The sequence below is a fragment of the Passer domesticus genome, chromosome 13 (assembly GCF_036417665.1).
Source record: "Passer domesticus isolate bPasDom1 chromosome 13, bPasDom1.hap1, whole genome shotgun sequence".
Classification (NCBI taxonomy): domain Eukaryota; kingdom Metazoa; phylum Chordata; class Aves; order Passeriformes; family Passeridae; genus Passer; species Passer domesticus.
This window is the reverse complement of record NC_087486.1, coordinates 9,000,799-9,144,977: the sequence shown is the minus strand read 5'-3', so window position 1 is coordinate 9,144,977 and position 144,179 is coordinate 9,000,799. Positions and strand designations below refer to the sequence as shown.

At 41.9% G+C, this 144,179-nt stretch overlaps 1 protein-coding gene and 2 long non-coding RNA genes across 7 annotated transcripts; 2 read left to right on the top strand and 1 right to left on the bottom strand.

Moving 5' to 3' along the window:
• The first annotated feature begins 74,426 nt into the window (after window positions 1-74,426).
• Window positions 74,427-80,222, top strand: LOC135280233 (uncharacterized). Of its 2 annotated transcripts, XR_010347252.1 has the most exons (4): window positions 74,815-74,829; window positions 77,564-77,607; window positions 77,710-77,871; window positions 78,271-80,222. It is a non-coding gene; the product is annotated as an uncharacterized LOC135280233 (long non-coding RNA). The 2 variants fall into 2 exon arrangements; XR_010347253.1 differs by lacking the exons at window positions 74,815-74,829; window positions 77,564-77,607 and adding an exon at window positions 74,427-74,441.
• Window positions 80,223-83,997: 3,775 nt separating this feature from the next.
• Window positions 83,998-92,920, top strand: LOC135280406 (uncharacterized). The gene is made up of 3 exons (XR_010347348.1): window positions 83,998-84,153; window positions 84,393-84,469; window positions 90,608-92,920. It is a non-coding gene; the product is annotated as an uncharacterized LOC135280406 (long non-coding RNA).
• Window positions 92,482-135,345, bottom strand: LOC135280405 (core histone macro-H2A.1). Of its 4 annotated transcripts, none has more exons than XM_064388269.1 (9): window positions 135,202-135,345; window positions 127,365-127,565; window positions 114,548-114,654; window positions 112,883-113,080; window positions 110,972-111,082; window positions 105,804-105,903; window positions 100,393-100,482; window positions 97,145-97,319; window positions 92,482-93,210 (listed from the first exon to the last, which is right to left on the bottom strand). In XM_064388269.1, the coding sequence occupies exons 2-9, from the start codon at window positions 127,534-127,536 to the stop codon at window positions 93,045-93,047; spliced, it is 1,119 nt and encodes a 372-aa protein (XP_064244339.1). In that variant the 5' UTR covers window positions 127,537-127,565; window positions 135,202-135,345; the 3' UTR covers window positions 92,482-93,044. The 4 variants fall into 4 exon arrangements, with proteins under 4 accessions (XP_064244339.1, XP_064244335.1, XP_064244337.1 ...); XM_064388265.1 differs by having other exon boundaries at window positions 110,972-111,079; XM_064388267.1 differs by lacking the exon at window positions 105,804-105,903 and adding an exon at window positions 104,243-104,333 and having other exon boundaries at window positions 110,972-111,079.
• Window positions 135,346-144,179: the final 8,834 nt, after the last annotated feature.

The following is a 144,179-nucleotide window of genomic DNA, read 5'->3' as shown; positions in this document are numbered from 1 at the left end:
ACTACTGCAAAAAAAGACAAGCAAGAACAATGTTCAGAGACCTGTTGGTAGGAGCATTATCTATAACATATTTATATTAAAAAAATTAACAACTGCTGCAAACCATTCCACCCCTTCCTCTTGTTTTGGCAGTAGAATTTTTGCCACTTCCATTTTTCCAGCAGTATTTCCATTCCCCACCACCACCACGCATGCACGGCAGTGACTGAACATTTTAAAAGCAAAAATCCCCCAGCACTTACCAAAGAAAAGACGTTTTACAAATGTTTGACGTCCAATGAGTGGGGAGAGCAGCGGCACAGACAATGTCCCAGCCCAACCTGCCTTTCCAGGAATGCAGGTTTCCTGCAAAATTGCCCTCTCTGCCTCAGGGCAACACCTCCAGCACCTCTGCTCCTGCCCTGCTGCGTGGTTATTGTGTGCACAGATGAATGGCACAGCCCGTGTGCTGGATGTTATTGTGGATAAAGCTAATAAAACATTGGAGTCACTGCGAGGAAGCTTTCCCATCCCACTGCACGCCTGATCCTCAGGGTCACCCGCCTTTGCCTCCTCACCTTTGCAGTGTGTGGTGTTATTCTAACCTCTTTCTTCTTTGGCTTTTGGCAGTCTTTTCTGCTTTAAGTATATAGTTATCTTAAGTTGAGCAAGATGTTTCAGGCTACAATAATTGGCTGATGTTTTAAATGGAAACCTCCTAATATGCATTCAATTTACATGTACTAAGGCTCTCATTCAATCTGAAATACCAACCAAGTATAAAATAATAGTGACACTTGACATTTTCACAGGGATTTACAACTTCAAAGGGCTCTATAATATAAACAAACTCTCTCTGTACTTATGAGGTGGGTAAGCAAATACTGTTAAGATGAAGAATGAATGAGGAGGGGCTGCAGAGCTTGCCCAAGGCCAGACAAGAAATTTGTGTCAGGGCTGGGGTCTGGCTTGCTCTCCTAGACCCAAACAGCTGGGCAGCTGTTGGCTCTAAAGGCTGCATAACCAACATGGATGAGTCACGAGCTCTACATCCCAAGCAGATGTATGAGAAATATAGACACTGGAATTGAATGCTGTCATCCAATCAATCACACCCACTCTCTCTGTCCAGGCTTGGGGTCACCTGAGCATGATGATTCTGTGGTTCCTTATTTTTGAGGTACCTTTACCCCAGTGATGTCCCTTCAGCACCCAGACTGGGGACGTGTGGCATGATAGTCATGGGACAGATCCTGCTTGTGCAAATTTGCAGGCAAATGATAAAGTGGGTAGGAAGTCAGCGCACTGACTGCCTGTAGCAACAGCCTGTCCATCCTTTTGTGAAAGGGTTTTCGGCCTATTTTCTCACTTGCCAGCACGGGCTGGGCCCTCTCTTGCGACACTGTTCTGTTTTGGGGAGGAGACGCCTTCCGAGCAGCGCCTGCGCCAGTAGCCCGAATTAGAAACCTGCACTCTGCTTGATGGATGCAGCTATTGTTAACACAAACAAGCGGGTGGATGTTTCATTAATCACAGCCCATAAACCATTTTGACTAACTGAAAAAATATTTCCTCTGTCTTATTCATGCCATAGTTCCTCTGAGCCTTTTAGCCCATTTGTATGGACTGGAGAATGAGTTGCTACCCGTTATACAGTATGTCCTGCCCTTCCCTTGCTTTGTAAACACCAGCAGCTCCATTCCATGATGGGTTTTGATGAGCTGCCAAGAGCCAGCTAATGTACTGTTTGCTGACAAGTATATGTTATTAATCCAAAAGCACTGAGCTTGTGGGTTGTGACTTTTTTTTTTCAAAAGAAATATAAAAACTAAATTAAACAAGGGTGTGGATAGTCCTGAAATGTAGCTACTGTTCCTTCTGTGATGCAGTTGCAAATGTGCAGCTCCTCCAATTTCAGGGCATTCTACTACTTTAACACATTCATCTTCCTGCAGAAATCACACAAGCTTAACTGGCTGTCCTCTTCTGATTATCATTTCCCTCAGTGAATTGGAATTTTAAAATGCGATAAATCTGTGGCAGCCCTCCTTTGTACACATCGTGCTCCTTTGTGTGGCTCCCTGGGACCAGGTGATGACAACAGGGTGGTGGCAGCTGCTGAGAACCCCCAAACACAGCATCCACGTGACCCAGCAGGGGTTTCAGACATCACCCAGTGGGTTTCTTTTGGTGTGTTTTTGACAAGACTCCACCTTACACAGTTCCATTACTTTTTGGGATATACTCAGAAGACCGACACAGACCCCCAGAGTCTTTGCTACCTGGACAAATGCTATTTGAGGGAGCAGCCCATTAACTGGTTGAAAAGGGGCTTGTAGCTCCAACCAAAGCAAGGACCATCCCCACTCCATCTCCAGAAATGGCTTGTGGGAGGGAGTTGTGTGGAAGATGAGGAGGAAGAGGAGGGGGAAGACAAGCTTTGAAAGCCTTCCCAAGGCAGGCTCGTTGGGGTGGGTGCTCCTAGCCAGCCACCATCACTCGGGGCTGAGTGCTCACTGCACCAACAGGTTTGTGCACTGGGACCCCCCACAACGCAGAGCAGAGTGTGCCCCCAGGGCAGAGCAGTGTTAAGCTTGATGTAAAAAGATGACAACCAAATATGAGCCGTGTAGGCAGAAAACACAGGGGCTTTCATTTCCATGTGCAGGGCACCATTTGCCTTCCAAATTCAAATGACAGCTTTTGAGGCCATTCTTTCAGGTGACAAATGGTAATAAAGCTCCTATTTACACTGGCTGTTGACTCATCTTAGGTGGAATTATGTACTGAAATAAGTAAATAGCTTCCTATTCAATGTGATCTATACACAGCTATGGGCCACAGTACAATGCAAAGCTCCTGTATAGACAAGACCCCTGTTTGTTGTGTGCTTTTCTAGGTCACTTAGCACTTTGCCTCAAAAACGTGCTTTTTAGGACTGAGACTCCTGGTGTGCGTGGTCTTTCCCTTGTGCAGGGTAATTCACCCTTAAAAACTACCAAATCTATGATTGCTTTTAAATTTGCATTGTCAACACATTAAAGATGAGCTGAGCAAACCAGGACAGCTTAGGATGCCTTTTTACATACCTGAATATGAGGCTTGTGTGGTTTATTTTGTTAGTATCCATTTATCTAATGAGTTTTGGGACTGTCAAAAAAAAATCTTGGAAAAAGGGTCTCAAGATAATTGCATTTCAGATGGTGCAATTGCTGAACCTTACATGTGCATGTAGCTTTTTCATAGCTCTGGTTTGTGTCTGTCAAACTGGTAGAAGGGGACAGAGCCCATTTTTGGTTTGTGACAGTATTTCTCTGGGGTTTTGAAAACCATTTTGGAATATTTAATTCAGTAGAAAATGCGTAATTAAAAGTCTCTTAGAAACTAAAAAAATCAAACTCCAAGAGTAATTGTTAACAGCATGGGAAAAAAAGTGTTTAATGTTTTTTCTCTTAAAATACTAAGAATTCTCTGAATTTAAGATAAGTATTTTTTTTAATGAACACCCCCCACTGTGGTGGTGCTCAAGGATTTCTGAACAGCACTTAAATTACAAGGAAGAGAACAGGAAAAATAAGGAAACATACGCTGAAGTGAATTGATAGCCATTGTGGATATTTCAAGGTACACAACATGCTTATGAACATTAAATCCATAAATGTGGCTTGGAAAGACATTGCAGTCCAATTATTCCTGCTGACTTTCCTGTTGGATGAAGCCATCTCTCTCTTTTGAGTCTTGAGGGATTGTGGAAGGACAGTGTCCTACCTCAGCTGACAAATTAGCCAGGACATTTTGAATCCATGTAAAATCCTGGTTGGTTAGTCATTATTTTGAGAAGCGGAAAAAGATGCAATATTGTGGTTTTCTATATACATGGATGAGGTTTTGTACCCAAGGCCAGAAAAATTTACTTTCCATAACTGATAGACATTACACTTCCATCTCTGTTGACTTCTTTCTCTAGAATTTCTCTAGTAGAGGCTGAAATCACTGCTTTGCAAAAATCACTGTCCAGGGAACAAGCCAGGTATTGGTGTCACTTTGTAAGGCTTTTTGAGAGAGCCAAGGTGAGTTCATGGCTGAGGGAAATAGCAAGAAGAAGAATCCAAGTCTCCCAGAGCTCTTCCAGAATCATGTCCCACTATCACTGCTGCAAGAATCTTCCCCACCTCAGGAGTTTGTGTTTCTCTGCAGAGATCATATCTACATGCCTGACACATCATGAGTGCACAAACATCTCTGCTGGAAGAGACAACAAACATTATCTTTTGTTGCTGGAGAGTAAAAGAGAAGTAGGGAAAGGTGCAGCAGCTCTGCAGAGTGCAAAGTGACCTGTAGCCCCTCAGTGGGAGGCATGAAGTTATGTAGCTCATTAAATCTTAAAAAAGCAAGGAGAGAAGCTGCTTCCAATTATCAGGATGAAAATTAATGAAATAAAAACTACAGACAGGCTGCAGAATTATGCAATAAAAAGGGCTTTGCTGGCATTAACAAGGCAATGTGTAATATTTGTGTGGTTCTAGCTCAACCTTGGCTTGAACACACGGTGATTCTGCACATAAAATGTATCCAAATTAATGAATTAAAAATCCTTGACAATCCCATAGAATCTTCTGTTCATAGTTAAGTATTATTAGTTGGGAAATCTCCTCAGAAAGGGAAAATGAGGTTGTGATCTGTTGTCTGAGAAAATAACCTCTTTGTTAGTATAAAAGAGTCATGTGCTGAGATGACTGGCCAGAGCCATGGAAAAGCCCGACTGCTGCTTTCCTGTAGGGAATGAAGGCCCAACATAGCAAGAACTGCATGAAATGGGGTCCAGAGGAGACCTACATTTTGGGGCACATGGGACCCATGCAAAGAGAGAGTGGAAGTGAACCTGCATGACAAAAACTGCCTTTAAGAGCAGCCTTATTAGAGGCTTCACATCATCCCACAAAGAATATCTTCCACAATGTTAGCTCTGCCTTGGGATCCAAGGAGTGTTGCCATACTAGTCCACATCTAAAATCTTTCCAGGGCATTCTGCTACAATCAGAATTCAGAGCTTTCAGCCCTTACGTGCAAAATTCAATGAGCTTGATGCAGAAAATGCTGCATTTTCCTTGAAAAAACCTTGGCCACTCCCTCCTTTTTGCTTTCTTTCCCCCAGATTGTAAGAAAGAAAACAATTGCCTTTCTAGGCAGCTGCATGAAAATGTGTTTCTTTGCTTTGCAAACTCCATAAATGTAATCTTTCATTCTGTGATAGTCATGTCTGTCTGCCATTGGACAGATGTAACACCAAAAAAGTGTTCACCGGGGGCTGAGGAGCTCACTGGCATGGCCAGCAAGGTACAGTGAAAGCAGTATACCTGAAAATGTGTCAGTGAGGTTGCTGTGCCCCTAAATGTAGACTCAGAACCTCCAGCTCGGGGAAAATATTGCAATCTAAACATTTATACTATTAAAAAAAATGGGAAATCATTTGCCCAGACATAAATTAGCTCCTACAGGACAGGTTTATTATGGCATGGAATGTTTTAATGAGAAGAGGAGGTTCCACCACCATAGGACACACTTTGCATCAGAATGTTTGACATATAAACAACATTCGGGCGAAATTTTCAACCCTGCACATTTAGCACTTAAAGGGGGATTTGGAAGGAATTTAAGGAAGAGGGATGTGTAAACTGGTTCTTCAGTGAAATTCTGCTGCTCTGAAGGCTGACGTCAGGTTTGCGCATGGGAGCTGTGCTGGGATGTGGCTGGGGCAGGGAGGGCTGGGAGCTGGGTCTGAAAGGCTCACAGAGGGGATGTTTGTGGAGAGCAGCTCTCCCTCTCTGCCTCCTTCATGCAAAGCCCTTTCTACGCCTGCTTCAGGGGATAAGAGAGATGACAGGAGCACAATTTCTGAAATGTCGTTTCTCTTTGATCTCCTGCTAGCCCAAAATCTTGTATTTCACATACTTATAAACTGTTTGGGCTATCAGCAATTCTTGGGATAGGAATCTACTGCAGCATCCCTAAGTGAAACTTGTAGATCAGTCCCAGTTAAAGCTGATAATCAGACTGGGTGGTGGGGTCAGGAAGAGTTGGCATCAAGTGATTCAAAAAGGGCAAGTAGTAGGATTTTTCCTATTTCCTATGGCTATTAGCAGTCAGCTTAACGTCACATGTAAGAAAATGCCAAGTCATGAACTGGGTACTTACCTGAGAACATTTTATATCTAGTCTGCGCTTATGCCAGGAACAACTTATTTTGTTCTTGATACCTTGTTCTTGGAGGATAACAACAGCAATCCCCAAAACTCTTCCTCCTGGTCTGGTAAAAAGCACCTGTATAGGAAATGGTGGGGGAAAATGGAAAGAATCATAATTGCATTCTGTTGTTCTGGTTGGCCATTCACTGAGAAAGTGGACATAACAGACTATCAGGGGATTTGAATTTGGATTTTAACAATGAGGATTTCAGCATTTGTGACAATGGATGTTTTGTAGACGTGAGCTATGGATTTATGGTCTTCTGCTGGTTTTCACACCAAGCACAATTTCAGAGGGGGATACTGAGCACTGGCACTGGGGAGAGCCTTTGGCTGGGAATGATGGCTGAGTTTTTTTTTAAAGAGAAAATAGCATCAGAAAGAAATCTGGGAATTGCAAGTGTTTAGGTATTTAGTGGCCAAAAACTGAGGGGAGAGATGGAAAAACCTGAGACATTTCTGGGACAAGTATTCAAACCATGTGCCTGCCACACTGGCTCTTAAGAATATGAAATATTATTTGGGTGTGTAACATAAGTATTCTCTCTAGGAAGCTCAAGAAGATTGCAATGGTTATTTGAAATTTCCAAACCCATGGAGAAGAGGAAAGTATGTTCATGTAGCTTATTTCATGAATTATGCTCTATAAGAAACCTAGTGCTATATCAGGTTGGGAAATGGGCATGCAATGTCCCTCCAAAGTATTTTAATCTTAACCACAGCAGTCTTCTGAGTTATCTTGCACATAAAATTTTCTTATTTTTGTAATGCTATGAGGAAAAAAAATATATTTAAACCAATAAGAAAAATAAGAAGTCTCACAACAAAGAGGGCACAAAGATTGTTCAAGATTCTTCATTTTTTACACTTCCTAAAGGTCGGTCCTGGGTATTTTATGCAGTTGAAGAATTGCTGCAGATAAAAACATGAACGTTTTATTCAAGAGCAACATCATCAGTAGCACTGTATTTGAAGGAAAATTGCAGCATTCAGTTTTAATGTATATTTAATGTAAATTAAGGGAAAGAGAAGCAAAGTGTCCTCTTGCCCGTGCTGATAGAATAATTTTTAGCAGTTTGGGGCAGAAAAGGGAATATTGATGTTTGACCTTGAATTTGTTGTGGTTTTCCACAAGAAAAGGTTGGGTTTAAACAGCATAAATGTCTCATCTTTCTAGGAAAAGCTGTTTTCACCTAATTCATAACATGTTTGCAGTTCTTATATTGGTAATGAAATGAACTGATTTGGCTGTGTAAGTAATAAATTCACTGACTAAGTTTTGCAAAAATAGCAGCCTGGCCAAATTTGCAAGATCTTGGGAAAGTCATGAAAACCATCAATCTTGGCGTTCAAAAATTTACAAAGCACAACTTTGTTTTACACGAGTGCTGTTGTAATAATTTATAAATTTCATTTAGCATTTCTTTTACTTAATAAGTATATAATTCATACAGGACAGAAATTAAGTTGTACAACACTTGGTTTCGATTTTGCAGTTCCTATTAGGGGATTTTAATGCTCTCCTATTATTGCTGCAGAGCTTTTTCTCTGCTGTTGGCCCTTATCATCCATGTGTTGGCCAGCTTAGATGAAAAGCCACATTGCATGTGCTAAACCTTCATAGTAATGCTACCAAATGAATCAATTCCTACTCTCTGACTTCTGAACCTACCCTAAGGTGAAGGAAACACGATCCACTGAGGATCATCTTGCAATTAAAACAATTCTCTATGAATCAGCATGACAATGCAGGTGCTAAGCAAGCATCTGTTCAATTAAGTTGGTTTAGCAGTTTTGAGGCAGGTCTATTTTGCTTTCTTTTTTTTCACATCATTAAGCTTACCTTAATGCTGGAAGCAAACAATAGCTCATTAGTGGATTAGGCGTAATTACCAGCAGCAGTCATTATTCCCGAGGCTTAATGGGCCAATTTGCTGCTGTAATAGTACCCCAGCATTGTGGTGCTCCAGCAGAAAAGCCAGTGCTGCTGGAATGAGCCATTGCCTGGGAGGCCCTGGAGATGGCTGAGCAATCCCAGCCCTTCCAGGACACCCTCCCGAGGGATGGATGGGGGCTTGCTGCCAGCTGGGGGGTCCCACCAGCTCCCAGGCTTCATCCAAGCTGGGCTGCATCCACTCCGTGCTGGGTTTGCTGTGCACACCAATTCCCCAGAGGAAAGGGAGGAATTCCAGCAGCTGTGTTAGGATTGCCCCACCTGGATTCTCTTTTTGTTGACAATGTATTTATGAAACATTTTTTTATTGTTTTTTACTGCAGTAGCCAGATTAAGTTTTTGTTGTGCTTTGGGCCTTTGCATTTTTCCCTGCATAACGTCATGATGTCCTTGTAGTCCCCCTGAGCTGCCTTCTCCTTCTTCCAAAGGTCACAAACTCCTCTTTTTTCCTTCACCAAGTTCCACCTCTCTGTTCAGCCAGGCTGGTATTCTTCCCTGCTGGCTCATCTTTCAGCACGTGGGCATAATGAAGACAAAAACTTGTTTGCGAGCTGCCAATCTGGTACTGTAGGAATGAGGATGAGTGACTCAGCTTCACCTTCAGATTGCCAGCAAGCTTGGGCTGCCAGCAGGACTCAGCATCTCTGTACTCTGGGCAGTGCACAGGCAGAGGCTGAGCAGAGGAACCAGAGACACGAGTGCAGGGGGCTGAGGGACCATTGGGGAACTCCAAGTGTGCATAATTGTAGTCCTGTTTGCAAGCAGAGTGAAATGATAATGGCAGCTATGTTTTTATATTTAGCATTGTATTTTCAGTCACTCCTTTCTACCTGAGTGCCATATCATTTTTCTGCTTTTAGGAAGGGGATTAAGAAAGGAAGAAAATGACATAATGCTGTAGTGGAGTTAAGTGCCACTTCTTCAGGCTCTTGTCAAATCTTGTTATTTGGAATAATTGCCAGTGTCAGGTTTGGGGAAGGAGTTTGATGTAAATTGCCTTAGCCTGTACTCATTCAGTTAGAAAAGAAAAGCAGTATGTTGGAAGGAAAGGGTCTGAATAGGCATCACCAGGAAAATCACTGTTTAAACAGCCTCACTTTAATATGCATGGCTGTATTTTATCTCCATTTTTCTTCATGTCATTCAGACCTGGGCAAATCCTGCTCATGCTGTGGCCAATGGTGATTTCTCATTTATTTTAATAGCCCAGCCTACAGACTCCTGCTTAGCAGGAGGTCTGGTGGGCTGCTGAGAATAGTGTTCATTACTATATATGATCCCTTAAAAAACAGGGAAAAGCTAACCAGATTTATTTGTACCTCCGTGCGTGGGAAAGACCAACCATCTTCTACAAGCACCCTCAAAAGAGGTTTGAGGGAACCTGTCTGGGTTATGCCTAACGCTGCAGTCCAGCCTTGGTGTCCTGACAAGCCCCAGCAGGAATATCCATGTTTTCTCTGTAGTACAAGTGAGGCTGGGTGGCAGTTTTGTGAGGGAAATTGTTCACCTTGGTCTGAGGTCTGTGGTTGTTGTGGAGCAAGAGGACATGCTCAGGCTGGAGAGGGAAATGAGCCATTCTGACTTTGGCCTGCTGTCATCTCCCATCCAGTTACTTTCTTGCATCTGCAACTCATCTAAATTTTTAATTTATTATTTTTAATGGAAAAAATAATGTCATTCTCAGAAACATTTTATACTTTTAGTGAATAGAATCCAAAACCTAAGCACTATAAAAAACTTGAAAATAATCAACTCAACTTTTTTGGATCACATCTCAGAAAACAGTGAGTTTTATTTCTTTCCATTTTGTAAGCATAAAAAACCACACCTTGCTTTTTTCCTCTTTTCAATTTCTTTTGAGCTATGGGAGCAGTTTCTCTCTATGAATTGAAATAAATCACCACTGTAAAAGTGTACTGCTTTCTTCACTTCTTGGAAAATGACCTTCAGATCCCTCCCCATCATGCACGCCATCACAGGAGACCGAGTAGGTGCTTTTGAGATAGGAATTTTTTGTAAATACATTGAAAAATTGCTGTTCTGTTGTCATCCCTAAGTCCTGGGAGACAGCAGAGAGCATTAGCCATCCCAAGGGTTTCCACCCTCCGTGTTCTGTGTGGGGATGGCTGATCCTGGTCCATTCCCAGCTGGGCACCCCTGTCCCTGCCCCAGGGTGCTGGTGCTGCACAGCTGATGCCACCCACAGCCTGACCTGATCTGTGGAAATGACATCTGCAGTGGCCATTGCCTTTGATCACAGCAGTGTGATCCAGCAGCATGGCTGAGCCAGGCACTGGCTGAGAGAAGAGCCCAAGCCCTGCTGCCCATGCACAGCTGATGAGCTGGATTTGGAGAGGAGATTGCCTGGGACAGGCTCAGGGTGAGTCTGAGCAGTCCTGCAGTCACTGCAGCAGGTTTTAACCTGCAGGTCATAAATGACCTCACCAGTCACATGTGGGAAAATGTTACTGACTCCGTGAAACCTGTTGCTCTGAGAGGTTCCTAGATTTCAGCATACCTTTGTAATGAGGTAGAAATGGTGGCCAGTCAGAGTCATGAGCTAGACGTGCTTTCAGCAGCAGCTCTCACAATTATCTTCTGCTCTATTGCCAGTACTCAATTCCCATCTCAACTCTAAACATTAATGACTACTGCAGAGTCTGTGCAAATAAAGAGTCCTTGAAGTGACTTGAAGTCATAGAAATTACAGAGACACACTAAGAATATTCAGATGCTGAAAGTGATTTTTTTTATTTTGGAAGGCACAATCCTTTTTTTGCAGTGTTGGTGGCATTGGTGAGAGTCTGTGATCATAACAATGCCCATCTCAATATTTCTGGGCTCTCTTTGGTTATCTCTGTTCTTTCCAAAATGTCTTGCCAGGTTAGGAAAGTGGAGATATGGAAAGGGAAGGAAAAAATTACTGCCATTTCGTTGAAATAATTGGGTTCCCGTGTGTGGGTGTGAGTGCCATGTTTGCCAAGGATCTGAGATAGACCTGGCAGCAGTGCTCAAATCTGTGATCCCTCCAAGGTCTGTTGCACTATGGCCAATCCCTGAATGCTCTGGACACCCATGGAAAGGATGTCCATGATATCCTGCCTCCTGACAGGAGCAGTCATGCATGGAAAGGAGAGATAGCCATGCAGTATGAGGCTGCTCTGAAGTCTTGTGGAATTTAATAGGCAATAAAATCAGGTTTGACAGAATATACATCCACAGATTATTTGATTTGGTCATATTGCAAATACTATGAGTTGCATTACAGCAACAGTGAGGCACTAGGTGAAATCCTGCTGTTTGTGCATTGGCTAAATAAAACAGGGAAGGTTGGTTTTGCTTTGCAGTTAGTAAATTAAACTGAAATCAGTTACAATAGAAATCTGAGGCTCAGAGTAATTGACCCAAATTAATAGGAAATTAATAGGAAACCCTGTGAAACCAAGCCAGACCTATGAAGCTCCTGTTTATCCTTGTGCTGCTCTTCTTCTGAACCTCCTCAAAGCTGACCAGACAGCTTTACAGTGCTATAAAACTATTCAAAGAACATGAAGGAAGCTAAGTTTCCCATTTACTGTTTCATTTTTTTCTAGAACAGGAAATGTGGTTGCCCATATTATTTGAAAATATTGTTTATTGTTATTCAATTTGCCAGATGCTAATAACCACAAGCCTACATGAAGGAAGATAAAACTACTACAGGAAAGTTAATACTGAGCTCAGTTTAGAAGTTCTGTACTGATGTGACTCTAACCAAGCCCCAGGATCTAGCAGAGGATGCTGCATTCCCATTGTTTATCCTGTGGCAACTCTTCACCATAAGCCTGCCCTAGAGTTTACCAAATCACACAACACTTTGGTGCTGTTCTGTGGGTTGCTCATCTAAATATTCCCTTGTTACAACTCATCTTGGGCGACAGATAATCTGATAAATCACAATATACTGTTAAAGCATAAGGACAGTCAAAATAGCATTAATCTGTGTCAAGTGTGACTGGTGAGAGCAGGAATCCTGCCAAGCAGTTACCCATCGTGAGGTCTAGGAGTTCTACAATGGTTAATCCTGTTGTCATCTGAATTAACTTTCAAATGGGGTAAAACCCCCAAGCAGTTGCCTAATAAGAGGCTTAAGGTCTTGAGCTGGGGAGCAATGTGTGTATTTTGTGCATGCCTGCGTAGCAGTAGCACCTTGAATGTGATTTTTTTGTTAAGAGGATTGTTTCCCTGGGTGAACTGGTTGATGCTCTTCAGCTTGATCCAGCCAAATCTGAGTATGTGTGTGTGTGCTGAGAGCCTACAAAGACAATTCAGGATCCCAGAAACACTGGCCAGTGCTAGATACCTCAGGGAATGAGTGATCCTGGAAATCCAAATGGTTGATGCTTCTCCTTCTGGGAGCTGGTGCTTCCCAAACAAAGCCTCATCAGAGGTCTACCTGCACTGAACTCTTTGCAGGCTGGAGCTGCCTGATAGCATTTGGCATGCTTGCAGGGTATTTCAAGTATGTTTCCAAACAAAACAAACATTCAGCACATGCAATTATTCACCTGGCTCTTTTAAAACTCCAGTGGCTCTCTCCAGCAGGAGGGATGAGCAGTTGGGTACCTGGCTGCTCAGATATCTTACAACCAGCTGCTTGTGTCCATGTGGCTCTCACCCATGGTGTTGTGGTTACAGTTTTTTGGAGGTATTCCTCCATTAGCATTTAATTTATGCAACCATTCAATATATGCAAATAAAACAAGTAAAAGAACACCAAGGCTCACAAGGGAGGAAGGTAATTGCCTCTGCTGAACTCATGTTGTAACACAGCAGTTGAAGAAGCTTGAAGCTGGGCAGATCAGTCTTGTTAAATATTTGCTGCTTGGTCTGGACTCTTTTTTTCAAGGTATAAACCAGAGAAATTTGTTAGGGTTCAGCACCAAAAATGGATGTTTATTGGTGTAAGACAGCACCAGGATCATTAATGTGGTTTTGTGTTAGGATCTGTTAAGTTGTCACTGTCAATGGGTATCTTCTCCTTGAGTTCTGTGAGTATTGTGCTCAGCCATACATGAGCAGAGCTCTTGGCTCAGTGCTTGAGTTCACAGGACTCAAAGGCATTCAAACAAACCCTGAGCATCATCATCCTCTCCTGGAGGAAAGAGCTTTTTTCACATTACTCAGGTTTCAGGTGAGATAGTGCTGTCTTTCAAAAGGATTGATGTGCAATATTGGGCCAAATTAAGGGTACAGAACAATGTGTTATCCAATGTCCCAGTAATTCTTATTGCAGGTGGCTCCTGGTGCCATCAGGGTGTCCCCACAGGGATCCCACAGAGGGGCTGAAGGAAAACCTGAGTCCAGTCTGTGCTGGGGAAGGCAGGGAGTGATGGAGACACCGCAGCAAAGAGCCTGCTGAAAATGTTCACTCATTTTTCCTTCTTTATTTCTAGAAGCAGATGAGAGCACTGAGCCCTGAGGGTGCTCCTGCAGTCCAGCAGCCCATCACAGACCAGAGCCACAGCCATGGCTCGACTGGCAGCTTTGTGGGTTTGCCAGCCATCCAAAATATTTGCCAGCATTTAAAGCATGCATTGTTGCGGTTTAAACTTTGGAAGGATTTTTAAGGAAATCTTCAGCTGAGGATAAATGCCAAGTAAAGCAGCCTGCAGCTGGCTACTCACATATTGCTGCAGCTGCCCTTGTGTGGCTGTTTGCTTTGCAGCAGAACTTCATGGTGCACGTACCAGGTGTGGGACCTGGAGGGCACCTTCATGGCACAGAGCAATTTTGAGGAAGTCGCTCCTCCCTCAGCTGGGCAGGGCAATGTTTCTGCTGCTATGATCAGTTTTACAAGTCAGAAATGGCAGTATTTCACTGATTACCCCATGGCTCCAGCTCTTCTGTCCCCTCTGCTGGCTCTGAGCAGGTGGGGTCCTTGGCTGGAGCACTGGGGAGCCATGGTGGGACCACGAGCAGGAGAATGAGCTGCAGCAGCTCAGCTCCAGTGCATGTCCTTGGCTGCTTTTGTCCCCTGTGCCATGAGAAGTGGCTGTTGCTAGGGCGTGGAGGAGAGACAGTGGTACCCCTCACTGAAAAACACTTCTCACTTCCCTTGGGTCTCCCATCCCTTGAGTCTCTGCTCCACAAATGATTGTGGATGTCAACACAAAATAGATCAGGGGACAACTAGATTTTTGAGGTCAACTTTTGAAATCAGGTTTTTCCTCTCTTGGTTGTATTGACCTGTACCTAACTCAAAATATTCTTATTTTTTTCTCCCACCAGCTGGGTAATTCAATAACTTTTCATACAGATATTCTGGTATCTTAGAATATAACTAGGCTCACACTTCTATCTTTTCTCGTGTTCTAAATCTTGCATGCCCATTTTTGCAGTTTGTGGGAACTCAGCATCTGTGAGACCTCTTAGTCTGTGTCACTTGGGCTGATTTGAACCTCAGGTTTAATATCTGCAAAATGAATGAGAAATGGGTTGGTTGGTGGGAGGGCTGATGGTTTCACACTGGACTAGCAAGGTTGAATATTGAGGGAAAAAAAATAAAACCAAATCCAACCATCAAAGAACCACCATACAAACAGAAGAGATGAATCTTCTCAAATTCCTGGGAAGGTTCATGTTTCCAAGAGACTACCAATTAAAAAGTGCTGTAGGTATTTTTAGAGGTCTGGTTATTCACTTCCCAGTTCTGCTACTGCTGTTCCCTGCAGACTTGGTCAAGATATTTTTTAAAGTAATAGCTGCAGAATAGAGAAAAATAAGGTTTTGGGGTTTTTTGGCTAAATACGTAAGATTTATATATCTAGTAAGTGTGAAATTTTTTTTCTTTTTCAGTCTGTGCAATGAGTATATGAGGAAAAGGGGATCCTTGAGCAGCAGCACTATTTGAGTCTCCTCGCTTCCTCCAGTTCTGAAACTGGGAGCACTTCAATTCCATTTGTGTCAACCTTTAAATTTGCAAATGGGAACAGAGCAAGTCCTGATCCTGCTCTGGTGAATGACAAAGGAGGGCTTTGCTGCCCTTTTAGGAATGTGATGGGGTCTAAGTGCCTGGGTTTGGGAAGGGGAGGTGGAGCTCTACACTTCCAGAGCCAATGGTCATTTTGTGATAAAGTGATAATGCTAATAATCCCCAGGTCCTTTTTTTTTGCCTTTGAACTGAACACTTTGCCTGTCTCAGCTGTGGTTGCCTTTTTGAACTGTCAGTTTGGGAGGATTAGGTGCATGTTTAGGCTGGGTGAACTCATGAATGAAAATATTTTCCTTGGCAGTTTTTAAAATGCTTCCCCCCTTTAAGAGCTGAACCCTTTGGCAACAATCTGCTTTTTGCCCAGATTACCACTGTCATTTTGGGAGGTCTTTTCCTGCAGAACAAACAATGGAATTTTAATAACACAGTGAAATAGATTCAGGACTGCTTTATTTATATTTTCTTTATTTATGCTTGAATACTTCGTATGCAGCTCCAGCAAAGACAAATTTAAGCTTTGTATTACTTCAAAATGATGAATTAAGCTCTGGGAGATTTACTTCCCCAGAAAAGGATATTTTGATTTGCTGCTTTGAAAATGTCTCATAAAACCAATAAATATCACAGAAATTGAAAATAAAAAAGCCCTCAGTAAGAATTGCAGATGTAAAGTAGAGCAGATACAGAGCTGCTCTTTCTGCAGGGTCTGCCTTGTGTCTGCACCACAGCTCCCTGCTTTAGGGAAGGTTTGACTCGAATGCAAGATCACCACTACAGTGAAGCTGAGTTAATTTTGAGAGTTTATTTTGTGCAAAGCCCTGGACTGAAGGGCTCAAGCCAGCACCATCTTTGGCTGCCTGAGCAAACTGGAGCTGGTTAAGCTCCCAACACCATTGTCTGAAGGAATCTGCTTGCAGAGCATCCTTCAGAATTATCTAACTTTGTCTAAGGGCAAAGAAATCACACTGACATGCAAAGTGAATTGGGGATCATCTGAAGTGAAGCATAAAAAAGCACCTGCTAAGGCTATGAGCTGAGTAACTACTACCAAACTGACATAAAGTAGCTTGTGCCTCATACAAACTCTTCTCAGAAGCTCTGACAGGTTTGAAAATCAGCCTTTTGTGACCAGGATTACATTGATTTCAGTGGTAAATATTATTCTACTTTATGAATAATCTTTAAGATTGCTATATGTTGTGTTTTCTCCTCAAGAGAACTCCGTTATTTTATTTTCCCCACACATCTTCATTCCGGTGTACCATCCTTCCAACTTCCTAAACCTGAGCAAGGAGGCAAGGAATGAAAATATTCCTGCACAACAAATGTGTTCCAGGTCTTTCAGTGTCAAATAGCTCTGTGTCAGATAAGCCATTGATGCTCTGCTGTATTCAGTTAAGAGAGATGGTATGGATGGAAATAAACCAGTGCTTTCGGTCTGGGGATGTGAGAAACAGAAGTGTACTGGAAGGTTGTGCTATGGGAGCTGTGGAAAAAGAGAAGGAATTAGGACATTTTCAAGGAGGCACTGGGTATTATTTGTGCCTTATTGTTCTGTTTTTAGCTCTGCTGAATCTATCCTGCTTCACTGAAAACACTTGAGTAATTTTAGTGCATACAAAACACACATGCAGCTCATTGCTGCAGCCTGGCAGGAACCTGAAAAAGCCAGGGAGCAGAACAGGTCACTGAGACTCCCTTTGCTGACACAGCTGGGATTTTTCAACTCAGGCCTTGTCAGCACTTGTGACATTGGTCACAAGCTGGAGTGGTGTGGACACTGACTCTCTTGATGTGAGACCTGCTGTTTGTTTCCCTGTGCTGGTCAAAGAATTCCTAGGAAACCCCATTAGTGCTCTTCCAGTCCCACATTCTCTCAGATGATGATTTCAGGAGGAAACATCAGCTAAACCCTGTGAGAATTTCATTTGGCTGCCTCCAGAGCAACAGCAAAGGGATTCAGCCATCTCATAGAGATGCTTTAATTTCAAAGCTACTGTAAAACAGCTTCTGCCAAGGATATTGCAGCTGTTTTTCCATTTCCCTCCTCTTGTAAAATCAAGGGTGAAGAAGCTGCAGGAACATGGCTTGCATCCAGGAATGTGATAAAGATGCAAAGAAAAGCAATGATTCACAGAAGAATGAACCTCTTTGGCCACTTTGCTGTAGCTCTGCCTGGATCAAAGCTGCTGCTGCACCTGCACTGCATGTTTGTAGAAGATGCTCTTCCCATGGATTTAGAGGAGGTGGTTATTGCTTATCAGAGACTGTCTGTTAAAGGAGAACAGCTGTTTGTAGGTAAGGAAAAATGGTAACTGGGGAATTTTGGTCAATATTTGACCATCTTTCTCAGGGAAAGGAACTTGTCTTTACACCTTGGAGTCCAGAGCAGTGGGCTGGTGGTGGAGCTTGCAGGAAGGAGAAGAGATTCTCTGCTGTCCTGAGAGGCTGCTCCATTTCTGTCTTTACATCAAACAGCAGTTTGGGGCAGAGTGTGGAGGCAGCACACTGCTCTCAGATTTGGGAAAAGAGAAGAAGGCATCTGAAAGGTGTGAGAAGAGTCACCTCTGTTGTTCTCAAGGATTCATGCATTGCTCTTTCTCTGCAGCCACTGGGAAGAAATAGAATTGGCAAAGTTACACCAAACAAGTGCTGCAATTAGAGTGGTGAGTGGCTACAAAAACAGAACATACAAGAAAGCAGAAACTGGAGTCTTTGGACATCAAACTCCATGGCACAGCTGGGCAGCTGTCTGCTTCCAAACCAGCCCAGGTGTTTGCCCTCCTCCTGGAGCAGTGGCATCCTCAGCTCGTGTTCTGCTGTGTCATGGGGGTGTCAGGGATGGGCCAGACAACAGCACGGGGCAGTACACAGAGCTCCAGCTTCAGAGGCCCAATCCTGCTGCTGAGCACTTTAGGCTCTTCCTGACAAAGGTGGTGACCATCTGCAGCAGCATTGGGAAGGCTGGTGAAAGGCTGGGGATGGGCACAGGATCTGAGAGCAAAGGAGAGAAATAGGGATGTGCAGAGACAAATGAACATCTGAACTCAATTGCCCCCTATCCAACCAGAAAAGAGAGACAAAGAAGCCTGCAAAAGTATCCCATGTCTTAAACTCTGCCAAAGATGTCCTTACCATTGTCGTGACCCACTTTTATTTAGATTGATCTTTCACTGTGCACTAATGCATTTAAAACACGAACAAATAATATTTTAAAAGGCTTCTGTATCAGCAGAGCATCCAAGAATCAAGTCAGAACTTGTGTTCACTGGTGTTCATCCTGGAACATAGAAATAAATAGAAAGGGTAGAGAATCCTGCCACACCTGTGCTCATATCAATTTTCTACATTGTCACATTTAGTAAAAAAAAAGAAAAAAGAAAAAAAAACCAACAAACAAAAAACGAGGTACAAAACATTGAGTAAAGTGCCTGCATAATAAGTTGTAAAGTCCTGAGCAAGAACAGCACAGAAGACAAGAGGGACAGTTTAGAAGCTCCACTGTTGTTGGTCCTGGACTCTAAACCCTAAAACAAGTTACCCCATGGTCATTCCCATGGGAGTCAATGACTCTGCATGTGGAAGTAGAGTCAATAAAGTGCCTGATTGCTGCAGATCTCTTGGTTTCAGGTTTCAATGGAGCAGTGAATTGAAGCCTGCCTATGATTTATTTAATGGAGAAGTTGACTATTTCTTACCTTAAAGATAAATGTCCAAAATTACAATTTGGTAAAATCAACATGCCTCCATGCTAACAAGGAAGAGGACGGTGTGTTGTCACAAATAAATTCCCCTCTTGTCCACCTGCCACGTGTTTCCACCACCAAAATCACTTGCAGAACTGAGGACTGGCCAGGAAAAGGAGTGGAACCAAGGCTGGAGGCATAGGCAGGGCTCAGCTGGCACATCTGTGATTCACCTTTTCTATGGTTGTACCCAAAATAGCTGGACAACTTCAAGAGAAACTGAGAACAATTAAATAAAACAGAGAGTGAAGTTTTGAGTTTATTTAACCATCCATCTTTTAATTTTATCAGACAGTCCAGTAATTTTAATTAGTCAAGCCAATAGCTTTAATTTGGGTAATGGTTTGGTTTTTTGATCTCTGGTCAGTGAAGTAAATGAAAACACTTTATTTTTTAGCTAATACAAAATGTGAACTCAGTGCTTTCTTTGCTTTCCAGAGTGCTGTACCTACCTTCCATGGATTCTCAGGTATCAGAGTTTAATCAATATTAAATCATCCTCACAGTCTAAGTATTTGCTTATGTGCTTTGAATTGTTGCTTGCCTCAAGAAGAGCAGTGATGCCCCTAATCTGCTTTCCCTGGGCTCCCCCAGACTCTAATTATGTCATTTAGAGAAGGACATTTCCTGGCAGCAGCTCCTCAATTCACTGCAGCAGCCACTCTTGGAGTGCAGACAGAACAAGGCTGTAATAGCTTGCACATGTGGGCCATGGCTGCAGGGACAATTGACCTTCGGTTGGGACTGAGCACGAGGCTGGCTTGTTTTTGTTTAGTGCTCCCAAACGATGGTACCTTACAACCAGCAGAAGTAACACTGCCTGCCAGGCTCCAGCACTTACCTGTCTGGTGTTATGCTCAGGTATATCACTACCTGATGTCAGAAGTTTTGACCAGCTCCAGCAAGAAAATGCTCTAGCTATCCAAAAATGCTGGATGTGGGATCCCCCAAGTGCATGAATTTGTGCAGCAGCAAATAGTTTCTTCAGAGGTCTGAACTTAGCAATAAACTGTGGGTATTTCTGATATTAATGAAATGAATACGCTTAAATACATTGATTTTCTGTGCCTCAACTTGATTCTTGTGGAGTTAGAGCAAAGGATAAGGATTTTGGCTTACACAAGATTTTGGGACCATGCAGTGGCGAGAGGTACACATTCGTGCTAGAAGAATAGGTCATTTTTGGGTATGCTTGTTTTAGTTAATTTGGGTATGCTAATTTAGTTTAATTCTCAAGAAAGTTGTTCCCTTCCTGAAAAAATTTACTTATGAGGACTAAAACCATGGCCACCCATGTAGAGGGTGGGGAAAAAAACCATTGCTAACTTGAGTCCACTCCATGCATCACCCATCAATTTACTGACCAAGTGGGACTGTACTGCTGTGTGAAGTCCAAGTGACCATTTTATCTGGTTAATTTTTAATATAATTTTTCCCTCTCCACATTTATCTGCCTTTCTTTCTGGTGTATTTGTACAAGAGCATCCTTCTGCTGGAAAACATGGAGCTCACAAGTGCCATAACAGAACAAAAGATACACCAAATATTTAACTTATTCCTCCTCATTTCTGTAGTTCACCTGAAAAGCTATAATCTATTAAGAAAACCCCATAATTTTCCAGTCCTAATAAACAATGTCAATAAAGACTTTCATGGCTGCTAGCAAACCCTGAACATCTTTTCAAGACAGAAGGCTTCCAGGTGCTGCCACAGTCAGTATTTCAAAAGGTGCCAGGTCAAGCACTTTCCTGCACTGACAATGCCCACAGTGTCATCATTTCCTAAAATCCAGATATTTCTTATATTACTCCCTATATTAGGGTTTTTTATGACTACAGGTTTCAAGATAAAAAACCAGATCAGAATGACAGGTGATGGGTGGCTCCAGTCTAGTTCTTGCTGCAGCTGCAGCTGTGGCTGTGCTGGCTGTTTTGGCTAAGGGGAGATGGTATAAAACTCACAGGACCCCTGTGAGCAGGGAAGCCGGGGAAAAAAGAAGAGTAGAAAGATGTGGGGGAGAAAAAAAAGAACAGACAAATAAAGGATAATTTTTGGAGATGTGTAATCCCTTCCACCTTTGTTTGGCTTTGATGCATCAAATGTGGCCACGAATTATTGATAAAATTGTGTGAGCCCATAGCCTCCACCAACAGCTTCCCCTGAGTGTTGCTACTCTTCCTATTAAATAAATAAATAAACCTTATTAGTAAGGGCTATAAAACACTGTTAAGGTACTTCTAATAAGCAAAACATCAGAAGCAAAGATTTATGTTAAATGTAACAGAGACAATGGGAACTACAGTTGACATGGTTTTTGCACTGACAAAAAAATTCTCATCTGTTTTACATTCACATATGGAACATATTCCCAGAGGAGAGCAAGTGACATATTTTTAGGACACTATTTCATCTTAGGAAATCAATGTACAGGCTATTAAAATTCCATTTTTTCCATGAATGATAAGTGTAATTACATCTCTCTTACAATAAAACCTTGTGCTTATTAAATGTAAATATTTAACAATGATTAAAAAACATTTGAAGGAAATTTTATAGCTATATTTTATATGTTCCCATCTGGGTTGCCTTTCCTAAACCGCTATACATTTTGGAGAGTTATTAAATTATTATTTTGAGAAGGACTAACACTCTGCATGTCCCTTGCTTCAATTTGAGTTTCATACACTTTTTGAATTTATTGAAGTCTGGTGAATTTGAGATTCAATCAATGCACCATTGTATTTGCAGAGCTGCACTGAGCTGAAAAGTGGCTTCATGAGGTAGGAAATGCCACACTGGCACGTCTTTTGTGCACCCAGTTCTGATGGCCAGCTAAAATTTCCTGACCCCACGTGCTCCAGCTCTCTTTTTTTTTCCAAAGGAAGCAAGCTGGTTCCTTAAATGGGTTTCTTCAGTTTTATGTATGACCCTTCTGGGACAGTTTTAAAGGTAAGCATTAATAAACAGCCCAACCTCATAAATGGCAGGTCTGGATAAGGAGCACTGTGGGTGCAAGCTGCTGACCCTGGGCACAATTCAGGGCTCTACAGGCAGGCTCGACCCTTCACAGAGCAATCTGATGGGATTACTCCAGAAAGGAATTCATGGGTGAACAAGGGTTTGTCACATCCAAAACATAAACCCTGTCTGTATTGTCTGTACCCAAAATCTCCCCTCCAGAAGTCCTTTAGAATGCCTGGGGAAGTGTCACTACAGATTTTGAGAGCTGAAGTCAGTTTTCTATCAAATCCTGCAGCTGATTTAAAAATTGCTTTGCAGGGATATAATCTGTCTTGCTGCTATGGAACAGCTTAAATACTTCCAGAAAGGACACCAGGCCCTGTTAAATTTTTATAAGTTCTTGATATAATTTGTGCTCAGATGTGCTGATTTTGCCTCTATTTGCTTTTAGAGGTTTGCACTCCTCCAGCAAGCCCAAATTCCCTCTTATTGTTGCTTTTTGAAAGAAAATTGTGTGGAGTTCAGCTTCATACCCAAGCTAATTCCAAAATGCTGAAGTTAATTTTTAATTTCACTACTATTTTCAGTCATATAAGCAATATCACCAAAGTCAGTTGCTTACTTGAGAGAGTGCCAACAGGATCAGGCCACTGAGAGCTTGTTAAAGTTCCTGATACTGCAAAGGGTCAGGAGCCCAAACCACTGCAGAGTTTCTTGGACTCACCTGGTGCCCCTTATGGCAAAAACCAGGCTGAAAAATCCACTACTGTTATAATTAAAAAAAAAAAAAATAGAGAGAAAAACTCAGTATTTTTGTCCAGCATGTTAAAAAATAAATAATTACCCCAAATTTCTCATTTAGGTGCATACCAGCTTTTGAAAAACCTGGCCAGGGTGCACATTAAAGCATCTTTAGGTTTTCCCCCTCCTCCTTTCAGATTGTTAAACACCTTCAATAACTCTGAGATGCTGCGATAGACAAAGACTCAATGTGTGTGTGTGGCAAACAGATTTCTCCGAGGAGGAAAATTTCTCTTTAAATAAATCTCCCTCCTCTCTTGAAACTGGTACTTAAAAAAAAACCCCAAACCCAAGGAAGCAGCTATTTATTTCTGAAATAACACACAGAACATCATTGTACAGCAGTATAAGTTACACCTGACAAAAAGAAAATTAATTTAAAGCAGTGATTTTCCACAAGATAAACCTTTGGGAAATAAAGGTTTCTCTTCGAGAAAAATAAATAGTAGTAAAACAAAAGGGCTCCAGAGTGTGGACATCTTTAATTGCTTGTTTAACTAAACCTCTCAGCTAAATATTAATTTATGAAATTTTAATTTTTTTTTTTGGTGAAAAAAGTACTGGTTAAAGTTAGACTGTATGTTTGTTGGGTTTAATTAAAGACCTGTATTTTCCTACAGAGCAAAGAACATCTCTTGCATACAATAACAACAAAATGTCACAGGTAACTCTTCCGAGGGACTTTTGTAGTCTGTAATACAAGACAAATATTTGGGTAATTTTGGCTGGCCCTGTTGTTACTGAAGTCAATGGGGCACAAACCTCAATGGGAAAAAGACAACACCCTTGCTGCTACAAATGTGATGGAATAATTCAAGGCAATCAGTTTTCCAGCATTTCTGAGCTACTTTTACACCATAATTAAACATAATGCACAGTGTGTGTATATATATATATGTGTATATGTAAGTGTAAATGTGTGTACATGAACTTTAACTTAAAACTTGCTAAATATATCACAATTTCTGAAATGATATCAGGTACTTGTGGAAAATTCTGTGTGCGTTGATAATTAGCTCTATCTGTGTATTTTACCTCTACAGGTATTTTCATTGAAGTCATAATGTCTGTTTCTAAGGGGGAGTTAAAAAAATTATTTTGATCTTGGACCATTATTTTGATCTCGGGCACATGGTTTTATTATTTGCAGTCTCCATCACTTTTAACTGCTCCACACACACACTTAAAATGCAATGTCCACTAACAAATCTAGTTTATGTTTAGAATTATTTCTTTTTTTTTGCAAAAGAAAGTTTTGTTTCCTATTTTTTGATTAATTATTCCTCTCTGCTGTCTTATAAACCAGACTCCTGGAGGTGTTTTAAGTACAAAATAAAAATGTGCATATATTCTGCATGTGGATATTGAAAACGAAAGAACACGAGGCTGTTTTCACAAGGATTTAGAAGGGGAAATCATTGCCTTCACTTCTGTCCTTTGTTCTCAAATTTCTTGCACTGAGAATTGCAATACAATGTTCTGACCATTATGCTTCACTCTGACTGAAACTGCTTTCATCTGTTTAGTGACAAAAATTAAATCTCATCCTGCCAGAGTTACCACGTAATTTCAGCGTGGCTGGGAATTGAATTTTCTTTAATCCTAGAGTGGCAGATTTAGTACTGAATATATTATGGAGGACAGCAACTGCCCATAGGAAAAAAGAACCTGATCTGAGCTGTTTAAAATAATACCTATTTTTTCCTGAATACTGTGTATTTTCTGGACACACAGAGCTGATGCAAAGTACATCCCTGAAACAGTTTCGTGCTGTGTTGATGTTCTCCCAAATGTGAGGCTGGGGAGAAGCACACCGTGCTTCAAGGTATAAGGGCTGAAACTCTCCCTCCTGTTTTCTTATTTCATCCCACACAGGTAAGGGTAAATGTGTCTGATTTGGGTGCAAAATTTCCCGAAGATAAAGCTAACCTGTATTCACTGTGCTGCTTTCTGAGTGGGGGTCAAATCCGTGATTGTGAATAGAAGATTCATTACAGAATTAGCATTTTGCTGAATAGATCACATGCAACCAGAACACCTCCATTTCCACCCTGTTTGTGGTGGGTGACAGCAAAGGTGAGGACACTAAAGCAGATTTATCAACAAATGAGGAAATTCCACAGAGCTATTAACCCCCTTTTAATGAATTATTTCATCACTTCACTCTCTACCTTTCTCTTTGCATTTCTCAGCGACTGGGAGGTTTAATCCACACTTTCTTCCAGCAGAAACCTTGATGTTTGGTTTTCCTGAAATGTCTCTTTATAAATCAGTTTTCTCTGCAGAAGCCATAATCTGCAGCAAGACTTGGGGAAGGAACCCAGCTCGGGCTGTGATCCCCAGGTCTGTAGTGTCAGTCCATTCCCATTTTGCTGAGGTTTTTCTCAGCAGCTGCCAGCATGGTGCAGCACTTCAAGGGTGTAACGGGAGAGCAGTGAGCACTGACATCGAATCGGTCTCTTGACTCAACAGGTTATTTAAAAAACAGGGAATGCCTTTAAATGCATAGAGATTTCTCATTTCTCAGTGGGAAAACATTAAAAGACCGATGCTTTAATCTTGCTGTATAGCCCCAAGTTCAGGGCTTAAAGCTGAAAGCTTGCATTTCCAGCTCCTGCACTTTTTGCAGAGATTCCTGACAGGACACAATATAGCTCACAGCAGTATTAATCCCCTCTAGAGCCGCTCTAATAGTGGCACCTCCTCGTACCACCCAGGCTCGGCGGGCCCAGGGCTTGGGGCAGGCGAGATAAGGCAGCCCTTGCTCCTCAGAGCACTCAGAGCCCCTAATTGCTCGCATTTATTGCCATTAGGAAATTTGGGAGAGGGCTCAGCCCAGGTCTTTCCTGTGTTTTGCTGCAAGACAAGGCCACCGATTCCAGCGGCTGCAGGAGCAGCCCTGAGTTTTGCTGTCAAATCCAAAGGAGCTCCATGCCTGGGAAGGCAGATTCAGGAATCCAGATTTATACTGCTGCAATTAACTGCAAAATTTGGCCCTAAAAATCCCACTGATGTAAACAGCAGGGCTGCAGGTCAGCACCGAGAACACAGCCTGGGATTAACAGCAGCTCACTACTGGAGCAATTATCTCCTGGCAAAGCCAAAAATCTCCCTTGTTGAGCAACTGTGGGGCTCTTGGTACTCTCCCTTACACCTGTAAAATGCCAGGTAAGACACCAAAATAGAGGAATTATTTTTCTAGAGTTTCACTGAGAGAGCAACTAAGTGAGCAGTGTGCTCTTGGTACTATTTGTAAAATAAATCTTACCAGCCTCTGAAGAGGAGTCATGGAGTGGAGAGGCTGAACATGATGTTTGTCAAGAGAGTTTATAAGCCTGGCAATAAAACCCTGGGTAATGATAGCTCTGAAGTGTTATGTTTGATTTGGAATTTACTTTTATAAAAGCAGGAAATTTTAAGTAGGGACAAGATCTGTAACTACCTATCCAAAATAAGATGTTTCAGTACAGAGACAAATTCTGTACTGCTACTGCAGGACAGATATTTTATTAGGGGTGTAGGATCAGAACTCAGGGAGCAATACAATAGCACAATAGCAGTTCATTCTGAAGCTTAGTCTTTGGTAAGCATAAAATATTGTTTTCTCTAACGAATTTGTTATATTATCTCTCTCTCTTTTTTTTTCTTTCTTTTTTTTTTTTTTTTGACAGCCTTCCTTTGCAGAATTTATTCTTAGCATTTACTGTTGGACATTCGAGCTGGTTTGGTTTCTTTGCACAAATATGATTTCAGAAATTTTCTCTGCCTTTCCCCCCACCAGTGTTTGCACCTAATTCCATGACAGTGTCAGTCAGTAAGGCTACTCAGTACAGCAGGGATAAGTTTACAAATTACCTTGTTGTAAACTTGAAGGTTTTTGTGGAGTTTGCTCAACTTTATAACGAACATCCAGCTTAGCCCTCAGACTCTGCACAGGGAAATGAGGCATTTCTTCAAACACCTCTCCCCTCTTCTCACTCTGCTTTGTGCCACAGATTAAGAAATCTCAGATTTTACTACTGAATCCAGGCAAAACTCCTTTTAGCAGAGATCCAGGATTTACCCGAGTAAACCTGGAAATATTAAGGAAATCAGGCTTTTTTTTTTTCCTTCCCAAATTCATAACGAAAAATGCAGTTAATAATGCAGGGTAAACCTCCAAATTTACTTAAATCTGGGCAGGATTCAGACGGAATAAGGCAATTTCTGATCTCCTCGGGAAAAGCCCGGCTTTCCTGAAAATTCCACTTAAAGGGACTAGCGGGACCGATGTGAATTTTCTGACATTTCTCTCTCCCCAGGTCCTGCTGCTGCGGCGGGTCCCGCCGGTCCGGCGGGCGCGCCGCCGCCTGCCGGCAGTCGATCTGCGGGGCTGGGGCTGCCCTTCCACCCGGGCAGCCTCGAAACCCCCTTTAAAAATTACTTTTTTTACTTTGTCCTTCCCTGTTTTTTTTTTCTTTTTCTTTTTTTTTTTTTTTTTGAACCCTCCATGTTTTTTCCCCAATTGTCGGAAGCCGGCGGGATGCTGCCTGCGAGCCCGTCCTTCCTTGGGAAGGAGGAACTGCACACATGCCTCCCGTGCTATTTAAATCAACTTAGAATATACCAGCGCGTTTATGTCAGACATACCACTGCAATATTCTTGTTACTATAGGAGCAAAATACATGTAAATATTTAGGTGGATTCATTCCAAGTGGAAGGGGCAGCTCTGGAAACACACGGTGCCTTGAGCCAGGACATGCTTTAGCACACATGGAAGCCCCGGGTAGGTGAGCTTCCCCCCAGATTTCACACAATCCATGCAAATGCCAAGCTCTGCAGTGCTCAACGCACACCGAAGTGTCGGTGGGACTGATGTCTGACTGCTTAGGGGAATAATCCCACCAAATCCCCGTAATAAATGTTTCCAGGATCAGCCTGGAATGATTTGGGAGAAAGTTTCCCTGGTTTCTTTTGTTTCTTTTCAGTCTTCAAATGACAGAGGACATGTAAAAGTCAGTCCCTAAAAGTCCTATGCATTACAGACAGACAACAACCATAAAATTGTTCCTTCCCTACAGAGCTTTCCTTTTTCTGCAAGGCCTGATTTCATGTTTATGGTGGTTGGGGAGAAGTTGTAGGAGGGCTGAAGGAGTCTTTCCTTTGACATTACAGTGCAAAAAACCAAGGTTTTGGAATTGCAGCTTAGCTGATAAACTATTATAAGACAGAAAAGGACATTTTAAGTCAGGAAAACTGCAACAAAACAAAAATCCTAAATCTGTATCAGTTATAAAGGAACTAGGCTTATGAAAGAGGGCTGGATTTATCTCCCAGCTCCCATGGATATCAACACTAGAAAGTACTTTTGGTGGTATCAAACATAATTGAAATGTGTCTTTCTTCCCTGTCTTTATTTCTAAATGGAAGATAAATTTGCTTAAGCAATTTAGAGCACAGGGTTTCTGGTCTGACATGAGTGTGGCCAGTTGTCTCTGTGCTGTAGTTTATGCATTATTCTGGAGAAAAGTAACAAATATTGGCTACCTACCAATAATTGTTTGAGAAAACCAGATATGTTCTGCAGATTTTGGCTATGCCGTTAGTCCTTGTATAAGCAAAATGGGTTGTTTTTCAAACACTGCACTGATCTGAACCAAGCCTACAGATGGTATTTGTACTAATCCAGTAAATTCTGCCCTCCACGACATCCGCACAAAGGCCACGGCCAAGTTTGCAGCTAGACCGTGCAAATTTTCCCACTTTGGAATTGTGTGGACGAGGGAAGTTTTGGTCAGTGGATATGTACACCAGTATGAGTTGAGATCCCAGTGTTCCCCCCTGCCAGAGTTTCCCATTAGGGAACAGAAAGGAAACCTTATAAACCCTCCAGCGGCACATACCACCGCTGAGCCCTCAGCTCCCAAACCCTCTGCAAATCCTTCCAGTCTTCCTGACTGAGTTCATGCCATGCACTTTCCCACCTATGGTTCTCCCTTTTTCATGGGAAGGGGATTCCCACATGGGATGAGTGTCCTCCGGCACCCACAGCAATCATTGCCACCGTGGCTGATGCACTGGCACGACCCAAAACTGCCCAGAGCCAGCTTCAGAGAGAGGCCCAACAATGGTGCACTGTATTTAGCACTGTGTGCTGTGGGAAATGGAGAGAAGACAAACGGACTTTATTTTACAACATAAAGAATGTTACACCCTTTGGTAATACGTAACTAATAACTTAAACCCATTAAAAACTGTGATCTCTACTCTAGCGCTCACAAATGGAGCCAAAGCTGTAAAAATTCATGAAGGAATCAGTAGCAGGCTGGCTGGGGTTACAAAATCTACAAAAAACTGCTAGAAGTCACAGTTTTCCCCATGAAAGGCATGGCCATAACAAATATCCCACACAGCTCGCTTTCTAATCCATTCCCAGGAAGCTGCATTGTGTGAAGCTGAGCGGATCTCAACACCCAGCAAGGGCAGCGAGGGGCAGACAGGAGGAGTGGGGGACCACACGGATGTGTGGTCCCACTGGGTGTGGGCTGCCAGGGCAAGAGGGAACCCTGAAACACCTCCAACACTCTAGACCTAGGTTTGCCCCACACTGGGTGTAATAGGGCTGGTAGTTGACTGATCACACTGGGAAACAAAAGCTGTACCTGGAAGAAAAGGGCTCCTTTTCATTTCCGTTCCCCATGTCAGGCAAAAATTAATGACTAAATGCACCATTCTCTGATGTTGCCCATCATGCAAATACTGGTGGGCAAGAGTCAATATGAACTTTAAACACACCTGACACAGGTGGCTCTTGCCTTTCAATGTTAAATGGCCACTGGCCAAAAATTCATGGTGCAGCATAAAGGAATCCTTGTGGCAAGCAGCTTTCCCTCTGTATATATTTGTTATTCCAGAATGAAGCTATTCATCGAGGCTGAGATGAAACTGCCCAGGTGAACAACTTCCTGAAACCCAGTGCTCCTGCAGGAGTGCAACCAAAATCAACTGTGTGCTGAATGTGGTGTGTGAGCCTGAATATGTGGGAGAAGGCGCAGGAGCTGGAGATGGTGGAGGGCAGGATGCAGCTGGCAGAAGGAGTCCAGTTGTCCAGGGCTCTGCTGCTCCAGCATCCTCATCGTTCTGTCTCTCCCAGACACTGGCCATGCTGAATCATTGCGCTGGGGATTTTTATGCAGCCAGTGGATCTTTCTTTGTCCTCTGGGTCACATCCTTCTGCCAGCAGACCAACACTGACACAGCACGGATGGAAAAAAAGATCAGTGAGTGGTATTATGTTTTCTTGTTTTAGCACTCAGCCTGTGGATTTTTCCAAGAACGGTGATCTGAAATAAAACTCAGGCTGCTCTCAGAAGTGTTCAATGGCACTGCTCTTTTCCTACCAAGCAGTTGCAGTGTATCTCCAGGAAAACAGACATAACCCCACCTCGTTTGTACTTCATCATTCTGCAATTTCAGTGCAAGCATGTGCATAAATTCTTTTGTCTTTTGGATGAAGCATATCCTCTTCTAATATAATTTAATCAAAATAAAAAATAGATTGCACTGTATCAAAAAATATATACAGACTAAATATTTTGGTGTGTAGTCACCAAAATAACTGTAAAGAGGATTTTGTAAGCAGTTCGGGAAGTTTTCTTTTGGCTTATGCATACAGAAATCTTTCCATACTATCAGAGTTGGGATTAATTTATCACCAAGCCCAGGAACTGTTCCCAATTGGAATTAGCCACACTAATGTCTGGAGCTGACAAGCACAGCTGCAGCAAGCTCGCTCATGTTTATTATTGTAGTTTTTCTTGTCTTTTAACAGTTTGTACACTAATGGAAGAGCAGGAGCTGAAACTGCTCATCTCTGCTCTACCATTGCAATGAGTTTGTTAAGACAGTAAAGCACCTTAAGGGCTGGTTTTAAGCTCCTGATGGGATCAGTAGTAGGCACAGAAAATAGCTGCATGCTCTTAAGTATTTTCTGATTGTTCTTTTAGAAAACCTCTGAAAGTTGAGTACAGAAGATTGCATTTAATCTCATCTTTCTGTGTTGCTTGATTTCTGTTTTAAAGACTGTTCTGGAAAACAGTGCTCTGTAGTAAAGGACTTGAGATATAAGTCTTTGTTGAAGGGGCAACACAAAAAAAAGGAAAGAGGAACGAGAAAAAATGAATTTAGCTGCTGTACATAAGTTTCAAACTTGATGATAGCAGAAATAGGGTATCAAGCAAGGCAGCTGGCAGGGATGGGATATCTTGGCACCCAACATTTTCTTTTCCTTGATGCTCATGTAGGATACAAGTCATTCTGCCTCTGAAAAGAAACTGTACTGACAGCATGAAATTCTAGTCTATTACATAAGAAATTCTTATGGATCAAACTGACAGGTATGTATTAAAACTCCCATGCAATGTGCATGGTATAATCTAGAGCTCAGGGCTTATACTAGGGCTCTGCCATGGCTGTGGGCATGTCTCTGCACTGGGACTGTGGTCATATTAATTCTTTAGGGCTTTTCTGTGGTTTTGGGCCTGTGCCCCTATTTTTTTTATCCCATGGAAGCATAGGAGGAGGGCAAGAAAGCAGGTCTGACATCTGTCTCACCTGCCATGGGAGCTGGGTGGGAGCCAAGAGAGGCATCTGGACTGGGACGTGGAAGCAATTCCAGGTCTTGTATTGTAGGCATCATAATAGGACAGTAATGTATTTCTATCCCCAGGTTCATTTTGAGCATCATATGTACACTAATTCAGCTGGAACGTGTCCAGTTTATCTGTTCATTTATACAAGAAAACAGCCAGAGGCAGAGTAGCTGAGGAACAGGCAGTGCTGGTGACTGCCAGATGTCACAGATCTTGTGAGATCCTCACTTGGCTGGGAGCCTTGTCCTTCCTGCTCGGAGCAGGCACCTCTGCCAGACACAGCTGCAGGGCCTGCCTGCTCCCCCCTCTCCCTCATGGCCCTGTCCTCTGCAGGTTTTGGGGAGCAGAAGTGGTGGGGAGGGTTGGAGAAGAGAAAGGGAATGAATTGAAGAGGGACAGATGAGGAGGGTGACTAATGGGGACTTCTCCTGGTACTTGCATCCTGTGGATGCTCACTGTAACCCCAGGGGTATTTATCCTCTCCTCCCTGTCTGGGCTTCTGATGGATGAACGACCTGTTCTGGCAGCCTGGCAGCCTGGCTTTGAATTGCTGCTGCTCCCCCAGGTGGGAAAAGCCAGAATTAACCCAGGAGCAGCAGGCAGAGGTAAGGAAGGCACTTGCCCGGCAGCCAAGAACTGAGAGAACACTTTTCCATCAGATCCTTCTGAAAAATCCATCTTAGAGGCTGTGTGTGTGTCTCTGTGTGTGTGTGTGTGTGTGTGTCTGACTCTGTGTGTCTCTGTGTGTCTGTGTCTGACTGTGTGTGTGTCTGTGTGTCTGTCTGTGTGCCTGTGTGTAAACTGCTGATTCAGACTGGTGTTAACTTTGCTCACCACTTTCCACCATGTAGAACTGTGTGTTCCCTTGCATGCCCCAGGCCATCACTCATGGGGTTTAGGATGCTCCATGGATGTTGTTAATGATCTTATGGGTTTTTTTACCTGCAGCTCAGCATCACCCAGCTCAGCAAAGCTTTAAGGTTGTTTCCTTGTGTTTACAGTGGCAGAGGAAGGAATGAGGGAAGGTGTTGGCAATCAGCTGGGAGGAGAGCAGCTTTTTAAATTTCTTTCAGTTGATGTTTTGCAGGAAAGCTGTGAGGGAAGAGGCATGAACTGGTTGAGCAAAGACAAGAAAAATGTCTAAATGAGACTGCTCATTAGGGACACAGGGAAGGGAATGAATTGCCTTTTAGTTTTGCATCTCTTCTCCCACCTGTCACTCTTGCAGTGCATCTCTGGCAGGTCACACAGGAGTGTCAGGACGTTCACATGGACACAGACACGCGTGTTCCAGTCCTGGGTGGCTACAGGATTCAGGCAGCTGCTGTGTGCTCAGACAGGTGAATGTGCTGTGCCCACAGGGGCCCTGGGCTCTGCTGCTTTGGCTTTTCTTGCTTGTCAGTGTCAAAAGCAAAGATCAAGCAGAAGAGCAAATGAGCTGGGGGGTTTGGGATCCTGCATTCCTGCCGACAAGCATCAGTAAGCCTTGGAGTGAACTTCAGCAGCATCCCCTGTGCTTTACTAGTAACAAGGGAACATCTTGGGCTGCAAGATTTTTCCTCTGTGTCTGTGGGAGGGCAGGTGTTGGGATGGCATCCAGTGCTGAGACAGGAGCTGGGCTATGTGGGGAATGGGGAACTTGAGTGCCTCTGTGTTACACCCCTTGGGAGATGATATCATGCCACTCAGAGCAAAGCCCTGCTGCTATTTTGCTGCACAGACTGCGTAGGAATGCTCCCTTTGCCTCCACTGCTGTGCTGCTTTCCTGGAGTTATTTTCATTTTTGCTGTGTGCCAAGTTTAAGGCTTCAAGGATTTTTCTGCACTGACCTTTAAATCCCTTGACTGGTCAATATGATGCATCACCATTCAGTGTAATATCCTTCTGTCTGGTTTGCAGGCCCCAGACTTATTATTTTATGTTTCTGTACATTAAACTGCATTTTCCATTCACCAGCCCTGGCAGCCAGTGGATTGAAATCCCTTGTTCCTCATTATTTGTTCCCTCTCCAATTTGGTGTCCTCCACAAACTTTGATAGTTGTGGAGGCATTTTCATTCGAGTCATTTGCAGGTATTATAAATGAGCAAGTCCCTTGGTGTTCTCATTTGTTGAGCCTTTACAATGCAGGATTACCTCTCCAAAGGAGGATGCAGAGGTTTAGCAGCAGGACTAGTGGATGTGGATATGAATAGATTCCTCTTGCTACAGATCCTCTGAAAGACACTGCTGCTGTCACCAAGGCTTTCTTACCTTTGCACAGATGAAGGCTGCAAGACAGGCTTTGATAAAATTGCTCTGGAGTAAAAGGTCTGTGAAAAATGGAGAAGGAAAAGGGGAAGGGAGTGAAGCATCAGGAGTAGCAGCTGGATAGGGAGTGGAAGTTATTATGGGAAAACAGGAATCTGGGGAACCTGAAGTAATGCTCTGAGAAGAAAAGGGAACTTGAACATGGCCAAAAAAGGGAAACATTTTCTCTCTATTGATGGGTTTATGTGACCCTGGTATGTACATCACCCTTGCTTTTAGCTCCACTACCTGCCTGTGGCCTTCTGGCAGGTATTTCCTCATGCTGTATTTAAAAAAAAAAAATAAAAAAATTGTAAACCCCAAAGCTGCAAAACCAGCTGGAGCTCTGAGCCCAGTGTCCTGACCCCAGCCCAATGCTACCACAGAGCCAGCACAGCTCAGCTAGCCCAGCCCAGCCCACAGTGGCAGCACAAAACGGCTTCAAACCCTGACTCCTTGGGGGTATTCACAGCCACCTCTGAAGCACAGAAGGAAACAAAAAAGCCTCCCCATCAGCTGTGCAGGTTTTATGAAGTATGTGCTTTAGTTTGAAGCCAAAGTGCACTGGGCTGTTTTATCAGTGTTTATTCCTGTCTTTCACAGCCTTTATCAGTTATCCCCATCAGCCCTGTGAGCACTTCGAAGGCTGAGTCACACAAATAAGGCTTTTATCTGCAGTTAAATCTATAATCAGGCAACAAAACCCCCTCATCTCTCTTCTATTTAGAGTCCCAACTTAGGCTGTTACAGAAAAAGGGACTTAAAAAAGGAATTTCAGTAATTATAGTGTCCCCTCCATCCCCCAGATGCTGATGCCTGACTCGGGTACCTGTGGGTACTTTCAAAGAGCTCTCAGAGCTGCTGTCTCTTTAATGTAAGAATTTTAGGAAAGTGAACTTTAACTTTTAAACTTCCCTATGAAAAACAGATTCATGTTAAGTTTGATACCGTTTGCCTCAGGATGATCTCAGCTCTTAAAATATGATGGTTTTAGTTGGATTAAGAGCCTATATTGTTGCTGAAGAGAAAGAAGGGTGCCTCTTTAATTGCAGCCCAAATCTACCTAACAATTGCCACATGTTGAGCAAGATTTAAGAGTTATTAAATATGAAAGGCACTATTGCTTCTCCACTACGAGCAGCCTTTGTTTTTTAAACCTGGAAAGCACTAAGCAGAAGAGGGAGGAAAATGTAAAAAACAAACCGAAAAGTAACCCTCCTGAAAGCCTGAAATCTGAAAGGGTATGTTTGCTTTTTGGGGTAGGATGATGGGGTATGTTTGTTTTTTGTGGAGGTTGGTGTTAGTGCAGTGCATTTCTCTCTGCTGCAGCAATTCCTGCATTGAGTGAAACAAACTGCGAGTGGTTCTGGTGATCTCATTGTTAGATAAACTCAGTACACGTTCCCAATAGTTGTTGTTTTGCTGCCATCTGTTATTGGAGATTATTTACAATTATTATTACTTGATCAGAGCTGTGCTAAGCAGTCTCCTCTGACTCTGGTGTTGGTGTAGCAGCTGGGGCTGGTGATCTGTGCTCACCCAGCTCCAGGCAGGAGGGCTCTTGTGCAGCTCTGCAGCCTGGCCCAGGCCAACAGAGACACCCAGGACACCCCTCCATGAATCCTTTCTTAAAGCTCTCCTGCTCTTTGGACCCTCAGTGCAAAGAGTATCCTGGAGAAGTGCTGTGGATGTTTGGCTTTCCTTAGATCTGAAACCCCTGAAGCCCACATGCTGGCTGCCATCTCCTCTGTGGAGGAAGCTGAGGACTGCCTGAACCCAGCTCTCCTCAGGACCACGAGCCCCTGATGCCCTGGAGAATGGTAGCAGCTGGGCACAAAGAACCAGAGTGCTCCTTGCACCTGGACAGTGTCTGCCACATTGCTGCCATATTCACTCTGTTCCTTGCATGTCCTGGCTGCCCCTTTGTCTCCCCCAGGTAAACCCTCTGGCTGGCTCAGCAGCAGAGACCTGGCAGGCAGGTTAGATTAGCCATCACTTTGGGCAGCTTGGCTTTGCAAAGCTGAGCCCAGCCCTAAATGCTGGTACCAACCCCAGGGCAGGCAGAAGGCAGCAGGCAGGCAGACCCTGCACCCCCTCAGGTGCTGGGGAGGAGCTCCAAGAGGCAGGATGCTCAGGTTCCTCACTGGGCCTAAGAGCTTCTGCAGGGATTTAGGGAGCTCTCCACTCACTTTGCATCTGTCTGTGCTGCAAGCTGCTCTTTGCTGTTTAGGACACTGTCCTTAGGATAGCCGGGCTGGCTGGATGCCAGAGCCCTGACACTGCTCTGGAAGGATCCTCAAAATGGAACACTCTCTTCTTCCCCAGCTGTGAGCAGAACAGCCCAGGTCCTTCAACTGACTTCTACCCATTGCTCAGCAAGGTGAATTTTCCACTGAATCTCCCGTAATCTTTTATTTTTTCACATTAGCGGTAAGCCCCACAACATGGGACAAGTGCTCTGCTGGGCTGTGGTGCCTCTCTGGGAATAACCTGCATGACTTGAGCTATCAAATTCAGTCCAAAGCAACAATCCAGCATGTCTATTCAGCTAACTGAGACCACAGGATACAGCTGTGCTGGAGGACAGAGCAGCCCTCAAACAGGTCAAGGCAATAAAGGGGTGTTTTTACAAATCATCTGTTAAACTTGCAGAAGGTTAATGTTGGGTCAGAAGGAGAGTTACAGCTACTGTCTCTTAAAAAAAGAGAAAAAGAAAAACCTAAACCATGATTTTCAGAGGTCAGTGATTGAATTTCTTTTTGGATGTTAGCCCTCTACTCCCTTTCCACGGTGCTTGATAGTATTTCAGAGAGATCTTCAGCCTCCAGCAGCAGGATTTTAAAGTTATGGTAATATAGCTTTCATACAATCCATTATTCATTTTTCTCTGCCTCCATTTAGCAGTCCTGGCAGCTAAGTAGGATGGTAGAGTTTAGGGCAGGGACACTGCATATCTTTGCACTCTGGCAGGGGAAGGAACTCTGCTAAGTCTCTCAGGTTACAGGGAAAGCAATTTTCATTTCTCCTCCTGCTCAGTAAAGTAAACCCCAGCTCCTTATTTTCAGCCAAGGAATCACAATGGTTGGATTTTTTGTGTCTGTTCTCAGACACACCTCTATAAATCTGAAGATGTTTACAGAGCTGGGAGCCCAATTGCCTCTTTGGCAAGCTGTGAGGAAGGGGAAAGCAGTTGCCTATGGACCGTGTTTTTAAGTTTCCTTTTCTACAGGGCTCACAGAAGTAATTTGTTCCTCCTAAGCACCTTGGGCTGGCTCAGCATTGCCCCTGAGATACCTGCTGGGAACCACTCCTGCAGTGCATTATCCAGCCCGCTTCCCAACTGTCCTTGAAAGCTTAAGATCCCCCCAACAAATTACAGTTTCTGCTGACAAGAACAAATTAAACCCCTTCACTCTTAAAGTAGGTGGAAGTGTTGTTTAGAGTATGGCACTGCGGTCAGGATCCCAAGTTTTGCCTTTGTTCATTCTGCTGTGTGTTCTTGGATTGCAATTTGCCAGACATGGCCGTAATGTTCTTGAAATTTCTTTGACCAACAGGACCAGCTTTCAGAACAAGCCAAATCTTTGTTCTTTTTCCATCCCCATGGTAGAGCTCGAAAGTTGGGAGAGATATTTTGTGACTAATTGTCACAGGAAAGGGGATAATCAAGGCATTTTGGGAAAAAAACAGCTTTCCTGAACTTTCACTCTTTGGTTACACCCTTCTCCCCAGTAATAAAACACATCTTCAGTTATCGTGCTAACAATTGAATCGACATGGAATTGGCATTGTTTCTTCTTCTTTCTCTTCTTCTTAATTTCATTTTTTGACTTTTAAACTTTCCTTTATTACGAAATTCCAACTTCCAACTGACCCTTGAATAATTGGTTGTGTTGCAAGGGTTATTTGAGGTCTAAAAAAGCCTAATGACATCTGTTTAATTTTAGATGCTTGGAAAATATTCTAAAATTAATGAAATCCAAATGTACAACAAACTAATAGAACAATTTTATTTATTAAAAAAGATGGTTAAAAATAATTCTGAACATTTCAAGGAAACAAAAGAGGTGAATGGGATTTGTCATTGTTTAAATTGTACTTACTATATTACATTTCAGTGAAATGCCCTCTTGACCTTCTACAGTTTGCTCGATTTCCTCATCAGTCTCCTTCCAGCTAATTTGCTTTGACATAAACAAAAAGAAAAGGACTCAAGAATCAAATGCAGTCATCCACTATTTGGGGTCTCAGTGCTGATTATAGCCAGATACAAATAAGAATGGATGGAACTTGCTAAAAGCAGGACCATGTTATTAATTCTTCATGAATATTTGGATGGTCATGGGAAATGTACTAAGCGACACAAATCTCAAATGTGTCACAAAATGCATCTTGAGTGCTCATTCCTTTCCAAAATGTAGTTTGAAAAGTTGCTGAAATGCCTGATTTGCAGTTTTCCTCTTTTAGCAGGTTTTAGTCCTCCTCTTTGGCTGCAGAAATGTTAGGTGGCTTAAGTGAGCAATCACAAATCACAGGTGAGGAAAGGTGATTTATCCTTTCCGTGCACTTGATTTGCTACATGTACTCTTTTGAGAGGAATGCTTAGCCAGAGGAATTACACAGATCATCCAGGAGAGAATTTCTGCAAATGTTTTAATATCCTTAATGGAGCTGGTGCCAGGATTCTAATTAACTATCACCTCTTGTGTGGTGTAAACTCCTCCAAAACAAATACAAATTACAGTTTGTGGGAATATGTGTGCACACAAATAATATATGTATTTTTATGGGAAATAAAATGGGGTTTTACAGTACTTTTGTGCACCATGACATTGTAAAGCATGTGCTAAGTAGCAAATTGGGCAGCAGGAGTGACTCTGCAGGTCAGCATGACATTGTCAGTGATATAGGTGATAATTCTCACACATCTCCACCTTTAAAAAGGAAATAAAACTCAATAGTGTGGTGAGAGTCCCCCAAGCCTTACGGAACATCTCAGGAATATTTAAAATAGACTGTTTAGGAAAGGCTTTTCTACATAGAAACAGAATGCACCCAGGGTAGAGTGTGTGCTTCTGTTTCCTTTACAGCCTCACCAGGAATGCCAGTGACCATGTCCCAGGTGTGGAACCTGGGAATACAGTGCTGGGTATCCGAATGCAGGGAATTTTTAAAGTTGTTTTCTCTTTCTGGACACCAGTTGGACTCCTAGGTCACTTCTGAAGCTGAATGTCAACTCTCCTTTTGGAATACAGAAGTGTGAAATGATAAAATTAGGGTTAGGATTCTGGAAACCCCTTAAAAATTATGGGGCACAGAATGGCTCAGAGAGGGGGTCAGTCTAGGCAGCTCCTTTCATTTCCATCCAGCTTTTTTTTATGAGCAAAGAAAACCAGAATTATTAATAAATTTGAAGAGCCATTTGTGCTGATAACAAACTTTACATGGAGGTAATTTAGTCCATCCATGGATCTTGCTGTTCTTTTGGTGTGTGGATTAGATTTATATCCTTCCTGTTTAGAACAAGCCAATGAAGAATCAATATTATACACTTATTCTGACATACGTCCAGTTATCATATTTGAGGTTATTAATTTTGGAGAGCTTTTTCTGGTTGGTCTTTAAGTATCTTTTTGCACTGACTTCTCTTGACTCCTTTGCCAGACAAAGGCATTAATGTGAGGGGTCTGCTTTTGACTGGCAATTTACCACCATTGTTGAAGGCCAGCTTTTTCTGAGGTAAAGGTTACTCTCAGGTGGTACGTAGTTCCTGTCACTGAAAAGGCAAAAGCAGTCTAACCTGTTTCCAAACTCTCTGAATTCTGTTGTCAGTGAGTTTGGTGCTTTCTCAAGCAGCTGTGGATGTTTGAAAAGAAGACCCCACCTTGCATAGAAACTGCTGGCAATTTTTTATGAAATTCCAAGATTTCTGAGGGGTTGGGCAGAATCCACTCTGGTGCCTCTGAAACCTCCCAAGTTCTTGAGAATCGCTGATTTACTGCTAACAGTAAATTAGGCTAAAGCTGACAAATACATAAAAGATTGGTGGAATCAGAGCAATCAGCAGCATTCTGGAAGCTGGATGTATTTGCTGTAGTTATATCTGATAACAACGTGAAACTGTTTAAGCACAGTTTATTGGACATTTCTCTGTAGTACAGGTGCTGAGCCCCAGATAACTGCCTCAGAGGCTCAGTGCTTAACCTTATCATCCAGTCATTTTTAGCTCAGTTGACAGAAGGATCACTGGTGTAGCTGCAATTGGAGTTTACAATGTTTGCAAGTATTAGGTGCCTTGTAGCTTAATGCCATAACTATAGGGACAATAAATTACATGGTCATTAAAGGGCTTTAGCTATTCATATAGTATTAGGCATAAGAAGGACAGTAACATTTCTCTAATAACACATAAAATGTATATTCCAATTAAAACCATAATAGGATAGACTTGGCATTACATTACAGCCTCTCACAAATTTCACTGCTTAGAAATTATTACCGTTAAAATCATGGTTTCAAAGACATGTGCACAGGGATAATAAATTCTCCCAAGAAGGTTTAGAGAGAAGCATTGAGCCTCCATGGAGAAAGACTGTGCCTTAAAGCCAGGAAAATTCAGGCACTGAGCAAAGGTTAGAGGGGTTGGATTTCTTGCTTTCCTTTTTGTTCTCCATCTTTGGCTGGCTCCCCAAACCAAGTGTGGCTTAATTAAAAGCAATTGAGCAAACAAAAAGTAGTCAGAAATTATATTTAGAAGCTTTTATCTTTCTCTAGAAGGAGTTCTGCCCCTGTAGGTTACTGTGTGTTTTGCTGTATTTTTGGGAGACTTATTTGAAGGGATGTTGAAACCAGACCATTTTTAAATCCTAATCTGTTTTCTTGGTATGTGCAGATTTTCTTTTACCAAAAGGCAGCCCAAAAGAGGGTAGTGAGAGAATGACTTTGTCTAAAGAACAGTTTAATTCAACACATTCTCCAGTGTTCAATACAGTTCCCAGCACTCTTTTCCCTCACCACTGTTGTCCCCAAGGATAGCACACAACTTCTCTGTGTGTGCCTTCAGACATCAGAGCTTGGTCTATTCATTATCCTGAGGCTGTGTTTCATTTATGTTGAAGGTGTCCAGTCCAATGAAACTCAAGCCTCTGTCTCACTGCAGAGAAACAAGAATGGGCTTATATGACCTTCCAGAAGAAGGCTGGTGGTCAGAACAGGACCCCTTTCTTTATCTGAGATTAGGCCTCCTTGTTTGTTCACCAGTCACTTCATCCTTGTAAAGCTGTGAATGATACTGAGCTGTTTGGAAGACAAACTGAACTGTGCTTCCTTGGTCAGTTCTTCACCCCTCTCTCCCTGCCCATCCTGCAATAACATCCTTAAGTCCCAGTCATTAAAATGGTTATAAACGAGCCTTGGGAGATTATGGGTTTGCATCACAGTTACACAAAGATTATTTGAAGTGTAGTTAACATGGACTAGGATTTATCTCCCAAAGCTGTTTCACAACAAGCAGAACTACTAAAGACCTCATTCCAAATACTTAGGAGATTACAAAGGAAAGTTAAATGGGTCCATAGTGGGGAAAATGTAACACTTTTTAGAAAACAAGAATTTTTCCTCAAAACAGATGCAAGAATGGTTAAGAGATAAACGGACTATTTTTCCTCAGAATCTTCAGCAGCAGACAGAAAACAACAACAAATAAGCAAGGCTGAAGCTATTTCCAAGATGAAGAGTATCAGACCCTGCATTGGATTGGCAAGTGCTCCTTTCCCTAGAGTTGTAGCAGATGACAAATCTACATGAAAAGTATAAAGTTGTGGCAGCAAGAGAGTCCCTCTGCAGTTCCTTTCCTAGTGCCACAGTATTCCCATCCTGTTGCTCCAGGATGAGTTCTGTTTCTCAAAATAAAGCATTTGGTGGGTTTGTTGCACCTTTCCCCCCACCACAATCTCCTGTGGGAACCTCCTACAGCAAAACCACCCCTGGGACTCCAGGTCAGTGTCTGGTTTGTTTAGCCTGCAGCATCCTGCTCGTAAGATCTTGTGCAAAAAGAGGAAGAGGGATTTGCTCTCTCTAAATCCCTGAACTCAGGGGATTCATATCCCAGCAGTGCTGGCTTTGAGGACCAACTTGCTGATGTATCTCCTTCATTTGAGAATGGAGACACACGGGGCAACTGTGCCTCAAAACTTGGCAAGCACTGTGCTGTAAAACAAACCTTTTGTGAGTTGATGGGTCACAGAATCACAGAATCCCCTAAACTGGGAGAGACCCACAGGATCATCGGGTCCAGCTCCTGGCCCTGCACAGGAGAACCCCCAAAATCCCACCACGTGTTTTAAGAGTGTCATCCAAACATCCTTGAGCTCTGGCAGGTTTGGGGCTGTGACCACTGCTATGGGGAGTCTGCTCAGTGCCCAGCCACCCTCTGGGGGAAGAATCCAACCTAAACCTCCCCTGACAGCACTTCATGAACAATGTAGGCTGGATAAAACCAATCAGCTGTGAGTTACATCCCTCTGACAGATACCGCCACAACTGACCCCACCTCGTACTTTGGGAGTTGAGGTGCAATCTCATTTTTCTTTTGGTATATAACAAAAATAAACAAGGAACTGTCTCCAGTGCACAGGCCAAAGATCTTATATTTGCTGCAGGAAACATACACAAGCATCTTCCAATGGAAACAGTGTGATGTCTTCTTGCATGTCCAGAAATTTTTCATTCTGTCATAACAGTGTAGTCTCTCCACTCTTCTTCATAAGCCCTTCATCCTTCTTTGCTAATGGTTTACAATATAGAATAATTTAACTGTATATATTGATGTAAATCATGTCACCTTCTCTGTGAATTATATAAAATAATTCATACTGAAAAGTCATGGAAATGTTTTTAAGGCTGCAATTCATCTCCTCTTTTCCATTACCTTGGGCAAGAATAAAAGCCAGATATAAATTTGGCTCTTTTCTTCAGAAAGGAAAAATGTAGTTATTTAATACCTGAAACTAGTAGTTTCTCTATGTTCATAAATTGGACTGTACAGGCTCTGAGGAAGGTGTGTTAGTCCAAACTCCCTCCACTGACATCAGTGGAACTATGGACAGCATAATTTATATTGTTTCTGAAGTCCCAACTTGTCAATAATATGAAAATAGTTACAGATAAGCACAGATTCTTTCCAATTCCTTAACTTCTTACCTGCTAAATTTTCATACCAAGTCTAATCTGTTGGTGCCTATACACTTGAAAATCACTATTGGATGGTTTGATAGGAACTGCCTCTTGTCCCATCCATCTCTGGGGGGTAGAAGCTGTCTTACCTTGAGAGTGGGGAGTGCTGCCCTACATCCCCTCTCTGTTCACTGGATGCACAGGCTTTGGATTGGTACCAGGGATTGGCAACCACTTCCCTCAAGTGCCACCATGGCTATAACCAGAAATGACCCTGCAGATTCCCCAGGCTGGGGAAAAATAATTTTGAAATCTTTACATTCCTGCAGTTCTTTGGAAAGCTTCCAGACTTCTTTTAAAGGAGTCATATTTTACTCAACTTGTATTTTCCCATCTCAAGGTTTCAACACTGGCCCACAGGGTGGCTGATTTGCACGTGAGATCTGATATTGAAATACAGGCACTTAATCAAGAATTGGAGATTTAAATTGGGTCCAATTTAGGTATATGAAATAAGACTTTCATACATTTTTTTCTCAACCTCACCACCAAAAGTGAGATTCAGATATCCATTTAGGGGGCCACATCTGAGAAACTGGCACTATAACATATACAAGCTTATTAAGTATGCAATTATGGTCACCTAATTGTGGTGTTGCACACAGGGGCAATTGCTTGGATTTCCTGTGGGGAAAAATGAGCATGAGTTTGCTGTGGAAGAGGAGAACATTCAAATGGTATGCAGCTGTACTTGTATGCACAAAATGCATGGAAAATCCTTGATGTGGGCATCTGTGTTAAACCAGAAAAAGAGACCCTCAGAAACTCAGGTATTAGGAGTTAACATTACAATAGCACGACTTTTGAAATCCCTCCTTGTACTGTCACTTTAAATGTTTTATTGATTAAGGCCTAGATTACTTAACCTAAAGCCCTATATTTATATTTAGCCAAGGTAAGTTATGAGTCACAAGTAATCCTTTTGATCCAGAGGTTGCCATGGGTCACAAGAGAAATGAGTTGAGCTATAATATCCTAGCAAACTAGCTGTGTGTACGGAAGAATAAATTAAATAAACTCTCCTTCAGAAGGTCTCAGTGATTCCATACTCTGTTTCTGTTTAACCAGAAAATGTTGTGTTTGTTTTCTCTTCTCCCCCAATCTAAAACTGAAATATATTTGTGATGACAGATGCAAATACAGTCACTGCTGTTTGTAGCCAGCTGAATTGTCTTTCCACTAAGGGTGTCAGCACCTCAGTCCCCAGCCTTCAGCTGAGAACCGCTCTTTAAAAACACATGTGAATATATTTGACTCAGGTGACTTGTCTGTGCTGAACTGCACGTTGAAGTGGCATTAGCCAGGGGTGTTTTTATCTGTCAGATTGGATCTGCTGTTTACTGCTACAGCCAAACTAAGCTGATCCCCATAATCTTCAGTACCTCCAAAAGATGAGAAATACAAGGATGGGTCCAAGTGTTCCCCTCTGGGTGCAACCCCATTCTAGCCACAATGCAGTACGACATTTCGGTTCTCAGACAAGCCAAGCCTGCAGACCCTAATGAGAATAGGAAATATTTTTGTTCTTGCTTTTTATGGTTTTGCACCATGTTTAACAAGGTGGTGAGTACCCACATCTCCCCTTCAAGTCCTGCAGGGCTGGCTTTGCATCAGACTGCTTCACAGGCACTGCTCAGTGAGGGTGCTGGTGAGGGGGCTGCACAGCCCCTGTGCACACAGCTGAGCCCTGCACAAACACAGCCAGAGCACTGAGACCTCTGCACACTCTGGGGAGGACACAGAGTTCCTCCAGAGCCTGCACAAGCTGGCCCTGCAAATTCTCTCTCTGGACACACAGGAAATTTTGCCTAACACTGGCCTGCTGACGACCTTGAGCTTTAGAGCAGACATAGCCCAAGTCATAGGTCTGAATTCACTTTGAACTGAAATTGGTATCCTAAAGTAGAGGAGCCTTTTGCTTTGTTTGCTTTCTTTGGTGTGGTTTATTTTTAAAATGTATGCATATTTCCAAGAAGCATCTTGAAAATTTATTTTTGTCGTGGAAATGGAATGTTTCTTGGCTTTTTGTGAGTCTATTGGTGTACACTTATATCCTAGATCAAGTTAGTGTCAGCAGTTGCATACCAAAACCATACAGAGATTGGAGCAGATGTGGCTTCCCATCCAAAGCAGGTGGACCTTGCCCATGTGAAGTTGGATGACCAGAGGCTCACAGGAGTGTCCACTGAGTTTTTCTGACATAAACCTACCAAGGTTTACTGGTCTTGCTCAAAATATGAGATACCTCATAGTCATCGCAAAACAGATGATGAGTCCCAGATGTTCAACACTCATGGATTACTAAAGAAAGCAAATAGAGGGAACAACTTGTAAGGACTTAAACAAAAAATGTCTGGTCTGTTTTAGGTTCCTAACTTGCAAAGTGGGTGAGTGTCTGTTCATAGCCAAAGAAGTGTGGCAGCCTTGGGGCTGTAAAGTCATTGCTCTAAAACCTCTCCATGAGCTGGGACTATAGATCCCGAGGAAATGTGGCAGCTGGCTGTGGATTAAGTCAGCCTCTGAGTCTTCTTTTAAAAATTCTCCAACTTTATAGCAGAAAAAATAGATTCATGAAAGAATCTTCATCCCAATAACTAGGGGAGACTGGGAAGAGTGATAGTTTCAGGGTTTTGAAGTACATAATTGTCAAAACTCCCATTTTTTATTAAGTTGTTCTTCCATCCACACCAATGTGTGGTTGTGTAGCTAGCTGGGCTCAGTTGCACTTAATCTATAAGCATAACTCAGTGAAAGACTTGACCTCAAGAGATTTCCTGTTTTACAAGTGGCCTGTTCTTGAAACAAGAAGATAATAAACAAAGGAGTATTTTACTACCCTGATTCAGCAAATGGTTCCATATTGGTAAACTCCAGTACTGAGCAATAGGAGATCCATTTACTTCTTCTTTGCATATACCATCAGCATTTTCTGGCTCATCCACAGGAATTTAGATATTTATGTTAACCAAAAGCAGAGTTAGTCTGCAAAAGCGCCCTCTGCTTTTGCATGATCTTTTTTTCTCCATATTTGATGCTTAGTTATTCATCTACAACTCACAAAACCTTCTGCTTACCTACTTCAGTGATGACTCCTTCCCAAAGCTGAATTCCTGTATTGCAATGTTCAGTTTTACAGGTTAATAGTTTGTCATTTGCTTGAACACACAGGAACTCATTGGCAATTTATCATTCTGCCTTAGTTCCTTTTGTTGAATAGGCAGGTCCTGGTAAAGCTGACCTTTGCACGGGTTTAATGTTTCCCCTTCACACCTTCAAGGCTAAGGAGTTTGAGTGACATCAATAATTAATTTTTGAACAAATACAGCACACCTTTTCCTATGGTTCCCCTCCAAGGTATGAGTCTGTGCATTGCAAAGGCATGTCATGGACAGGGGAGTCCAAAGGACACTGGTGTGGGTCAAAGTCTAAGATTCATCCTGTCTCAGTGCAGTTGTTAGTGCTGTGTCTCACCTCTGCTGTGCTGACATGTCCTTCTGGATGCCATAGACCAGACAAAAAATTAGGTGTGTGCACAGAAAAGCTCAGTGCATTCAAGACAGGCAGGACCAGCTGCACTGAACAACTCAAATATCTGCTTTGGGCACATTAATAACCACAGCAGTTCATTATGGGTGCAGGTCACTGCAATCAGTGTATGTCAGAGAAATTCAAAAGAAAAAAAGATCCTCAGATTCTGCCCGAGCAGAAAGTTCCCAGGGGCAAAAGAGGCCATAATATGGAAAAACCCAGCAGTGGTCTTGCCACTTCTTTTGCTGTTCTGGCCTGAATGGGAGATCTTGGTTTGCAGGGCCATGTGAGGACTGGAACATTGCAGCAGGTCATCTCTCTTCTCTTTCATTTCCAGGTGATGTAGGTGAGGTGTAAATGAAAGAGAAACTGTCCTCTTTGACAGTCTGATGAGAACTAAACACTCTCATAAGGTGATGGAGAAAAGGGGAGAGGATTATTTAGAACAGAATATTTATCTCTCCTGTTATAGTTGACCATTGCTCATCTCTGATCTCTTCATCTGAACTGGTCACCAGTATTGGCACAAAAACCTTAACAGGCAGAAAAGTCTACTGTGAGAGTAAATGATACAAACTTGGAAAAACCTTTGCTAGGCCCGCCATGTCAACTGTGCTGTGTGCATCAGCATGTGCTGGCAACTAAGAAAAACAACAAGAAAAACTAAGAAAAACAACAGTTAAAAAACAGTCAGTCATTAAATGTGCACAGGTAATCTGTCTCATATTTTGCTTGCTGGGTATTTGTTATTATAATTTCTGATCTTTTCAAGGATGCTTATACTAAACAGCCAGGGTCCTTTTAGCCGTTAGTACTTTTATCATCCCTCTATTTCTTTAAATGAAGCATCTTTGAAATACCTGATGTAAAATATGGGTAAACAACCCTTTTGATGCCTTCAGCTTTCAGAGTCCTGGATCCTAAGCCATGCTGGCCATGACTCGACCTTGCAAGAGACTGATCTGGGGAGAGGGGAGGAATCTGGACAACAGGTGCTCTGTCAGAATCCCTCGCCTTTGAGGGCAGCATAACTTACAGTGCAATTTGTATTGCAACATAAATCAGGGCTGCCTCAAGCTCCACGTAATTCCTCTGGTGCAGAGTCTGCAGTTCATGTGATACGGTGGGGGCTGAGGGCTGGTGGTGCAACAGATGTTGGTGAGGAAATGAGGTGACAAGTGACATGGCCTCCATGGCACCAGCCTCCGAAGAGAAGTGACAGACAAAGGCATTTTCTGACAGAGGCAACTCCTCGACGGCAGATGAGCAAAGGGAAGATCTGGGGAAGGTATTTTGCTTACAGAAGGAGGTAAACAGATGCTTTGGAACAGCCCATTCAGACTTCTACCTGCATTTGAGAAAATGGTGAAAATCTGAATCAAGATGGAGGCAAAGTGAGATGAGTGAGGTCTGTCCTTCAGCGTGCATGGTGGAGAATTTGCTTTGCTTTTGAACATATGGCAATGTGGCCTTTCTGTCACATATAGAAAAGGAACACTGGTGTGTTTAGATCTGCAGGAGTGCTCCCAAATATGCAGCATGTAATATTACAGGTTCTTCTGGGAGATGCTCAATGAATCTTCTTGCAGGTGGCTATTTATTTCAGTCTCCATGGGCAGGAAGCAGGGAAAAATTTGTAGGTGGAGAAAGCCTGGGCTAAAAAGTCTGTGAGGAACTACAGCCAGGTTTGGTGAGAAGATCTGTGCATTATGTTGTTATGAGATTCCATGTACATAAATCTGGATTGTAGCAGAGGGATCCACAGACTGTGCAGTGTCTGTGGCTGCTTAGCAGTGGTGGAGAGACATCTGCTTCTGAATACTGCTTTATATTTTCCTCTTGTCAATGAATCTGTGCGAATTCTTAGATGCTCAGCTCCTGGGGAATTCCCATCACCTTCATTCCAAGGATGAGCTGGAGCAGGTTCTCCCCATGTGTCTAACTCTGCAGGGCCCAAGTCTTGTTGCCCAGCAAAGCCAACATGAAGCCAGACAGCACTGGCCACTCATAATGCCCCAGATCCCAGTGTAAGGAATTGAACTATCTCCATTCTCCTGAGTATGACAATGCAGCTGTGCCACAAGCCCCTGCAGATCAGGGGGCAGAAAATCCCCCTGAATCTTGCCGTCATGGTGTTTTGACCTCATTCTAGGGTAACTCTTGTATATGCTGTAATGCCCAGACACCAAAAGAGCAGCAAAGATTGATATTTCATGGCCATTGTAGGACAAACTCAAACATATGGACACAGGATGGAGGTGGGACATGGTTCTCATCTAGTCATATTCTTAAGTAATGTTCTTGTCACAAAACTCTGAAAAAATGGAAGTCACCTGGCACTCGAGCAGATGTCACTGTTCTTCATCCAAACCCCACTTCTAATCCTCTTTTTAAATGTATTTGAGACAGACTGTAACGAAAAAAAAGAAAGAGAATGAAGTCCGGGGAATCGTAGATCTTTACTGCACATACCACAAAGAGGCAGCATAGTGGAAAGCACTGCTGAGCTCAGAGGAGCTGGAAGGCTTGAAAGTTTGCAGGCAGGATTGCAGGAAGTTTCCCCTTTTACTGGAACTTGGAAAATTCATTAGGCCTGGAAATTGCCAAATTTACTCCAAAGGGAAGAGAGAAGAATAATGTAAAGTTTGGAGAAAATTCAAACTGCTTTTTTTCTTTTTTTTTCCTTTCTTTTTTTTTTTTTAATTTGCAGATTGTGAGAAATTGACCTGAGCTTCCAATTGTAAAATTTTGTCAAACATTTATGTTGGGTGGGGTGGATAGAGCCAGGAGATAGAGTGATGAAGTGTTGGGCCTGGGCAGTTTCCACTGGCAGAGATCTTCTGGAACCCAGGCTGGATTTTAAAGCTCCCAGCAGGAGCAAAGCTGGCCACCAGTGCTCATTCTGTTCTGCTGCTCCATTGGCACTAATCCATATGTGCAGCAGTACCCCAGTTATTTATAGTTGACTTCTATTCAAAAGTTGATTATGATTGTGCACCAGAAAGATGCAGAAGAAAACCTGGAGGATGCCTAAGGCAGAGGTTGTGTCGAGTGTGTATCTAAAGGGTGAGGGCAGGGGTAAGAGCACAGGGCAGGTTGAAAATGAGTTCTGAAAGCCAGGATTTGTTGGCCACTGATTAACAAAATGGAAGACTGAGGTAGAGTGCAAATTAGGAGGATTACTGTGTGTTCATGACTCCTCCCCAGCTCCTGAGAGAGTGGTTTGTTCAACTGATTTTTTTGTTGGGCTGGGTTGGAAAGATATAAATTAGCTCAATGCATGAATATTTTCATTTAATAAAACTGCCCCTACATTTTTTTTGGAGTTCCCAGGCTTCTTGGGAGAAAAAGAAAGAGATCTATTATGTTCTACAAAAACAATGACATTTTACCCTCTGTATTTATCTTCCAATAGAAAATCTGCAGTCAGCCAAGGTCCCTATCACAGCAGCTCTCCCACCCTGCATTCCACATGCCCTTACAAACACCCAAACCCACTCAGAAAAGCACTTGACTTCATCCACCAGTCAGGGCTTCACTGTCCCTGCAGCAGAACAAACCACCCCAAAGTCTCACTGACAGATAAATCCTCTTACCCTGAAGAAATTAAAAATAGATGGGGAAGAATACAAAACCATTCAAAGACGTGATGTGTATCCCAGGAGCTGCTGGAGCCATGTTTGGGGCCATCCCCCAGGGCACTGGGAGCAGGCAGGAAGGGCAGGAGTGCTTGGTGCCCAGCAGCTGCTGAAGCCTGGACATGTCTTCCTCATGTCTGCTGCCTCCAAGCTGAGCATCATACCAGGGCAGGGCTGGCCAAAACCACTGAAAGCTCAACAACACCTGCTAAATGTTCATTTGGAAACTCCAGTGGCATCCCTTGTGCAGTGCTGCCTGGGTGAAACGTGCTGAGCTGTCCTCTCCAGCAGTGGCATGGGGAGGGTCAAGGCGAAGCGCCACCAAGGCTGGGGGACATGGGGCAGTGTGAAGCAATCCCTCCTCTCTCTTTGCCTCAGCTCCTTTGAGCCATGGCACACACAGAGGTTTTGGGGCAGAGGCTGTCCAGAAATTAGCCCATAATTTTTAAAATAGCCCCAGATTAAACCCTGTGTGGTGCTCCAGAGACACAGGTGCTGGTACAGGCAGGTGTGTCCGTCCTGCCCTGGTGCATTTCACAGAGCCCGAGAGAGGCAGCACAACCTGAGGGGAAAGTACAAAAAACAAGGGGACATTATACCCAAGCAGGAAAGGGGAATCCTGGGCCAATCACAGAATGGTTTGGTTGGAAGGGACCCTAAAGATCTTCCTTTTATAACCCCCAGCCTTGGCAGGGACACCTTCCACTAGACCAGGCGGCTCCAAGCCCCATCATCCTGCCAGGAATGAGCTATCCCATCCTCTCTGGGCAGCCTGTGCTATGGCCTTGCCACCTTCACAGGGGGGAGTTCCTTCCTAAAACCCAAACTAACCCATCCCTCTGTCAGTTTGAAGCCATTTTCCCTCTGGTGGCTGACAGGGCTGAGGTGCTCTGCATGGAGGGCAGATTCAGACATGGGCACTGAGATGGGTGTCAGCTGTCTCAGGGGCACAGAACAAATGTGGAGAAAAGGAATCACTGAAAAGTCACTAAAATATTCTCTTTCCTTTGAAAACCTCCCCATGTGGTTTGCCTGAGTACCAAGCAACTTAATTGCTGGACGCATTTGAGTAATATTAAACTCTGCTTTTTTATCCCCCATGTTCAAAGGAAAAGAGCCTGTATCGGTGCGATTCATTTTTTAAAGCCTTTTAAAAGTTCTCTTTGGCAACACCTCTTTGAAGTCTAATCCAATCTGCAATATATGTCTTCCAAGTTAATCCCAATTTTTGCAGGACAACCAGTAATGTTACATAAAAACCTTCCAAAGAACAACAGGAGTGCAAAGCACAAAATAGTGAAATCTCCTGATAAGGGGGACAATTCTGCTATTTACAACAACATAAACCCCCAGTCACTTCAGCAGTGTGTTGGCCATGCAGGACGAGCCCTCCTGGAAACCAATTTGCTTCCATTCTGCTGGGTTTATTCTGTATTTGCCACTCAAAGTGAGATTCAGGTTTAAAATGTTAATTTTTAATAAAGCAGCAGTTTTATTTTAGAAGCTTCCAGGAACTGGCTCTGGTTTGTGTTCATTGCAGAGCTTTATAGCTTTCTCAGGATCTCTAGACCTTCCATATGCATTTTCTAAGTACCTTCCTTCCCAATCTGTGCTGTATTATGTGTGATCCCTGAAGAGTGAAGTTAGGGACTCCTTCTGATGCAAAAGAAAGCACTGGGTTAAAAAAAAGGAGTGGAATGACCCTTAAATTGAAAGGCATACCCATAAGTAGAAATTAAATTCTGGGTTACTCTACCAATCCTTAAATATCACAAATAAAAATCTCTTTAGGGTTGGCAGACAAAGTCCTCTGGCTTCATGTCAAAGAAGGAAAAATCAAACCTGGAAATAAGAGGTGAACTTTTACACACAGTGTAAGTTATTAATAAAAGAGTTTCCCAAGCGACATGATAGAGTCTCCATCACTTGAACTCTTGCTGTCCATTAGGATTTTCATCACAAGACCCTTTTTTCCAGCCAACTCTCCAGAACTCCAGTTCTCTGTCCCACAGGGTTAAACCTGACCACCTTCCTCATCTCCTCAGCTCCAGTCACCCTTTCTGCCCAGTCTGACAGAATGACTAACATAATTACACACCACAGAGATGGTTTTCTAAGCCTGTGTTGGTTTTGACATTGGGTGTTTCTACAAGGGCTCTTGTGCCCTGAAGCTTCTCCTCTGTTTTCCAGGAGTATTTGGTCTAATGAATAAGCAACTCTTCTCACAGACTCCACCTCTCCAAATCTTTTATTTGCCAAAATCCATAAAGGATCTCAGTCACGTGCTGCAGACCGTGGTGCAGGAACAATTAACTTGAGTGAGAGAAGGGAAGCCCCTGTTATTTGTGTCATCCAGGTCCTTCAAACAGCAGCTCTTTTCCCCTGTGTTAGCACTCATCTCCAGGCTGAGCTGGGAAAGGCTTCATGTCAGGGTTTGCCCCAGCCACTCCCAAGCACTGAATTATGTTCCTGCTTCTGTGTCATCAGAAAAACTCCCGGGCAAAAGCAGTGCATGGTCTGAGCTGGTTTGGGTTTGGCTGCTGGCCTTTATGCTCCTGGATGGTGCATGCAGGGATATATTACACTCCCAAGCAGCTTTTCTGAGCCACAACTGCTTTCCAGGACTTTCATTATGTGGCACAGGTGTTCTGCATTATAACTCATTTTTCACTCCTAGGGCTGTAAGGGGATAGGGCAGTCCTACTTATTATTGTCTTTTTATTTTTTTTAATGATCTGCATTGGTGTTTGCAGTTTGCTGATGGCTCATTTGCACCGTGAATGGCATTGATATGTCTGGTAATGTGACCCAGCAGATTTACTGCACAATTGGCAACACTGGAGAACCCTGAGACACCAGCCAAAACTCAGAATAGATTAGGTAGATTGCTATTGCAGATAAAATATACATCTACAGTGCCCTTCTCAGGGTTCTTTTGGATGCTGCTAAATGTGTGTGGCTATGGAACATAAATCTGCTTCCATCTGCATTTATTTACCTTGCAGAGTGTACATGATGTTGGTGTGTCACATGTGCCAGTGTGCTCCTATATATGAGTGTAAAGACAAGTATATTATGTATCTACCACATATTTTTCAGTTCAAGAACCTCTCACATGTCAATCCATCTGTTCTCTTTTACTGATGGAAAAGACATGTTTAGTGATAAGTTATTTTCCCTTATTCTCTTTCCTGAAGATGTGCTGTTGGTCTGAAAAAGAAAACATAATAAAAATGTTTACACAACAAGACACAAAGGTGGCATAGACTTTGCAAACAGAAAATAGTGATGTGTAGAGCTGATAAAAGCTTAGGTTAGATTTTTGTGAAAAAAAAAAAAAAGTGATGGAAGCAGAATTTTCATTAGGAGCAATTTGCTGGCAGGAACTAATACATAAAATTTGCACTTTTCAGGAGATTAATTTTGGTGCCCAGGTTTTTCCTTTTACAGAGAAAATATGGTGTTTTTAGCAGAAGAAAAGCACTGTCCCTGTATTTCTTTTAGTTGGAATAACAGTTTTCCACAGCACCCCCCCGCCCAGTTTTTATTTTATTTTGTTTTTAATGAAGTCTAGCTGTGTGGTTTCTGACTTCAGTCAGAAATTTCAGAACTGGCTTAAATGAATATCTGTCTAGATGAGAAAATCTGAGTTAGATTTAGGTCATATGTTAAACACTCATGTCCCAAATCTTGCCTTGTGGCCTGTATGACTTCATAATTTTTCACCAGCATAATCTGACCCTTTTTTTAGACTGATAAAAAGCTCATTAGATCATGCTGCCGTCTTTAGTGGGCTGACCTCTTTTTCTGGTCAAAAAAATCTGCTCACCTCACTTGTGATGACTGGAGAACTCAATAACTGGTTATGGAAGCACTAAATTTGTGCAGCCATAGTGGGAAGGACACAGTCCCACCCCAGAGTTACACCATAACACGGCACAGCTATTATATGATTTTAGCTGAGAAAACCCACATTTGCATCCTGGAAGAGATTTGTCCAAGTTCATGCCTCAAGGTGGCTGATGCAAACCCAGTGGTTGTTGACTTTTTTGGGCAGCCAGGGGCTGTTACATATCTGAAGAGACTAAATTCATTTAAGTTGGAGAAATTGAAGTTCAAAAAAAGGATTAAAATGTCTACATCCCCTGTAGTAAATATCTGGCCATTGTCACTCCCTCCTCTAAGCTTTACCTCCCACGGAAGTTTTCCCAAAATCAAAACACCTATGGTTATGGGTTTCTTTTCCCTGGCTGCAGAAAAACTGGCCTTGAGCAAAAAGCAGCGGAAGAATTTTGGCAAAAATAATTCCTCTGTCTTTACCAGAGTTATATTTCCAAGAACACAGCCCCTGAATAAAAGGGAGAGCAACTCATTCTTTTAATTTTAAACTGAAAACCAAGATTCTGCTTCACAGCTTTATGTGTCCTCTGCCTAGAAAAAAGACAGAAAGGTCAATGGTTTTGCAGACCTACAAAATTCCCCCTGAGTTGTTCTGAAAATAAACAGCATCAAAACTGAAAAGTTTTGCTGAAATAAAACCCTGAAGTAATAAAACAAATGACTAACACTTTCTATTGGTCTACATAGCATAGAACACGAAACATACATGTAAGCAAGTCAAGATGGATGAGTCATCTTGACTTAATAAAATGTACAAATACTTGCTAAATATTTGAGAAGTCACATGCCAGGAGCCTTCATCACTTGTTTTGTTAGACTCCCGCTTTGCCAAGTCAAAACAGTCAGAAATCATAAAAAATAATCCACACAATCTGTCTGAAAACACAGTTTTCTCGCATTATTTTTCTTGCTTTACAGCAACGAGTCCCTCATTCTGCCATCAAAATTTTGCAATAGAGAGCATGACTTCCTCTTCATAAGGTAAGCAAATGTTTTGCATTTATCAAGTTCCCAGAGCCTAAATGGAGAGAGAGTCAGCAGACCTCACATGTTTATGTTTCTTTACTGGAAATGAGCCACGGGAAGCTGCAGTTAAAAGGCTGCTGTGTCTTGGGGTTCAAGGGACACAATAGGCTTCAATGACTTTAACACTGCTGAACATCTGAAGCTCTTTTTGCCTTAAATATGAATTATAAGCGCTCAGAACCTCTGCAAACAGGGCTGGAAGCCAGAAAATTACATTTATTAATGAAGCCCACTGCTGGTTCAGATTGATTCAAAATCTTGTTTTCCTATTAAAAAATTAATAATTGCCCTCATCTCTGCACCACCAATCTAAACCACATCCAACCTAGATTTTCAACATCTGGGTTTCTCTGGACATATTTTGCCTCTTGGAAATTTTGCCTGAGTTCAACTTGGTGATTTTTTTTTAAATTTTGGAGGGGATATCCAGATGTTTAGTAATCCATCTGGTTTATTGTGCCAGTTAGGCTGCTGACCACCCTGAAACTTCAGCTCTGTCCATTGTCTGTGAGCAGATCAAAGCAAACCCACATGTGATTTGGGGATGGTCAGACCTTTGGTTCAGGAGCTGCAGGCACAGCCTGCACCAGTGATAAACATGATGTGTTCAAGACACAGTGGGCTTACTGTGCCAGTGCATGCACACCAGGACTGAGGCTTCCCAGAAACGTCAGGCTTGTTAAACATGCCAAAAAAGTGAAAACCTCAATTGGTTTCTGAAAAGAAATACTGCAAGGTAACCCAGCAGTGCATGGAAAGTCCACACAGGTGACAAGAAAAGCTTGTCATGTCAAACAAAAGCAGGGGATACAGCTGGACAGGTGCAAGAATAGAAGGTTCCCTGCTAATTTCCCTCCAAGTTACCTGTGCAGGCTGAACCTGTTACTCACTGAGCAGAAATGTAATAATCAGCAGTGAAACTGGCTGCTCTTCCTTGCAATGTGCTCCATAAATCAGAGCTCAGGTGTGGCCCTTTAGCAACAAAGATAAATAAGTGATTGAATGTCAGTGGAACAAAACAAGTGATGGAAAGGGCTAAATGTTATACACTGAGTTGCTGGGGTATTAAATTAGCTTAATTGACCATAGATGGATGAAATTTCTCTCATTACCTACCCGTTGTGTTTCATTTGCCATCGAAGGGCTTAGTGCAGCTTTAGGTCTCTGCTGTGCACATGTTCAGTGGCTGGGAGGAGCTGGTGCTCTGCTGAGCCAGAGTTCTGCAGTTATAAACAGGAAGAAATATAATTTGGCTTTTAATGTAAAATTTGTGTCCCACAGCCTTCCTCCCGTCAGAATTCATCATTTGTCTCTGACACGGAGGACGAACCGCAGCATTACTGGGAAAAGGAGAGGAGTTGCTCCTTCTTGGAGATGGCCTCTCTCCAGCTTTGCTCCAGCTCAGCCTTGTGCCCTGAGACAGCAGGATACCGAACTCCAGTTGTAACTACAGAAGTCAGATTTCCAACTGACTGATCAGCTTTCCCACTAATGCACCCAGCAGTAACGTGAAGCACCTCTGACCCCAGAGGCTGTCGTTTGTCCCCATGGCACTCCTTTCTTCTCTGTCATCTGCAAGCAAAGGTGACACATGCTCCATAGACAACCTTGTGCAAAACAAAAATTTATGAACCTAAATGACTTTGGAGAATTTGTCTGAGCAGTGTACAGGGCAGTACTGGGGCCCTGGTGAGAAATAATACAACCAAACACTCATTCACAGAGGGCAAATCAATAATTTTTTCCCATTCTATCTACTTTTTGCTGGAGCCCTGCTGAGCTCAACACCTTCTGTTCCTTTGCTTTGGGTCCTAAAAGGAGCCACTAATTGTGAATTCAAATGGATTCCCCATATCCTGCTCTTCATGGTGCACACAAAAGGAAAATGCTCAAAGTCAAGCAACCTGTAGCTGTAAGAAGATTCATTGACCAAGTGACTTTTTTTTTTTTTTTTTTTTTGGTTTAAATGCATAGGACATCACAGTGACATTTTCCTGTGGGGCTATAGGGTCACTATGGCTGCTCTCTTTGAAGGTTGCTTTCAAACACATTTTTTTTAAGCAGTCAATGACTGTGATAAACATAGTCTTTCATTATTTACATTTTGGTGTGTATTAGGCTCTGAAGGAAGAACTATACATTTGTGGGCTTTATAATTTTTTCCACTCAAATTAAGAGTAGTAGGGATTCAAAGAGGACAGCCCTTTCCAGACAGTCTTTGTCCATTGCATACCTCTAGTCCCTGGACCTTGAACCTTTCAGCACATGTGGAGTCTTCAGTGCAGAAATCAGGTTTTTATTGAGGGGCTACTGAGTGCCTTCCTTGGGGGAGATGGCCAAAGATACAGAGATCTCTGCTAGTCACACCTATCCCAAAAGCAAATTACATTGGAGGAAATTGTGTGTGGTATATTTGTGGTTAAAGCACAGTTTTTAATTTGATTTTTGGTGAAATAATGCACACTGCACGTTGGTATTAGAAATCACTACTGTCTTAACTTCTGTTTGGCTCTTAAGTGAATTTCCTTTTTTCCTGAACCTGCTGCTGGTACCTTACCAAATCCTTGCCTCTGGCCCTTTAAAAATTCATGTTCCTGTATCAGTGGCTACATGCTGTATTATCTATTTTTAGTTGCAAAATTTAGTGGCTATTATTAGTTTATTATAATAATTATATAATAATAATTATTATTATTTAGTGTATTATATCTTTTTTGTTGTAAAAGGTGGGAATCCAAAAGAATTGGAATTGGAAACCTGACAGCTGAGCACTATTGCCTCTGCCAGTAAAAGTAGTGCTTTTGACAAATCTGTGTATGAAATGGAAACAACACAAAACTCTTACAACCTATTAACATTATTGATGTTTAATTTTAATTAACACAGACCTTGTAGAGGATGGGAAAGGAGCATCTTTAAAACAATACTGTACTAGTAGTATCTGTGGTAGCAACACTGGTTAATTTCTTCTTCTTCTTCTTCTTCTTCTTCTTCTTCTTCTTCTTCTTCTTCTTCTTCTTCTTCTTCTTCTTCTTCTTCTTCTTCTTCTTCTTCTTCTTCTCTTCTTGTCAGTGTATATTCCTAAAATATCTAGAAAATGAACAGATTTCATGAATTGTACAAAAACCTCATCTAAGAATGAATAGGGATTATAGCAATAAGCGTGGAATAAAGGACAAATTTTGTAGAAGATGTAGAAGCCACCTGGGATCAGCTGGAACATTCACAGGGCACTTTTGGACCAGAAGGACACGCTGCTGCATTGTCTCTGCCTTCAGGAAAATTTGTATCTCCCAATAATATGGTACTACTTGTATGAAGAAGGGAAAAAACCCTGCAATGTTTTGGCCTCTTGGAGAAAAAAGAAAATGTGTTTTTACTTCAGTCTCTGTTTTTCAACAGTTAGGGACACCAATTCTACAAACTTTTTCAGTTATTTTTAAAAAGCTTATGTGGAGAATATGCAGACAGTCACTAAGTCATTTGTTTGTTGCATCAGAAGATTAGGAAGGGTTTGATCTTCACTCAGGGAAGGACATTGTCTTCACTCATAAAACCTTTCCTTTGAACATGCAGGGGTTCCTAACGTGGGCCTGGACTGCTCCCCAGGGCTACCCTGTTAAACCCTGGCACTGTCCCACAGCACCCAGGCAGGGGACAGTGGCTGCTGCCCTCCTGTCCCCCAGCTCTGCCACGGTGAACCCCTCGAGGCTGAGCTGTTCACAGGCTCCAGGGCTCCCCTGGGATCCAGGAGGGCTGCACAGACCCTTCCCTGCAGATCCTGCAGATCCTCCCTGCAGCTCCAGGGCTGCTGCTGCTGCCCAGACCCTTCCCTGCAGATCCTCCCTGCAGCTCCAGGGCTGCTGCTGCCCAGACCCTTCCCTGCAGATCCTGCAGGTCCTCCCTGCAGCTCCAGGGCTGCTGCTGCCCAGCCTCGCCCTCCGGAGCTGACCCTGCTCCCTGCACCACCCAGAGCTTTCTCTTCCCACTCCAGGATGGAAGGAAGCACATGTGGTATGGTGTAAAAACAGACACATCTCTTGGGAATTCCTTCTGGGAAGTTTTCTGGAATATGAAAAAGTTAAAGGATATAACCCCACAGCAAAACAAACTCAACACAGCGATTTATAAACTGATTTTGGAATTCTTCCCTGTTTGTTGGCTGTTTTCAAGGAAATCACTCAGTAATATATATTAATGATGATAACTTCACTCTATTATGTTTTTAACTACTGATATTCAGCGGCCAAAACAATGAGGGTAAGATTTATACAATTAGTTATTTATTAGTGCTGAAATTTTAATGAATAAGACTCTTTCCATTACTGGAACACTTAAATGGAATGGCATTTTTCCTTTTGGGTAGTATCTGCCTTGGTGTCTCCTTCACTTCATAAAGAGGGACACATCAAAGATTTTACACTACTGTAAAAAACTCTGAAATATAATTCAGTGCTCCTATATGGCTGTTTTCCTAGGATTTTGAGAGTATGGAACTTATTTTCATTTCTGAGTATCTTAAAGGTCTTAGCACCCCTTCCTTTTTAGTAATCTTCTTTGTGTTTGCTGTGCACTATGGTCCTCCTAATAAAAGAAAATATTCAGGCTCCCATTTTACAAGCTTTTAAAAGAACACCAGACTCCAGTGACTTGGTAAACCTCCTTTTTTTACCCAAAGCTTGAAAAAAAAGGAGTAGATAACTTGGGAATGTGTGGCATTCTTATTTGCCTTGAAAGCCTTTGATTTGACAGTATTTGCAACCACATTTTGTATGCAGTGCTTCAAGAGAAGCAGTAACTGGGTCTGCTTATCTGGGGCTCTGCAGCTCCTTGGTGGGAATGACTCTCCTTAAATAAAATCCAAGCAAAATGTACCTTTGCTCCTATTCTTTAATTGCCCACAGAAAACAAAAGAATTCTGGCAGTTTTTATGTAAATGGGGGGCGGGGGGAATGGTATATTTAAACTCATTTTTAATATATTTATTTGGTGTCTTTGTGAGCAAGATATTTCATTGGACCTGAAGAGAGAATGTTTTGTCACAGTAACCATATTACTCATAATATCAGAGTTTCAGGTTTTTTCTTCAAATTTGTTTAAGTCTATTCTACTTACAGCTTTTCAAGTCTTTAAAATGACCCCAGAGAATTCTGAATCTGGTCGTAAAATGCTTCAAATTAACTGCAAATTCAATATCAAGAAAAGAGAGACACCACTGGCTAGCCAAAAATTCTAGAAAATCTAGTGACTACGTGACATTGAAAGCACATTTTCCATTTTCAAAAATCTGTTTAAGTAATTTCTAAAACCTCTCCATTATTTTGTCCCTTGAGTGTTTGATTTCTACAAATGAAAACAAGTAATTTCAAAACATGGGAGCTGCTGATTATTTTCACAGAGTGATTTCCTCCAGCCCTACATTTCTTAAGTCAGTAAAAAAGAAAAAAACTGCCATTAGCTGATTATGTTTATCTTATTTATTCTGCGTGTAGAAACCAACTATGACCAAATAAGCTTAATTTTTATAGCAAAAAATGGGAAGAGGTTTTGAGCTGAGAAAATCTGTTTTCTCATTTGTGTATTTCTGCATCAGCAGAAATAACATACAGAGAAACAGCTGAAATATCAGTGGTGGATCATAAGCCCCTTCTCATGTTAGTCTGTGCAGCTGAACAGTATGATAGCAGCTTGTTAGGCTGTAGGTTTTTATTGAAATGCCTATTGAGTAAAACATAATTCATGCTGCTGCTCGCCCTTAAAACAGGAAATAATATACCCATTTAACTTAATCACAATTTATATTACATGTGCATATTTCTAAACAAGTGCTGTAGATGGAGAGTCTGGTAGCAATAATATTTATGAATTACACTTTTAGTTAGCAAAGGAAAATGTGTGACCTCTTACATTTTGTTTGACATTTGAATTTGGTATCCCGTATATGTGACACGGGTGATGGATGCTTATTAACACAGTGTATAAACAGGAAATGCTTCTAAGCTGACCATTTATTAGTGCAGTATAGTGCAGTGTTCAATCTGAAATTTGAATTTTAGCTGCAGTATTCTTCTCTGATGAGTGCAGAGCTGAAATAAAGGTGGGTTTCTTTTTTGTTTTGTTTTGTTTTTTTCCTTGTTTGCATTCCTCTACAGAATGGACAGATTTAACAGTGTAAATCTTCCTGATGCAACTTGAGTGAGTTTATCAACCCAGACTTTTCTTTGAAATGTAAAAAACAGAGACAGAGGAAACCTATCAAGTGAAAGGATTTTGTAGAATTCAAGCTGAATTTTCCTGATTAAATAAAGAAATAAATGCACCCCCATTCCTCTCCGTGCCCTGACGTATGCACTGAGCCATTTCCCCTTTCCATCATTTCTGCAGAAAGGCAGGGGAGCACCATCCCCTCCCCAGGAGCCTGACAGCTGATCCACCTTGGATCTGTCCTCCAGGACTGGACACATCATTATTTTTCACTCACACTTAATTGCTCTTTCTAAAGAACCCCCCCCTTAAATTGCTGACAAATATCTGAAAAGCTTTGTCAGTGAAAGTTTCAACACTTCATCTTATCAAAGCAGAAACAAAAAACTCCACATATTAGAAGTTTTCTCCCAGCAGAGAACAAGGATACAGTTTTTCCTAAAACAAAGCCAGTCCTCTCCACTTTTCCTGGTGATTTACTGTAGGAAATATATAGAACAATACAGAGACACAGTTTCCCTTTCTGTATCCCATTTAAAATGAGCTCTCAGGAGAGGGAACATGTATCTAGTTGTCCTAAGCACAGCCTTAATATTCCAAAGCATTTGGATAAAATTTATTTGTTTAACAAAAGAACTATGATGACATGATGAAGTGACTCAAAGGGAAGATTTTATTTTAAATACCTCTGTCCAAAGAGTTCTCCTGTACTGTACAGTGTAGGTCAGGGAAATTATTGTCCATGAAAAAAATCAGTAGAGCATTTCCAGCTAGCCATTAAAAGTAGCAGTTATGAGTCCATCTCAACCATTACAGCTAAAGTTAAATACCTTTAGTGAATACACAGCTTTCCACAGTGCAGGACCCAATCACAGGAAGGTTAGCAACCTGGAAATTGAAACTGGCAGATCTTTAATCTAACATTCAGCTTTTCAGTGGAAAAAAGTAACGTCTTTATAGATGAGAGTCAAAGGTTAAATTTAGTTTGTATCAAATTACAAAAATATGCTTTTGGTGAGGTTAGATTCTCATGCTCAGAGCAATTCAAACTGTAATGAAAGCAAACATTGAAAGAGATAATCCCATTAAAGATGAACTATTCACTTTAACCTCAAATATTTGGTAACTAAAATAAAACCATCCTAGTAGGAGGATGAAGTTCAGCTCTTAAGGGAAACTGGAACTCAATATTATACCTCAGACTGCACATGGGGAAAAAAAAATAAAAACAACCAGCTCTCCTGTTTCTAAAATAAAATGTTATTTGAGGGGAACAAATTAATTCATGTTCTCCTCTTGAGGTCTACACAAAACAGTGGTGACCTTTCTGGCAGTGTGTGCTCGTACACCCAGGGTGAACTGTGCTTTTCTGCAGCAGCAGCCAGGGCAGCCACAGGAACCCCGGGCTGAGCTGCCACAGTGCAGGGAGGGCAGGGCTGGTGTGTGCTCTGGGAAGAGGCTCGGGGGCACAGGAGGTGCCCCAGAGCTCAGCCCTGTGCCTGCTCCCCCTCCACTGGCACAGGGATGCCCCCTTCCATGGCACTGCCCTCAGCTCTGCAGCTGCTTTCTGAGAGGGAGCTAATTCTGATAAAAACCTCGAGTTTCAGCTCAGAATAAAATCTGAACAATGCTGATTTCAGCCTCTCCAGGCTGTCCCCTGAGCCACCCCAGCCTGGCACAAGGAGGGATCCCAGTGGGACCCCTAACCTGGGGCTTGGCCTGGGTACTCAGTGTGGTTTGAGGTCCTGGTAGTTTCAGATTATCCACCTCTCTGAACAAAAAGGGGAGCAAGAAATATTTGTAAAGCCCCATTGCTAAAGAATTGAGCTCTTTAATATAATGTGACAAAGCTTTTGACTTTTAAGAAATACCAAAAAACATCTTTAATCCCTGAACTTCTGATACCCCATTGAAAACTCACCCATGAATGCAGCCATAGCCAGAGTCTTTCTTCATTCTCCAGAGGCCTGGATGATGATTTAAAGAATTTGGGAAGAGTCTCATATTCTTTCTTTTTACAACTTTAAATAGACTGAAAAGATTTTTTTTTTTAAAGTTAAGAAAAAATATCATAGACTGATATTTCTTTTTTATGCCAAGTTTCAGCCTGGAGAAAATTTTATGGCTGAGTTCTAATCCACTGCAACCCCTGGTTTATAACAGAAATGCTGACACAATGATAACTGCAGCGTTACAAATGCTGGTGCTATGATATTTATTGCTCCCTGGTGCCAGCTGGGGTTAATCCTTATTAAATGCATTCATTTTCTGGCCTGGTGGAGAACAGATCACTCAGTGATCAGGCAGAGTTTGGGTCCCTGGTAGCGTTAATGGAAGATATCACAGAAGGCACAGTAAGTGAGGAGTCTTTGAGGGGGCTACTGAAGGTGTTTTTGGGGATTAAGTGGCCTTCTCCAGGAGCTTGAGCTCAAATCCAGAGTGTCTGTGCTGAGAAGTGTCTTTGCAGCAATGGAACAGCACACACTGAGTTCTTTTAGCATCAAGGAAGGGCATGAAAGGAAATGTGGCATGGTCATGTATCTGCACAGCCAGCAGTGGAACAGTCCCACTGATTAAGAATTATCAATCTCCCAGGTGATATCCCAGGTGGGATATTCAGGTGTGAACCCAAATATCACAAATGTGTGAACCCAAATATCCCCAATCCTTTGCCATTGAACTGTCCTGTTTAATGCTGTTGGAAGGGTGGAGAAGGACAAGATCCCTGTTCAAGACACACCAACTTATTCCTTCAATGCTATCCGAGAAATTGAAAACTACAGCTTAATTTTATTCACAAGTTTTTCACATCCCACCCTCACACATATTTATATTTTAGCAACAAAGGAACTGAAAATCTCACCATAAAGCTATGTGGGACTATGGGTAAATTTTTCCCAGAGATTTACACACCAACATGGTGCTTACTATATTTATATGGCAAAGTAGACAAACATGAAGCAAACTTGCCGATTTATTTTAGAGAAGAATAGGATACAGTGGGCATTTTTGCATTTTGCTCTAGCTCCGGGTTCAGCAGAATGAGCCTCATCTCACCTGCCAAGCTCTCATCCCACAGACCTAAAGCAAAGGGGGCTGCTTGCTATGAAAAAAAATCTCAGGACCAAAGGAGTGAGCATGTGTGCAAAGTTCACCATGAGTTCAGTGAATGATCATATTTTCCCCACAATAATAAATACTTCTATAATTTATAAATGCCTCGAAAGGCTGAAATATGTGGGGGATGCAGAATCAAAGTGGCTTGACAGGAGAGAGACAAAGGAATGAGCCAGAGAGTGAACTGACTACTAAAATTCCTCGTCTCTGATTTGTTTCTTTTAGAACTTGTCCCCAGAGAAAAGGCTGCACTTTCTAGAGAGGCTTAAAAAATCAAAAGAAATCCTCTGGGCTTGTGAACAGCCAAGAAGAATTTAAAAAACCTTCAATCTGAACCCAGAGCCAAAGAATAATACTCAAGATTTTCTGCTCTCTATTTGATAATAATTTTTTAAAATATGAGCAATGAGATGGGGAGAAAAGTCAGGCTTTTTATAAAAAGATTAAAATAAGAGATATGTTTTCTTCATTTCAAGGCAATGTTCTGCCTTGTTTCATGCAAGCTTTCTAGTAAAAGAGAACCAAAGTAATTTTCATCAGAACTACTTAAAAGAAAAACAAGGAATGTTTAAGGGAACAGAAAGCCATGTTTTCAGTATTAGGAAAAACATTAATGTTTTTATTAAAAAGTCATTTTGAAAGAAATGGGGCTAATGCACTTTCCCTTGATATTCAGAGAAGCTGGAAATCAAAATAAAAATAGCTTTATTTTTGTTTAAAATTTCCACAGGGCAAAATGCAACGTCATGACCTTGTCTAACAGATGAAAAATAGAAAAATGTTCATGTGAAGAAAACAGCCAATGGAACATTCAGGAAGGTGCCTTTGGGAGGCAAAAAATTACTCATTTTCATTTGCCCTCTGTCAGCTACAAAGGTTTTGTACTCCAGAGAAGCCCAGGGAAGCAGGACAGACCGAGCTCAGGGCTGCCAGTTCTGAGTGTTCCCAAAGCCCAGGGATTTTTCACGGGAGCTGGGAGGGGTGAGTGCCTGGCAGAGCCAGTTAGAATCGAGGGGATGGAGCAGGGGAAGGACAGGCAGGGCCAGCCAGACATTGCTGCTTCACCCCAGTGCTGTCCCCTGCCCCAGCCAAAGGAAAAAAGGGTTGGGAAAGATGGGCACTGTGCACTTGACAAAACTGCTGGCACAGAGAGATTATTAACAGGAGAAAAGGACAATAACCCTCATCCTAACCCTAACCTATTGTATTTGCAGGGACCCCTGGGGCAAGGAGCAATGATACATCTGACTCCATGTTCTCAGAAAGCTAATTTATTATTTTATGATACTATATTATATTAAAGAATACTATACTAAACTATACTAAAGAGTACAGAAAAGATACTTACTGAATGCTAAAAAGATAATATTGAAAACTCATGACTCTTTCCAGAGTCTCAACACAGCTTGGCCCTGATTGGCCAAAGAGTAAAAACAGCTCACAGCAGAACCCAATAAGGCAATCACCTGTGAGTAAACAATCTCCATACACATTCCCTACATGAACACAACACAGGAGAAGCAAATGAGATAAGAATTGTTTTCCTTTTCTCTGAGGCTTCTCAGCTTCCCAGTAGAAAAATCCTGGGCGAAGGGATTTTTCCAGAGAATGTGAATGCCACATTAACCCTGGGTTAGGCAGGAGGAAATCAAGCAGAGGGACACACCTCCATAAATGAAACAGAACCTGGCTTTAGTGTGTCACATCTGTCCCCTCCACTGCAGCACCAGAAAATCACACACAGCAATAATAAATGAGCTGAGCTTGGCAAGCAATGCTGGGGTTGGGGCTGGGTTCCAGACCTGCCATGGCACCAGAAGCTTGTGAGGGGACAACTTTTAAATTGTAATTAATGCAAAGCATCTAGGATTGTGTGAATATAGAAAAGTTGGGGAATAATTTAACATGTTGTCATAGAGTTGTGGAGGATATTTTCAAAGGAAACTATTGATTAAATTATTAACCTCCCTTGCCTCAAATACATAGGTCCTTGAAATTGCTCCAAGTCCCATCCAACCTGGCCTTGAACATTTCCAGGGATGGGACATCCACAGCTACTCTGGGCAACCTGTGCCACTGTCTCACCACCTCACAAAGAAGAATATCTTCCCCATATATCTAATCTAATCTGCCCTCTGTCAGTTTAAAGCCATTCCCCACAGTCCCTTAAGGAAGGCATCTGTTCTGATTTTCTTTCCATCACAAGGTTCCAGGTGAAAATCAGAGATAGAATCCCAGTGCTCTGCAAACTAGAGCAAAGAACTGCTATTTTTAAACCTAAGGGCCAGTGTGACAGCAAGTTAACATAATCTTCTCTGGGTATCCCAGTACACTTTCTGTGCTGTACAAACACATCTTTGTGCTTTGATTGCACCTCAGTGCAATCATGCTTGCTTTCAGTGGAAATGTTGAGAAGCATATAGATGCTGTTTATACATTTTGGTGCACAAAGGCAAAATCTTTTCAGACCTCAAACTATGTATTTATCAAAATAAGATTTTGTTTAGGCTTGCCTAAATATTGGTTGTACCTTTGGATGTGGGGTTTATCTAAGGCATAAATCTGCCTGAATAAAAATAAGAGCAAAATGCTTTATATATACTTATATTGGAAGTGTAAAATATTACTTTCCTGAATGATAAATATAACTCTTACAGGGAAGTACTGTCACAATCAGGCAATGCATCACTCTGGAATGTGCTGCAAGTCCTTTTGTCTTTTTTGTTACATAGAAAAAGAAAAATAAGGAACTAACTACTAGTGAAACATCCATATGTGTGAGGCCATTAGTGGGAATTTATAATTCATACAATCTCACAGAATGTGATAGGATTTCCAAGTACTGAGCTGGCAGACACTCGGAGATGCTGTAAATTAACCCACACACGAACCTGCCGAGTCTGTCCTTTCTCTTTGTTGCCTCATTTCAGCTGAATTGTCAAGACAGGATTTCTCCCTGGATCCTGGTACATTACATACACCTGTCAAGCAGAAGCTTCAAGTCAGCCCTGGGGAGCATCTTAAAAAGACAGTCCTGCAATACCAATGAATTCTCCATCCACTGGCAGTCTGCTTTTTAATAGGATCATCGATTTAAGAACACACTGACCAAACCACTGCCATTCTCATGCACACACTCAGGGTACAGAATGATAATACCTGGGGCTGCACCTCCTCTTGCACACCAGCAAATGAGGGTAGGTCTCAGCAGCAGTCAAAGGGAAGTGCCTTGTGTGAAGGGAGGGCAAGGAGAAGCTTTTCCAGAGAAGCTGTGGCTGCCTCACCCCTGGAAGGGTTCAAGGCCAGGTGGGATGTGGCTTGGAGCATCCTGGGGCAGTGGAAAGTGCTCCTAGCCGTGGCAGGGATTGGGATGAGAAGGGCATTAAGGTCTCTTCCTGCACAAACCATTCTATGATTGCATGAGAAGGTCCCTGCCAGGCAGTGGCTGCTGTGTTTGCAGGGGCACGAGGCCCTGCAGGATGCAGAGGGGGATGCTCTGCAGGAAGTCTGCCTTTCAGTGAAATACAGCTCCAACCAAGATTTCACTAGCTCTCCTGAGTGTTGCTGATTTCTCCTAGCCAGCATTACAGTATCCTGGCCCCAGTGCTTGGCTAAGAGCTCGGCACAGAGAGCTGCTCCCCAGGGCAGCTTTTGCCAAGCAACTGCTCCCCTGACTTCTTTACCCCAAAGATTCATGCAAGGAGCTTGAGTGCTCAGCAGGGTCCAGGGGACACCCTCTCCACTCCTCCAGAGCTGGGGAACCACTGGTCTGCACATGTACCTCTCTAAATCCTGGCTGCCTGTTCAGGAGTGTAGATACCAGCTCGGCCCTGGGCTCATAAAGCAGATGAAGTGTTGCCTTGCATTTCAGAAAGAATGTCTTAACACCAGCAGGACTTTGCTGGCTGCTTTTATGCAAAACCTCCTGTTTGTTTTGCAAAAGATGGGAGGATTCAGCTGAGTTTAAACTGGGTTAAAGTATGCCAGTGACTTTTTTCTTTTTTATTGTATTTTTTCAGTGTATGCTGGCTCCTAAATTTACGAACTATTTTTAAAGGACTCCTTACATAAGCATATTTAGATGGTTTAAATTTGTTCCTAATAAGTGGAAAGATTTACTAAAACAGGCCTGATGTGATGACTTGGGAGGGATTATTCACCACTGATGGCAATATATTCCAGACAGCCTGAAGAATTAAGCACTCTGGGTGTCGAAAGCAATCTGAGTACCACCTAAAACTTGTGCTAATGGAGCTCTGCTCTGCAAGGGGCAAGAGTGTCAGGAATGCAGTGCAAACCAAGGGACTGCACGGAGGGCAAAGGCAGGTAAGAACAAACTTTGCATTTTTATGGGAGCTTTTCAAATGATGATGCAGCCAAGCTCTGCAAAGAAATCTGTCTGATAAAGATGTGAGGCAAAGCCCAGCTCTGATAAATGATGGGCTACGACTGCATTCCTACCAAGTGCTGCTGTCACTCACTAAGCAAATTTATCGTATTTTATTCTAAACTGCATTGGATTCCAGGGTTAGGAATTTTCCTCTGACCCTCTTATCCTGCTTGTGGTTTCACTTTTCTTTAAGGAAACAGATTTAACCACTTATAAACAGAATTTACTAATGGTTTTTCATTACAATCTCTGAGACGGGAAAGGATTCCCAAGGAAGTGCAGACACTTCCATAGGATCAGTTCATGCAGGTAGCACTGGCATAAGTCAAAACAGGGTCCTGGCAGGCTGGCACACCCTGTGAGGAATGCTTTCCTCACAGAGAGATCATTCTGGCATTGATGTGTGGAGAAATAACCAATAAATTATAACTGATTATTATATAAATTATTAACAATAAATTATCATTCCTTCTTTGGAATTCCAAAAGAAGGAATGACAGGAATTATTTCCCAGGATGAAGTATGGCTAAATATGAGTAGGATGGTTTTTTTTTTGTAAAACAGGCAGGCTCAGCTCCATCTGATGTACCTGCTTGGGTAAGTCTGAGTGCCCTGCAGAAGGCAGAGGTGTTGACTCATATCAGCCCCTGTCTCTGATCAATTTTCCTAAGTGAGCATTTTCCTAGATCGTGTTCCCCTGGCAGCTGCAGAGCAGCATGAAGGTTATAGTTCAGTAGTCCCAGCTTTCCTCCTCGTGGCCACCTGTTATAATGGAATATAGATTGTTAAATACCTATTTAAAGGTGAGCTTGATATATGGGTTTTTTTTCTGTAACAGCTACAAGGATGTTATATTTTTGTTAATGGAGAGAGAAAAGGCTCATTTAATTGCAAATGAATAAACTCATCCAATGGCAGAGCCCTGAAAATCCTTTTTAAACCTAGTGTGGATATTAATTTATTTTAATTATTCTATTTCCTGTTACCCTCTTTGGTCAACTACCATTTCCATTCCAGACCATGAATGACCCTCCCTGTCACACCGACCCAAATCACACTAAACATTCAGTTCATCTGTTTTGTGCTAAAGTCATTACCAAAAATAGCTGACATTTCACTGGCAGTGAAATGCGTGGGCTCACTTCCTTTTACCACAGTCACCTGCATGTTTCATTAACAAGCAGGTGAAAGCCAACACTTCAGGAAGATATTGCAACTGCAGAAACCACACTTGGGGGATGACCGAAATACTTGTCTCCTGTTAAATGAGTGGGTCATATTGGGGGGCAGAAATGTGAGGAGGAGCCTTACTGTGAGTCCTGAGCATCCAGCTGACTGCTCCGTGAGCAAGCTACATGACAAGGCTGGGGATCAAAAACACCCCAAAGTGCTGCCAGCAGCATTGCTTCTTTTTATTCTTTAACTTCAGAAATCAGCAAGTCTGAAATGTGCCAGGCTGAGGTCCAGGTCTTTCTGGGATCTGTGCAAGGATGTTTCTAAGAAGACTGTAGAAAGTTCCACTTGGCACGTCCTGCTGCATGACATAACCAGTGATCAAAGCACAAATTCCAAACCTTAAGCTTAACATCTTTCTTTCCACAGCTATAAAAATCAAGAACAGCATGAGGTGCTAGAAGCCTTACCCCAGGAAAGAAGTTCTGTACACCAGAAACATGGATTTTTTTTTTTTGCAGTTTTTGTCATTGTTTTCGTTGCTAGCATGTTTGTGAGGAATGATTCAAAGATGTCTTGACTGCTCTGAGTAAGAGGTGACTGCAAGATAAACAATGACATAATTTTATTTCTATTTTTATCTATCAAATAGTTACCTTTGAAACCAAGGTGTGGAAAGCTTTGGCTAGGGAAATGGCACCAATCTCAAGGCTGGAATCTCACTTTTGCTACACAAACAGTTCCCCCTATTGAAAATTAGCAGCTTGCTTGGGCTTCCCTACAGCTGCACACTAGCCAGGAAGGTTGGGATACAGATGTTCATTGGAGTACAGACAATAATTTTTAACACCATACAGCATGCAAGAATGTCAAGATCCTCATTACAGTCTGGAGGACAGGTACAGCTGAGGTAATTTTGTGCTGAGCTCCCATTCCCTGTGTTCCCATTGGCAAAGCAGCCTCATGGTGCATGGTGGAAGACAGGGTTGGGATCTTTGTGTTTCAGTGTCTCCCTCTTTGGGAGCTAAAGGCTTCAGTGGTACCTGGGCCTGGTCATAATTCTTGGATCTTCCTTTCTTCTACTCTTGTGAGCATTAAAAACATTTATTACCTTTACTTACCAGCGAAATGACTTTATTTTACATTATTTCTTCATACAAAATTATTCAGTCAGAAGATCTGCTTCACATTTGTCTGCTATGTAAATCATCTCAGAAGGGAAGTAAATTGTACTGCTATTGTCAAGTCCCTGGTGGTAAGAGACATTCAGCCCAGTCTTCCCTTAGGTATTCCTGCAACCCCTACATTGCAGGAAAATGAATTGGCTAGATCCATGTGAAGCAATTCTGGCAGAGAAAACCACACTCAGCTGAAAGATATGTTTTAGCCTTTTGGATATAATTTCAACTTTTAAGATAACTGTTCCTTTGAGGAGCTCTAACTATAAATCCCAAAGTGCCCGCAAGGAGTTGGGTAGGAGCCAAAAATGCCAAGTCAGGGGAAAATAATTGTTTTCAAATGGTGACAAACCTGCAAGGTCGGTGGAAAACAGAGGGGCTGTAGTGCTGGATGGAGATAGCCCTGTAACTCAGGGCTGTGAGTTCTGTACACTAAACAGAGCCTAACATCTCAACAGGGTGTTTGACTGCTGCAAATGCAGAAGGGAACTGGTCTGCACTGGTCTAACTCACATGGCAGAAATGATATTGAAAGAGAATCTAAAGACGTGGGGTATAGACACGGTGTGCAGTGCTAAAGCTTTGGCTCGTTCTGGTTTCATTTCCCTGAGGTGAAGAAATGACAGATTTTGTATTTTTTAAAATTATTGCAATGCAAATAATTTGACAGCTTGGTCTGGAGGTTTTTTTGCTGTGAAATGTTGTTTGAAATTGTGCAAGGCAATACAATAATTATACAGTCAAGCATGTCTAAGGATGAAGGATACTTTGTGTAGAGGCTGTGAATTTGCCACTGGTGTGGGTCCAGATTCCTTCCTGCCTTGGACAGATTCCTACCCAGTGTGGGAGGGGTACCCAGACTTCAGGAACAGCACTGCTTTGAAACTGCAGTTGCAAGTCATGAGGAATCAGCTTGAGGGAGCCTGGTGATTACTTTCTAAGGATATCTACACATTAAAAAGTATGCCTGGGGGTATAAATCAGCACAGCTCTGCTGGCTGCAGCATAGCTGCATCCATCTCCTCCAGCTGAGGATCTGGACAAAAGTACTCCAGCAGCACAGAGGACTGAAAACTACCAGAACACCTTTAAAGCTCATGTGCCAGCACACAAGAGAGGCATTCAGCTGTGTGGAGTGGACTTCTTTCATCTGGGGCAGTTAAAGAAGAAAAGTGAACTTTAGATTCTCACAATTTTACTGCATCTGTTAAAGCAGTATTGGCTTTCAGCAATGAAATGAGTATTCAGGCCAAGTGTCTCTGCAGAATTTCGGGCACTCCATGAACGGATAAAATTTCAATTGCAGAAACAAGAGAAAGTACCAGACACAAATGTACCACGTATTACATTTAAGGAAAGACAGTGAAGGGGCAGGTTATACCGTGGGAATAGGCAGCAGCTGGTGGCTCACTCTGGTGTTATGACTAAGTCATCGATGAGGCCACAAAAAATTAAGAAAATTAGTGAGGGCAGCCTGCCCTTAGGAAATCCAGGAGGGCTGCAGGCAAGCAGCAGAGAGCAGCTCTGAGCCTGGGCTCCACGCCGGGTCCCTGACAGACGGGGCTGGCAGCAGCCTGGATCACTCTCTGGTGGCCTCTGGGGCCAGAGGAGGAGGTCCATTGGCAGCCCAGGCAGGGCACAGAGCCCAGGCTGCTCCATCAGAGCTGGGGGAGGCTGGAGCAGGGCCCCGAGGGGCAGCTCATGGGGCTGCTGGGGACCCTGCCAGGAGCCACTCACCTGTCCGAGCTCCTTGGCTCCCAGGGCTGGGCACTGGCGTGGCTGTGGCACTGTCCCAGCTGGCCAGAGCTCCTTCAGGCTCAGTGTGGAGTTCCTGGGCTCACCTGTGCTCCAGTGGCTCCTGTGTCTGCAGCAGCTCTGCTTCCCCCATGCTCGGGGCTCACTGCACATGTCTTTTCTCTTCCCACTGCTGGTCGGGACAGGGCTCCTGCTCATCCTTCAGTTCACCAAAAGGGTCTCAGCCCCTCCTCTAGCACCTGAAAACACAGTGCTGGGAAGGTCAGCAGTGGCAGGGGTGAAGGCAGAACTGGAGTAAGCACTGCACCCTTGTGCTGACAGCCCCTGCAATTGCCTTCTGTCTAGGTGAGAATCTCTCAGTGATTACTGGCTCTTCTGATTTTCATCAGCTGGAGACCTGCATCTTTGGGATTATCCTCTCAGCATCTTTGCCTACCCCTTAATGTCACAGGCTTTGGCCTGTTAGTCCACTTATAGCTTGTCTCAATTCCAGCCACATCCTCCTGCAAGGGTAACTCACAAATAAAGCAAAGTGGGAGTTGCCATGTTAATGTGCTTTCCTGGAGCCCTTGGGGAAAGGTCCTGAACATGATTTCTTCCGCTTGGACGGAAAGAGGAATTTCTGTTAGAGCCTCCATGAAATTACAGTCTTCTTTTTTTTTTTTTATGAAATGTAAACCAAAGTAAATATTACCTTAGAGTCTCCTATTCGTGTTGCAATAAAATGAGACACTTCCTTGGAAATGAGTTTTAAGACATGAGTCTTGTAATGTCGGGGTTTATTGGAGTGGAGTTCACAGCTGACCTGAGGTCTGGAGGGCTTGGAAGCAATATTCTGTGTGAACTTTCCCTTCTCCAGCACATGAGGTGCAAAACTGGCCAGTTATTCAGAGACTTCCCCACCCTTCGTAAGCTTGTGTGCTCATATATCTCTCATGGTACATAAAGAATGACATATTGCAGTGAATCTGCTAAGAATAGCTTGTAAAATACATCATTATATGAATCAGCCTCATTAGAAATCTCCTTCTCTCATGATTTAAACCAGACACAGGAATGGAAACCAGTTTTTTTTTTCTCTCCTGCTGGCATGTTGTACTCAACCAAATGTTGAAACAGAAGAAAACAATTCTCTGAACTCAAGGCCAGAAGTAGAAAGTAAGTACTGCATTACCCTGATGCCTTTCTGGCATAATTAAGGTCTTGGGTGTTTCCCTGGATGTATGACTTTCCAGCTTCATTAATAAAATATTATGTTGCTCTTCTGAGCAGCACATAGCTGCATTCCTCACATACCCCCAATCCCCCTGACTCAGGACCCTGTAACACCTCACTTTCAGCATCCTCAGCCATCCCAGGCCTTTCTCCCACAGCTGCTGCTGTTTATGAAGGGGATTATACAACATGGTGCCTGTGATAGCAGCAGACAAGGCTGGCCCAGGAGGCCTCTCAGCGCTTTTGGCTGCAAGGACTTGTGCACCAGATGCCACGGCTGTGTGACTCAGACCTCATTCAAATTGCTTGTCTGCTGCCAGTTAACTCAGTGCAGGCAGCCTTTGACAAGGCAGATGCAACCCCAGCAAGAGCCCAGGGGTGGCTGCAGCTCTGGGCTAGTGCCATGTCATGCAGGACTCGTGGAAACAAAGGGATGGCTCTGTGCTCCAAGGCAGTGAAACAAAGCCTTGCACTCCCATTTGTAGAGCTCACTGACAAACTGCAGGTACAGCAGCTTTTTATTGTTTCTCTCTTGTCACTTCAGGGTTAGAGAACGTTGTATTTCTTTTTATTTCTTTTAAACCATGCCAGCACACGCCCTCCACAGCACACTGCCTTATAAACCTCTGGCTGCACTCTTCTGAATCACACTGATTTTTTAATTAACTGTTGTAAGATCAATTACTCAGCTGCCCTGGTTTGCTCTGGCCTCCTGTTTCTTCCAACCATGCAACCCTGGTTCTCTCTCCCTGGTTAGTTCTGAGTTGGGGTCTGGTCACCACAGAGCCTTGTTGGCTGAACACCACCACGTGTTTGTCTCCCACCCAACATTTTGGGCCAAGGACAACCCCAGGAGGCCTGTCACAATCAAGACATTGTTTTGCAGGCAACCTGTATTTATCTTGAGCTTACTTGTTTGTTAAACTCTGCTTTGACTTTTGCAGAAGTGGGTCAGAAACACAGTCTGGATGAAACCTGCAGAGCTGATGAGCAGCCTCTGCCCAGGCCATGGAGGCTCCACAGAAAGCACCACTGCCTGTTCCCACAGGCTTCAGACACTGCCCTTCTATCCTGCAGTGTCCTCAGGCTGCTCTGAACCTGCAGTGCCCTTGGTTGCTGCCAGTGCAGTCACTTCAGTGCGCCTGGGAGCATCCCCAGGCTGGATTTCAGCACCACGTGGGCCTGCTGGGATGGCCAAAGCTGCACTAAATAACCACAGACAGACACAGGCTGGGAGCTCTGCCCCGGGGAAGGAAGGTTCTTTGGCTCTCCTGTGCTCTGGGTAGCTGTTATTTTTTGTCAGTAGGAAATACAAATGCCTGATTTTCCTTCTGCCAGAGTTTGGGTGTTCTAGCAGGTGATCAGTAGATGGTGCCGAGCGTTCAGCACGTCCCAGGGATGAAGCACTGTTTGCAAATATCTGCACAAACAACTTTGTGCAGTTGCACCTCACCTAGTGGCATTTCAGGGTGTAGAACAAGCACATTTCCCTTTATTTCTGGACTTGGTCATCCTTATCCACACATTTGTCATGATTTGAAGGAATTATTTTTAATAGCAATTTTCATAACCTTCATGTCACTGATGCTTTTGCTATGACAGAATGGGGTTTACTTTTGTCTCTCTCTCACTTTGTTCATCAATAACCATTTTACAAGGCCTGCTGTGTTTCAGCTGTGATTTTCACCTTAGGACTGTGCATCCTTTGCAATACAAGCCTTGCCTGCTGCCCCTTGGATTTGAAAGTGAGGATCTGGTTCCCAAAGCTGGGATTTCACAGCTGTGGTCTGGCTGGTTTCCTATCAGCACATACAAAAGCAGTGAGCACACAGCAACAGCTCAATACCCACTTCAAACCTCAGCCTCCTCAGCTGGAACAACTGCTGGGTTTGAAGTTGTTTTGTTAACTTCTTTGGCTAATTGATAACATCTGCACCTCACCACCCTTCCTCGCCTCTCTAGCTGCTTTCAAATAGATGCACAGATAATACTGTGGCAGATCTCTGCTTCTGTACTAGTGATCTATTGTTACACTTTTGGAAAATTGTGTGAGAATTGGGGGGGTCTTTGAATAAAGCCTCCTTTATAAAAGCTCCTTTCACACAGTCTCAGAAACAAGCCCAGAGACACCAATAAACCCTCATGCTATTAATTTGGCATTTCTCTTGTGATCAGATAAAAGAACTTATGATTTCACACTTTTCCCCTCCTCTCTTTTTCCCTACCATGTTTTGTAAAGGTGGAAATTTATACTTGGTCTTTAAAATATTTGAATTAGCATTTATTTCTCATTAGTTTTAATTTTCTTCATATTACAATGGAAGGATCAGGAACTGGTATATGTGATATTTTAGTAAATAAAATCCTTGTATTCAGGATCACTCTTGAAGTCTGGTAATACACAGTGACACCATATAGGTCCCAAGGAGACATTATGGTTGTAATGGAAATATCATATATCTCATATCCCAGGTCTGATATATCAACTCAGCAATAAAAAGAAACAGGATATTTGCAACTATATTTTAAAGAGGGATTTTTCTGTTATTATGAGAACATGGATTACTTAGAAATTTTGGTGAGAAAACTCCTTAATGGTTTCATCAATGTCTAACCCCACGAGATTTCAGTTCTCTCACTGCTATTTGAAATAGCTGTTAATGAAAATCAAAAATAAATGAGCGTGGTTCATTGGTGCCTGCATGTCCCCCCCTGAGCTGGATCTCAGTGCAGGTCAGATTCTCTCTTCTCTCAGGCTGCAGCATTCCCAGGATCAGATTTGGGTTATGCCTGGAGACACGTGTGCCCTGTGACCTCTCCCCACCTGGACACCTTTCCCTTTTGGCTGGGCAGAGGCTCCCTGCTCCATCTCCCTGCTGGTGCTGCTGAGCTGGCTCTGGAGGTGTCTGTGGTGTGCAGGGAGCTGATGTCAGCTGAGCTCGAAGGGTTGATGTTGCTCAGCCAGCCAGGAGAGCCAGTGAATTTCCTTGTAAAAGGAATTTCTTAGGATTCAGGGAGACTTGTGTTACATAAGGCTTTGAAAACAACATTTGACACAGGACAGGGCTATCCCCTTTATGAAGTCCCCAACAGAACCCACATGCTGCCATGAGCACTGTCATTATTGCAATTCTTTTATTTTGTGCCCTTTCAGCACCACCAGCACCCACAAAAAAGATAAAATCCCAAATACAGATATCATAACTTCACCTAATGCAAGCTCAGCACATTTGGTCTTAATCTGAGGGCCTGGACTGGGATGAGTTCTGCAGGGCTGTAATAAAATAAATATTTTCCTGCACTGGGAACAGCTCAGGGAAAGGTTCAATGTCAGGTCAGCAAAGGGAGCTCTTTAACCATGTTTTGCTTGACATGGACCATATCCTTCTCTAGGAAACTGTCAGAGCTCCACAGTGCCTGTGGATGGGAAGTGATTGAAAGCTCTCACCTCTTGCTTATTTTAAATGTTAGATTTGGTTGGAATTTGAGCAAAGTTGGGCAGTGGGTATACAGCCCCAGCTTGCAGCAGTAAGAATGTTTCCACCAGAAAAACAAAAATTCTTAGTGAATGAACGACTTTTGGTTGGAATTCCCTTTCCTTCCCTGCTCAAATTGGATTACTTGCAGGAACAAAGGGAACAAGCAGCCCTGCTGCAGCAGACCAGTCCCAGGTGAGTAAGGCTGAGCTACTTAACAACTGGCAGTATAGGGAGAGCTCCTTTAATTGTTTTTTCAAACAAACCTGACCCCCTTGTTCTGCCATTTTAATGCAGGAAGCAAGGGAAATGTGATCCACAGGTGCATTATAAAAGGGAAGGCAGAGGTACAGGGGAAGGAAGCTTGCCTTTTGCTGCAGTGTGAGACAGTGCCTGGATGTCTTGTGTCATTGCACATCTGGTGCAGAAATAACCTGACCATCAGAAGAATTTGTTAAGGTTAGTAGCTTTCTGTTCCTTTGCAGACTTGTTTTTTGGTATACCACAGAGGAGCAAAAACCTCCCTCCTGCTGCCAGGTTATTCAGAACCCATTCCTAAGAGATTGTGCCTCACCAAAATTCCTGGTGTCAATACTGCTACCTTTCTACAGCTGTGCACTGCTGCAAACTCATGATAGTTTCCTTTCAATTTCCTGGGAACTGATTAGGACCTCTGGAAATAAAATACCATTCTTTGGGTGGGGATTCCTTAGATTAAACTATTTATTTAGCAACTTTCCTAAAGGTTGATACTTTTCTAGTTTGAGACTAATTAATCTCTAACTTAAGCATGCATTTTTAGTTATTGAATGTTCTCTCTTTTGTACTAAGCAGAAACTTTTTTTTTTTCATTTCCAGACTTGTAACAGCCCATGCAAAGAACTCAAGGTTTTGAACAAATTCAAAAAGAGGACTTTGAGCAGAGCTGGAAATGAGTGCAGGAGTTCTGGCTCAAGGTACCTCTGACTGATTAATTATCCACTGATGTGATTCAGTCTCCAGAAAGATCAGACATACCCACCATAAAGCAACCAAGCTCAAAGCAAAGGTATGGGATGCACAGCTGCAGACCTAGGTCAGCAGGAAACCCATTGTGGGCTCATACAAGTGGATGATGCTCCACACCTGGGCTTAGATATTCTGCTGCTTATGTAAATTCATCAAATGTATTCCATGTGCTCTCACACCTCTTGGAAGAGCCTAATTCTCCTTGCTGAATGAAAGATGTATTTATTGAGGCACTTCAGAGGCCACTCTAGGAAATGCAGGTGGTTCTCATGGTTTGACCTGGATCACAAATGAAGACTTTTGCAGCATATTCAGCAGAGGACTTTCAAGCAAAGATTGAGTATTTATGTTTTTGTTTGCTGTCAGTCAGTGAGAGGGTGATGTGTCCTGTCCTTGCAGAAGTTGGTTAAGTGAAAGTATTTCTTTATGACCATTGCCATTTTCCCTTTAATTTTGGTGCAGCGCTAATCCCTCTCCTTTCAGGGTGTGTCAGTACACTTACAGACTATGATAAGTTGCCCAGCATTGAAGGTTTTACAACCTTATGTATATTTTTGAATTTTTTTTTGGGACACATATAGATCATGTTAAAAACCAGAAGTCCATTGTTCAATCAATCAAGTTAATCCTGGTGCTCCTTGATAACTATAGCTATCACATTTCAGAGTGATTTTATTGGATATTACTGGGATTACTTGTAGTAGCCACTCAGTCTAGACAGGGGTTTCTATTACAGAGAACACAGACAAAAGGGTAAGAAATATTAATGCCCAACATCCATTAACCATGCACAAACTGCATATCAGAGAGTGGATCCTGTTCACTTGGCTGGGGGTCTCCCTCCCTTTTGTTTATCTCTCAGAAGACCACTGGCTTCTTAATTAAAAGGAAATACATTGTCTTAATAAAGGAGTAAGAAAGTAAGGAGCTGCTTGAAAAAATTACCTCTTAGAGCTCATAAAAAATAGAGACATTTCAATCAACAGTCCCAATTCTGAAAGGCCGGAGTAATTTGCCCCAAAATCTCTGGGATGTCTTTCTCTTCCCACCTTTTTGTGAGATGGGAGCAGTCACGGTGATCTTGCTTTGAAACTTGGAAGGATCTCCCACAGTCCTGTTGTGAGAAGTATGATGAAACACTCACCAGAGCTGGGTAAAATCATACTGCCTGGGCTTTCTGAAACAAAGCCTGTGGAATGAGAAGCACTCCAGGAATGCTGTGCCTTGAATAAATGTGATGGGGCAGTGATGCTGTTCCCACTGTCCCTTGGAAGAGAGCTCTGCTCAATTAGGACTGTTGGCTGAATAAAATTAGACCTAGTTAACGAGGCACTGAGTGAGGTAATGAAGTTAAACTCCAAAGCATTTCAAAATCGCGTTTTATACTACTCCACATGTTCATAGAATCATAGCATATGGGCAAACATTGTACTTGCTGCCTAGACCACTTGTGTCAGACTGTATTTTGGATAGGACATATTTCAGATTGTTGTCAAATTGCCCATCATAACATGAGCTCCACCAGGTCTTTGAGAGAACGTTGGGAGTCAGGGGAACAGTAGAAAACTCAAACACTGCTTGCATATGGCTTGCTGTCCTAAATTCATGCACACAAAGACCTTGATGTCCTTTTGTTCTTCACATCCTTTGGGCATCAAAAATTAATGATCCTGTTGTTGGGAAGGGTTTGGGATCATGTAGAAGCAGAAGAGTAAAAAACTTTTTTTTTGTTGGAGGGTGGGAATGAAAAACTAATTCCCTAGTTATATTAGAAGCTTGCAATTATATCAAGATCCCCTTAATTCCTGGGTCATGAGGTTGATTATGGACTATAGAGACATAAATCAAGATTTCCCTTCAAGACTGCAGCTTGGTGTAGACTTGGAGAAAATACTCTGCATGCCAGTGCTCTCAGCCCCCTTTTGCATCTGACAGCTGATGTTGGTGTGTTTGAACATGCTCTGGGGGCTCTGGGGCTGTGTTAGGGTTGCTCTCACTATGTCTGTCATGCAGCTCCTGGGGCCCAGCCCTGCTCATCCCTAATCCCCCAGAGCAAACCAGCCTGGGAGCGGAAACCTTGTCTGCTGTTGGCAGAGCACAGCCGTGGGTCTGGTGGGTCCCCCTTGCTTTACATCCCTGTTTTACAAATGGAAATGCTGACATCATGGAGCTCCAGATTTATCCACGTATTCCCTGATTCCCTGGGTCAGGTTAAGCAGCAGTGATGCCCTTGATGCAGTTATGGCTGTTACAATAAGTTACTTGTACTAAACCCATGGAGCTGGGTTCCCTCAGGTTTTAGACTCAGCCATGAACACTTTTTCCTCTGTTGTATGTATTTATCTTGATCCAGCAGCTACAGGTCTGCTTGCCCTGACAGATCTCTTCCCTTAAACTTTCATTTCATGGTAATAAACCATGAATTGCCAGGGTATTTCTCAATGGAGTGTCAGAAAGGAGAGGGCAGCACAAATTTCTGTTCTTTCTTCCAGGAAGGTTATCTTCCAAGAAGAATTATTGTTATATAACATCAAGATCACAGCATACAAATATATATATATATATATATAAATTTGAGGCTGTTTCTAATAAGCATTGTCTCTAACCTGTGGTTCAATCTGGTTTAAATGTTCTCAACTTTTTGGTCAAATAACAGCCTAGAACAATATTTTTAGGAAAGGATAATGCTGGGCTGTGGCTGGGAATTTTGTGACTTTCACAACCCTTCAGAGGGCTTGGAGTAATGGATGTACTTTTCAAGAAACAAAAAAACCCCACCCCCAGCCTGGAAAATCTTAAACTAAAACACCAGTCAAGACAACTTGCAGCTTTCACTTTGATTGTGTTGCTGATGTGAGGGTTCTTCTTTTCTGAATATAACTGGAATTTCTGAATTTGTTTGCTTAGTTTCTTTTTTCCTTTTTTCATACTTTCTTCTGGTACTTTCCTGAATGCCACTCAAGTTCTTGCAAACTGAGCAATCAATGATGCTTCACCAATGTAATTAATTTTGGACCAAACGTTTTTCTTTAAACTTTGTCAGAGATGTGAACGTTTTGGAATTTAGGCTATGAAGGAGGCAATTGTCCATGGGAAAGGCTGGCTGGTGCTGCTTCAGCCATCTGGTGGGAGATCCTGATTGTCTTCCTTCTGACAGGTTTTGGATGACTCTTGGAGTTTAAATGATAATTGATAACATTATTCATCTCAGTGATTCTCTTGGCTATGCTCTTGCTTTGACATTAGTTTTTAATAAAACTTGCCACTTTAAATTTCATTTTAAACAGAAAAAAAAAGTTTTTAAAGTTTCAGATTTGGAAACTTTTACAGAGCTTAATAAAAATTCACTTGGGCAAAGCACAGTAGACAACTGTATTGGTACTGATGGTTTCTATTTAAAAAACATGTCTGTTTTGTTTGCTGCATCTTGCAGCTGCTGAGATTCTTTGTCTTGCTTCCTCTAAGTCTTTCTCTTGGCATCTCACAGGCATCAGAGAGGGGGGGAAAGTGCCTCCAACACTACCATTGCAGAGAAGTTGATTTTGTTCTCTCTTGTATGACTCAGACCTTGTATCGGTGTGGGGACAACCTGGACAACAGCAGGGATCTCTCAGTAAACTGGGATGGTGAAACACCCCACCATGCTTTATAAACTATTATAAACTAGATATTTAGGCAGCAGGATGGACAAGTGCACCAGTTCTTCATGTAGGAGAAAGAGACCCTTAATCCTCACTGCTGCTCCGTGACCCTCCCGTCAGGTAACTGGGCAAAGTGCTCCCAGGAAAGCTTGTTGGGACAGAGATTGTGTGTTGAGCTGTTTGCAAGGTTCTGTAGAGACAGGAATGACAGTGCTCTGGGAATCCTGCTCTGCTTTTGGATCTGGCATTCAAAGGACAGGAAAGCAACAGCAAAACAACTCACAGAGTAACACAGACGACTCCAAGAAAATGATTTAAGGGAAAAAAAATCACATATAAATGTACTGGGTAAAACATCTGTCTGGGGAGTCTGGGATCTGACTCATCCTGCTGTCACATTCCTGGATGTCCCTTGCATCTCTAGGAAGAAGTTAGCAATTGAAGAAAAGGAAATAAATAAAGTTAATCTCTTGCCTAGCTAGTAGCTGTATCTCTTTACCAGCTTAGCACTTCTGGCCTGTATATCCATGCAGGAACCCCAGTTGTACTTCTTTTTATGTGTATTGACTTAGTGAAGTGCAAACATGTTAAAAAGTTCACTTTCTCCTTTATACGAGTCTATAAAAAAGCTCTTAAAAACGAACTCATAGTGTTTCAATGAGACAAATGAGTGATCAGCTGAGACCCAACAGTCCTTTCCAATGGATTAGGTGCTTGTGTGAGAAATTCTAGGATGCTAATCAGCCTGGAGAATTTTCATGCCTCCAGCACTATGTAATGACAGAAAATATTGCAATGCCTCCAAGTTATAACGGGACAGGCAAGGGGGATGCAGTAATAGGTATCATTCCTGATATTTGATTCCAGCTACAACGAGGCTTTCAGAAGTCTCTAGGCAGCAGAGATTTCTTACGCATTTATGGACACTGGGGTAAAACTAAACATATCCACACTAGCCTGGAATTTTTTCTAACAGCTATTTGGACACAGTAATGTACAAAAATAATTATAAACACATGCACAAGTAGATCAGTGTGTGTTTTCTGTGCCTGCCTTTTGGAGGAATCACACATTAACATATTTTCTGAATTTTGAAAATGCACTGCAAAATTGTAGCTCAATAAATGGAACTTTATATGTTTGTCTAAACTGATGACACCAGTATAAAATAAAGATATTTTCCAGTTGGGATTTAGGTAGCTGTAAGACATGACAGAAGTGTTCATAATTAGACATTTCAGCACAAATTTGAATTCTCATGGAGTTGATCCAAAACCAGTTCTCCAGCAAAGCATGTGTCTGTTTAAACACTTACTGTGGAAGGGATCGATCCCACTGCCAGAGCAGTAAAACATATATTTGCTGTGATAGCACAGAAGTGGGTCACAGTTTACCAGAAGGAATCACTTACTGTACAGAGCTGTTAGACTTCATTTCTGTACATTAGGAATTTTTGAGTTATGTCCTGTCACAGCTGCAGGCATGCAAGTGCTGTGTTTATATTCTGTGTTAGTCACTGAGAAAATAAAGAAGAAAAAAAGAGGGTATTTCTTCAGCAAGAGGGTGGTGAGGCCCTGGCACAGGCTGCCCAGAGAAGCTGTGGCTGCCCCATCCCTGGAAGCATTCAAGGCCAGGTTGAACAGGGATTGGAGCAGCCTGGTCTGCTGGAAGGGGTCCCTGCCCATGGCAGGCTGTGGAATTGGGATATCTTTAAGGTCCTTTCCAATCCAAACCATTCTATGATTTATTTCTTTCTAGGTGGTATTGTTGTTTTGGGAGGTAAAGAGTAAAACTGAGGCATTTCAAAACAGCCCTCAGGATGGCTGGCTCTGTACAGGCTTCACTGAGCATTAAAGGATGCACCTGAGTTGGTGCTGAAATGGTTAATTAATAACAGGGCTGGGAAATCAGCTTTCTGCCTGGCACAACTGCTTCAGGAATCCTGCCAGGAGCTGAAAGCCTCACTAAAACCAACAGGGCAACACTATTAAATGCCTGGAGTCTTAAATGATTTGTGGTTTGTCGGGGTGACACGCTTGTGGTCTTCATGCAAGTGCAACCTGAGAGACATCCCTGCTATTTACAGAAATGTGTAAGTAATGCAGCTTGTGAGTGTTCATGTTGTCATTACAAGAACAAAATTTTATCTGCATAATTACAAAATTATATTCTGGTAGGGATTCTTATTTAAGCCTGTTACATGCTCCAGTAAAGCAGAAAATCCCTTCCTGAGCACCGTTAATAATGGAGCATTAAGAATACACTGTTTTCTTTTCTTGCTTTATATACATCTATTTATTTTTAAAACAACTATTTTCTGGTGCTTTCTAGGATTTCTTTCCTGGGTGCTGGAAGGAGCATTTCCCTGGAGCTGGCTACAAGAAGGAATGTCTGTAGAGTCATATCTGGTAATGTTCCTGTGCCTTACTGGGACCAGCCCTTTCCCTCCACAGTCTGCAGCAGGGCCTGGCACAGGGAATGTAGGTGGGCAGTGGAGTGGGCAAGGTTTGTCAGCTCTGAGGAAAGTGCATGGCCCAGGAGAGGCTGATAATATTCATGGATTTCTTTCTTTAAACTGAACTTTATTGTGCAAAAATTCATGATATTTAGTGGTGGGCTTGGCAGTGTTAGGTTAATGGTTGGACTTGATAATCTTACCTTTTTTTTTCAAACTTACAATATTCTGTGGTTCTGTAAGATGCCAGAGGACTGAAATATCTCTTATTTCCCCCCCTAACAATCTTACTGGCAGAATTCAGTGAAGTGAACATGCCCTCAGGGATGCCCCAGGCATTAACTCACATCTGGGCAGTACCACCTCCAGGGTGGAGGGCACTGGGAATCCTTCTTGGGGGCTGTGGGGCCTTTCCAGGACGTGCTGTTATGCAGGGGCCCTGCAGCTGTTGGGGAGTGGCTTCTCTGGAGGCCCCACCAGCCATTTCTGATGCTCAGTGAGCCAGCCCTGCCCTCTCCACACCTGGGGAATAAAGGTGCTACATCATCCTGTACAGTCCTGTGATGGGATTGGGAAACATTAAATAATGTTCTTAGGAATGAAAAGGGAAGGAAAGGAGTGGGAACCCCACACAGAGAAGCAGGTGAGGAGGGAGGGGCAGAGAGGGTAACTCCTGGCAATGAAGCTTTCCTGGGGGCAGCCCCACTCTCTGGGCAGAACCTGCCTGGCCTTCTCCTTCCACTGGTGCTGCTTGTGCACAACAGGGCAAACAGCCAATGATGATTTTAAAAAGGACACTATCAGTCAGTGAGCCACTGGGAATTTGTGCCTGGGAAGGCTGAGGAACCTCCAGTGTTCAGTGCTGCCTCCAGCTGAGAGGTGCTGGCTGGGCAGGGAGCAGGGCAGGGTCCTGCTGGGGAGGATGGCTCAGCAGGACAGCCCAGAGCTGCTCCCTGCCCTGCTGGGGAGGATGGCTCAGCAGGACAGCCCAGAGCTGCTCCCTGCCCTGCTGGGGAGGATGGCTCAGCAGGACAGCCCAGAGCTGCTCCCTGCCCTGCTGGGGAGGATGGCTCAGCAGGACAGCCCAGAGCTGTTCCCTGCCCTGCTGGGGAGGATGGCTCAGCAGGACAGCCCAGAGCTGCTCCCTGCCCTGCTCTGGAGGATGGCTCAGCAGGACAGCCCAGAGCTGCTCCCTGCCCTGCTGGGGATGATGGCTCAGCAGAATAACCCAGAGCTGCTCTGTGCCCTGCTGGGGAGGATGGCTCAGCAGGACAGCCCACAGCTGCTCCCTGCCCTGCTGGGGAGGATGGCTCAGCAGAATAACCCAGAGCTGCTCCCTGCACTGTCCTGCAGGGTCCATGGATATATCACCCAGTGATGTGGGAAATGAGCTGGTCTTGCCAGTTGTGTTAAGGCACAGCAGTAAATCAACCAGTGGTAAAAGAAAGCAGGATTGACCCCCTCCTGGGTACTTGCAGGGCTGGAAGTGTAACACCAGTGTTAGTGGCTTTATTAGGGACATGTGCCTGCTTGGATTCCAGGCCAGTGGCTACACTGAGCAAACATTTGTGTGGATGGGAGGAGGGAACACATCTATTTTCCTGTGACTATACAAAGGATGACTAATTACACCAGCAACAGCTGCAGTGCACTTGAAACTACAGATCAGCTGATCCCTACCATGCTTCCCCAGCCAACTGGCAACACCTGAGCCCTGCCAGGTAAAATCCAGGCTCTGTGCTTTGTCCAAGTCATTAGAGCTCCACTTGGAGAGAAGTGAGCAAGGAACAAGCTTTGCTTTACTTCTTAACGTTGCTCAAAAAGAAAAAAAAATACCTGGAATAAATATTTCAGTCCAAAGCAATATTTACTTGGGTGCTTAAAACTTTGTAAAATGCCCTGAAGGTCACAAGACATTCATCCTGCTGTGTATTTCTCTTTAAGAAGGTGCTTGTAAGTACTACTGGAACACATGTGTGATGAGGGGTTGCCATGGCAAACAGGTTTTGGCACTATTTAAGAGGGAGTTTTATTGCACAGCAGAATAAATAAGCATGTTAAAGCCACATACAGTAACTTGTTGGCACATACATTAATGCTCCCAAGGGCTGCAATAACTTAAGCACCCTCCCTTTAAACATTTTTCAGTGTTTTTTCTTTTTTATTGACTACATGCATTTAGTATTAGGGCTAGGAATGTCCCATTTCCACCCTCTTTTGAAGTGAGTAATTGAGGCAAAAAAAGAGGACCGTCTAATAAATCATAAAGGGGCATTGTGCACAGACAAGAGGGGCAATTTTCCCATTCCTAGCATACATGAGGATAAGCCAGTGTGAGACCTGTCTGTGTGCTAAATCCTGACTTGCTCCCTCTAGACATAGGAGTAGATTGGCGTGTTTATATTTCTGATGGAGCCTGAATAATCAGGAATAGTTTCACACTGTTTTCTGCAGTTTCTGTCTTGCTCTGTTGTGCCAGCCCAGTCTTCTCCCACATCACAGCAGCAAACTCATTACTTTGGCTTTACTCGTTTTATGAACCACCTGCTCTGTTCCCAGTTTGGCTCCCAGTTCACACCAGTGAGGAAGGCTCATTCCTCCCAGTGTTGAGGAAGTGCTGCAGGGAGGCAAGAGGCAAATCTGTGCCTGTGAGAGGGCTCAGGTTTGTGGTGCTCTTAAAGGTGAACATAAATTACATTTATAATGAAAGCTCTGCTTTAAGAAGAGTTATTAGTGTATTAGTCCGGGCTTTATTAGCTCGGAGGGCTGACAGCCATGTGGGAGGTGTGACACTGGCTCCCTCTTCTGTGGGAACCAGAAACTTTTCTGGGTTGCAGAACTTGGAAGCCGCCAAAAGCAGATGAAGCCCCCGAAACCTCCCCCATCCCTCCCACCTCGGGACGTTGCTATAATTCACATTATTGTAGATGTGCTCAGGTAACGCCCAGCTGTGAGGCGGGGCACGGCTGCCTCCTCCCCTGGGGAGGGAAGGGTGGCCCGGGCACCCATCAGGAGCTGCTGGGAGCTGCGCCCTGTTTAAAACTGGGAGCTTGGCGAGTGTGGCGGACCCAATTCTCCTTAGTTTATTGGAGAAGAGGGACAGAAATTACATCTCACCCTAAAAGGAGAGTGCAGGCAGTGCTGACTCCCATTATAGTCAGAGGAAAATCTGGTTACATATTCCCTATAGTTTTAGGATGACAGCTGTAACATATTTTACTCTTAGAGCCCTTTTTGCCTCCTGCTTCATCACCAAGATTACTAGACACCCTTCAGTAAGGCTTGGACTGATCATCAGAGCTACTTGTTTCTCAGGGCCAGGCTGGATGAACAACCTGGTGTAGTGAAAGATGTGCCTGCACATGGCAGGGGTTGCAACCAGGTGATCTTCCAGGTCCCTTCCAACACAAACCATTCTGTGATTGTCCTCTATGATTCTAAACTTTCCTGTATACTCGGCAATTGCAGAAGCATGCTCGAGCCTCAAGAAACAGGGGAGAAAAAAGAGAGTTCATTATTTTATGAAAGGTACACATTTGTAATATTGCATACTGATGGGTTCATTATGAATTACAATTTGTTGAACAGGCGGATTCCTGAGGGAGGAACAGTGCACGACGAAAAAAGAAAGGTAAAAGGAGGGAGGTGATTTTTATCCTGTAAAGGTGTCTCCTGGGCGTACCCAGAGTGGAAGATATACCATTTCCTTCTAGCTGTTTGGATTTGTTTGCAATTAAAGTCTAGTGGAGCTGTCAGGGGCTGTTGACAAATATATTATAACCAACTTAAGTTAAGCGAGTTACTTAAAATTAATCCATCCCTGCACAACACTCCTGTTTCACTTCACAAGAATGTGCCAGGAGGAAGGAGTACAATCCTGACCACGTTGGGAGAACCTCCTCAAGGTGGAAATTTGCAAATAGGGCTACTGTAGTATGTAATGAGAAGCTGCAGGGCTTTCAATTATCCCACATAGTCTGTCTCTTTGCAACTTGACTGACAGCTAATTATGCTGGTGCCATTTTTTTGGCAGTGGAATTTAATCTCCCAGATGGAAAGCAAATCAATCTGCCCATTGCTGCAGCTGAGGCATACTTTGACTCAACTTTAATTTATTCTCCTAAGCCTAAGAAGGTTAGTCATTTCAAGGTACAAAAATATCAAATTTCTTCCGTTAACCAGGCTGGTGAAAAGGTGGGGAAGAGTTGGGATTTTATGGGCTGTGCTGTGAAACATCGTTGCTCCTTCCTTTGTATTAGGAAACAGCAGTATCATCTCCCCTTGATTCCTGGTTGTGGAATCTAACAAGGAAGAAGCATTTATGAGCAGGTTGCTAGTGATAATGGTTAAACATGAATTGTGGAGGCATTAAGTGGGATTCTATAGAGGAGCAAACTAAATCTCTGAAGAACTTGACACAAAAAGGGATCGGTGGCAATTTTCAAGCGCTTTAGCCAGTGTGCAATAGCCTGGCTCCCTCTGGGTTTCATGCCAGGGATATAAATACAATCCTCCTACTTACCTGCACTCTTCAGGCCTATCAATTATGCTGCTCCTTCTGAGTTGCAGTTACAACTTGAGGTATTACCATCCTCTGTAAAAGCAGCACAGGGCAGAGTGTGTGACTGGTTAGCACTGGCTACAGACCTCATCTTCGACTACCAGCACCTGCAGCTCCTGTCAGTGCTGTTTCTCAGGCTAGAAACCCAATTTTAGCTGGGATCAAGGGGAAGGGAGCTCACAAAAACTTGGTGCTAATGAATGCTGGAAACCTGGAGCCTTATTTTTCTGTAAACTTTTGCCTCTCTGGTTGTTTCAGTCTGAGCATGGTTCTGATGTCTTGTCTGTGTGTTATTGTTTTCCCTTTTGGAGTGCTTTTTCTGAATTCTCTGGAGATGTTTAAGGCCAAGTTGGATTCAGCAACCTGGTCTAGTGCAAAGTGTCCCTGCCCAAGGCAGGGAGTTGGAAAGAGATGATCTGTAAGGTCCCTCTGACCCCAACCACCCTAAGACTCTGATTCTACTCTGGTTTTTGGATTTTATACTAACAGGAAGGTTCCTGATTCACATTCTTACTGAAAAAAAGCATTTCTAAAAATGCTTTGCTCACACCTAATGACTCCAGTTCCAGTCTTCCTCAAATTTTTACAAACTACAGTCACTTCAGTACCTCTTCTTTAGTACTTGCTGCTGAAGGATTACACTCTCCTGTCTAGCTATTAGCACCTATCTTTTTTTATTTCCATATTATCCTTATGATTATGTTAATACTGCTTCCAATGGACCCTTGAATTGCATTTCCCAATTGTGATAAAATCTTGTACATGGAAGCATTTTTCGTGACAAATTTCTGGAGATGTCCTGATGTTGTCCCATTGGTGCTTTTGTTTACCCTGCTGCACACTGCTTCTCCAATATTATAATTATGAGGGCCTGAGTAATTAATCTAAAATTATTATTTTTTAATCCATCACTCATTAAACAATTAGAATAATTATTTGTTCTCAACTATGCTGCAAGTTTAAACGCTGATGATAAAGTGTAGTGTCAGACCTGTAACCTCTGAGTCAAGCACGTGGAAGCAATGCAGTCCCACCTACTCTTTGCCTGGTTGCCTGCAAATAGGGAGCAGTGGGATCTCCAGGATGCAGCAGGGACCAGGACAGGCAAAGTCTCTGCCATGTGTCTGTCAGTGTCATCCTTGTTCAGCCACCTGACTTCTGATGTGAATTGAAAATGCTATTGGCCACAAAATGCTTTAACATTTTACTTTTTTAACTTGAAAGTATTGAAAAATCTACAGAATGTTTATTTTAACTGCTGTGTTCAGGTAAAAGACAGAATGAACTTACCAGTAAGAGAAGAAGCTGTAAAGGCACCTCACTGACATTTTTCCATGTGTGGTCTTCCCAAAGTGTGATTTTTTTTTTTATTTTTTTTTTTTTTTTGGCAAGTGAAGCTTGCTTTAGCTCCAGCGAGCAAAATGCCACAGAGATTCCCAAAGTAATATCCTGGCCCCAGTGCACAGGCTAGCAGGAATTTCTCCTCTTGTTTTCCTTGTTATGAATGTAACCTGATATGTTACTTTTTAGGTACTTGAATAGGTGCCATAATCTGCTCAGGCTGCCTGAGGTCAAGCTTGTTCTGGGATCTCTGGGTCTCCTGACAGCCTGCTGGATGTTGGGACCTTGGAGCAGCACTCCTTGGGCTGTGGGAGATGTGGGTGAACACAGATGGCTCTGGGCTGCTGGAGGAGGAAGCAGAGGATGCTCTGGTGTTTGTATGGAGAGAGAACATGGCAATGCCCCTCATGAGACCAGCTCCAACACTGCAAATGATTCTGGTTTTGCTTTTTCCTTACAAAAGCACCATAATCCCAGCAAATAAAATGGCACATCACAGGTGATCCCAATGAAGTCAGCCAAGCTTCTTATGAAGCCCACAGCTAAATAAGGAGCTGAGATGTGAGGCCAGAAGAAGCAAGTCCATGTGATTTGAATTGCAATTCAGTTTGCTTTAGGATTTTCTAGTTGAAAGACAAAAGTTGGCCCTCCCAGCCTGGTGCAGTGTGAGATCTGTTAAATGCCACTGGAGACTGTACTTTCAACCACCTAGAAAATAAATTGGATAAGCACTTCAGTTGAGACTAAAACCTTCAGTTTAAAACACTCTCACATTAGTGAGATTTTATACAGTTTAATAAATTCTACACTGCTATCAGATCAGGATTCTGTTATCTGTATGCTCAGTGTGATGTGCGCTCTCCTGTGTTAAAAATCCCCTTTTGTACTGAAAAAAATCAAGGCCCATTTCAGTCCAAGTTAGCTGCTCATGAGAGTTTTTTGACGTTTTTCAATTCTTTTAGTGACATCTAGTGAAACTTGGGGAAAGTGCAAGTTCAGCTGAACTCCAAGGAGCGATCCAACTGCAGTAGTAGATGCTTCACAATTAAATGCCCAAAGTACTGTACCTTATTTCATTTACTGTCCTTAAGCTGCTGTTTAGGAAATGCACAAAATGTATTTGGGCCATTAAAATTTTTAAAGTTTGAGCTCATATTCTGATGAAACACTTTATGCATTTGAAGCACAAAAATAATTTACTCTTTGTTCCTTTTAACGTTGGGTATTTATTTAGAATAACTTTTATTTTATATTTTAAATTTTGCCTTCTGTTATTGGTGCCATTGCTTCTCTACACTTGAAGGCTCCAAGTATTTCAACTTCTACAAAGAACACCCCGAACTTTCGCAGGAATTCAAGCTACACATTTTCAATATTTGGTATTCCTGAACTTACTGAAAAGTCAGATTTGGTCTGCTTGTTGCCCTGGGCTAATCCAGACTGGATGTGAAATATTCTTTCATCAGCAAATGAAGTTTTCAGAAGAGATGGAAAACGTCTGCCTCCTACCTAGCAATCAGCTAAGAACTTCAAAGGAAGAGCTGCCTCCCTCAGAGCAGCATCCATATGCAATAGCTTTTAACAGTGTAACTTCTTTTTCTCAAAGTACAAACCCAAGTGGCTTCCATAAAGTCTATGGTGGTATGGATTTCAGCTGTGCAAAGGACAGGGCCACCACTACAAACAGGGCTCATAAATATTTGGAAAAAATACAAAGTAGTTTCAAACAGGCCAGTATTAGATGACTGGAAAGAGTTCAAAAAATCTTAGGCCTTGCTTGATCTAAAAGACTTCAACCTCCCAAACTGAATAGGCAATTAGGGCAGATTCTGAACAGGAGGATCTGAAGCAACAACTGGGAAGGGTGAACACTCTGGAAAAATCCCAGCTGTGAGTGTCACTGAGCACACTCACATGCAGCCAGCACAGGGAAGATGCCCAGCATATCCAAAGAAGCTTCCAGGTCACTGATTCTGATCTGCTCTCATCCCTCTCAGAGCTAACTTCTGAGAACTTAAAAAATGAAGGCTTAAAGGAAAAAACAATCCAAGTACACCAAGAGCAACAGTTCAAACATTTTACTAAATCAATTCACACAGTTTCAAAATTGTAAATATAATTAAGGACAACAGGGTTTCTGTATTTTTTTTCTTCCAGAATCATTAAGACAATAAACAAACACAAATTAGGTTTATAGCATCTGTTCTTTTAAAAAATGAAAGGAACGCCACTTGATGTATTGATAAAGCACCACAACACAGTTACAAAATAGGGCTGGCCTGTTTCTTTCACAAGTAAAAGACTACATACTCCTAACAGCTTCCTGCTTCAATTCATACTTCATTAAAATAAAACTATAAAATCTTCTAGATTACACTAACTTCAGACAATGCCTGGTATAACAGTGCATTAACAGCAGTAATGCCAACTATCAGTGCCAACATAAAACAGTTTAGAGAGGAAAAACAAAACAAACAAAAAAATCCAAAACAAAACAACAAAGCCCCCACCTTTATTTCCCTAGATGAGCAAAATTTAAAATAAGGGATGCTCTGCCTCACAATGATTTAAGGATTTGGGGATGCTGATGGGTGGAAGAGGGGGCTGGTACTGTAGCTTTCTAGGCTTAGTTGGCATCTAGTTTGGCCATTTCCTGCACGTATATCCCTATACTCTCGCTGTCAAAGAGCACGAAGTACACCGTCTTGATTGAAGAGGACATTGTAGACACAAAATAGCTGGAGATGGCTTTCAGGATCAGCTGAGCAGCTGTTTGCTTTGGGAAGCCATTTCTAGAAGGAGAGAGAGAAAAAAAAAAGAAAATCAAGACTTGCTGAACCAACTTTTGATGGTTTAACCTCCAAGGGAAGGCTCCAGCTTTTCTACAACACCTCACAGCAAATAAAGCTGCAAAGCCAGCGTTTACAGTGTGAATTAGAAGCTGTTGATTTAGGCACTTAAGACATAAAATGCTCAAACAGAAGAAAAGCATTTCTAAAATATGAATACAGAATCTACACACACTGTTGGGCTGAACCTCCCAATACCTGATGTGTCAATTCTCATTTAACACGTAAGTAAAACAAGTGGCTGCTGTGTTCTGGAAAGCAATGTATTGGAGATGCAAAATTAAACCTGTCCTGAAAGCAAAGCAACTGTAAAGAAAAGTAAAAAGGGACAGAGAACTTGATATAAAATATGAAACATGAAAAGACCCAAGTGCAATATGATCTTACCACTACTAATGGTAACTAAGCACAGGATTTTACAGGACCTAATCTGACAACCTTTCTTACAAACTTCTTCACATTTTTATCTAGGAATCCTTGTCTGAAAGACTCATCTATTCTCAAAACGAGTCAAGCACAAGTAGAATGGTATGAACAAAGCTATGACCTGAACTTTATGATCTGAATTTTATAGATCCTGGCAAACTCCTGGAATTACACTTGGTAACGGCTTGAAATGTGGCCTGAACTTTGCTCCTGTGTTACTCCTGAAGTACTGCTACTCACCCAGACCTGGATTTTACCCTGCCAAATTCTGAGCCCTCCCCCAGCCTCAGTGACGTACACTCCACGTCAGTCTGAAGGTGATGGGACATGACCACTCTCTTAGGAGTAGCACCCAAAAGAGCCTGTTGAACATCACCTGGTTCCTTGGCGTGCACTTACAGATACCTGGTAGTTAATACCCCCTGTTAGAAAGTGTGTACTATTACTACTACAAATAATTTACAGATTACACAGATGGATGAGTTTCTCAGCATTTCCTGGGCAGTTCAAGGAAGCTGGGCTAAATCCACCTCTGGCAATAACAGGTGAACATTTCTCAGCACTTGCTCACTGAAGCACCACACATTTTACAACAGTAAAATGCTGTTGTAATCTCCTTATTTTGTGCTGCAACACACCAAATGTCAAGGGCAACTGCCTGTGTCATGGCCCACTTGCTGCACATCACCTTCTCAAAAAACATTCTCAGAGAGCAATTCTAAGTCAGTCCTGCCTGTAATGTGATGTTATATGTGCTGTCTTGAAGATAATGTTTGTGATATTTCAAAAATGATGGCATGAAATAGCTTACACTGTTTTTTCTTTTTTGAAAATGCCTGATTTTTACTTCTACTGAAGAAGGAAAAAAAAAAAAGGGAAAAACATTGTGAGCAAAGCTTGTACTACTCCAAAGCCAAATGAACTGGTCAGGGATAATCAACTGAGAGCAGTTTTGACACAGAGTAGCTTCCACACGTGGGCACTTGCAGGTTATGAGTGCTACATCCTGGCATACAGTGAAGAGATCTCCTTTGCTCCTGAGCTGTCATGCAGGGCAGCACCAAACCAGGGACATACACTGTTTCTGAACTGTTCTCAGGGGCCTCTGAAGTCACACAACTTCCAAGTGTGGTCACACCAGGGCACATGAAAGAGTGGCCTGGTGAAAGGAAGGCACAGTGCCAGGCAAGCTGATAACAATCCATTGCTCAGGACACCTCTCCCAAAAGAAACAAGAGAGAGCAGCAAAATCAGCAGAAAGGTGCTGGCCTGATGGCCATGTGTGGGCTGCAAGAAACAGAAGCCTGATGCATTGATCTATGGGTCTGAGTTAAATTCTTGTGAAAAGGCAGTTTGGGACTTTAGCCAAACCAGTGTCAATTCAGATCAAAGTCAGAGCCTCAGAATGAAATCCCTTCTCAGAGGATGAGTTCATGTTCAATCCCTAACTCTCCTTTCCCTTTTCTCCTGCTGGCCCTACCAGACTGAACTCCAGGCTACCTCTGAACAGAACCCAAGTTGTGCTTTCCATAAGTTGGCTGTAGCTGAGCATCTGGCCCAATGAATGCTACAAGTATGCTATTTTATTTCCCCTCGTGATTTATTTGAACTGCCCTCATGTAATCCCATTCCTCAACTATAAAAGAGAATGAAACTGTTTATGTGGGTTTATTGGGTGATGTCTGCTTGACAGATGCCTGTACTAGAACAGCTGCATACATGTGGTGTCTTTGGCATTTGTTATCTTTTAAAGCTTTACTTTTTTCTTCTTTTAATGCTTTTGACTTCATAAAAACAAGTAGAGAGTATTGTCAGAATATATTATGTTCTCTCCAAAATTAACTTATGCTTGAGTATGTCTAATTAAGAGGAAAAAAAAAGGAAAAATGCATAACCTCATATATTACTCAAGGCCTTTTGATTCCTCTCCATCTTTTAAAAGCACCACTTCAACTGGCTCAAGTAACAATGACACGTATAGGCCAAGTGGAGGACTTGCCCCAGATCCTGCCTGTCAGTAACCAAATTTCAGAACAGAAAATGAATCCTGAGGATTGTTTAAGATTTCATCATCTTCCAGTACCAATCACCTACTTCATAACAAGGGCTGGGAATGGTTCTTTGCTGGGAGCTATCCAGAAAAGACAGGGCTGTGTGGAAGATACTTTACACGGTCCCACTTTTACATAACCAATTCCACAGACACACTGCACTCTTCACATTATTCCATGGAGGAATAGAATTTCTCCCAGAGAGTGATCAGAGCTTCTCTTTGTACTGACCAGCCGGTGACCCTGACAGCTAATCCAATAAGTTACTATGAACCCCCTGCTTTATTTCTCTACTGTTCTGCAAAGTTTGCTCAAGTTGTCTCCTAAAAATGACACCTATGCAAATTAACCTTAGCTGGAGATTTCTATGATGCAAGTTGCTTAAATTTAGCATCCTAATGAAACTTTTATTTCTTGTCATTCACCCAAAACCTCAAACACTGTTTTCTGCCTTAGCCCACAGAATATGCCAGACTTAATCTAGTGTTGCAACACAGCACAATGGGAAGAATATTCTTGCTGTACACCAGCCAATTTCTTTCATGGCAAACTCAAGAGGGTCAGTTGTTCAGGGTTAAGAGACAACTGTGTAATTCAGCTTAGATTTGGCCCTTGATCTTTCTACTGAGCCATCAATGAGGGACAGGTGTTCCCAACCTCCCTCTGCACCCCAAACCCAAGAGCTTCAGACTAAAGGTGCAGCCAGTCTGGACTGAGACTCTTAATAACATGATCCAACTTCCAAAGGCACTGAGCACACTGTACAGAGCCAGAGGACCTGAACTTTAGACTGAGGCTTTCCAAGACCTTGGCAAGGGTTTTTAAGGTCTTTTTTTTTTTTTTAATGAAATAGTCCCATGATGTAAACTCTATGGAATTCAGCTTATGGATTTTGGATGAAAGCTTGAAGTGACTCTGCAAATCCTGAGAATCAAGGCACTTTAGGTTTGCTGCTTAAACAAACACTAAGCCATGTCTTCTGGCTGTTTTAAGACAGGTAAGTTTCATTATGCACTAAAATCAGGCAAAAGTGACCCCTTTTCTTCATGTTCTTTTCTGCATCTCCAATTTATATTAATGAGTTGATTGTCTGAAAGAAGTCTTTTAACATTCTCTTCAAAGTTAATTTTATGATCTTTATCCCATTTGCATGCTCTAAGATTTGCAGGGAGATCTATGAGATCTTCCAACACTAAATTAGTACCCAGGAAAACACTGCAAGCTCCAAGCACTGCCTGGACAAACCTAGAAGAAACTCTTCTTTTAGGTAACTGATTCAAACAAGGAAGAAAAAAGCCAGCATTGTAGCAATATGTTTTGTACATGGGAAGGGACTGGAACACCAGATGGCACTTAGAGAACGTGACCTATTTGGCATCAGGTTTGCCTGACAACCTTACCTGCCACTGCCAATGGAAGGAAATGCGATTGATTTCAGCTTCTTTTCATCAGCCAGAGCCAGGCAGTTCTTCACTGTCTTCTCCAGCAGCTCCTCACATTTGTCTGAGCCCCAACCTGGGCTATTACAGTGGATCACAAATTTCGCAGGCAGTCCATGGCCAGCACTGACAACAGCTAGGAAGAATTGAAAATGAAACATAATTACCTTCCTCTCTTTAGGATTAAAGGAGTGCACATGTGATTAAAAGAGCAAACAATCAACAGACATTCCCTTAGCCCCTGAGAATGTTTTAGATTACAAATCACACAGCCTTAAAATATAACATGATTACAGAGACTTTGTGTTTTCCATTTCCAGCTGCATTTTGCTGTGATAATTTATAAATCATAGCTAGGATCGAGCTTATTTGAGAGAGAGCAAGAATTCGTGGCTGACATCAAAGGAAGCACATTTATACTTAGGATTGGGTAAGGAGAAGGGAAATATCTGTTAGAACCCAAACCCAGACAAGGGATGATCTTGCTTTGGCTGGGTTTACTGCAGAGATACAGTAAATACCAGGATGCTGGACAGGCACAAGGAGTTACAACTCCGGTGACCTTCAGCTCCTCTTGCTAAATGTACAGAGTGTTCAGCTGGCTTCTGATCATTCCCCAGCCCAAACTGGAGCAGTTCAGAGCTACTAGTGCTCTGCAAACCCCAAAGGAAGGATGGAAAAGAGGTGAATTAAGATGCTGGCTTAATTTCCAGCTTTGTCTCTGAATAACTATAATGAAGACATTTTGTGTGATTTCAAGACTTTGGGCCTGGCCTTATTTTAGCTTTTCTATGTATGGGTCATCCAAGATCACTTGAACAATGCTGGGCTTAGTTTCTCTCTTTCATCACATTCTTGACAGAGGGGTGTAGAGGATGCATTTACAGATTTGCAGTGTTTGATTCACATTGTTTGTGTAACAACAAGCCAGGCCTTGTACGTACAAAGAAATGAAAAAGAATTTTTACCATGCTAATCACATCTTATCACCACAATATTACCATGGACATGTGGAGACTAAGAAGATGCAGCAGACCCTGCCTACAAACTGCTGACAGGCAGGGATTCTCCAGATGAGAGGCCTCCTTCTCTGCAGGAGAACACGTTCTGGGTTCACCACTTCCCATCACAGAGCAACAACAGACTGTGCTCTGCCTGCCAGAAGCCAGGGTAGGAGGATCTCTGTCATTTCCGAACTCACTGGGCTGTGGTTGCAAATAAAAAGTTGTAACTTTGGTTTGTTAAAAAAAAATTGTTGGGGGGGAAGCAAGCCACCCTAATCACAAGCTGAGGGAAGAAAAACATCTATCTGAAATCTCACAAGAACATACAGTGATCCTTCACAGAGAGTCAGCCCCTAAAATACCCTACAAAAGTGTTGGTATAAAACGGTAACTTATGTCTTCACAAAACCATAATAAAAATACCAGCAATTTTTTTAAAAAATTAGAAAATCAGTCTATAAGCAGAGGTGGTTATAGAAATCCTCTATTCTATTCTGGAATGTTTATGAGGCATTTTGCTATTTAAGTATAGTAGAGGTAACTCTTGGCACATGATCACCACATATGGATACGATCTCATGGCTGCTGCAGGAAGGAGAAAATAGACTTTGTCATATGGATCCTGACCAGGGGTTAACCAGAACATTTTGAAGGACAATGGAAGCACAGGCATTTATGTTCTTATGACTTTGCAGAGTCCCAACATGTTGAATAGTCTCAGTGTTAGGCAATGTTAATTTGTCATAATGTGCAACTCAAACGTTGGCAGATTCTGAATACATCATAAATCCAAGTAAAATCTATTAAAAGCAGCTGACATATCTCTAGTCAGATGTGAAATGTGGATATCATCCTCACCCTGGAAGAATAAAATACTGTATTGATACACATGACCAACTTTAATATTTCTCAGGGAGTGTTTTCCAGGGTAGTCATTAATTAACTCATTAGGATTCTGATGAGGACAACTGTTCATTACCAAGAGCAGCTGTCCTTTACTTCAAATGCAAATGCACTGAAATGGGAAGTAAGAAAGATAAAGCCAATTATGGACTTATTCTGTGCTAGTCACATTCCAGGTAAGCATTCTGGTTATGGGTAAATTAAAGGGATGCCCAAAGAATTGAAAAATCTGAACCCTGGGTATATGTAGGATTGAAAGATGGATGTATTAGTTCTGCTCTAGAGTCCTCCAACCCCAATCCCTAACAGCCAGTTTATCCCAGTGCAGTGCAGAGCTGCCCTGGGATAAAGGCTGCCAAGCAACCCCCAGATCTGAGGGATGCACTAACAGCTGAGAAAAAGAAACTTTTCTTTTCAACTTGCCACCTATTTGGAGCAGTTTGGTCTGGGCTGGTAAGCAATCTTGTGCAGAAGTTAGTAAAAAGAAAAAAGTGGGTAATTGATTCTGCATATTTTTTCAGAACAAAAATTCCAAGAAACACTTATTAAAATTTTTAAAATGCAAGGGAGAAAACCCCAAAGTATTAAGCTCCAGAAGTAAACAGTTGTAATTTTTCCTGTCAGAGCTGAATTCTTACATCTCCCCTTCGGCTGTAGTTAGGATTCGTTTACAAAACTGTGCACACTGTATTTATTTTTATAGCATAAACACAGATGGCAGAATCAGCCTTCTATATGAACAACATGGATCAGCAATTTCACAGATGGTGTAAAATTATATATTGCCATTATCAAACTTTATTACTCACATAGTAGATTTTTCTCTGAGATTACATAAATTTTGATAACTAGGCATCAAAAAGTCATAAGCTTTTATAGTGATGATTTTGGCACTGATTAAACTAAGTACCCAAGCAGATGCTGAACTTTAGGCACATGCTTAAGTTCAGTGAAAGTCAGCGGCATTTCAGCAAAGCAGATGTTTAACAGAGTTGGACTCAAGAATAAGCATCTCATTAATTGCTTTTCTGAACTGTGCCCTTAATGATCAACACTGAGTGTGCATGCACATACCTGTGAACAGCCTGGCTCTACTGTAACACTACAGCACTGCCCATTTCCCAGGTAAAGCTTACTTAAGATGCAATGTGTGCAGTTTAACTGTGGAGAATACAAACACACAGCCCTTGGGAGCTGCCTGCAGACAGCAGAGCCCCAGCAGTGCTGCAGGGGAGCTGGGCTGTGTGAGCCAAGCCCCCCTCCCACAGGGCTCTGGGTGGGGGTCCCGAAGCGCGGCCTCACCTCCGGCTATGTCCAACGGCCCGTTCTTTTTGCGGAGCTCAATGACGGCTTCCACAAACTCCTTGCCACCTTTCTTTTCCAAAGTGCTCCCTGAACAGAGAATTGTTAGTTTACTCCTCTGATCTCAGCAGACACATGACTCATCATTCACTTTTGTTACATCACTCTAGAATTTTCTGCCCAAACATTTTTTGGGGACTGCAAAGTAAGATCTAAACCTTTTGGGACTTGAGAATTAGCTAGTCATTAAAAACAACAACAACAATAACAGAAAGAACAAAAAGACAACCCTAGCAACCCAAACACCTCACGCTGGTATCCCTTGCTAACATTCTCAGACTTGAATTTACTGTCAAAAAACATCTGACACGACATCCCTACCTCCTTCCTTCTCATGAGCATCTCTTAGTGTGAAATGTTCCAGAAGAATGTGCTAGCTCAACAGTGGTTGAAGGTTCGTAATTCCTTCCCCTAGGATTCATTTCCCCTCTTCTCTTACAAATTGTTTTAAAGAGCCATTTGCCACAATAAGAATTTGAAACTCACCTGATCTTGGTCCCTGACCCCAACAGGTGGCCCCAGGAATGAAACAGTCTCGTGAGTGCAGCGGGCTGCTTTACTTGGTAACTGCCCAGCTTGTTGAGCCACCTTTAACCAAGAGGAAGAGCCTCAGAAATAAGGAGAATCTCTAAGGAACACATTCCTCCAATGAACTTCTCTAACTACAACTAAGGAGCTGGAGAAAGTTATTCTGGGAGGAGAAGAGCTGTGCAGTGTGTCAGGGCAACCAAAAGGTATGCTGTTTACAAAGGCAGTCCATCACTAAATGGTTTAGATCTTATTTTGCAGCTCTAGTTTTAAATATTAATGAAAGAAAAAACAGCCCAAGAAAGCATTTTCCTAACTACATAAGCATCCCACATAATTTTGCACTGTGCATATTAATTATAAAGGTAGATAAATAAAAAGCAGTGATATCATAAAGGCTCTGATTTGAGATATTGCTTTGAAAACTGATTTCCAAAAGTTCAGAACTAGGATCTCTAAAGATCTAGACATTTATTTGGTGACACCCCTTACTTCCACTGATGAAGAAAGAAAAAAAATGCAATTTCTGATGGAAGTGCACATACTATATGCTCCAGGAAGCAGAGTCCCTCCTCCAAGATTCCAGTTACTAAATCAGGTTATATAGCTCTAGGAACTAAGAAGACTGCAAGATGCTTTTGTTTTGTTTTGCTAAATTTCTTCCAAACTGAAAAGTTGAAAACAATGCATTTGTTTTCCATTCAAAAACTGACTCTGTGACCCTGAGTCTATTTTGTTCATGGGAGTTGATTGCTTTTGGGGTACAAAAGCTGAGGACAATTACAAAAGCTATGCCTTTTCTTTGGCTTTTTCATAACCAGTTCACAACAGGGTTTGCCAAAAACTGGATTGCAAGGTCAGACTGTGTAGGTCAGAGTGTAATTTGCTGTTTGTGCTCATTTAAGCTTTTAAGTATAAATACTTCAGTCAAACTCCTAAGGATTTTCTGAACTTAAAGTTGCCTATCCCAGTACAACTGAGTAGGAGGATCACCTTACAAACCTCTCAGAAAAGACAGTAATGGCTTTGTTTGTAGCAGCAAGGTGTCTTAGGAGAGTGCTGGGAAAGGAGATCCAGAGCAGCACTGAGGTGCTTGGAAGCACTCTGCCCTTCCAAGGCAGTGAGTAAAGCACAACACCCTGTGCCCTTTGCTGAGCCATCCAGCAGATGTGGCTGACTCCAGGGTCTTATAAAATCTGACTGAGAAGGGTTGGAGAGGGAATGAAACAGCCTTCCATTCTAGTTGTATTTTTGTTGCATATATTTCCATATCATTCCTGTTTATATTTATATGTATGCCAGTTATATCCCCCATGAGTCCATGGACTCTGATCAGTCCTAAAACCCATGACATTCATAATCCTTAATTTCTCTTGTTTCAAGGGGAAACATAATTAAGCCTTGTGCAGAACCTAGGAACAGCAAAGTTCTATTAAGTAGGTCATTTCTTTGCCATTGCAAAGCCGTTGTACATTTAATGGAATTTAGCCTAGTTTGGTTTAATTCAATCCAGAAGGATCAGCTTTTTCCCTTCTACTGGGAATTAATTTATAATTAAAAGCAATGAACAACCATGTCAGTTTATTCCATTGAGCTCTCTTCTTGCAGATCTGGTACAAAGAAGAGAAAAAGTAATATTTGGTATGAATGAGTGAAATATTCTGCATTTACTCCTCAATTATGCTCTTCTTCTGATTAATAGTTAGGGTTTATATTGAAATCATATTTGACATCTATGTCGTAAATTAGCTTAATCTGGCAAAGGACAGACTGTATTAACCATTTTCCACTACACTAGCAAGTTTCTTGAGGAAAGTCTTGCTTCACAGCTTCAAGGTTAGTAGCTTATTTGCTCACAAGCATAAATATGTGTCACTCCCATGAGAACAAGATCATTATCTCATGCTTTCCAAGCAGGCATTGGTATCAGTGTTGAAAACAGCGTTAGCAGAAATTTAGGCTCTAAAATTCTCAGGATAAGCCCCCAGTACACTTAAATTGTTAGGGAAAAAACCAACAAAAAATTAAAAAAAATTTAGATGGGTAAAAGTTAATCATTGGAAGCTAAGCATTTGTGCACTTCTATTCTTTCTTACAGCAGTCAGAGGCAACAGGAACCTACACTAAGGAATGAGCAGTCCAACTTCAGGAGACAATTTTCTTTGCAGAGTAGCAAAGCATTTCTTTGTCACAGGGTAGGAGACAGGCACATTGGCTAAATGGGTCTGACAGACTTTGGAAGCATATTCTTCAGGTACAGGCTACTATGACACTCTGCATATTATTTAGCCAGCAAAGTCACAGTGCTTCTGCCCCAACAGGTCAACCAGAGCTATATTTCTCTGCTTGTTACTCAGAATGCAGCCCTTTCAGAAAAAACAGGTGGTGCAGGATGTGTGTCCCTCCAAGTCAGTACTGAAAACAAGGCCTCAGGCACGGGGGGAGCCCATTCTCACAGCGATGGTGAGGTCAAGATGAGATGCAGAACAGAGGCTGGGATCAGCTGACTTGTTCTTAAGCACTGCCAGCAACTTCTACATTTGGCCCAAGTTCTGATTTGCCTTCTGAAATTACCAAGGCAGTTCAATCAAAATACTCCTATCCTTTTATAAAATTCTTCAATATTCTGTATATCAGAGTGGTAAGATAACGGCTAGGAGAAGAGTTACTCAAGGGACAGTTAAGATGGCTGGATAAAGAGGTCTGTCCTGTTTTTTGTCATGCCTCCTCTCATCCTTGTAGCCCAGGTGACTGATGTGTGTGCAGCCCTAGCCTGGGCTTGTGGGTGTGAGGACCGTGAAGCAGGGCTAAGGAAGTTCATCGGTCCATAAGGATAATCTTAAGAGTTTGGAAAATACAAACAGGTTAGATCCAGCCAGTGAGTCCAGATATGAACATCTGAAACTTGGCAAGGAGAGGGTGCACTGGAACTGGTTAAAATCTAAAGATCAAGACTCAAACCACATTCAGGCACTTGTCAAACCAACAATGTTGTAAGTCATTTACTTGGTCACGTGCCTGCATTTAACACACTGTTCCTGCACTTCAATTTTGGTGGTGCACTCCATGGTTACTTCTGAAAGGCTGATTTGGCAACAAAAACCAAAAATGCCCACTAGGTTTGCAATAGTTCATTTGTTGTTACGATCAGTGGGGACTGCTGGAAGTGAGAAATGAATGCAGATCTGCATAGCTACAACAAGCTGGTGGCTGCTGACCATGCACACACATACGAACTCCGCAGCACTGAACTTGCCATTACCTACTTCACCACCGGTGTAGAAGTCAGAGTTTGTCGGGTGAACGACAGCATCACTGTCGATCGTGGCAATGTCAGCCTGTACAACTTGCAACTACAACAGGTAAACAGATGTATATCAACCACGTTGGACAGAGACCCAGCACAGGCTCTACATTTACACATGTACCAACGTCCATATTTTCCTACCTTTACATCTCCAAACCTTGCGCCAAAGGAGTATGCTGAGTTGTGTGTGCAGGTGTGTGTAGAGAAAGGGGTGTAGGGAGCAGGAGGAGGAATATTGAGTATGACATGATCAAATAAATGTTAAAATGACAAGTCAGAGCAATCACATGAGATAATTTCCAAAGTTTTAAAATCAGCTAATGCCCCATTTCACTTTGCAGAAACCTTGAACAACCAGTTCCCCACAGAGCATGACATTAAAATACGGAATCTGTTTAAAAAAGAGAAATTCAGGATCATCAAGACAAACAAAATAATTAGTTTCTCCATTTTGTCAGCACTAATAAGCTGACAGCCACTGATTTTCATATGTAATGCCATTCATCATTTTGTTTCTAAAAATGCCAGTTTCCTTCACATGTAGGAAATTATGTATTTGCAGCCAGGATTGTACAGAATTTGCTTTAAAAAATACAAATATTGTTTGTATGTTTAAAAGTAAGGCATGTCTTTTAATTATGTGCTGGAATGGCTAACTTGCAGAAATAGATGTATTTCTAAGAAATGCTGATATAAAAATTAGCCTTCTTAGATCTTTTTTCTTGTGAAGTTACTTCTCTACATTCCCATAGGAAATGCAGCAGTATTAGAATTATGGGTTGTATTCCATTAAGGAAGTTTCCAAAAAAGACAGCAGCAGGTCTACTCAAATAAGAAGGGAACGCAGTACATAATGCATGAAAGGCAATTTTTGTTTTCTTGAAGAATAAACTTCTATTACAGAATGATTTTTTTATTTCTTATCAATCTGAAACAAGAGAAAGGCTTCAAAAGTGATTCTCCACCCATGACAGTTCACTGTATAATATCAGTATTTGTTTCCAGCTGAATGTAAAAGTGACAGTGAAGAACTGAAATATAATGGAAACAAATTATTGACTGAATTAAACATCAAATCAAGGTATGGAAGATTTGGGACAGCTAAATGTGCAATAAGCCCTTTCAAAACTTTTTAAACCTACTCTAAGTATTGAAATAAAACCCCTGAGATTGCAGGTAGAATGGAGAAACTGCTTATTTTGAGAAAAACCTGACAAAAAAGTATTTTAGTCCTCAAAGTATCCAAATAAGAAACCCCCCAAAATAGCTAACAGTCACATATGATCATTATGGAAAAGAATTTAAACTTTTTGAACTGAAATCAGCTAGAAGACTAGCAATAGCTGCAAGTGTTCAGAATTGGTCAAAAAGTGTTTTGAATGTAGTTTTTCAACAAAGCAGGACCTGCAAGATTTGAATTTCTGCCCTGATTAAAGGTATGAAGCCCTAGAGAGTAAATTCTGGGTTCCATAATTTCCATGTGACCGTTAGTTGTGTCAACCCATGCCCCATTTACCTAGGTCATCTTTAAGGTCAATGTCAGCATTGGTAGGATTGATAATGGCCTCCACCTCGAAGCCGGCTAAATTACTGATTTCACTGTGAATAAGGTTCAGCTGAAAAGAAAAGCATGAGGTGGGAAATAACAGGACAGCTGGGAAATCACAGAGAAGCTGCAGAAAAGTGAGCTTTGCAACACAGATGGAGATAGCATCACTGCAAACAAATATGCAAAATAAAAGGCAGGTCATAAAGGGATATTAGCCCAAAAAAATTCAAACACAAGACTCAAACATTGTTCATACTGGGAGAACATGAGTGTACCAACTAGTAAGCTCTATTTTGGTTTTACACTGGTAACTATTTGGGATTCTTATTATTATCCAGTATCTAAAGAGGGCTTACAAGAAATCTGGATAGGGACTTTTCATGAGGGCATGGAGTGACAGGACAAAGGGAATGGCCTTAAACTAAGGAGGGGAGGTTAAGATTAGGTATTGGGAAGAAATTCTTTCCTTTGAGGGTGGTGATGCCCTGGCACAGGTTGCCCAGAGAAGCTGAGGCTGCTCCATCCCTGGAAGTGCTCAAGGCCAGGTTGGATGGGGCCTGGAGCAACCTGGTCTGGTGGAAGGTGTCCCTTCCCTGCCCATCTCAGGGGGCTGGATTGAGATGAGCTTTAAGGTCCCTTCCAAACTATCCTGTGATTCTAATTTTGCCATTAAATGATGGTATTTGTTTCTTCCCCAAGTACAGAGATGAAGGACACCCTAAGCATCCCTTATGCATCAGTTACAGGGATGTGCTGGGACTATTCTGCACTGATCAAAGCTGCTGCTGCTCCTTCTTTAAGCCAGCAAACATGAGCCTATCTCTGAGAAAGCAGACACTTATCTCCAGCAATTCCTCCATCCTAACAAGGGGATGTGGTTTTTTTCTTTCCTTATCAGTGGTCACCATGTTCTGTATTACAGCACTTGAGTCCTCATTAGTTCTGCAGCCTTTGGGAATGTCTGGTGAGGTACTGTAAGCAGGCACATGACATTATGTGCTTATTGCTTCTAGTTTTTGTTTGCTTTACTTCCTTTTGTGCCTTTTAAACCCACCCATTAATGCTCATTTACTCCTCTAAGTACCCCCATATATTTCAAGCATGTCTTCCAATTTCTTGTTATAAATCAGGAGGATTTCTCCTGAAATCACAGGAAGATTTCTCCTCTCTCCTGAGGCACACAGGAAACTGCAGGAGGCAGCACAGTGATCTGGAGACTGAACTAACATCTGCACCATGTGTTCTTAAGAGACAGTTTGGGGGTCTCCTCATAGGATGTGACCCACAACACAAAACCAACTGGACAATTTGATGCAACCTACTGGGAATGCTAATCTTGGCAAAGCTCAAAACTGCAGCTATGGGAAGTTTCTAACCAGGGTTTGAGCAGGTTTGACACTGCTTCACAGCTTCTGTTGGAAGTCTGATTTCACAGGAACCTACTGACAAACTTTAAATACTTTAAAAGTGCAACAGATTTTCCAGATTTTTCATTTGAGGAAGTACATTAGCTACAGCATAACCAACACCTGAGTTTACAATATGTATTTTAGATTATTTTTCAGGTAGCTGTTTGGGTGATATGGAAAGCAACCATGAAGGAGAAAGCTCTCATTCATTTATGCAATTCCTGCCACCAGCTGCAGTTAGGCCAGGCTTTCCTTTTAATCCAAAAGCCCTCAGCCATCTTCAGGCATGGCACTTTATATCATCCATATCAGAATTTTATCTCTTGTTTGTTGTAGCCCACATTCTTAAAGGCAACACTTCAAATAATTTCTTTGTGCATGTTAATTTATTAACAGGGAATATGAGCCAGTCCATGAAACCCATACAAGTGAATGGGACATTTAAGGAGGCCACCATCCCTATATTTAAATTTTCGGAAGAAAATATTTCCATTTCATTCATTTGATTCTATGAATTGACCTTCTTTCTCTTTTTAAAAGTCTGCAATTTCATATAATTTGCATATGTTGCTTAAGTAAACTATGTTACCTCAAACTAGGGTGATTTTGACTAAAAATGAGTGTAATTCAGCCCTGTTTTAAGTACAAGTCTGTTTGGGAATTTGTAATAAAATCTAAGAAAGCTTCCTTTCCAAATAGCTTGGAATCCTTTAATACTTCACACGTGGTGAGTTATTCATACTGGAGTTTGAGTCTTGAGTTTGACTACAAGCAACTGCTGTTTAAAAAACCAGTCAAATCAAATCAAACCAAAATGTTAAAAAACTTAATGAATTTTAAAATTAAAAAAAAAAAAAAAACAACAGCAAAACACATGCACACACCATGACTGTTTTGTGGAGATTATAGTATGTTCCTAAACATATTTTGCTCATTCTGTCATTTTTTTGATTCCTAATTCTGTGCTCTACAAGTTTTTGCCCCAGATCTATCAGCTCCAGACTGTTTTTGTTTTGCACCTTAAATCTATCCCTGAGCCTACTCATATTTACATAACAGCCAGCTGGTAATTAAAGTTTCAATTTAGCAACAACAAGAAAATGCTTAAAAAGCTGCCCAAGACTGATAGCACGTGTTGGCAGCTATGTATTAGTTTACTAAATTCTGCATTTACTGCTCGATGTATGTTAGCTATCAATGGTAGCTATTCAACTGCCAAAAACAAAGAAAAAATTAATCAGAATTTTTCCTGTGGAATTAAATCCTCCAATGAATAATTGCTCAATTTCACTACCCAATAGTATGAAGCATGTATTAGGCAGAAGTGATCCCCTGAAGGGCCACTTTAAAATAATAAATTGATACAACTTGCATATACATGTGCAACAAAGAACGGACATAACTTGAGGTAACATTTCAATTAAATGTTAGTTAGATAAAATGCAGATGGCACTTAGCACATCCATGAATATTTCTAAGCCAAGCCTGGCATTTCTAATTTCAGACAAAATTACCTTAAAAGTCTTGAAGCTTTTTCTGGTATGAATTTCATACTGATAACTGAAGATGCTTAGTGCAGACCAAAAGCTGAGGTCTCTTGGAAAGTCCAAACCTTAGAGCTTAGGCTTCAGATCCTGTAACCCTGCCTCTACTTTGTAATACTCTCAGGAAAAACAAACTAGTTAATGTGCACAATGCCACATTTCCACTAGGATGTTACTTGTGGATGTGCAATCATTTACATATTAACTAGATTTTAATAATTAATGTGGCACTAATAACCTTCTACAAGTATAACTGAAGGATTCTTTGCCATTTCATGACCTCTAAGACTTTCCAGCTGAATGTCAGCAGTTACCTAAAGATTTAATGCAATAACTGTAATTTTAAAAACTGAACAATACCCAGGTTTGCAACATTCTCATTTGTGGTTTTTGCATCAAATTAAATTTAGGGTTATTAGAAGGATGAAGAGATGCTCTTGCAAATAAGTTCCTTCCCTTTCCTTCCATAAACATGGAGCCCATAAAAATATTTTTTCCATTAAACACTTATGAATGGTGTGATAGCAAAACCAATACTGTTTTCTTCCTTCTCTGCATTTAGCAAAGGATTTTCTGATCTGGCAGATAACGGTTTTGCAAACCAAACAGATGTGCTGGAAAAGTGTTCAAGAATGTCACAGAAGGTTTAAAAGATCCCGATTGATTGATCTCAGCAGCAATTCTTCAAATGCCTTCTCTAACCCTCAGAACATGATCTGTTTGATTTGGAGTGTTCCCTCACAGGAGAGAAACAGGTTTTTCATTTTTTAAAAAATTTCTCTTTTCATTATGTGTTACAACAAAATGTTAATACCTGGACCCTTCTCATGTGCAGCGCTAAGTGACAAGGACCCAGTGCAGGGTTGGATGTGTCACATCAGTAATTTTCTCAGGGGGCTGGACTCAAGTGAATGAGAAAGCCAGAAAGTCCATTCCCCAGTATTAGGACTCACTGGGAAGTTGTACAACAGACACTGGCTTTGCCCACCACAGCTTAAAGCAGTCCTGGAGTTCATGATTTTCTTCCTCTGAGCCCAACAGCAAAGCCCCACTGATTTGCTGGGTCAGTCTTGCTGGAACACAACTCTAGGTCTTATTACAGGTTTCCTATGGTAACTAAAATGAGCTCAAAATCAGCTCCAGAAGTCTGAAGTGACTTGCTTTCTTGAAACAGTAATGTAGACTATAAATTTTGGGTTCTAATTTAGTCATCAAAATGTTTTTGAAAAACTACCCCCCTAATAGGAGTAAAATAAAATCCAACCCTACCAAACCAGCCACCTAGCTGTAGCTGTAAAGTTAAATGTGGAAATTCAGAAGTATTGAAAAAAATGTTACTCTCATGCATGTTACTTGGCAAACAAACTGGAGGATAAATGGAGAACAACCTCAGTATGAAATAAAAATGAGTCAGAGGAGTTACATTCCACAATGGACAATGGCTCATCTTTTATGGCTTACAACACAATGATCTGATTATTGAATGATAGCAGAAAGATGCAGTTTTACTTAAGAAAATTTTGCATCACAAATTAAAGGCAGGTTTCAGGATAAAAGACCAAATTAATTTAATGACTCATCTCTTTAAATGGATCCTCTTTAAGCAGATATGTATTTGTATTAAACCAACCCACATCCCAAATCATATTCACAGGAAAAAAAAAGAATTGTTGATCTCTAGCTTTTCATAAAAGCATCATTCATTATTACACAACATTAACTTCTATAAATCACAAAGCAGAACACAGCATAAAACCATTACTATGATCAAATGTCTAAAATAGGTTTTGATAAAAACCTGTAAATCATTTACATGAGCAATGAAGTGGGCTGCCTGTTGGAAAAAATACATTTTATGCTTAGAATAATCTCTTTGGCAGATGCTTATCTGTAACAATTATGTTGTTTATGAAAGAGACAGATTACAAGCACACAGGCTTTCCTTCTAATTAAGTATTTAATTATGTAGTCACATGAAGACTTATGTACTTTTTAAAATGCTCTAGAAGTTGTTTCGGAGAATTTCTTTGATGAGGAAAACTGATATCTTACATCTCGATTGCTCAGTGGGGAAATGTCCATTGTACCTAGATGTTTTGTGGAAAAGGGGGTAGTAGGAGGGGGCTGTTCCCTAAGCAGCACAGAAAAATAGGTATTAATTTATAAAAATGCAGGATCATACCTTCTGGCCAAGAAACAGGCTTTTGGTGGACAGGACTGTGAAACCATCTGCAGGAGTTCCCTCTGTTGTACTGTCAGCACTGGCTGATTTGCTCACTTCTCCCTGCTTCTTCTTCCAGAAATATAGTTAATTAGTTAACTCAAGGCTCTGAGAAAAACAGTTTAATGACACTAAGATACATGACATGCACTAAATGCTTAGCAGGCAATAAAATGCCTGTACAAACAGTGGTGTTGGATTTTATCCTATAGTGCCTGATAACAGCTGAAGGGATCAATAGGAAAAACGACCTCAACGTCTGCAGAGCTACAGGCACCTCCTCTTGCCCACAGCAGTGCAGTTGAGATGACAGTTGTCTTAAATGTTGCAGGAAAACATATAAACAGCCCCAAACTTTTAACAGCTTTCTAATGGCTTGTGTGGACAAAGATTCCAGATCTCTGTGTGTGGGAAGACACTCATTGTAAGCTAGAAACTGACTTGTCCAAGAATAAATTTTATGTGTGAAGGAGGTGCTCCCAGATTTCAGACTTATTTTTAGAAATTCTCTTTTGTAATGTGGCTGTCCTTAGAAGCAGTATCAAGAGAATACATCTACTTTCTATCTGCCTGCTTGCAGGAAATGGGCTGAACAATTTTCTGTTTTATTTAACATCATCACCTACTTTCATCTCCACTGAAACTGCTGGAGGAGAGAGGAGTTCCCCATAACCACCATTTATTTTTTCAACTTTATTACTGCAGTGAAATAACAGGTTTCAGGAATTAATTGGTTTACAGAACAAAAAGGAGGATTAGAACATTTTGAAAAGGAAGTCAATTCACAAAGGCTGTGGTTATAAACTCAATTGGTGCCAATTTCACATTTTCAATAAAATTATTACTTACAATTTCATATAAATATTTGGTGCCTTAGCAATATCTGTGTTGAAACAAAAATAAAGGACACCTGGAACACTGAGCAAGCCACTGTTCCCCTACTGTCCCTTTTCAAAGTATATAAACTAAGTCTGAAGCCAAGCAACTAAAATGACTTTGATGCAAGGCTACATTGTGCTTTTAGAAGCTGTAACCATGCTTTACTTTACACAAGTGTTTTGAAAATTAAATTTTCATGGGTCTTATTTCAATTCCCTAGGAGTTTACTGTTAGCCAAATACCAATATAGTAAGCAGACAATACAGTTTATTGTGTGGAAGAAAAACAGAACCCCACAACAGACTTCCTGCTTTTGTAATCAAGCAGGGCAAAAAATTCCAGATTTGGGGGAATTATTAGTGCATGGTTATTGGAAGCACTGCATTTGAAATGTCAACTAATAAGTGTTCTGAGGGAGAAAACTAAATTCAACAGCTCAAAAAACCAAAAGAGTGAAACAATCAGAAGAGAGACCAAGTAAACAGAAACAGAATAAATAAAGAAGCTTTGCTTGACCCAGAGGGAACTTTCACATTCCTTGTCCATTTCATGTGAAATTCCTGTACTTTTCTTCCTACTTGCCAAATGTATTGCTTAACTGTAGTTGCTTTGCAAAAGAAAAAACATCCTTGGCCACACATGTACACATTGGAAAGATTTTCTACTCCTACAAACTGAAACCTGTAAGGCATGACCAGCACAGCCCCAGACTCTTTCCTCTTGTCTCCTGGCTCACTCTCTGCCCACCTCAGAATGTTTCTTACAAAGAACAGAGTATTTATGGCCCACCTGTGGGATGCACACCTGGGACACTCCTGAGGGTGTTCAGGCTCCAGGCACACCAGGGAGAGGGCAGAGCTCATCCTCCCCTGCTCACACTGTGGCTGAAATCACCATTGGTAACAACACATGCAACGGAGAGCTGCCCCAGCGTGAAGCTCCCTGCAGCTACTGCTGGCAAGCTTTGGGTTTAAAATAAACACATTACTCTACCTTGGATTTCCTTGCTCCCTTCTTGCCGCCTGTTTTCTTTGATACAGTTTTTTTCTGTGATGGAGACTTTGCCTTCTTTGCTGGAGGTGGAGTGATGATGGCTTCCAGTTTTCCTTTTGATCCCCGCTTCTTTGCCAACAGCTCTGGGTGAATATTGGGTAACACTCCACCACTGGCTATGGTGACCCCTTTCAATAGCTAATCAAAAATAAGAAAAAAAAGTTGTACATGACAAATTCCAGTATTTACTCACTGATAAATAGAAAATAGGATTTACTGCAAATTTTGTATACTGCCTTGAGTTGCTCCACCATTATCCTTGAAGAAGAGATGAGAAATGCATGAAATGGAGCTGACTCCATACTTGTTTTTAACTATAAAGGGGGCATGTGTTCCTCTTGCACACATGCTTGTCACTGTCAGTATCTCTAGGGCTCACCTGAGAACTGTTTCTCTGAATCCATGCCATGAAGGCTGTTACCCAATGAGGAAAAACAAGACAGCCCCAGGCACACACCTGAGGGCCCAGCAGGGCAGCCTGTGAGAGAAAAATGGGACCCCAAAGTCCAGGGTGTGAGACTACAGCAGGTGCCACACTGTGAAGAACCCAGTATATGTCCCAAGTGCTGCATTTTCCTGCAACTGTATTATTAAAAAGTTGTTTTTTTTTTTCCTTAGAAAAAGAAACTTCAAAATAGAGGGCAACATTTATACAAATCTCTATACCTGTCTTTCTTCAAAAAATATGCAGTTGAAGATCAATATTCAAGAGTGTGCAGTTTATTCAAGCCTTTAAAAGCAGAAGTGAAATACATCATGTTCTGTATTTAAAACCACTTTAACTCATTTTTATACATCTAACTGGGATTAATTCACTATTCAGGAGGATACAGACAGTGACATCAAAGTCCCCCAGGTACTCCCACCTTCTGATTTGAATTTACTGCTCCCCAATCTCAACTCAGTGAGGCTCCAAGCTTACAAAGGGATAATGAATGGAAAGTATTACCAAATTTCAGGCAAAACCAGAAGGAGGGTGGTTGGGGGAATATTATTTTTTCCTGCTCCATCATGATATACAGATTAGGAAAAAGTATCTTTTCAGAGGGGTTTTTACAGCGCCTCACACAAAGATACATTCATCACAGCCACTGCCTCTGGCTGACACCACAGCACTGTCATAATAATGCCAATTTTTTTTTTTTATGGCCAGGTTAAAGGCATCTTTAAGTCTGCCAAGGATATAGACTTGCAAGAGTTTAGAGCTCTTCTGTGGTCACAATAACAGACTTCAGTGAGTACAGGATAGGTCCCACTGAGTCCTCAGCTGTCTAAGGAGGAAACTAAAAACAAACACAAAACCAGCATCTGCAGGATTTTCTGTGTCCTTGAAGAATTTATGACAATACCCCAGTCCAACAGACGTGGTTGTAATAGCGTTAGCAAACATTTTCATCTCCATTGCATTTTTACACATTTTAGGAGTGCTGAAATACGTAATTAAGCTGAGTGCTGTAGATATTTGCACAGCCAGCATGCCAGTGAGTGTTTCCCAGTGTGCTGCTCAATAAGCAGAGCTCTTGAGTTACAAGTCAGCTATATGAAAAGACAATTTAAGAAGCCCTAAGGAAATCCTGGCCTTCACATGGCAGAGGTTTTTCTTACCTGATTTAATTCTTCATCGTTTGCTACAGCCAACAGGATGTGTCTAGGAGTGACTCGACCCTTCTTGTTGTCCCTTGCAGCATTTCCAGCCAATTCCAGAATTTCCGCTGGGGAAAAAGTAAGCTCCTTTAATTACAGCGTGGTCATTAAGAAAAGTCAATGTGTTATTTAGCATCCATGCAAAAAGGTATGGGAATTACATCATGTTACTCCTAACTGCTGTAGATACCTGCAACAGACATCTAACTCTAAAATTATAATTTTGTTTTATATGTCTAATCACTGAAGAACAAATGCACACTTAAGTCCCATGCTTTAAACCAGAATTTTTTTTTTATTCTTTTGAAGCAGGTTCTCCAGATTCCTCACTTTTCAGTGTTCTCAAGGCTACTGTGTGCTCATCCTTAGGACCCCTCTCCTGTCAGAGGACAGAGCACAGTAGACACACAAATTCTATAGGTCCTTTTCTCAAATCTGTCAAATGTGAGTTCTGGCTTGCATCACTTCTACTTTTTTGTTACTGGAAAAGACACTACTGTCAGTGACTCATTTTTAGCATTAGGGAACCATGTAAGCACACATCCAACTTAGGACACTAAAAATACAAATTCTGCTGCTACACTCATTTAAAGATTTTTTTTTTCTCTATTTGAGAAGAAGTTTTTAACCAGAAAAAGTAATTGATGAATCATGTTTGTTTGCTCCTCATAAATTATTCCTCAGAAGATATTTCCAGTGCTGATAAAATAATGTTTAACAGCTAGGCATTTAATGGCTTTTATTGAATTAGGAAAGATGAACTTGCTCCCTGTACAAGGATCTTTGAAGAGAAAGACTGGAGCATTACCTGCTAACTGATTTATCTGCAGCTCAACAAACCTTGGGCAAGGATGCAATTAATTACAAGAAAGTCTAGGGAATAATTTAAAAAATGACATAACATGTTTATCAGACTCAGTAATTATGTGCTACTGCTGTCTCCATTTCACCTAACCTTTCATCTCCCTCTCTACAATCTGTGTCTCACTATTGCACTTGGTGGATTTCCTTTTGCATATCTGGTAACATGTGGAGAAAAAGAGGGAAAACAAAAAGGGAAAATGTCTTTTTTTACATCTATTACACACTAATATTAAAATGTAATATTACAGTAATGTATGAGCTTGATTTCACATTTAAGAACTATACCATGAGAGCTCTCCCATAAGCTTGATTTAGAGGCAAAGAGAACTGAATTAAAGCATTAACCTGCAAACAAAAAAGACTAAAATCAAAGTTCATGTGACCACATGCCTTTACCACTAAATCTTCAGTAATACTATACAGCACAGACTACGACTTCTCATTAGACTGATTTTAACATGATTCACCAATTATTTTTCATCCTAAGTCCCATAACAAGTAAGCTATGATGCTTACTGGAAAACTTTCAGCTGCTTCTGGATATTCTACAATTGAATGTCATTGGGGATTTTGGTGTGTTTTCACCATTTTTGTGCTCTTCAAAGCACACAATTAACTGTATTACAGCATGAAGCACAATATTAAGTCTAAACCCCAAAGTAACTCAACATTTCATGCTGACAACAATTACTTTATTTTTAAAGCTGGATTAGCAGGGTAAGGTCAACCTGCCCATGCTTTCCACACCTCCAAAGAACTGAATTAAGTTGGCATAATCCCTTTCACATATTTCTGGCAAGGCCCAGCTCAGACACGTGAGGTTTTGCTGCCTGCAGCCCGTGGTGGCAAAGCCCTGCATCACCTCACAGCGGACATGGTGAAACCCTGGGTGCACCCCAGGCATCCCCACTGACCTCAGCAAGGCTCTGCCACCCAGTAACGCCACCACTGCTTCACACCAGGAATGCAACTGTTTGTACCTCAGACTTAATCCCAGCTGAAAAGCAAGGGAAGGCTTTGCTGCTTTTTGGTTTGCCTCTGCTCCCCCGCCTCTGCTGCTTTCCGGCACTGGCCCTGCTGAACAGTCAGGCCGTGTTACTCTCTGTGACTGATCAGCACAGCTATGCAGACAGGTCATTCTGGAACTAAAGGCTCTAAGAAAGTGTTATGCCTGTAAAGCACACAGGAATGTTTTATTTGTTCCTCATAAAACTAAAATGTCTGCCTCGTACAGTGGAGAACTGTTCTTGTAAGTGCTAAGCCCTCTTCCTTGGACAGGAAACTCATTTTGAAATTACAGTTTTCTAATGGTCCTTTAGGGAAGTTGAGGTACCCCACTTCCTCTTCAGGAAGAGAACGCTTTGCACTGGTGTTGAGGACCACAAAAGAGGAGCTGGGGGAGAGGGAGAGAGGAGGAGGCCATGGAGGGTGGAATTTCTCTTCTGGCCTTCTCAGTGCTCCAGCAACAATCAAGTATTGCTTGTACACGCAGAGAGACCCACAGCACTGAGACCTGCCAAACTCAGCTATGTACACAGGGCTGGTCAGAGGGGGACTCTCCTATCTAAAACCAGAGGATTAGGAGGTATTCAAACTGAAGCCAACATAGGCAACAGCTTTTTGATTTAGAACTGACAAGAGACAAACCTAATCCAAATCCAACAGATCAGAGCACTTAGCAATGCTGGAAATGAAGACTTTCTGGATGCAGACAGGATTCAGACTACTTGCCTGGATTTTTCTTGCAGAGAGCACTACTTTCACAACTGTCTAATGCTGCTTTAATTCTGGAGATTGAAATAGTGTTTTGCCCATTTTTAAAATCAATTTTAATTTAGAGAAAAATCTAGATCTCTCCGTAAGAGAGTTGATTCAAATTTTCAGAAGAGTAACTGTGGATTTACCTGGAAAAATGAGTAGGTGGGAAAAAGTATTTAAAATTGAGACTGGACTTGAACTCTTAGGTCAACCCATCACTTTGGAAGTGTCATTCTACCAGGTTCAAAGGTTTGAGTCACTGAGGAGTTCTGTTTCATTAAAAGCAATCTTCCCACAGTAGGAGAAAACACACATTTAAAAATCAACTCCAGCAACCAAGCAGGGTCAAGAGAGAAAGCTTTCCTTAGAATTGTTGAGGCAAAAGAAAGTGTTAAGAGCTTCCATGACATCAGGTTTCACTCAGCTTGTATTTATCCAGCCAGAAGACCAAAACAAAAATGTTTTACAAAAATGAGGCCTCACAAAAAGGATGGAAGTTGCATAATGTCTATTCCATTCGTTTCATATATTTACTCAAGGCATTTCCCCTCTAGAGAATAATTACATCACTACCACTCGGGCAGCAGGCAACTGCAAGACTCACTTTACAGAATTACAGAACATGAAGAGCTCTATTTTTTAAAAAATGAATAAAAATCCCAAGTTTTTCAATATTATATGGTTTGGAAGGTAACTTTCAACTACTATATACTTAAATCAGCTTATCATGAAGAGAAACTCCATCTGCACAAATGACATTTTCTGTGCTTTTGAAGAATTAAAAAAAATGCAAACCAACATGTACCACTTTAAGTACAGATATAAAACAAACCAGAAAAAGGTGTGAGAACTGTATAATTAGGAAAATAAAATTAACTAGGAATGCAATGCCAACAAGTGATATATTCATGTATGGACAACTGTTTAATAGCAAAAAAGGATGCCTCAGAAATCTGACTATACTGTGAGCGTATCAATTAGATTTAAAAGACAGTTATGATTAGTATTTTTCTTTTTAGTCACTATTAAAGTAGAAGTGTTGAGTGGGAAACCTTAAAAGTTAAGCAATTTCCTTTAAAATTTATTACCAAGGCAGTTTTCATTTAGATCACTTGAAAAACTTCTTGGTAATAGTTAGAACTGGGATTTGGGCAGTGAAAACTGGTCTAAGCCTGTTCTGAGCACTTGGACCAAAACTGCTTTTCTTCAGCAGAGGTTTTTGAAAGTTCAGTTAAATATTTTTAAAGGAGAAAACCAAACCGGTTGTGTATCTTCATATTTAAGCTTGAGATAAGGCCACAGGAAAAGCTGTTCTCAAGACACTTCCTACTCAAACACAACCAAAAAGTGTCAGAAGCCTCCACAGAAACCTCATCCTGGATGAAGCTTTCAGGATTCAGGACTCAGATTTCAGTTTTCCTCATCCTTTTCCTTCAGAGACCCTGGTCATCTCTTAGACACCCTCCTAACTTCCCAATTTCACTACTTGCATTTCCCTGTTTCACATGGGGTTGCTCTCTGCCCTGAGTATTATTACATTGGTATTTCACAACACTTGCAAATTCTGGAACAGAACACAACACATGGTTAAAATGAAAATAGTTACTATTAGGCCAAACAAAGCAGGCACAGTAGAAACTGCAGATCTGGATGCTACGAAAGCAAATGCATTCTCCCCCCACTCCTGGAGAGTGCTCCAGTTCATTTATCACTGGTTTTCAAACAAAATATTACTGGTCATTACTGACTAAAACTCCTCTCAAGCCTAAATAAAAAGCCTTTAGCTTATCATGCATTCCAGGCTGTAATCTTTCTCAATGTAAACAGTAAATTCAATTGGTCTGACTTCATCCCCAAAATGTTTTTTTTCTCTCTTTTTTTTTTTGCTTTACATCGCAAGCTAAATCATTGCTGTTGTATCGAATCTCTTTGTCCACCTTGTCTTCAGGGAGATGAAATCATATCTTTGAAAATTAAACTCTTAACAACTAACAGGTGATGTGCTGATACAAGGCCAATTTCTGAACACACAAATTCCAACAGAAACAAGTCAGGGGTTTCTAAAAGAATTGTGAAGCCACTCCTCAAAAGAAAATTGAAAACAATACCCAGAAATCAAAGAAAAATGAATGTTGATACAACTCCACTGAGAAAAATATGTATTTGCTACAGAGTCAACCAAATGACAAGGAGTCTGCTTATTGTACTTCAAACAAATCATCTTTCCCATCAGCATTTTATTGACTTGAGATTCATTTTACATGATTCCGGAAGGTTTTAACCCAATCAACCCCAATCAACCAAGGCTGTTAAGAGTTTCCTGCATTCTTCTCTCCGTGTATTCCACCCAATCCCCCTGGAATCTGCAGTTGCAAGAGTAAAGGTAGAATCACTTAACAACACTTTCCCTCTTACGCATTCCAATAAAACAGCCTTGGTTCAAAGTCGTGGAAACCTGATGCAGTGAAAATCAGTTCAAGAAACTTTACTGCTTTGAACAAGCCTTGGTGAAACCTTAACTCTCAGCAGGGCAATCGTTCTCTTAGGATGTGATAAAAACCCCAATCCTTTCAGCCTTTAGTGTCTGAGCTGTACCAAACCTAGGCCCCCTAAAGGAAAAACTGTTAACTTTGCCAATTTATAATAAGTTTTGCATTTCTGTGAGGCAGATGACAGACTGCTGTTTACATAAAACACAAATTCAGGCCACAAAAGCCACTTCTGATCTGACTTACACATCTCTTTGGCTTTTTTCTACACTTTTTAATACCATCAATTAATTTTTTGTAAGAGATCCAATGTTATTTAACTTCCTTTATTTATTTATTTATTTAGATTTTAAGTTCTTGTTTATTATTGATCCGTAAAATATATGAGAGCTCAATTTTCAGGGAAACCTGAATTTCAACTCAGATGTTATTTATAACAATGGCCACACCCTCAGTACTAATTTAAAGAGATAGCCTAGCTCATCTCCACAAGAATCCTGATCTAACTCAAATCAGCCTTTATTCTTTTTCAGTGGAGCTTCCTCTACCTGGCAGTGCACTTTGCTGTTCCTTGTAACAGCTTACATATGTTTTAGAAATGCACCCAAACATGATTAAAGTAACTGCTGCCAGACGTTACCTGATCAAGTGCAGCATGTGGCACTTGGGGACATGGTTTAGTGCTGGACTTGGCAGCGCCAGGTTAACAGTTGGACTTGATGATCTTGGAGGGCTTTTCCAATTTAAATGATTCCATGTATGCTTTGGTCTGGCTGTTAAAGAATACAGGAGACTACTCACATCCTGAGACTGGGTCCTGGCTTAGTCTTTAAAGCTGCATTTCTAAATACTTAAGACATCAAGAGGACTTGCTGTAACTTCCTTGGAGCAAAGCCCACATCCAGCCTGACCTCTGGTCCTCAGCCAGTGCCCAAGTGCAGGTGGGCTGGAGCATTAAAGGAGCCAAGCAAATTTTCCAGAACATTCCCTCTGATTTCAGCCATGTGCAGGTGAGTGGTTCCCCAAGTTAGAAATGCTGTCTTTTTGTTGAGTTCCCCAACAGATTTTACTCCTATGGATGTGTCTAATGGTTTTCTGAACCCATTCAGAAAGGTTTAGCACATTTTTAGCATCCACAACAGCATGCACTAACAAAGCCTGTTATACCACAGACAGTTTTGCAATTTGGGAGAAAAGTACCTCCTGTATGGTTTAGAAATACTGTATTTCACTGTATATCCCCTACATTTATTTTTCCCCAATGAAGTTTATACTGAGGATGGAGCATTTCATCTGACAGCACCAAAGAATCCACATGGAATTTCATTTCTAAAGATAGTTCAGGGAAAGATATACTTTGGAAAAATAGAAGACCAAAGACAGAACATTAGCTGAACTCAGGTATTCTAAATAATACTCATGGAAAAAAGGTGAAAAAAATCATGTTTACAATACTTGATACAAAACCTTCTAAAACTTGAGAATATCTGAGGAAAGAAACTGCTTGGTAAATACACTGTAGAGTCAGAGTGTCTTCCTGCTTCTACCCAGTTATCCTACAACTGTCATTCCAAGAATAAAGGGCCAAAGAAGAAAAGACTTCAGCTTTATAGATTCTTTTATTCTTCTTCTCAACAAGGAATTCCATGTAAGACAAAAGTATGGGTACAAAAAAAACTGTGTAACAAAATCAGCCATTTTTGTTTTACACTTTTCTTACTCACCATTCTTCCAAAGGCTGACACCAGTATTAAATGAGCAGTAATATAAAGACAAAGTCATTACTCTGTTGTAACTGAGCCAAATAAACAGATGAAATTACTTATTAGAATAAGAAGTATTTCATGCTAGTTGAAATATAACTGAAATATAGCAAAAAAATTAACCTTTACAACGGAGGAAATGTTCACTGACCATGCCATAAAAACTAAACCAGCCCCATCCAGCATTTTGTACATTCCTGCAATACAACATGTCACATATTTCAGTGTTGCATATTTACCCCTTTGAACTAAGCTGACATAGCAGTATGCACTGTTAGAGCTTTTATTACAAGAAAACATACTTGTTGGTTCTCACAGTTTTTCATCAGACCTGACCTTTGCAGCTTGGAGAATATATCAGGACTGTAATCAGGTCAGAAATTTTGTACTGAGTGAGCTTTTGTAACTCAGAGATCCACGGAAGTTTACGGGACTACACAATAAGACAGACACGTACGGAAGTGCTTCCAGGGCTGGAGCCAAGGAAGGCCTTATAAGTGAAAGAAAACTCCTCATTTATATACATTCAAAAGGCACTGATTCATGCATTTATAATTCAGAATGTTGGTCATTCAGTTGACAACAGTGCAAAGTTTTATATCTGAAGTTGCACTTCTTACAAGTAAAGCAATTTTAAATTGTGATAATGACAGCTCACTTGAGAGCATGACATGAGTCTTATGTAGAAGGAATGTTGCAAAGGAGTGTTCCTATGCTGATACAGCCAAAAGGTCTCTGCTTGTGAGGTTACTGCCATGAACAACCCTGCTGTATTTCAGGAGCAGTATGAATCCATACTGAAAGCACACTGCATACAAAGAGGCATTTTCATGCTTGCTCAGGGAAGGCACAGGTCCTATGAGCCCCTCATTTTCTTCTGGCATCTTTGGGACAGAGTTTGTGGTACACCACCATAAGATGAATCAGTGTTTCTAAAGCTGCCTGTTTAAATAGAAGAAATGTATCTTGGTAGTGAATGCACATTTCAATGGTATCAAAAAGATATTGTCAATTAATTATCTTCTTAGATTTCATTACTCTCCAAGGATGGTTATTTATGGGAGTCTCAGACTATCTGGAACTTGAATCTGCTTGTAACCTAATGCTTTTTTACTGTGGACCCCTGAGCTCCCCTCTGCTTCCAAGCAGGAGTTCAGTGGAACATCTGCTTTGACAGAAAGGGCAAATCATTGTTTTCCTCTGTGACCCTGTAAGATTTTGGTCAGTGAGCAGAACACAAGAGGTGAACAGCAGTTCAATTTGCTCAGCTTGGACATTGCAAAGCGAGCATCTGAAGTGAGCAGTTAAACCTCCTGCTCTCAGGAAGGACTTTTCTTTTGCAGCCAATCAGCAGCTGGATCAAGAATGCTTCCCACATTGAAAATTCATCAAGATAAAAACGCAATGAATTGAGCTGCAGCACATGAACTCCCATTATTTGATTCCGGTGACATCAGAAAGCCTGAAAACAAAAACTCGGGTAAATATGGGAATGCCTCAGATGCAATTCTAACCATGGGGTGCAAGAAGTGCTTATTTTACATTTCAAGAAAATATATGATCAACGGTACCACTGTGCAAAAAAACCCCAAAAACACAGCTGAGAAAAAAGATCTGATTGAGAAAATAGGTATTTAACATTTTCTCCTACCTTCATATATATGTAACAAATATAAATCAGTCTCGTTTCTTCTGTATTCCTGTGCTCCTGCTGTTTTATAAACTTCTCCTTCTCCTCATTTGCTATGACATTTTGGCAATTGGAAATTATTTACAGTGTAGAACAAATGAGGGGGAGGGGGGAGCAGAAATCACTTGCAGGCCTGGCTCTTTCTGCCTTTAAATATGCTCAAGAGATTTCTGTTTTTCAAGGGCAAAAGAGTATCTTTTGCATTAGTAAGAAAGGCTGGATTACATATTGTAAGTTGTGCAAGCAATACACCTGCAAAGACCATACTTGATGAGATGTATGGCAGGCCCAGTTCTGACAAATACAAACCACCAAAATTCAATGAGTGGCTGCAGTGCCCCAGATGAAGTCTGTGGCCATTCTCTTGACTGACCTAGAGTTCTTTTTTGACATAAACTAATACTGATGCACTACTTTTCAGAGAAATTATGGGGGGGGATTGCAGCTTTCTGAAGTCCACATTTGGAAAGACAAATAGGTGAGGAACCATTGGAAAATAAGTGCAATAAGGAAAGAAGACAATAGGAATCACCAACACAGAATGTGCCAACTGAAAACTGTTGATAATGGTTAAAATTAATTTCTGCTTATGCTGCAGAACTGATCCACTATTCTGACTATTCCCTGCAAGGCAGGAAACATTGCATGAAAGGAAAAGAAAGAACTGTGCAAAGAACTGTGGATGTTCTTTGGCATCCACACTGTTCCTCCAGAGTAAAGAAAGGAAGCACATCCACCTGCTTCAATACTGGTAACACTCAAAGGCACTTTCTTCACATGTATCCATGAAAGACACACTTGCATCCTATTTACAGTGGACATGACACATTATTGCCATAGATAAAAAACAGGAAACAATAAGAAACTTGGCTTAAGAAACCAAACTGGATACACTGCTTGTGCTGATGAGAGAATTATTTTCTAATGTTACTTCTAGGTAACAAGAGCCTTTAGTGAATAAGTAAGAAAAGGAGGATACTCATTGTGCAACTTGTTTAAATGTGAAGTATATTGAAATCTAAAGACATGTGAAATCATGGAATGTGTACTCTTACTTTCTGATCAGGAGATGTAGATAAATGCTAAAAATAAGCTACTTTCAAAGTACAAAGTGGAAAGTCATAACCCCAGATGAATCCAGAACAGACCTTCAAGTCTGAACAGCTGGAAGCATTTCAGAAGCTCAAATCTCAAACTGAGATTGAACAAAAATTGAACAAAAATTCCCATATCTGACCACATTATGGGCTAATTTCAGATTTACATTGAAGTTAAACCTCAGAAAAGGCCAGCAAAATTTAGCACCTCACCTTCTAAACGAATAAAGTTGGTTCCATATTCTGCACACTGATAAACCAGTTTTTAAACCATTGTAGGTTCCTTTCTATTAGGTCATGTGTCTGTCATTTCCACTCCCGTTTTGGTTTCTGAAGTTTCTCTTTCCTATGACTCCTTTTGATATTTTATACTTCTCCTTCCTGGATACACAGGATTGCTTTTTGATTTAGCCAATTTATTAGCATGCTAGTTCACATGGTCTCCTTCCTCTTATGTCACGTTCCTGGTTTTACTTTGAAATGGTTGAAATGCTTTGATTTGGTCTCAGACCATGTGTTAACATAAGGATCTTTAAAAACTCTCCTGGAGAGAAGTCAGGATTTCTCTGGTTTTGTGAAGTAATAACTGCCAAGAGGTAAAAAGAACATAAACCAAAAATCTCCATGCATTCCATTTCAAGGGGCTGTTTCTTAATTACACTGAAAAAGATGAATGACCTGAAGTTCAGAAAACATACTGAGCACTAAAGGCTAAAAAATTATACTATACATTGTGTGAAAAACTTAGAGAAAGGGAAAAAAAACCCACCAGATTGTAACAGTAAGGGGTCTACAAGAAAGCTGGAGAGGGAAGAACTTGTAGTGATGGGACTACAAGGGGGAATCACTTCAAACTGAAACAGGATAGATTTAGATGAGATATTAGGAAGAAATTCTTCCCTGTGAGTGTGCTGGGGCACTGGCACAGCTGCCCAGAGAAGCTGTGGCTGTCCCATCTCTGGAAATGGCCAAGATGGTTTAAGGCCACCAGACTGGATGTGGTTTGGAGAAACCTGTAGTGGGAGGTATCCCTGTCCAAGGAAGGAGGATTAGAAAAAGATGAACTTCAAGGTCCCTTCCAACCCAAATAATTCTATGATAAAACCACTACCAACTCTAGAAGGAAAGGTGTATCTGTGCTTTTGAGATGCATTTATGTACAGGAATGAAAGAAAGCCATGAGATACAGGTTACTAGGATTATCTACCTAGCCTTCCAAGGAGACAGAAAAACCACAGCAAAACTTCCTAAAAATACTTAAAGGGATAAAGAAGGAAAGTACTTTTTCCTTCAGCTATTCTTTCCTCCTGCCTTTTGTTTTTCCTAAAGTGATGTTTGTTATTTTCCTTGTTGTTGGTAATGTCGTCAGACAAGTTCCCAAGATGCACAGCAGTTAAAGAAACACCTTTATTTCCCCAGCCTATTCTTAACTGCCTAAACTATCACTGCCTCAGTCAACACTTTAAATGATTTAAACCCCTAACATGTGCTGCTCATTAGCAGAGCCTTAAGCTCACCTGTATTGCTCTGTTTCTTTAAAAGGACAGCATTCAAAGCACCCTCCACCCTAAGAAGCCTTTTATTTGAGTTGTTATTGCTGCAAGCAGCAGCCTAGCTAAAGGAAATGTTAATTTTTAAGGCCATCTATGAAGTTTAAAAGGATTTTTTTAAAGAAAAGGCCCAAATAAAGAATACTGAATGTTGACAGGTGAAGGTGAAAAAAAATTATATTTGATGGTATGAATACCCTACAGAAAATAAGCACTCTATTAATAACTTGGTAATATTACCAATATTCATCTTTAAGGGAAGAAGAAACTTTATAGGAAGAAATCTTCTGTCCTTCAATGTCAAGAGCCTTTAGAAAACGTATCAAATATTGTGGTAAGGTCAGGTTGCTTCAGTTTTAAATAGTCCCACAAAAGTCAGTGCTTTATAACTTTGTGCTTGAGTCAAAGAAAAACCTGTATCTTTGAGAGGCTCAGCACACCAATACAGCTTAAAGTCTCCTGTCCATTGAAACACTTGAATCTACTGCAAGAACACCGACACAAGCAGATGCACTGGAAAAAGAAACACTGCTTTGAGAAATAAGATCCAATTTAAACTTTTCCTTAGTCATGCTAATAGAATCTGGCTCCAAACACTCATCTATCTTGCACTTGTGCTTTTTGCTAGATTCCTACACCACAGGTATATACTTAGACATCAATCTGGCCACATGAAGGCAATTGAACCTTCTTATCCATTTGTTTTTATTTTAAGCAAACCATTACTGCAAAAAGCCCATATGCTGATGCTATTACAGTTGGGGTTTTCTGTCAAAAGACTGCTTTTGTAATGTTGTTTGGAGAGAGTAAACTTGCAATGTCTTAAGTTTTGTTTGAGAACAAAATAACTATGTAAAGATCTTTACTTGCACGTCTGGTTGTTTATGTCATTGGGAAAAGCATTTTATTCCTTTGAAGCTTATTTCTAAATGGAGGAAAAATAATATTTTTGTCCTGTGAGAAGACGAGGATGACATATTTATTTAAGGTATTCTCATTCTGATGTGATGAAGGGAACAGAAATAGAACTACAACTGTAAGCAAATAAACCACATAGATCCAGGGCAGATGAACAGTTTGCATGTATACACAGACTCAATCAAACAAATTGCAAACAGCATGTGTAGTCTGAAAAGAAATCTGCAAATTGAACAAAAATGTTTAAATAAGGCTGTAAACAGTCTCAGCCCTGTGTAAACATGGAGAAACTCTCTATTTAAAATTAATGTATATGCTTAACAGACAATTATAACCCAAACAAACTCATCAGGCACAAAACCAAAGCAAAGAGAACTGCAACAATGTAGTCCACAGACACTGATGGCAGTGGGAACCCTGACTGCATGGAAAGAGTATGTTTACAAGTGGTGAAAGCAAATTCTATGCTGGAATGAACAAAAGTCATCAAGGCTCTGAGGCAGGGGTGAGGGTACCTTGATTTTGGCTTAGATGTGTGACCAGCAAAACACACACTTCAGCTGCAACTTTTTTCATTCCTTTGGGATTTTTTCTGTGTAAATTCAGTTTGTTTTACTGCTACTGTTTCACATAATTCAGCAACACCTACCAGTTAGATATTCCAGTACAGCAGCCATGTACACAGGAGCACCAACACCAATCCTGTACTTCGGGTGGCCTTTCTTAATGTACCGGAGCATTCTTCCAACAGGGAATATGACCCCAGCCTTTGCGGAGCGGGAAGTCTTGGTTGACTTCTTCTTTCCACCCCTGCTGGACATCTTGTCTGTATCAGGTCTGAAACAGCACTCTGTATTTAGGAAGAAGTAAAAAAAAAAAAGGGAACAAAAGATAAAAGGTTATTAATAAGGACTGATACTATAAGACCACACAGTGAATTCCAAGGCAAGTCAGCATTTTGGGGTAGGCAAAGCATTAGAGTGTCTAAAACATACAGACAAGCTGTATTTTTAGAGTACACACAACAACAACTTAAAATAATTTCCCACAGAATGCTTACTTCCCATTGTAATTTGGTATAACTTTACAGAAAATATATTAAAAGAGTTATTTCCTAAGAATCTACTTTCCTGAAATTCCTAACAGATTAAACCCAGTACCACTAATAGAGCAAAGAGTGATAAGTACCAGATTTAAAAGAGAGCTTCTGCACTGAGGCAGAGGTTGCTTTCTGCAAGGAAAAACAACCTCTTATCTCCATGAAAACCTTTTGGTAGGGCATTTGAACAGCAGTGGTAGGGCAGTTAGGTTCATGCATAATTACATTCCAAACTATGAGAAACCACATCCACTAAAGCTTTCATAAAGTGTATTCACCTCCTCTAAAAAACTCAATTTTCCAGATGTGTGAGAATTGACAGAACAAAGGCCTATTGATGGCAAAATACATCTCCTGTACAGTAGATATTCTATTTTTAGAATGATCTGAAATAACCCCCTTGAGATTTGAACCTACCAAAACTCAGCCATCTCTACACTGAAGACCATATTGCTTCAACATTCCCTCCAGGAATCTGACAATCTTCTATCTGCCACCTTTCCCTGACAGCACAGGGCTCTGAACACCCAGCACGTATCTGACAACTGTATCTGTTTATCTCGCTGAGGGAACCTACTGCTGATACAGCTGTCAAACATATTCTGTCCTCTCTTTGATTTCTGCTCAGGCTGTAAATAGAAACTGACAAATCCAAAGAGGTGGAGGGTTCACAGGCTCTCAAGGTGTCTTTGAAGGTTTAGGCAGCTCACTGGGTTTTGAAATTACCTCAGAGGAAAGGAGACAGTGCCCATCTCCCCATCTCTCCCCTCCCTCGTGTCTGAACTCCAGGGAAACCAGCGGGATGCATCAGTGATACAGACACACCTCTGTGCCCCCACTTCTCCCCTTGCTGCACAAATCCTACCCAACACACACGCAAATTCACTGATGTGTTTACACACTCCACAATGAAAACCCCTTTAGTTCTGCTTTCCCAGCACACCATTTCTCTACTTCCCCTATTTTTCACTTGTTTATCCTGAATTCTCTCCTTGCTCTCATGAACCTAACTGTATTTTCCACATGCCAGAATCCACAATGAAGTGATCTCAGAATTAGGCAAAACAGGTTCATCAACCCCACTTCTAGGTTTTGCAATTTCTGTTCTGTGCTGACACATCCTGCAGCCCTTCAATTCTCAATGAGTCAATAAGATTCAGGCTACATAACTGCCAAACAAATACCAGTCAGAACAGCTAAAGGAACATGAGCATCAGAGGTTTCTTCTTCTTTCCACTTCCCCATTCCATTCATCACAATCTATACCTGCACAGCACATTAAGTAAATTAAATGCAATGAGTTTACCATTTTTTAAAGCTAAACAAAATAATCCCATCTTCGTAGATCAGATGAAAGTCACACTATGTTTAGGAAACTCATGTCCAGAAACAGATAGGAATCTTTGGAAAGGGGAAGCCATCAAAAGGGCTCCTTCTCCTTTCATCTGCTGTGGACTCAGCTCTGTAACAGCCATTATTCTGTGAAGAAGAGGACAAAAGCCAATTTTCTTGCCTTGAGAAATGACCCAAATGCAGCTCACCAATGATTTTAAAACCATCCATTTAATTGCGTTTTCTCATCTAGCTAGCTCTGTCTTTGTTAGCAGGAAGGCTGGGTGGGGCTTTGACTTGTCTATAGACCTTCTGCCAGGAATTATTTTCATATTTCATAATCCATTTTCATCAACAGTGCTAGTGATGTTTAACCTCAAATGTTAAGATGTTCACTGAATGGAACACCATGGAAAGGGGCATAAGAAATAGCTGTGCTGCCCTGCAAGATATTTGGTTTGTAACTGAGAGGTCAGTGATGAAAAACATAATTTTTCTAGAGAAAGCCTGCAAGCCTTAACCAGTAAACTTCCATTAATCATTTAGTGAGTTTATGGGATACTGGAACAGCTGGAAGAGAATATGGAAATCCTTACTTCCTAATGTTTTCTTTCTTTCTTTGGGAGAATGTCATTTTAGCTATTAGCTGCTGCAACAATTGCACCAAAGCATTAGTAAAGTAGGTAGTAATACAGAGTAACACCAACCCATATATAAAATGGTGTCTTTTTTTTTTTAATAAACTTACTTTATCACCTCTGCAAATTCTACAGCTAATTTCTTTATTTTATGCACTTAGGTCCAGGGTATCCTAAATAATAATATGAGTAATGTGACCAGCTTGCCAATTCACTTGATTCCCTTATATGGATCATTAAAGACCTTTCTAGCTGTAAGTTTATTTCTGAGGAGAAACTTTGCCTGAATCCGAAAGGTGCTGGTGCACGGGGCTGCATAATGAAATAACAAGAACTTCTGAAACTTCCAGTATTAAAGGTGAAATGTGATATAGATGAGTTTCAGACTTTCCCATCTCAAGGATCCCATTCCCCCACGTATGCCCAGATTGCTCAGATGTCGGGGGCGGAGGGAGGAAAACTTCAATTAAGTTTCAAGTACCACTTTTACTGTTACCAACCATGTAACCATTTGGAAGGTGAAAGTGAGAGCCTGGCAAGGAAACCTTTTTCAGAGCTTAATTGTGTATTCAGGATCATTACTTTGCAGAACCTGTTTGTCCTGCCTTTGAGCTGCAGGATGGCCCAACCAACTCTCAAATGCCTCTTCCCTATTTCTAGTTCTCCACCAAAAAAGAGAACAGAAAGAGATTTCACTTGCAAAAGCCACAAGAAAATGTATTGAGGTGAAATGCAAAGAGCATGGCAACAGATCAAAAACCAAAGAAAGCTGTATGCCTTACATGTTCTGAAATGGTTTATCTTTGTAACACCAGAAACTGTGGCATGCTGCCAACACTAATGAACTAGAGCTGTGTGCTGAGTCACCGGGAGCCCACAGATCACAGAGGCAACCGACGGCAGCCTTATCACACACATCATAGGTCAGACAAGATTGCAGCAGTATAATAAAAGTAAGTAAATATATTTTTAAATAAATCACAGTCAATGCACCAGTACTTTCCTTGCTTTCTTCTGTCCTGCCTTTGTAATGGAATTTTTGAGAACTTGACCAAATACATTGTGAAGTCTCCAAAGATTTGACAATAAAATAATTTTGTTTCAATGTGAGAGTTCACAAAATTATCACTGTGATAATTAGGGGATATCATTGAGGAGTCAACTATCTAAGCTCACCTTTGACTTCAAATCAAATCTAACACTATATTCTTCAGTGGCTCTGCTGTGCTTGGACAGACCACCCTAGATACAGAATTTAGCACTTGATTCACAGCCTTTTGAAACTCCTTAAAGGTGGCAAGGTTCACACTGCTTTCTAAGATCTCCAAATGCATAATAAGATTTGATGATGTATTAATTGGGTCACAGCAAAGATTCAAGCTACAAGGCTCCTCTGCTGTCTTGTCTTTGTGAGCCAGAAATACATCTCCTAAGAAACAACCTTAAGGTGTAGCAATGGAATCAGCATAATTAACATTTTTCTCTTTGAAATTGGCTGGAGTAACTCTTGGCCATATTTTTCTGTGTGAAGACAGATACTCTGCTGAACCACACTTTCAAGTACCATCTTCCTCAAATGCACAAAGGCATCTGTTTTTCTGAAAGGTTTAACATGACATCATTCTTAAAGTACAGCCTGAACATCCTGGTGAAGCGATACCCAAATTCCAAACACCAGCAGTTCATTAGTTCAGCTGATTTGACACCTTGAGCAAACAGCAGTAATAAATCCAGTCTGTTATTAACGGTTTTCAGGTACTGGCTCTCAAAGACTAAATAAATTACTATGAATCTTGCTGCTGTCAGACAGAAACTGTTCTGATTGTGGGCTCACACTGGTGTGTTAACTGCACTTAGCAAAGAGATGATTCAATTTAGGTCTACATCATCATATCAGTAAGTAGTGCAATCCAGGAGATCATTACTACAATAGGAAAAATACTAAGATGTAGTAATTATTTTTCTTTCAGTACAAAGACTAAGCTGGAAAGTTCATTTTTGTATCACAAGAGATTAACTGCAATACTCTTTTCTTTCCATTGTTTCAAAGGATTAACAATGTAAGTGCTGCCATTCTCTCTTAAATCTATTTATATCCCATAATAATAGCCACTCATTGAACTCTTGCTGAAAACATGTATTTGACTTTGCTGTGACAATGAACTTGCTCTGTTCTTAGCTAATCGAAGTTACCCTGGCACATTTATAAAATGGTATAGAATGGTCTCTAATAATACTTGCCTGGCACAACAGAGTCTCTGCCTGGGACTGTGGTTTCTAGGTACAACAGAACTAAAAAGAGCCAATCACTCAGTTATCATTTGATCTGATGTGATTTCAAACTTTAGCTCAAGCTCTTTATCAAAGCAGTAACTCTTTGAGGTCTGAAACAGACAGAAGAGTGGAAAACAGTTGTTCCAAAACTCCATTAACTTCTCATCTGAGAAGGTAGCACCATACATTTATTTTCATTTTCTTGGAAAACCAAGAGAACACTCCCCATCTAGGAATGCACAATAGGTGTATTTTCTGTTGAAGATTAAGACAATTAAAATTCCTATAGCAGTAACATAAAGGGTGGGACAATGAGGAATAATGTTTTCACAAAATCTGTGTGCTAAACAAAATACTGCTGCACAATTGTATTCAACTGGCAGAAGTCCCTCCCTCCCACAGTGGGTCTGAAACACCAAAACAAATACCCCTTAATGTGCAAATTTCCACTAAGAACAGTGCTGGGAGTGTGACAAGTTTCTGCCGGGCATTCTGCCACCAACAGCCAGGAAAACGTAAATACAATTGTCTTCACTGACCACTGCTGGGAGAATTGGCTTGAAATAACCATTTATACATTATAGGTTTTTGTATACTAGATAGAAAGCATAAAAATTTAGAGTGCCTTAAGTCACTGGACCATTTGTGAATTCAATGCAGAAAAACTGTTTTAAATAACACTTTGAAAACAACTTTGTCTCTTAACATTTTTGTAGGAAAATAAAAACATTAAAAATTCATGTGGATGCTTCCAAGGCAAAATTCAGATGCAGAACAAAATTTAAAATAGATAATATACTGCTGAGAGAAGGGATTGTAAGAACTTGATCTATCAAGGAGGTCATGAATGGTGTGATTCTTGCATCACTCCTGGAACAAGGACCATGAGCTGAATCCTGACCATCCTGTCTTTAGAATGGGCCTGGGTAAGGAACTATAGCTTCTTTGTGTGCTCACAGCATCCTTCCCAAGCCAGCCAGCCAGCCAGCCTTGCAGTCTTTCCACAAGTGCTGCATTTTTCTTTTCCAATTTGATGTCTTGAGATGACAAAACCTAATGCTCAGCATTACCCACAGGGCCACATTTCCTCTCCCAATGGAGGATCTATCTGGAGGCTCTTTTCTCCACTCCTGGCATCAGTTACAGACCCCTGCTCCTTTATTCCTACTTTACAACCTTGCTGGGGTAGGACTACCTTTTCTGTGGAACAGACAGCAGGCTTTGGTCCTAGCTGACAGAGTTGCACAAAAATATTTCTGTACTTCTCTGAGAGCAAAGGTTCATGATTATTCTTCCAGACTGTGCTTATATCACCTACCTTATCAAGAGAACATCTTTTATCAAAGCTCATTGCTATGTATTGGCAGAACTAGGCAACTCCTAAGAACAAATTTAAACACACTGGTTTCTTTTAAAACTAAACTTGCAGTGGTGGACTTCCCTTTTTGCTCATGCTCTACAAAATAAGCAGTGCTTAAGCACCTTACTGACTTTACTGTCATTAAACCAAATTCTAATCTTGCCACTAGTTTTTATATCAGTTATGGCTTAATCTACACTGTCAACATTTGGCTTTGCTGGCAATCAGAGGGGGATAAAGCACACACAGCAAAGTTACTCTGCAGAAACCCAGAAGGCCTAGATTTCAGTGTGAAAGGTTATGAAACATAATGCAACAAAATAACCTGCAACCATTACTAAGTAAACAATGTAATGTCTTTCTTTCACAACGTTAAAAAAAAAAAAAAAAAAAAAAAAAAAAAAAAAAAAAAAAAAAACCCCAAACCCTGAACGCCCAAATACACTGGGTAGTTTTCTAGGGACTACTTGATGCAAAAACTTTCATACCCAACTGCATTAAAACATAATTTTCAAAGCAACTGCAATTGTCTTGTTCTAACATAAGTCTTTCAACTCTGGGCTGTCCCTGAGAACCCAGGTACTGTTTTTATTAATGGCACTCTTGATCCTTCACTAATTTATTTCTTTCACTCATCAGAATGGGGGAGGCAGTGGATCTGCCAAGTTCTCTACAGACCTGTTGCTAAGTGACAGCCACACACAGTCCTGGGGAAAAAATGGTTGTTCACTTGCATGGTCAAGAGATAAATAACAAGTCTCATCCAAGTATATTTCAACAACAAGTCTCTTTCCATCTCTACAAATGAAGCAACCTCAGCTTTACACCACCCTGCTTGCATAGGAGCTAGTTCCAACTGCTGGCTTCAGACACAGTTTCACAGGCCTTCCACAACTTACTTTTAAAAATTACGGAAGAAACAAAAGGATTACAGGGAGATGCGAGCCACAGAACGAGTCTGTTGCCCTCTCTGTCTCGCAGGCGCACAAACACAGCAGGCTCGAGTGCGAGCCGCAGCGCTCTGCTGGAGCCGAGCCCCCGGAGCCGGCATCCACCTGCACTGGCTCGCGGTGCCCTCGGCGGAACACCCGCACCCAGCCCGGCCCGGGCTGCCCGGATCCTGCAGGCAGACATATTGCAGCCTCTGCGAGAGGTGACAGTCCTGAAGGAATAAGGAGCCCTGTCTCCAGACAAACATTTATTTCTGCTACTCTCAGAAGCCTCTGCTTACGGTTTAAAATGCATCATTAGGCTTTTTTAAATTAAGTCGTTCACACGAGGCAGGTAACTTTTAGACCACGGGTGCCTCATCCCGAAGTGAAACACACGGAAAACGAGTCCTGCTGTTTTTTGCCTTGTGCTTTTCGCAGTCTCGCTCGATTATCCTCCCCTGCTCGGCGACCCGCGCTGGGAACGACAAGGACGGAGCCCGTCCGTGCGTGGAACAGCGGGGACCGCGGCTGCACCCCCGGCCGCCCCTGCACCCCCGCCGGGCTCCTTCCAGCCCCACACCGTCATTCCACAGCGGATTCCAGGGAAACACAGCCCCGCTGCCACCATTTCGCGGGGCGCGGGTGGATCTCCCGGCTTCACCCGAGGCACTGCAGGAAGCAGCTGGAGCGGCTCCCGGTTTCCCTCAGGGAAGGGGAGCGGCACCCCTCCGTCCCGCGGCGCGCCCGGCCGGCTCGCGGCCCCCCCGCCGCCGCCGGGTGTCACCGCGCCGCGACAGAGCCCCCCGCGCCCCCTCCTTCCGCACGGCGGGCGGGCCACGGCGGTGACTTACGGCGCGGACAAGATGTCTCCGGTCGGCCGGCGGCGGCCCCGCTGCTGTCCCCGCTCCCGCTGCCGCTCCCGCTGCTCTGCTCCGCTCCGCCCGCGGGGCCACCGCGATCGGCTGGACGGGCTGGCGGAGCTCCCACAATGCCCCGCGCGCCCGCGCGTCACATCCACCGCCCGCCCCTGGCGGCGGGGCCGCCTCACGGCGCCGCACGACCCGGCGCGGTCCCTCGCCGTCCCCTCACGGTGTCCTCACACTCCACTCACAATCCTTCACGATCCCCTCACGGATCCCCTCACGATCGCTCACGGATGGGCCACGGGTGCCGCGATCGCGGAGGTTCCCCGGCTCTGCGGGCTCTCCTCCCGCCCGCGCGGGCCGCAGGCGGCAGCTGGCCCGGCGCGGCTGTTGAAAAGCCCGGTCCGTGCGTGCGGCTGGGCTTTGGCACCGCGGCCCCCGCAGCTGCTGCCGGCCGAGCCATTGTGTACAAACGCGTGCGCTCCCAGGTTTTCAGCACGGGGAGGTCAGAACGAGGGGTTCGCGCTGTGTTCTCCGGAGAATGAAGTTCACGGAGGGAGGAGAATGAGCAGCCGGATTGTTCCGTGAGGGGCACGCACCTTCTTCCTCGTGCTATACAAAAATGGCTCAGTGCCATTTTACCAGGGCCCCAGATGGAGCCTTTGGAGGCGTTTGTGCATGGGCCACACGGATGTCCTTGGGGTCACCTTGCCGCATTGGTCGTGCTGGGTTGCTGCTGCCCCTTGCCCCCACGCCCTGTGCCAGACCGAGGGTTCATTCCCTTCTCCACCTTTCCTCTCCTGCCTCCCCAGTTGTCTCGCCCACCGGCTGACGGTGGAAAAGAGGAGCTGCCACAGCGGATCTTGGCTGCAGGACAGACAAGCCACAACAGACCGCCTCTGTGTTGACAATGGTGGGACTAGAAGCAGCTGGAGTTTTGAATGTCCTGGAAGATTCCTGGCTTGCTAATGCTCCCAGACTCTTGTGCCACTGCCATTTGAATGGAGCATCCTATTTCTTCAGTACCCAAAGCAGAATGCCAGCCCCTAGCCTCCTCCCCAGTGTCCCTTGCTGTTCTTCATGGGTAGAGCTGTACTAGGTGACAAGTGGCATAATGCCATTACTAGCAGATTACAAGGAGTTTCTCTCCTCGTTTTCTCATCAACAACTCTGAGCTCCAGCTCTCCTTATTTTGCTGAATATCAGCATGTCATTACAGGGCCTTTGTCATACAAAATAGAAAGCAGAAAGGAAGAAGGGGATTTAAAAGAAAAAGAAAAAAACATGGGAGTGGGAACAGCCTATGCAAAATGTGTGGTTGGTCTGAGAAAATCCTTTCAAAAAGTGTTTCAGGCCTTATGATTGCGGTGCTCTCATCCATCTAAATGGACAGACCTGGTCTGGTTTTTAACATAGTGAAATTCAGTGTCTCCTGAGACATCTCTCAGTGCAGCACACGGTCAAATGCAGCCTAGTCCCGACTGCACTCACTCCCTGAGTGCTGATTGTACCCTGCCTGTCATGCAGTGGGGCAGTTGTGCCTAACAAAGGCTCCCTGCTGGGTGAGTACCCTGACTGCCCAAGGATATGGATACAGTCCTTACTAGGCCATCTGCCAGGGCTCTTCTTAGGAAGCTGAGGACACACTCTGCTTTCCCTGTGTTCTATCCACACACATCATCTCCTTCCCACCTCCCCCCCCTCCTCCTCTTCCTCCCCCGCTCCCTTTTTCCTTGCTGGTGGTGCTGCCCACGCAGTCACCTTTTCTGTGTGCTGTGCAGAGCACCAACAGAGCTGGTCCTCCAGTGCCTGGCTCTTCACACTTTGTTTTCCTGGCACCCACACAAGCTTTATTTAAATAAAGAGAAATCCAACAAAACAAAAAACAAACCCAAACCACAAAACCAACCCTCCCCCAAGTATCTCTGTTGATATGAGCTGCAAAGGCCTGTGTAAAATTAAAGAACACACAGCATTGTCTAATGGGATCGATGGAAGGCTGCAAGGGGTAGGGACTTGTGGGTTGTAACTGGATGATCTTGCAACCCAAAGGTCACTTTCTATGCTCTTCTACTATCATTGTTCATTTTGTCTGATTTGAAAGGGAATCTGTGCATTTTATGCTTTTGAAGAAAGCCTTCAAAACTTTCAATTTTATTTTTCAAGGCCTTCTGAATTGGTGAGAATTTCTGGAGTGGGAGCTGCCTGAGTTTGCAGAGGGCCTAAACAAGTTGTCTGTGGAATAGGATGCTAGCATGAAGACTGCTGTTGTTAATGTGTAGTGTTAGCATTGACTGGCTCACCTCCCAGCAGAATACAGATTTATTATATTGAACATCTGCTGGATTTACAAAGAGTGCCCATTTTGAAAGCACACAAAGTATCATGACTGTCTAGAAGTTTCTACAAAATGTAGTGAAACTACGCTACATTAATTACCTCACTAAAACCTTGGCTTAGATTTTATTCTCTTTGCCAGTTGTGATATATTTATTTATCTATAGAATGATAAAAACCAACTTTCCAGGGTTCCACTGCCTTTATTCCTAATATAAACAGTTCATATTCTTACATTTATTTACTCTTATTTTATTTTGACACTCTGATTCTATAATCAATTCTAAGAACCTCAAGGGACTATTTGCAGAAGAAAGTTGAGTGATTGAGAATACAAACACTTAACTTGTTTATGCAGTAGAGGTGGAGAAGGAAATATCAACTGGGAGGGGGCAGAGCAGCGTGGGAAGGGCTGTGGCTGGGGGTAATCCTCTTAAACTTAGGTAAGAGTTTTCACTTTGGGATAGCTATCCTAATTTAAATGTTATTGGCTAGTGAGAATGCCTGTCCTAGGTTACTGCAGGTTGCTGAAATATTCCTTCAGGATGCCGTGTGCCTAACCAGCGGATCCCTGCTGTTTTCCTTCAAGTACAGATTCCTCAGACATGAGCTGCTTCTCAGGAGGGGTTATCTGAACCTCCTTCAGCTGCTCAGCCTCCTCTCTCTTTGCAGGCCATGTGACTAATCCATGCTTCTCACCTTCAGGTTACAGTGACACAGATAAATACACCTGTACTGTGCACCACGCTGGTGGCGTTCTTGCCTTCACCATCAGAGGGGCACAGTGACTTTGAACTGAATCCACTCCGTGCTCATGCTGCTATTGTGACCCACAGAGCTACTGCCTGTCCCAGGGGAGTGTTAGCTGTGACTTCCAAAGGGCTGATCCTGCCTTCCAGCAGATTGCTGTAATCCACCAGTGTCGTTACCATCCCGAGGAATGACGCACCTCAGGACTTGAATGGGCCAGGCTTTGCTTTCACTTCCCTCTCTTTTCCAGCCACTCTGAAGGAACTCAACTTCCCTGTTATTCAAAATTAGCCCATCAAGATCAGGAAGTTCTGCAAATAATGTTGCCCACAAACCGGTGCTGTAAGCACGGTGTGTTTGATACCTGTTTGCTTCAGGGTCAGAGCCATTGATCTTAATGATCCCTTTTTATCTCCTCTATCTAGACCACCAGAGAATTGCAGTTTGGTTTCAGCACAGTTCAAAACCTGAGAGCTGACTCTTGAACTGAGCTGCTGTTTTACATTCAGCCTTTCTTTATCTGCCACAGGTGAACAGCATTAATTCCATTTTCAAACAGTCAATCTTTGCTTTGACATCCAAGTCATGACAATTGGGACATCCTCCCTCTTCAGAACATTTCTCCTGCCTCGACATTGTCAAGGCACTGGTGACTCTATTAATTGCCAGGCGTGTTGTTCTGTAGCAGAAGTGCTGACTGGTGCTGATATGTTATGGTGAGATTAATACTTCCAGGGCACAAAAAGTGGATGTCTAGGATTTCTTTCCCAGGCTGGAAGACAGAGATAAGTTAGTACCAATAATTTACTTTGTTCCAAATCTTTTTAGGCAGGCGACCTCTTACTGTTTTCCTCAAGATGATATTTGTGTAAATTTTCAAACATGTATGCCATTTGTCATTGCTTTCTTCTAGAAAAATGTCAGTTATGGAAATTTTTTATCAATGTTTATACTCACTGTCAGAAAATGTTTAATTGCTTTCAAAATACTTTAAATAAAATGTAAGTTTTTTTTAAAAAGAAGGCAAATGTCTTAAATTTTTAAGATGGAAATGAGAGCCAGTATGATAACTGCACCTTTTTAACCCAGATTGGGAAGTCATTCATACAGTTAATGAATGCTGGGACAAAAGAAAAAAACCGAAGTTTGTAAAATCATTATTAATCTGTGGATTAAGGATAATATTAACCTGCAGTATGACGCACTTCAAAACCTGCTTCTTGTAAATAGAATCTAAGTGCTTTTTGATTTATAAAACCATTAGCCCAGCAGCAGTGTGACACAGGGGCATCAGGAAACTTAAATGCCTCTTTCCAAGCAATATGGAAAAAGTGTGCTGTGAAACAAGCCTGATGCCCCCTGGAGTACCCAGGAACAGGTGCCCTTGTCCCTTGCTCCTGTGGTGACAGTGCTGCCAACACAACCGGACTCCCACACTGTCCTTTGAGCAGATCAATTCATTCTTTTCTGATTTTGAAAACAGCCTCTTGCATTGCTGTATTTCTAATGTCAAGTGGCAGGGGAAAGTTCTGCATTATTGTGCAAGGAAAATATTAAATCCAAGAGCTATGATTTATATTATTGAGTCAAAGAATTCAAAATTACTTCACATAATGATCAGCTCAATGGTTTCTGGTAGCTGGTGTAAAGCTTGGCAGATAGTAATGTAGTAATAACTCACATTTCTTATATTTAGTTATTAGGTCCCATTGCTCCACTACATTAATTTTCCATGTAAGCAATAGCTGTACTTGCCAGAGGGATTTTATATAATTGCAGATGGTAGGAGACATAGTTGGTAATTGCAGAAATGCAGAGGGAGATGTCCAGGAGATGATCTTCTATTAAGATGTGGCCGTTGCTATGGAATAATTTCCTAGCTGCTGTTCTGCATGGGATTGCTATGATGCATCATTTCATATAAGAGGTTATTTTTAAAGCAGACCCATTTCTTTGCCTGCAAAAGCAAAATCAGATCACCTCTCTGAGGAATATTAATTTAAAAAGCTCCTGTGCTGGACAGCAGATATTATATAGAATATGGTTCATGAAGGAGGCAAGAGAACTAGAGTCCACCATAATACCAGGCAGCAGTGAAATCAGGTGCTTGCATATCCATCTCATCAAACCCTACTCCTTAAATTAAGCAAAACTTCTCTTGCAGATGCAAATGTAATTTGCTGTCATAGCAAACCATGGTTACCAGAGGGTGATGTCCTCAGTTTAACCTGAGCTTCATAAATTCATTATATCAGAGACAGCCCATTTTTCCTTCTGTTTGTTTTGAAGTATGTTCTCTGTGTGGAGGTACAGAATGAGGAAGTGATGCTGCCAGCTATTTGTGATGGACACAGAAGTATGTTCATGTCAAAAGTGCCAAGTGATGTGGTCAGCCTGGCTATTACTGAGGGACCCAAAGAGTGCTGGGAATGCTGTAGCTGCTTCATTGCTTTGTAAGAAAAGTTTCCATTTCCCTCTTTAGGAATCATAGAATCCTAGAATGGTTTGGGTTGGAAGGAAACTGAAAGCTCACCTCATTCCAACCCTCTGCCATGGATAGGGACACCTGCCACTAGGACCAGGTTGCTCAAAATCCCATCCAGCCCTGATGAACACTTCCATGGATGGGGCAATCCCAGCTTCTCTGGGCAACCTGTGCCATGGCCTCACCACTCTAACAGGGAAAAGTTTCCTCCTAACATCCAATCTAAGTCTCCCCTCTTTTAGTTTAAAATCATTCTCCCTTGTCCTATCACTAAGGATAGGACATCTGCCCTTGGAATAAGTTTCTATCCATTTTTTATAAGCTGCCTTTAAGTACTGAGAGTCCACCATGGATCTCTCTGGAGCCTTCTCTTCTCCAGGTTAAACACCCCCAGCTCTCTCAGCCTGTCTCTGTAGCAGAGATGCTCCAGCCCTCTGAGCATCCTCATGGGCTCCTTTGGACAGTAAAGAAAACAGTCAGGAATTGTAAATTCAGTAATGCTGGCTCAAAAAAGCCATATGGTAGGACAATGGAAAAATGTAATTCAGTAACAGACTTGACTGACAAGGTCTGGTGAATGCTTCGCTCACCTTAAAAATCTTCATTTTGGGAAGTGTCTGTGCCATGTATGAAGCACATGGAGTTTTTCCTGTGACATGGGCAGAAAAACTTTGAAGTAAGGAAGAAACAAAGCAACATCTCCCTCTATGGGAATTACCTGTACTGCAGCCCCAGGCTCTGGGCAGCTGAACTCCCCTGCAGTGCCTTACCTGTCTGGCCAAGCCTCTGCTGCTGCTGCTGCTAATTCCAGACAGGCCGGGTGGGCTGATGGGGTGCAGATGCTGAGGGTATGAACTGTAACTAATTATTTCTGATTAAAGTCTTGGTTTCTTGACAGCTACTCAGAACTTGAGCTTTTCAGAGAGTACACATGTTAATGAGAAACCCTATTATTATTGCTGGGTTTTGCATTGCTTTTTTTTCTTCCCTAACAGGCTTTGCACTATGGTTGTCCTCCCATGCTACTTTTGAAGGGGTAAGCAGCATCAAGCTAACAGGGAATCACCAGCTGAGCAGGTCCATCTTTCTGTCATGTTCAGATTCTGTCACTAAGCACAATAAGAATCAGCAGGTGCCTGTAACATACATATTATTGTGTGTATGTGTGTTTACATAAAACCCTACAATTCATGTCAGGATATGTTATTTTTGTCTACTTGCTTTTGCTGATTCATCTGATGACATTTTTATCCATTAAAAATGGCTTATGGAAAGTGCTGGGGTGAATATCAGAGAGAAATGGGCCAGGGTATTTGTTTGGAAGTGCTTAGAGGGTCATTCTGAAACTTGTGGATTAACCAGGCAAGCAGAATTAGTCTCAAGTGTCAGTTGACCTGCCCCACGAACTGAGCTATGGAAAGTAAATGTTCTCTGGGTGATAGTTGTGGTGAATACTTTCCAAACAATTCATGCAATATAAATACAGTCACATAAACTGTTTATTTGATAATAAATTCATATTTCATATGAAATATGAACACGAAACAAAATTAATATATTTTTATGCACTGTTTTGAAAAGAGTCTAGTCAGTGTTTGATGACTTCCTGATTGTACTGATTATTGTCAATAACCCTCATAGCTTGGAAATATGCCTCTTAAATTAATTTTTGATTTCCCTGTATGCCATGCACTGAATTCTCAGAGATTTCTGTCTCATTAGTACCATTACATTTTTATAAAGTCTGGCTAGCTTTAAGAAAATAGAAGATGCATAGTTTTATGCTAAATTACCCCTATCACACATGGAAAAATTCACTAATGGCCAACATTTTTCTTGAATGCACCTCATATTCTAAACTTCTCTACAGATTATTTTTCCACTGAAGTTGATTTTTAGGTACTGAAATAAAAAATGAAAACAACATCCTAATTTTCTTTCAATGTATGGTTTTGTAAAAACACAGGCATGTAGGAGTCTCAATGGAATTAAATGTGAACTCTGCACAAATCCCTCATTGTCACATGTGTATGTTGTGTTCTCTGTGTGTATGTATGTACAGTTAATGTTCTACAGTTACTTCAAATGTATCTCTGGAAACTGGATATTGGAAAAAAAACATCTGGTCATCAAACCCCTGTTTCAAGCCCTCTTCATTAAATAAATTCCATTTTTTTAATTGAAAGGACATTTGTTGCTTCTCCTTAGACCCATTTGTGTTTCAGAGTATTTCAGGGTTTGTTTTGCCAAATGTGATTAGTGATTTTGCAAATCAGATCTTTTAGACGTGTTTCTATTAAACAGAGCTATAGAGATCATCAATCACTTTAGAAAGTCTTGCCTGGTATTTTTCTTAATGGGATGTATCATAAATCTTCCTTAAGCCCCTTAGCACTGGAAGGGGAGCATCCTTAAGCTCCTTTACCATCTGTATGGGCAGACATGATGCCATTAAGGAGCTCAGCCAGCAGGTGGAGTTTAAATTGCATTTAAACAGCAGTTTTAGACTTTGATTAAGGTTTATCTGAAACTGTGCTACTGGAAATGCCTCTTAGGGACAGTTCTGGAAGAGAGTTGGGTCGGTAAAGTTTTGTTGCCTGTCCGACTGTTTAAGTGTAGACCACATTGCTGCTGCACAGGTGGCATGGGCAGTTTATTAACTTGCTTGCCTTGAATTTGGAGTAATGTGGAGGAGTGCTAAATAATTGTCATTATGTGTAAATTAAAAAAAAATCATCTGTCATTTTTATGTATATGTGAACAGACACGAAGGGAGAAGGAGCACTCAGATGAACTGAATTCCCAATTTAAATTGTTTTATTTTTTGCCTTAATTGCAAAAATTAGGATTAGAATAAGTTCAGTGTAGTATTTGATGGCAGTGCTTCACTAGAAGCTGCATTAAGCACTGAAAGAGATGGAAGAGTCAAGAAGTATCTGACAAAAATCATAACACTGCAGTGGTAGCAATGGGAGGTAGATGAGAGCAAGGTTTATTGCATCTGTCACTGAGCTTTATTATGAACCTAATGCTGAACAACAGCCAAAGCAAGGGAGGCTGGAGCTGGCCAACCCTTCTGAGCAGGATATGGCTATGGCTGGCATCTGCCTGGGCATGGAGCCAGGCTCCAAGGCTTATACCTCAATCTTAGAGATGAACTGTGAGCTCTGGCATCACTTTATCTTGCACTGTGAATTCTGCTTTGAGGTTAAAGACAGGAACTCCGTAGTAAATGCTGCTATATGATAAGCTACTCTGTTCTGGATGCAGCTTTTGCTGTTATCCAGGAATCAGTGTAAGAGGTGTGTAAGACTGTGAAGAAAAACAATGCAGGCATTTGCTTTGTTTAATAGAGTTGTAAGCGGTCCTGGCATCCAGGGAAAACCTTATGTCA

Coding starts and splice junctions, on each gene's coding strand:
- LOC135280405 (XM_064388269.1), bottom strand. CDS start 127,536: ATGTCCAGCAGGGGTGGAAAGAAGAAGTCAACCAAGACTTCCCGCTCC. Junction 111,083..112,882: donor AGGGAGCAAGGAAATCCAAG/GTAGAGTAATGT, acceptor TATTTCTGGAAG/AAGAAGCAGGGAGAAGTGAG. Junction 97,320..100,392: donor GCCGTTGGACATAGCCGGAG/GTGAGGCCGCGC, acceptor AATTCTTCCTAG/CTGTTGTCAGTGCTGGCCAT.